Here is a 123,854-nt window from a genome sequence, read left to right as displayed (position 1 = left end):
TTATACTGAACGGTACTGAATCTAATTTCATACGTTCACGGTATGAAATAACCCTGTTGGCAGCTTGGGTCGAGTGCCCGGGTCCCGCTCCTCCTCGTCCCTGCACCTGGTGAGCTCAAAAACACTGAGAGCTTGAAACCCGCACCCCAGAGCTGGCTGTAAAGTAAATATTTTCACAAATTCAGACACTAGAGTCTTCTAAAAGGGCACTTTCCCCATGCATTAGAAGAGAAATTAGTCCCGTGTCGCTCAAACCAGGGCAGCATTTGAGGTCCCAGGGCCTCTCGCCATCGGCAGCGTCTGCCCCGAGCCCGTCCGTGCTGGGAATTCTGCTCCCTCATCAGGAAGGGCTGCCCAGGGGGAAAACTGCTAAAATACAGTTGCCACAGAGGTAATGTTCAATGGCAACGTGGAGGGAAGAAAGGCAAGAATATATCTCACAATGATCTTAAAAGAACAATTAGAAGTCGATAAGCAGGAGCCAAGGCAAAGTTAGGCAGGGATGAGTAAGTGTTAGGTCAGGAAGTTTTAAGGATAGGAGATGAGAAATAACATCCAACAACAGAAATCGGCCTGGGAAAAAAAAAGCTCCAGAGGAACAGCTCGGCTGTTTTGAAGGATGAAGCCTTAAACCGGGGCGACGGCCGCTGCCTGGGTGCGCACCACGTACCCCAGCGCCAGGGCGGCCCGCGGCAGGTACGGTGGCACCCGCCCATTTCAAGTCTTTTAAAAAACCACGTGGCTGAAGCCCGGAGCTGTGCAAGCGGCTGCCTTTCAGAGGGCTGGCACAAACGCTAATTGGACGCAACGGAACTTTTAACGAGGAGGATGGCTTCCTGCCCCTTCCCTCTGCTCCTCACGTTACCACAGCCAGCTTCTACAAGATTCGTTTTCGGCACAACGGCTGCAAAATGCATGTAATTTTTTATTTTTTTTTTTTTTTTCCTCCAAACCTCCACTCACACTCGCATTCAACATCATCTTACTTTCTAGAAACGAGCAGTAGGACAGTCTCTTAGAGCCAGAAAGAAGGAAAATTACCTTGCCCAGCAGCTGATAAACTAGCCCTCATGAAGAGCTTTCATTCAGCTCCTCGCACACAGCGCGCGCTTTCAGTTCCCCCCAGTAACTAAAATGTGTTTTACTGATGAAAATACGTTTCCGATTCGGAAAGTTAATTTCAGCTAGCCTCCCTCCACGCGGGAGGGAGAACGAGAGCGCGGGCTGATCCATGAATTCTAACTTCAAAAGTATTTTTCATGTAATATTATCACCGGAAAACAACTCGCAGCCGTGACACCGAATCCTCCCCCGGCGGGGTTCAACACGCCTGCATTCCCGGCATCTGGCCATGTTATTCCCAACTTTCCCTTCCCCATGTGCTCGGTTTACAAGTTAAAAAAAAAAACAAAAACCAAAACTCCTGCCTTTTCTCTTGCTCAGCAGCCAGCCCAGCCGGTTCAGTTTCGGCTGTGAAGCCAGCGAGCTTCTGCCGGGCAGAACCACCGAGAGCAGCTCCGCAGGCCAAAGCTGGACCGCGCCGCTCTCCACGCGAACCCGTTGCTTTTATTGATCGCGCAAAATTCCATCCAACCAGAATTCAGGAAAAAATAACACTGGTAATGCCAAGAGGGAGAGGATGACATTGCCTTTAACTTGGTTAGCTTTGCAAAAGGAAGCGGGGGGGGAATAAAAAAATTGAGCCATCTTAATGGAACAGCTCCAACGCGCCCTGCGCAAGACAAAATCACAAGTTTTAAGTAACAGGGAGCCTCTCTTTACAACGCTACCTTTGCAGAGTAAAAACGGCGTTTTGAGGGTTTTCATCCTATCTACAGACATCAACCAAACCAGTCCGTCCCCCAGCCTCTCCAGCCCTCTGGAATCAGCCAGGCTGCCGTTTCCAGGTAAAACAAGAAAAACCTGACTGAGCGTGACGCAGCAGAAGAAACGCAGCTTTTGTGAATGCAGGTGGTACGTACCCAAAATTACACCGGCTACAGAAAAAGATGCAAAACTTTAGCTGCAGTGGACAAGCGCAGCTGCGTAAGGGCCATTAGGACACGCTTCTGTATTACCTCCGGAGAGGATTAAACTACATCAAGATAACTACACCTGTCCACAGCGCTCCGTGCTGTTGCTTTAATAGAAAATAATCAAAATATTTTACCGGTGCAAACGGTGTGCAGGACAAACCCGAGGCTACTTCACATCGCAGCTCCCTGTCACCTGGAGTTATAATACGGGGGGGCGACGGGAAGGTGCCGTTACCACTGAGGGCAAGAATTACCGGTTTCGGAGGCATCCCCCCACCGGTACCTCTCCGAGCAGATGAACGCGACCTCAGACAGAACAACGGGCAGCGCCACTGTCGACGCGTTCTCATGTTAATAGCTGCTGCGTGTTAATAAACGGTAAGTTTTGCCCCAATTCCAGGCAATCACTCTTCTTAAATACATTCTTTACTCATCGTCTGCTGAAGACAGACCTCAAGCGCCAGCTGCTCTCTCCAGCTTTGGGGACATATTCCACGACGGCAGACCACCATACGCCCGTCAGCCACGTCCGCGGCAGTGGGCTGGGACACGACGAACCAACCCAGTGATTACCGCAACACCACGAGGAAGACGGCAGGCTCATTTAAAAGGAATATTTCAGTTACTTACCTGTCTTGAGAAGCGGGTAAGTTTATCTTAAGTTTCTTTGGATGCGATAGGAGTCCTGGGCCCTTTTTTTGGTACCTTTGAACAATCAACTCCTCCACAGGAACGAAAACATCAATGAATTTTTAAAGGACTGAAGGAAAGAGAGAACTGAACAGGGGAAGGAGAGTGGTGAAAACAAAAAAGTTGGCACACGAGTTGGCAGCAATTTGAACTTGATATTCATAGCATCAAAATATTCGTATCAACATCTCAATCGTCTAAGTTTTGGCGCTACATATGCTTACAATGTATTTAGATTCAAATAAAAGTAAATAAAGACACTGCTAGATACTAAATGAATTTTAAAAAAGAAATAGTGTCGGAACAAGACGGCCATGGTGAAAAGAACCCCTCTGGCACGGGTGGTGAACGGCTGGAGCTGGAGTCAAAGGCCGGCACCAGCCACTTGCCCGTCAGACGGGAACGCTGGCAGCCTCTTACGCGGGGTGGACACGGGGGACTCTGCCGCAAGAAGGAATCGGCTTTCCACAAGTCTCACTCCGAATTCCCCTCTGCGGGTCCCAAATATCGAGAGATCCAACTCTCCGAACGGAGCCCCCCAAGAAAAACGCAGGCGCGTCTCCGCTGAAATGACTGGAAGGGGCACAGCACAGACACTCCAGGCAGGGGCCTGACGCAGACCAGAGGAATCTCTACTTTGTGAGAAACATTTAATTCAACACAATGAATTACAAGAGGACAGATTTACAGAATAATAACCGTAACAGACTGTTCAAAAAAGGAAAATAGTTTTCACTGGCCGCGGCACCAGGTAAGGTTCCCCAGAGCGATACCTGGTAGAGCAGCACCAAAGTACAATTCAGTCTTCTTGCAGTACTCCAAACGAGCAGTTACCAAAGAATTTTGTATTTTCAAACCTTTAAGAAAAGAGTTACTATAGTATCAATCACTTTGGCATGGGATATTTTTCAAGGAGCTTAAACCTATTCCGATCGCTAAGCTGAACTACTCCCACAGGCTAGTTCTGTCCAGGCGATTCCCCCGGTCCCTCGTGTCGCTGCTAATCACCCTCACGCGATAAAGGCTCTGGGAGCTACTTTCTTCCCCAAGTTTTGGGATACCAACAACCCGTACAATTGGTTAGTGGCACAATATTTAATCCACCACTTCATACTGTACTCTCAGCTGAGATGTCCACGCATGAATTACGCGACGGATACCCTAAAACTAAAATAACTTTCGCAACTTAGTCAACAATTTCTCCAAGCTATAAACTCTCCTCCCCTTCCCCTCTCCCTCTCCTTCCTCCTCAGATAAATCCATTTTTAGCCACAAGTCACCCCAATATGCTCACAGATGTACTAGAAGAGACTGAGGAATCAATCAAGGTACCCACGGTGAAGCCAAATACTTATAAACACATTAAGGCAGGTTTCACATCGTTTCATTTTTGGACACAAAATGCCGGTCACTTCACTGCACATGCAAATAAGAAAGATTTAATACTTAATAAAAAGCTTTAAATTCGTTTTTAGATATCAATTATAGAAAAATCAACCTTCTTCTTTTCTTGTTTTAAAAGAGGTCAGAACATTACTGCACACGAAAGCAGATGTGTCGACACACCTATGGAATGGATCCCCTTCCCTCCACACACACAGAAACGGAGGTCGGGGCTCTTGGCACCAGAAGAGAAAGGAGGAAGTTCTCCTCATTGTCAGTCAGAAACGAGTCATCCTCCCGTTCCCAGTTGAGAAAGTCCTTCTGATCGGACTTAAACCAAAGGAAAACATACCACCGAGTGGGTATATTGATCTTCCAAACTCTATTCGGCTATGCTCGGACACATACAGAACTCCGTATCGAAAATGTGTGCGGCTGGAACTAACTAAAAAAAACCGATTGCCATTGACGTAAGACCAATTCCTCAAGTATAACCTCCCCTACTAATTGAAGCCTCAGGTGGAAGAGGCACTGGCAGTTTGTCTCCGAGACTCCGCTTCCAAGACCAATGTGGTCTTGCGAGGAAAAGGAAATTCAGTGACCCGAGTTGGGGGGTGGAACGACAATCCACAACATAAAATGACCTCCCTACAGTCGGTACAAACAGGTAGCCTACAGCAGAGCAGCCAAGGAGTGAAACAGCATCTCTCTCACTTGCGTTGGAGAGAAAATTGTTTCTATGGGTCATCGTTAAAGGTACTTAGATAGAAAAGCTTAAAAATGTATCACCTATCACTGACCCACAAAAACAACAACAAAAAAAAAAAAAGGACAGGAAATTTGGTTCCTAGTATTTTCCCTCCCACCATTTTATATTCCTTAATTCCCTCCCACTTTTGCATTCCCGATTACCCTACCCCGTTAAAAAAAAGGAGGGGGGAGTAGAGTTTAGTCAAGTTCCATCTTCAAAACTACCCAGCAATTAATGAACCAGCAGCTTCTCAACGTTTCCTGAAGCGTACATCAAAATGCTCATGGGTACAGTTGGACTGTTGGTGCAATTTGCTCCGCAGACACTCTTGGCTTTGAAAATAGTTGTGCTGACCCTGCTGATAGGGTTTATACTGGGAATTCTTAGATGGAACTCCCTAGAAGAAAGAGGAAAAAAAGACCTTGTAAGTCAGTAAGAACTTTTTATATCTTCATAGCAAGCGAGTCCTTAAAAGGATAAAGCCATAACATATCCATTTCTGGACGTCCTGGTTTTCACCTTCAGCAGACCATTTGTTCTGGTTCTTTGCTGTTGCCAGACCTTTGTAGCAGACAGGAATGCGAGATACTCAGTGCCCAAACGAAGCTACTGTTAGTGACGTGGGAAAACAGAGAGAGCCCGGACAGAAGATGGTAAAGGCCAAACAGATTTCATGTTATAACCAACCTTCCAGCTGGAAGGACTGCTTAACGTAAACCTCTTCCTTCTACCTGAAATACAGCTGCCACTTCCTCCAAAGGGGCTTTTCTTCTGCTATTCATCCCAAAAATTCTTTTTTTCCCCCCTCCACATTCTTCATTCTTGCCTCCCGGGCTCTGGAGTCTACCTAATGAAGCACCCAGGGTATTGACTACCCTATTTCAGCGACAGAACGCTAATTGCTTGTCTTCGGCTAAAACTTAGAATGATCAAAAATTAAAATCGGCAAGTTCTGTTTTCATCTCGCCGCGCGAGGCCCCCTCAGGGAACACACCGTGCTCCCGGCCAGGCTCCGTGGCACGGCGCGCCGGCCCCATCCAGCGCGACACGCAACGTTCGTTGCTGTATCGTGACCTGGCCTTTTACATCTGGGGTGTTTTTTTCCCTGCATTGCTACACGGTAATGATTCATTACTCCGAGCTATGTGGGTTTACAAGACAATTAAAAAACAAAAAATAATTATTGTTGCACCTTTAAAAAGTTCCCCTGCACAAGGGAAGGTCAGACACGTGCTTGAGAACAAGCAGCGAGCCCTCGGTGACACCTTTACGGGCTGCACAACATAAAGGCACATTTCTGTGAATCCTGTAGTTGCTGCTCTTACACGATCTTAAACTTTTCAGGTGTTTCAGAGTTTTGAACGTATACGCTCGTCTGTAACTTTCAGTTTATCAATTCCCACTGCACATAAAGTTTTTTAGCAGCTTCCCTCTTTCGATGGTTAAGTTGCCTTTTTCTAACTTCCTTCAAATGTTATTTAAAAAAAAAATAAAAAAAAATCCACAAACACGCCCTCTAATATACCCTGCAAGAAAATGCGTACTAAAAATGCAAAAGAGAGAGAAAAAGGCAGGCGGGGGGAGAAACTGAGTCCATGAGATGGCAGCTGTCCTTCTGCCCACAGTGTTCTCTCGCCTGTCGTAGGAAGTAATAAATAAACAAACAGGGGGAAAAAAAAATTGACATCACAAGACAAATTTTTCAGAACCGATCCCCTTTCAAGACAGAATCCTTCAAGCCCTTACACACAGGTTCTGGCTAGGGTTAGGTGGGCATTTAGCCCACCTAACACAGCCACGAGGCCCAGAACGCTCTGCGGCAACGCAAGCGCTCCCCAGGCATCACATCCATCAAAATATTTGATCTTTTTCCTGAAAGCGTGGCCACTTCATCTTTAAAAGCGCAGGCTAAAAAGCAAAGATCCGTCAATACATACTAAGATTCCTCCGGAATACATTTCTGCCTTCAATGAAGCAGAGTTTAAGGTGAGGATGCCGCCACATTACCTGGACTATACATTCTCCATCTCCTGGTCATGGTCCTGCTCCTCCTCCTCCTCTTCCTCTTCTCCTTCTTCCTCGCCGCCTTCTTTCTCTGAAGGAGCTTCCCCATCTCTTGCTATTTCCTCTACGTGGGCGAGCATGTCGGCCATCAGGGCTTCCTCCAGTCTCTTCCGCACCTGCTGCACCAGCTCCTCTTGTTTCCTGCCCCAAATCAATGGAGAATGACATTAATCCTCAGACCTGCCTCTCTCAAGGGAAAGGAATCCTAAATCCCTCCCCCAGGAGGCCGGGCAGACAAGCGCGGCTTTGGAAGAGACCTCTGCAAGAGCTGCGTCGTTAAAAAATTGCCTGGCATTATACTTTCAGTGAAGCTGAAAGAAACACTTTAAAAAGTTGTCCAATATTTTCTATTACAAGTGCTTAGCATTGATTGTACCATTTTCAATTCGGGCTGAAATTTGCCTAATCTAGCAGCTGACTCAAGACTTTCTTTTATTTTTAGTTCCTAGCACTAATATTAATTTAAACAAGAAAAAGTCAGCCTGCCCTGCTCAGCTTTCCAAAAACGAGACTGGAGAAAATTAAGATTCTGACCACTTCAATGTTTTTGCACATTCTCCTTTTGAGTCACAACCTTAAATTTTCCAGCTCTTTTTCTGTCAAAGTCATAGCAAAGCAAAGAGGTGTTCAACACCGTGGCTCAGGGGACTCCTAGTTCATCTCAGGCACAGGAAATCATGACGTTACAAACAAACCATTTTTCCTGGTCGTTCACATATAAGTCAAGCACAAAACCAAAAGTCATCCTGTAATTCAAACAGATTTATCAGTCAAATAGTCAAAACAATTCCTACCTTTACATGCCGCTAATGGATGCGAAGCGGCGTGCTTTCAGGTTAGTGTCTTTGGCACGTTCAGTTCTCCCTTAAGTGCTTAAAGCTGAATTTGACCAGCCTTGATTTAGCAATATAATTCATTACTGAAAGGCAGCTTCACCTAAACAAACTGCATCCTTGTTTGCTGCCACCGCAGCAGCGACTGCTTTTATTTGGTGCTGCGCTGAGCCAGAGTAAGGCAATGAGAATCGAATCGCGCTGTTCAGGATTTCTCCAATCCCTTCTTTGCTTAGAGGTGCCTTAAATCACATCCAAACACCTTTTTCAATAAAAGGAGACATACTCTGACACGAAAAACAAATATGAGCCATAAATCTCAGAGTAACAGGCCGTGGCCAAAATAAAAGTAACGGGCTTTAAGTACCTGCCTGTATGAGAGCAGCTTCGCATAACAATTTTTTTTCTACTCTACCGATGAAGAAGCATTTAAAATAATTCAGCGAGCTATAGTGCTCCATCAGATATTCAAATCTGCCATTAAAAAAACCAACCCGAAACAGGGGCTACTGTTTTACTACAAGAAACCTTGTTCCAAGACAGGAAGTGGTAATTTGTCGTTAATACCTAATATCTTCATCCGTCACCATAAACGCTTTGCAAAGCGGCTGGGAGGTGTTTAGCCAAACTCCGGGATTCTTCTCCACGGCCGCAGAGAGCTGCCCAGTGATGGGCATGGTGCTGGTGTGCAGAGCACTGGCGATCGCAGAGAGAAGGGTTTCATCAGTGCAACCCGGTCCGACGCCTGCAAGTGGGAGGAAAAGCGATAACCAGCATCGCCCAAGACACAAGATCAGCCAGTCAGGACAACAGGCGTGATTTAAATTGTAATGGCGAAGCACCTACTGTCACTTAGAAAGACAAGACAACAGAAATCTCAGTCCTAAACACTTCTAACAGCAGCTGTACAACTCTCTCCGAGGTTATTTAAGCCTAGATCAATTCGTCATTCTGTTACACCCCCCCCCCCCCCCCAAAAAAAAAAACCCCAACCCAATTGGGAATGGAAGCTGTTTCCATTCTGCTTCTGGAAAACAAGAACAACGACATAAAAAGTCAAGACGCTTTGCTTCAGTATCCCCTCAGGATGAAGGGCACGGAGCCGCCCAGCCAGAGCACTAACAGTTCCCGCTGAAGCCGGAACGCTCCACGGCACTGGGGACCGCTGGAGAACGAGGAGGTCAGACACAATACCTTCAGGTCACGGCTGACTGGTATCGAAATGCCACCCCTGGAGCGAAGCGCAAACTCTGATTACCTTGTAAACCTTTTGGAAGGTCCATTGTTTTCACCAGCTCCTCCGCAATGTCAAAAGCGTTCAGTCCACTTAATTTCTTCTCCCAGAAGAGCTGACATCAAAGAAAGTGTTTATTGGCACAAAACAGAGAAATGGAACTGACAGCTACACAAAGCGCCTGCTTACTGTCAGAAGAGGGAAGAACGCTCCTGCAGACAATTTTATATTGCATTTACTACAGAGGGGGTCTGCCGCGTCTGACAGCAGGGAACGATCCTCGTTGCCAATCAGCCCCACCACTCTGTCCTGACCTGATTCCTTGAAAAATACTTTTATTTTCTTCCAGGGACTGGTACTCTCACTCCTGATTAGATCTGAGGCAGAAATTGTTTGCTGTGAGGGGGGTGAGCCCCTGGCCCAGGTTGCCCAGAGAAGCTGTGGCTGCCCCATCCCTGGAGGGGTTCAAGGCCAGGTTGGCCGGGGCTTGGAGCAACCTGGGCTGGTGGGAGGTGTCCCTGCCCAGGGCAGGGGGTGCCACTGGGGGGGCTTTCAGGTCCCTTTCAACCCAAACCAGTCTGTGATTCTATGAAAATGAAATATATAAGCCGATATGTGTATATATACTATATATACAGTATATATAATGGTATTTGTATTTTATACATACATATATATATATAAACCACTAAAGGATCTTCTCAGATAACAGAGTCCGATGTTGTGATAGAAAAGAAAGAGGATCATGTAAGGAAAGCACAAGCAGAGCAGAAGCTGCATTACAACGAGCAGTAACGTGAGCGGCGAAACTCCACAGCTCAGATGACGACACCTTGGTGTACTGGGGCTGATCTCGCTGCCGTAGACGGCACTGACACATCAATCCGCACTCCCCTACCCACCTCTTCCACAACAGGGATACAGATCTCTGGCCAGCCCAGTGTCTGCATATCGATGTCATACCTTCAGTGACCTCTTTGATTGTCAATGAGAGTGGTGAGACACTGGCCCAGGTTGCCCAGAGAGGGGGTGGAGGCCCCATCCCTGGAGACATTCAAGGCCAGGCTGGATGAGGCTCTGAGCAACCTGATCTAGTTCAAGCTGTCCCTGCTCAGTGCAGGGGGCTGTAATAGATGGCCTTTAGAGGTCCCTTCCAACCCAACACGTTCTATGAATCTAAGTCTTAACTAGCCCCGGGGTTAATGGGAACAGCAACACCACTATGAACACACATGCTCTGCTTCCTCAGCAGACCCTGCCAAAACCCTACCAAACCGGCTAAAAAAACCCCAAAAAACCCAAACCACCCACCCAACTCCATTTCAAATAGAATCTCTCTCACACTTCAGAAAGGTAGTTTTTAAGTTTGCAGAAAAGGTTTTCAGTGTGAGAGGTGGGTAGTTTATAGGGTATTTTTAAATTTTATTGAAGTCGCTTTCCTTCTTGGAATGATACATTTTAATTCCACCAGACCTGCAAGAGTTTAAAACGCACTGATAATCTGATACCGACGACGGCATCCGAACAGACTAATGAGGCAGAACATCTCGTTTCCAAAAGGCATAAAGATGGACTGGCTACAGGGAGGCATTCACGGCATCCCCGGGTGAGCTCTGCAGAGGCAACAGGCTGCCAGCTCCAGGTAACGCTAATGACATTCCGAAGGCTGCTTTTGAACAGGTACGTCTTATTTTACCAGTGCCCAACTTCAAAGCCACACTTGTCCTAAGCCCACTTTTCGCTTCCTTTCACCGGACAAAATTAAGCTGGAAGATTTCCTTTGATTTTGGTGCATTCTCCTGTTCGCAAATACACAGTATGGTAGGAAAAAACCCGTTGACTTTGTATTAATAATGACATTCCAAGTGAACTGATGACCTTATTCGTACCGGTAGAGTTAACTACTAACGACACACGCATCCGAAGAAAGGCCCGTGCTGGGGGTACCATCCCTCGTGCTGCATCGCAAACACCACGCTGCAGGTGGTCTGTACCCAAACGGGGATTTCTCCAAACACAGAATTCCTGCACAACCGGAACATTTGTCAGTGGTTCTAATTACAATGCAAACATCCCCTGAAGCGGTTACGATGTCTGTCTACATTTGTAGCTAATACTTGATTTCAGCATTAAGGAAATGAAGGCTTAACTACAACAGAATTGTAATCTAAACAAAGGCTGGAGTCTGGTTATAAAACGCAGCGCAGGCAGCACGTGAACTATCACTGGAAATGGGTTTTGCTCCCAGATTTTAAAAGCTGGAAGCCCCGTAAGTTATTGTTTCTGAAACATCAGAGACTTCAAACTGCCACGGACGGTTTGTTCAGCATCACAGAATTAAAGCTCCTTATTTTGGGACCCTCCCGGCAGCAAAACCCAGAGTTTCTCAGTTGCGGAGAAGCAGTCACCCAGCCGCACGCCTCACCTGCCGGGGCTGGTCCACGGCTTTCTGAGGATCACTCTTCACCTTGTTGCTGGGATGGTTTGTGATCTTCGTGACGGGTTGTTTGAATATGGAGGCCGTCTGTCTGACGGGCAGTGCTGTGTTCAAATCAGGCTTGCCCTGCAAATTTCAAACAAAAGGGGTGGGGGGGAGAAAAACCACAAAATGTTTTCAATTTGCTAAAACGCTACTACAGCTGTAAAGACGTACAGTAGGGAAAAGAAGAGCTCATGGACTTGAAAACCTGTCTGATCTCGAGCTATATCAGTCAGACTGCTAAAAATGTATAATTATGTCCCAATCTTGCCTTAGACCAATGAAAATTAAACTAAGTTTTCCACTCACTCACGTTCTACTCAACACGCTAGCCTCCTCTCAGTCCAGCTTATACCCTATGGTTGTATCCCAATCTCGACAGAAGCTCGGAGTCAGAACACTGCGTTTGCACTTTGACAAGCCACCCGTAGATCACTAAAACAGGAGTTTTCGACGCAATGTTTGTAACGAGCAGAAAAACTATGAAGTGGGATTTCGAGACCACTTTGTCCATCCAGAAACCATTCTAAACCGTTCTGTTCAAATCCAGTTGTGGACACCAATTAAAAACCCCAAATCAATACAGCTGGAACCTTGACTGCTTTTGTTTTTTACCTTCGGTTCTTAACAAAACTCAGTTATTAAATGGAGCTCATAATAATTTTGACTGCATGACTGCCGTTAGCGTTAGTGGGAACACAGGAAGAGCGTTCCTCGTTGCCGAGATCTAACGTGCACGCCTTGAAACGGCTGTAGGACATACTTCGTTCCTGAGGATGCAGACACCGCGTCCGCTTAACATATTTATTCATGAGATGTAGAAAAAGATGTATTCAGGACAAATATCGTTCTGAATTATCTGTGTGCTAACCCACGTATAAGCCAATTCATACATTTATTGAAAGGTCTGGGCAGAATTTTTAGCCCGAGATGGGTGTCAGGCCCTGGTCCCTGCAGCGAGGCATCTCTCTTTTCAAATATCACTATGGCACCTAGTGCTAAGTGAACGTTCCAATCCCACCGATGACAATTCTTGACTGGTTGACGTATTTAGAAAATAAGCATTATTTTCCATATTTAATGTTTAGGTGTACAGGCGTGAGCTTTTTGGTTCTGAAAAAGCTTTTAGCATCTGATGAAGATAGCTAAGAATGACCGGAGCCAATCCATCCAGACAGGCACACACCGACATCACTAATCTCGACTAATCAAAATTATCAGGTGCCAAACACGGGCTCTTTTATTTTGTTCTACAAAGAGGCCTTGCCATCCTCTTGTCTCTTCAGCTTTCTGCCTGAAATGCGTCCCCTCCTTAGATCAGTTCCAAAGCTGAGATACCAGTGCGGCTCCAGCCATCCCTGCTCCTCCCTCTGCCCCCAGACCGAGTCCCGGCGCAGAGCAGAGCCGCTGCACGGCCGCAGGAGTCAGCTGGCAACCAGGGGCTCTGGAGGAGATCCTGCCGGAGAAGGCGATCTCACAGAGAGCAAGACGCCAGCTCTCCCTCAGCCCTTCCGAACAGAAGATTCGGCAGCACCGCCACATTCTCCCACGGCATCAGTACCCCGGAAGAATCAGGGAATGGCAGTATTTGTCCAGCACCCTGTAACGGGGATGTCGTTATCTCACACAACCGCAGCTTCACACATTAATCACAAAATGCCTAATTTTCACGCAACCGCAGACATTGCTCTGAGAGGCAGCCTGCCAGTACGACAGCAAACGGAAAAGGGAAAGCTGCCGCTGCATCTTGGTCTTACTTTGGCTTGGTTGGAACAGTCATAGCGCATCCTCTGCCTGTTCTTGTTCATTTTATTCATCAACATTTTTCCCGTGCGGAAGTCAAAAGTGCTGAGGTCCATCGAGCTCCCCAGGTAGCGTGCCAGCTGGGGCTTGCTTCGGAACTTTTTACCACTTGGGCTGGAAAAAAAGAAAAACAAAAAACAAACCAACACAGAAAAGAAACAAGGAGGGAAATTAAAACCCCCTGGACTTCAATACCAGCACTCGACGCAACTCAGGTTTTATTTCCTTCATGAAAAACAACACGTGCTGAACTTCCAAGCATGACGTTCACATTAACCTCTACATGGATTGTCATTGCTTTCGTATCAACTCCTCCTCGTGATTACTGGGGAAGAGACAAATTAAGTGCAGACCACGTTAAAATGTTCTTATATGTAAAGAGGAAGATTCAGACCAGGTATAAATGACCACGGGATAGTTCACACCATAACCTAGGTGGGAGACATCAGCACAGATGTACTTATCACTCAGCTGTCTCAATTAATAAATGCCCATTTTCGAGCAGAATTTCTTCTCCCAGGAGCGTGATGTTTGACCAGCACCACAAACATCTCCTTGGGCTCCTTCCCCCCTCCCCAAATAGCACATTCGGGTTGGATCACACGTCTTTGGCAGCGTTCTGAACACTTAATTTCAGGATTACACACAGCAAGGAGCAAGAACAGAAGTTAACTGCTGGCAAGCTGCAAAGCAAAGAGTTAGAAAGCTTAAGTGATGCAAAGATAAAGGGCAAAACTTTGGAAAACTTTTATGGCAAAGCAGAAGAGATATTCTTTTTAAACACCTGGTTTCACATGAAAGACTACGACCTGGCAAGCAGGCACAAATTACTCCAACTCCTCTTTGTTTCTTTTTTTTTTTTTTTTTTTTTTAAATAATACAAACTTTTGCACTACTACAAAACGCTGCAAGGTAAGCGCTTTTATTTTTTATGCATAAAGCAAAAATAAGTCATTGCGTTGTGACTGCAGTGGAGAACTTTACAGACAATAACCACAAAGTATTCTTCACGTTCTCATTTAGCAGCGTGACAATGCCCCTTCATTCCCTTAATTTCTCTTGTTTCTGCATCTTGTATATTCAATCTTAGTACCCATCTGGTAGAAGCTCACTCCAGAAACACCTATCATGCTAAACACAGGCTGGCTGGGCGAAAAGCATTTTAAGATCAAAGACACCGGTTAACACCTCACCCCTATTTATCCATTTTCTCCTTTAAAGGGTGGTTAGCAGTGGTAGAACGTTCTTCTCGGCCACGTTCCATGGAAGCGGGGTGACCTCCTCCCTAGCCTACAAACACCCTCTGCTCTCGGTGCAGAAGACGGCAGCGTTAGATTTACGGTTGGACTCGATGATCTCAAGGGTCTTCCCCAACTTAAATGATTCCATGTAAGGTCACATCCCAGGGAGACCTCACTAACAGGTTGCCCGCTGTAGGCAGTGGTGGCACCCACAAGTTCAACAACTCAATTCAAAGCAGCTTCACGACACCCAAGCGTTGAACCTGAGATGACGAGAAGCAGTACCTACATTAGAGTCCCTGTTTTTTCTACTGAGGAGAGACGTGGTATCAACGCAGCTCATCCCTGCCAGAGATAAATCAACGCCCAGGAGGTTCAAATGCTTTCTGAGGACAGTTGGAGCTCTGCGATTAATGCTACCTTCCGTTATTCCTGAAGCCAGAAATGCAGGCTACTTGTTGCAAAGTTTCTACTTGAAGGCCAATAACTCGAAATAACACCGTTGTTGCAGGATGAAAGGAAAGAAGCTTTACTAAATATTTCATTTAAAATATTTCACGGCTATACCACAGTGGTGGTGTTCACACTGGTAAGATACTAACAACCTCTCTGGGGGTCTTCTCAAAGGAAAAAAGCCTCTTTTCATCACATTATCTGCTTCCCTGAAGCCTTTATTAGGGAAAAAGTCTGAAAAAAATAGCACAAGCATAAAATTTCACTCTGAGGGCAGTGAGCCCCTGGCCCAGGTTGCCCAGAGAAGCTGTGGCTGCCCCATCCCTGGAGGGGTTCAAGGCCAGGTTGGCCGGGGCTTGGAGCAACCTGGGCTGGTGGGAGGTGTCCCTGCCCAGGGCAGGGGGTGGCACTGGGTGTCTTTAAGGTCCCTTCCAACCCAAACCAGTCTGTGATTCTATAATTCTATGATTTCTAGTATGGGACAGTGGCAAACCAATCAGTCCAAGTCAGACTGCGTATGCAAAAAAATAGATTAAAAAAACCAACCCAACAAAACAGAAAGACCCAAAGCACTAAAAGCTCTCCAAAAACTGAGAGACAAGGTTAATACGAATTATACTAAAACTGAAATCTGAAAAAGTCTCTCAAAGGACTTACGATCAGAATGTTGTGCTCATCCCTCCCCCCGCCCCCGCCCCAGCATCTACTTAGGAAGCTCCCGGCCCCGATTGCTCCCAAGCTGCTTATCCTGCCCCGTATCTGCTCCCCGCCACCACCTCTGCTCAGGCACGAAAGCGTTCATGCAAACGCAGTTACCAGATGGGGAAAATAATCCACCTTTAGAGGGTAGGGAGAAGAGGAGGAAACACTTTATCACTGGTTATTCCTCAGCTGGACCGGAGCTGCACAAACACTCAGGCCAGAAGATGCCAGAGAGAGGAGGAATAGGCAGACAGGAGCAGAGGCCGCGTCCAGACTCAGATTTGAAACCACTTTTTAAAAACCGCAAAGGGAGGCACGCACCTCAATGCAGAAAGAGGAATAACCAACTCCAGCGGCTTTTAGGCCAGAGCCATCGCTGCCGTGAGTGAAGCCAAGCAGAGAAACTCCTGCTACACAAAGAACATGACACTGCTTCCTCTTCCAAGATCTGCACTTCCAATTTACAGTTTAGTGTCTTAATAATTTAAAAAATAACAGATTACAGTGAATTGTGCACTTAGCAGCACAGCGTAACTTCCAGAACAACAGACAGAGACACTCTGAGACGGTATTTTAAATGAACGCAGCCCTTCAGCTTTTTTGCTTAATATCCATTGTAGTAATTTTGCAACGGATCTGAGAAACCGCTCAAAGTCCACATGCGACTGAAAAAAAACCCACCTGAAATGACTCAGAGTCCTGTCTCTTCCCGGGGAAGCTTGGCCCAAAGGAAAAGCACTGAAATGTTCAGAAGAAAAACTTTTATTCTGATTAGGTCTTGAAAAAGGCAATACCGTAGCAAGGTTCTCTGGCACAACAGCAGACGGGGAACAAAGCTACAACTCGAAGGCGACAGTGAACTTGGTCAGTAAACACAGACAGAAAGGGGGTGCCTGGGGCGCTCTGGAGCTCCCGGGGCCCCTCCGGCAGGAGCACGTTTGGTAGGACACAGCCATGGAGGGCACCTACAGACACCTGAGAGGGTTGCGGAGGTGGGGGTAGAAAGGGCGGGGGGGGAAAAGCAGCCAAAAAACCTACAAAACTCCAGCCGTGGGACCGCTTGCTGCATGTCAGAAGGCACAGAAACAGCAGAGCAGCATTTATGAATTCCGAACACCGTTACAATGCTCGTGTGCCCGTTAAGTGTCATGAAATGCATCTCCTTCCGCTCCAGAGGGAGAGCGCTGCTCTGCACTCCTGTTTTTGATACACAAAGACTTTGAAAAGACCCAGAAAAGAGACATCTTGGTACAAAGCTGCAAAACCCCATCTCTTCTAAATCACACCGACGCATGAGCGCGCTGTATTTGGCTCCTGAATTGAAGTCTTTCACACTCCAGGTTATGAAAAGCAAGGCAACTGCAAAGGTGCAAACCGTTTTACATGCTCATCCATCAAAAGCTCCAAGGCATTATCTGCCCGGCTTCGGCACTAACAAAATGAGCCGGGAGCGGATGGAGGGGTGGTATGACCGAACCCAAGCCGCCCTCGCTTGTTACTCGGAGTTTTCGGGCGCGGATTAACCGAACGCTGGCAGCCTATTGAAGGGCCAAGGCTGCCAGGTGCCCGCTGCTCTCCATGTGCAGCTCACCCTTTGTCTCCTGCCTGATATTCTTAAGGAGAGAGCGACTGCAAGGCCAGGCCCTCCTCCCTCATTACCCAAGTCTCCTCCCCTCCGCTCTCCCTATGCAGGATCCGCACAACTTGGAAAGCAAAGGGACAAAAGACAAAAAAAACACCCACCCCGAACGAAGCCAGGCGTCGCCTGCATTTTAAAGAAACGAAGATAGGAATAACCTAGGTAAAAAGGGCGATCGATAGCATATGCTCAAAGCCCCATTTCCTCAGTGGGGGGCGGGGGGGCGCAACGGGGGTAATGGAAAATGTTTTTCGTTCTCCGTTGCAATCGCGCTCCCTCCCGTGCAGAGCTGGGGATTCACAGCCCGGCTCGGCTGCGCTTCGCTCCCCAGCTCTCCTCCAGGCCAGGGGTCCCTGGGGGGCTGCACACCCCCGACACCGCTGCCTAAGGAGAGACGCGTGTCCCGGGACACCTCCCACGCTGCCACCGCTAGTCCCTGTCTCTCCCAGCATCTTCACGTTATCCCTGGCTGCAGCATCTGCGGCGAGTCCCGCCTCCGTGGTCCCACACTCCAACAACTCTGTTTCCCCGGGACGGGCCAGTGCAGAGACACTCGTGGCTCTCACCAGCACCGGTGTGTGAACAAGCGAGACCAGGCGACTCCTCCGGCTGCCATAACCCACCCCACCTCGTCACACGTCCACGCGGCGGCACCACCTCATCCCTCCAGCCTGGGGGGACCGAGCTGGCCCAAGCACTATTTCGGTGCCAGCAGCAGGGTGTAAGGGATGCTCCCTGCACCGCAGGGCAACGGGGCTCTCTTTGTTCAGTAACTTGGGCTCCAACCCCAAAAAAACCCCACCCAACCAAAAAAAAACCAAAAACAACCAACTCAAAACCACCCAACTTTGATACACACAATACACATAAAATCTCTCCAATTTCCAGCAGCATCCCAGTGCTAAACAAGAACCCGAGTGACAGTCCCGTAACGCAGGAGGGAGCCCAGATATAACCAGTCCTTTATAAGGCTCATCTCAAACATCACGAGAGCTTCCCTGGGCGAGCTGTGGACAAAACAGAACAACCCAGAAAGAGCAAAGTACAACCTCAGTAAAAGCATTCCCCCCACAATTTTTCTTTTTTTTTTTGGGGGGGGGGGGGGGGGGGGGGGGGGGAAGTATACAGACCAAAATACACTTGGGGGGTGTGTTAAAAACGTTTTCTTCAACTTCTTAACACAGGTGCTGCCTCGGTAAGATATTCACAAGAAAATAAGCTTCACCCAAGAGATCTGTTAAGTTTTTCAGAACAGCTATGTGTTGTTAATATAGCAGAAGCGAGCAGCGATCCCAAACTTCTCAGACACTTGGTCACCAAACCTTCAGCAGAAAAATACTGTGAAGAAAAGCCACACAAAGCAGCACTAAATTCTCCTTCCCCTAGGTGAGACCACTGAGTTTGGAGAGCCTTTGTAGCCAAAACTCTCTCAAAGACAACCCACCACTCTCACAAAATCCCCGATACGCCTTCCTGAATCCTCCCCGAAATCCTCCGTCCCGGCACCTCTCCTGCTCGCTCCAAATTTGCCCCACGACTTCCACCGCATCAGCCAGAGACCCTCCTGGGTCTCCCAACTCTTTGGCCACAGGCAGACGGGAGAACGCACTCCAGTTTAAAAAAATTCTGCGCAATCAATAGCTGGTAAAAGCACGAGGTTATAGGACTGTTTCTAAAAACCTGCCCGGGGAATTACACCTCAAAGAGGGTTTAGCTTCCAGCAACCCGCTCGCACGGACTCACACCTCGCAGGCTGAACGTACCCAGCACAACCCATTTGTCTCGTCACCCAAAGCAGAACCCACGTTTGACAGAAACCTTCCTGCAGAAAGCGTGTGCTGCCAGTGCTTAGGGTTACAAAAGGAAAACTCCAAATAGCAAACGGAGTACAAATAAAAGACGGCTGGGAAAACCAGTAACTTCCCCCCTGCCGCTCATCACCTCAGCTCAGCGCTAATTCTCACGGCTGGTGATGGCACACGAGAGCGCTCGCTTCCAAACCGTGCGCGCAATTTGCCACAGACACTTACTGCATCTGCACGTTCAGGGCAGGCAAACAGAAAAATCGTCCAGGTAAACAACAGGCAGAAATAGCCAAGGGATTAATGAATTGCCGCGCATGTATCTTCTACTCCCAGGTAACGCAAAATACAACAGTAACCAAAAATCAGCGCAGCAGGGCCCTATTATACCTTTGATCTCTGTCCAAATTGATATAAAGGGAAAATCCATTATAATCTGGGAATAAAAATATGCTACTTATCCTCTCTCCTCCCCTCTTTTTTAAGGTCGGCTCTGAGACCGCAACTTTACAAATAAAATAAGTTCTTGGAAAAACAGGGAGCTTTTAAGCTTTCAGCTGCTCTCGCTGCTGCCGGTGGTCTTTTCTTCTCCCTGCCGACTCCGAGCTGCGGCAGCGGAGCCGGCACTTCCAGCTTTACCCTCTCAAGGATGATATTTGGCGGCTCAACTCACCAGCACCGCACGCTTTTCTCACAGCTGTAATGTGATTTTCAAAAAAAAAAAAAGAAAAGAAAAAGAAACCTAACACGTGCAGAAAGCCGATTGCATACATTTCGCCGACTAGAAAAGGCCAGATGAGGACACCTCGATAACTTGTGCTATGCTCGTCTCCGGCTCCCCAGGGGCCCAGGTTTCACGCCCCAGCTCGCGGGTGCGCCGAGGCTGCCTCTGACGGGTGCGGGAAGGATCCATACGGCCCACCTACAGCCGTATGAGACACACGGCGATATTAATAGAAACCCTTCGGGAGCAAGCGGCTCCCCAGCCACCTGCTCCCCGCCATGGGGATAAGGCACCCCCTGGGCTCCCCCCCGCAGCCCCAGCGGTCGCGGCGGCCGGCGAGCGCTCCTGCTTCACCCTGCCCCGAATTCCTTAATCGTGGATAAAGCAGCAGAGAGAGCCCCCAGAAGGCACGGGACCGCTCTCGCCGGTGCCCCGGCTACTCCGCAAACACGCGATTTATTTGATGATTTTTTTTTTAAAAATTAACTGTATTCGCTTGGCATAAGCCACTCTGAAAGGCCGCTGCCCCCTTCCGCGCTGCTCAGCGCCTCAGGTGGCTGTCAGGGAGGCGGGGGGACGGCGGAGCCCCCGGCGGTGCGGATTACGGGTGCGCGCCCCACCGCCAGCCCCCACCTGTGGCGACAGACGGACGGACAGACCGCGCCGCCGCCACCTCGGCCCGGGCCCCCCCCCGCCCGGGGCGGTCGCCTCCTCCCGGGCCCCCGAGCCCCCCCACCCCGCCCCGGGCCCGGGGCTCCCCCCGAGCGCTCCCACCTCTTCCGCTCCATGGCGGCCCGCCCCGGCCTCCGCCGCCTCTTCCCGGCCGCCGCGCTCTCCTCCCGCCGCCGGCTCTTCCGCCCTCCGGCCGCTCCCGCCGACCCCCGCCCGCCCCTCCGCCGCCCCCGGGAGGCGGCGCTGGGGCCGCGGCTCGTCCCGCCGCCGCCCGCCGGGCCCTGCCGCCGCTCCGCGCTGCGCCGCGGCCCTCCCGCCTCCCTCCCCGCTCCGCCCGCCCCCGCGGTTCCGCTCCCGCCCCTTCCACCGCTCCGCCCTCCACCTTTTCCCGCCGCCGCCGGATCCCTCCGCCCGCGCACGCCGCGGGGATATAGTCCCTCCCCGCCGCCACGCTCGGCGGGAAGCCGTCCCCCTCCCCGGACCCCCCCCCATCCCTCGAGTCCCCCCGTGCCCACACCCCCCCCACCCCGACCCGGCCTTACCTCAGCGCCGGTCGCCGCGGTCCCCCCCGATGTCCCGGCAGCTCCGCTTTGGGCATCTTCCCCCCGCGCCCGCCCCGGCCGCACTGGCGGCCTCGCGCCCCCTGCCCCGCCCGCTCGCGCCCCCTGCAGCCCCGGCCCCGCGCCGCACCGCGACACCGCCACATCGCGACACCGCGACAGCCGGCACGGCCCCCGGGCCAGCCAGGGCTGCCGGCACACGGTCCCGGTGCGACCGGCCGCGGGAGAAAGGAACCGGCCCATTCTGCAACGGGGCCTTTCTGGGGTCACTTTGCACATTCTGTGCAGCGCCCACAGCCCTTCTCTGGGACGAGGTTCCAAAGGGATCCACCCAAAACAGAGCACAAACCCGGGCTGGGGGATGAGGGGATGGAGAGCAGCCCTGAGGAGAAGGACTCGGGGGTGTCGGTGGGGGAGAAGCTCCACACGCCCCGACACCGTGTGCTGGCAGCCCAGAAACCCCCCGCAGCCTGGGCTGCATCCCCAGCAGCGTGGGCAGGGGGGCGAGGGGGGGATTCTGCCCCTCTGCTCCGCTCGGGGGAGACCCCCCTGCAGTGCTGCCTCCAGCGCTGGGGCACCGACAGCAGAAGGACACGGAGCTGTTGGAGCGGGGCCAGAGGAGGCCCCGGAGATGCTGGGAGGGCTGGAGCCCCTCTGCTGGGAGGACAGGCTGAGAGAGCTGGGGGGGTTCAGCCTGGAGAAGAGAAGGCTCCGCGGAGACCTCCCAGCCCCTTCCAGTCCCTAAAGGGGCTCCAGGAAAGCTGGGGAGGGACTCTGGAGCAGGGAGGGGAGCCATGGGACGAGGGGGAAGGGTTTGAAACTGGAAGAGGGGGGATTGAGATGAGATGTGAGGCAGAAATTGTTTGCTGTGAGGGCAGTGAGCCCCTGGCCCAGGTTGCCCAGAGAAGCTGTGGCTGCCCCATCCCTGGAGGGGTTCAAGGCCAGGTTGGCCGGGGCTTGGAGCAACCTGGGCTGGTGGGAGGTGTCCCTGCCCAGGGCAGGGGGTTGGAACTGGGTGGGCTTTAAGGTCTTTCAACCCAAACTGTTGAGAGAGGCAAATCTGCTCTGGAGGAGATGGTGTGAAGACAAAGCAATGACAAGTTTTTCAGGAAAAGATGTACACCACAACCTATCACAGATGTCTAAGTCACCTACTGCAGCACCGCCAGGAGGGACATATCTGCCTCCTGCTGCCGGTTAATGTCCACCCGCAAGCCCCAGGTTTGATAACATACGACCGAGCACCTCTATTTCGGCAGCCGAGCGTTGCTCAGCGTTACACTATCCACATGCTGAAACACACCAAGTGCCACAAGGCCGCCTGCCTTCCAGAGCAAGTCAGAGTAATTCAATTCCCTTTAACAAACTAATAACATCCTAGGTTTTTAATAAGAATCCTGCCTGGATCAGCCATCCTGAAGTGATCACCATCAGGCTTCGAAAGAGCAGCATCCAGGGAACGCACCCGGACCCTGCCGCCATCGCGCCCTGGCCACGTATGTCAGCGCAGCTCCAGCCACCGCTCACTTCTTCTGACACCCAACTTACTCAGCCCATTGGAACTTCCAGCCTGCGTCTGCGCAACAAGCTGTTGGCAGTTTTACTTATTATTGTTTTTTAAAACCAGGCCTCACTCATTTGTTTCAAACTCCCTTATTCGGAAAGCAGCAGGGAGCAGAGGAAGGACGCGAGAGGAAACCCGGCGTCCCCCGCGCACAGGGTGCGCGTCGTCGTGGCTCAGGGGTAGAAATTGAAAAGAAACTTCAAAGAGCTGGGTGCGCCTGTAGGCGCTGGGCTGTGTTTGCTTTGTACAGGAAGATTTTTATATTTAAGACAGGTGACAGTGGGGATTTTGTCTTTAGTTTAACCAGTACGGAGCTTTCTGTCGCCCTGGAGGCACTCCCTCTCTCTAGGGATCAGTTTTGGTTGTGTCGGTTTGTGTTTAACGTTGTCTCCTTCTGGGCTCACACCTATGAAACGTCTTGCTCTGCCGATGCTGTTATTCCCTGCGATCTTGAACACACAGATCAGAAAAGCTCTAATTGCCAGTATTGATCAAAACGACATTATTTTTCATAAATACACTTTCCCTCCTTTTTTTTTTAAAAAAAAAAAAAAAACCAAGCCCCAAACAAACTCACCACTCAGCCAAACTCACGCTATTCTAACCGCAGACTTGCACCGAAATGCAGCTTCTTGATTCAAAATGAAATAAGCGGATAAGGAGAAACTGAGGCACAGGGTGATGTGGTTTGCTCTCGTTTAGCACAGCAACCGGGGAAACTGGGAGCAGAACACGGTCAGGGTGAGACCGCGGCGCTGCCGGGTTACCCACGCGATTAAAATCAAAGCCACGAAAAGGCGTGAACCTTTCACCAAGAAATGAGATGGTGCAAGACACACCGTCCACATTTCGACACTGGGTTTTGAGAACGACGGGGAGTGAGCAGAAGCCAGCCGAGAGCAGAGCGATGAAAATCATCAGCCGTCTCCAAAATGACCTGTGAGGGAAGAGGAAGGAACCGGGGCTGTTTGGGCTCAGGAAAACAGCTGAGATCTCGTAATAGCTTTCAAACACGCAAAAAGGAAAGAAAAAGAATTCCTGGGCAGGAGGGGAGAGAATTTCTTTTTTTCCGAACGTGTAAACTGAGCAGTTAAGCACAGAAACAGACTGCGCAGAGGGGCTGTGACATCTCCTTCAATAGCATTTTTTAAGAATAAACTGGAAAAGCTGGGGAGCGGATCCTGCTGGGGGGTGGGGATGGAGAAGGCGAGCTCTCAAATGTCCTCTGAACCTCAAGCCCACAGTAACAGTAGTTAGAAAATCAATTTTCACTGACAGCTGGTGCAGCAACAACTTGGAGAAGGGAAGACACACACTCCCCCAGGACTCTTGAACCCAAGGGAAAATACTCCAGTGTTCCTTTGGGAATGCTGCCAAGGTACAGAGGATGAGGTCTGTGCAGATATTGCTACCAGGTGAAAGCGTACGCGGCTGCAAGAGAGACCATGTTGTTCCAGGACTAGCAGATAATCCAAAAATCAACAAAATCAGTTGTCGGCAGCCCTGGAAGCAAGCAACAGGATATCCCGATAGAAAAAACTCTTCCATTTCGCCCCGCAGGCAACTCCGATTGGAAGCTTTCTGCTCTGCAGCCAAACTGCCCAGACTCACCAGAGGAGCTTATTTTGGAGTAGGATTCATCAGGAGCACCCAACTGACCAGGCAGGAGCACCCAGTCGACTGGCCCCTGCAGAGAGGCAGATGCTGAGGTTGGTCCAGGAGCAACAGCAGGAGAAAAGACCAACGCTGCAGACAGACAGGGCCGAGGAGGTTGCTGTAACCACTCCCTGTCCCACCTCCGCTCACACCTTCCGTGATGAAAGCCAAGCGGAGGTACCAGCATGGCCAAACACTCAGAAGGGGCAGGCAGGAATTCAAGCCTTTCCTTTTCTTAGAGGTAGTTTTTGGAGTTACACCATTAACCCAGAGCTGAAGGTGCCTTTCGATCCCCGCAGATCCAAAGCCCCGTGAGCTCGGCCGCCGCTGTGCCCTCTAGCGGAACTCGCCGGGTTTGGAAGGGGAAGCTTTTCCTCTCGCCAGGTCGTGGTCTTTTAACTAATTTGTTCATATAATGTATGTGACATTTGGTTAGCTCCTTCCGAAAAATAATTAGCTGTTAGAAAAGAGGCAATTCTAGGATATTAAAAATTAGGAAGATCACTCATGACACTTTGAACAATGATTATTTGAATTTTGACAGGAATTTGCCCAGGAATGCAGAAAATATCTCTAATAGAGTATTTCTGAAGAGTGTTTGCTCTTGTGGAAGGAGAAATACTAGAAATTAAACCAGTTATACGCTAATCCTAGGGTTAATTAGAGACAAAACATCATTTGAAATGCTGCAGAAAACACAAGCAGCTAAACAACCGCCAACGGGCAAACAAATCCAAAGCCCGTGCGTTTCTTGCAGTGCCTGCCTGTGCAGGCAGTTGGTATTTTGAGTATGTTTTTCTCCTTTAAATATCTTCTAATCTCACCTGCTCGGTGCAACGCTACCACTGGGGCTTTGCTCAAGGGAACTCCCAGTAATAAGAACGGCAGACTGACACCTCGGGGACACCAGGGTCCTCAGAGGAATGGGCGACGCAGACAGACCCTCAGTGCAAGGCCTTCCGAAGAACTCTCCGTACGGGAGCAGAGGCTCGCCCGCCCACGGGAACGAGCCAAAACTAGGTCATTTCTGAAGGCAGCAGCAGTGTATTATGCCCGTCCTGTCTAGACGTGTTAAACAGGTAAGAGTAACTGGAACTCTAACTGTTCAAGTCTGAGCTCACAATCCTGATGACGTGCGAGTACGGGCTAACATAATGTCCACTTTCAAGGCGTACTTGGGATGAAAACGGATCAATATCCCTCTCTACAGCATAGGGCTGCTGTTGTCAAACCCACATGATCTCAGCATTTCAAGGCACAGGGGTTTTTGGGCCTTTGGGAGCCAGCCAGGAGGTGAGGAGCGCTGCTGGAGCAGGGGAGCGGGACAGACTGAGGGAAGAGCACGGTTATCCCACATCGCCAAAAGCTTCTGTACCATCCCATTGGACACAGCTGGGCAGCAAGAGAGTTTTGCATGTGAATATGATATTCCCTACCCCCCAATTAATTAGCAATGATGCTGCCGAAGCAATGCTAAAGCAATTATTCTGTTAAATAAGTAGTTCAAGCGTCCTGCACAGCGTCACCATTTTACAACAGTTTTCCGTAGAAACGTGCCTCGGAAGCCTTCAGCCCTGAAGGTGACCCCCAGCCACTACAACTGAGGTTTTTCCCTAAAGAAATTTGAACCTTTCACTACAGTCAAAAATTACAGCGAGGTGAAACTGGGCACTAAACAGAGAGAAAACAGCGATCCCGTTCTCACACAGAGACAAGCTTGTTTGCAAATTCTGGTTTTTGCAGAGTCCAAGTCGTCTGCTGTGGCTCAGCAGCAGAGACCAGATCAAGTATAATCCTCGTACTTCCTTTTTCTAACGGCTAAAAACTTCATCTAAAGGGCCCCGGTAGTGGGTTGTTTCATCACCAATTTATGCTGACAAATATAACTATACCTAGGGAGTACAGATACATCTTCTTTTCCTATTCAAAACCCACATAACGAAAATAACCGAGCAGCTCTCTAAAGCACTGGTTTTCACCCTGGTACACGGAAAGCCTCCTGGGGTTTGCAGACTGCCTTCCTTGAGCCCCCAGATTAAGCCAGAGAAGCTAGCCTGTTTTCAGACTGCGCACGCTCCTTTAAAATGGTGTGTGCCCCATCAGACAGTTTAAGGGGTCCAAAAATCGATATTAAAAAGAAACAAAACCTTGCTTTAAACTAAATGCCAGGAATTAGTGTTACCATGAAACTCTGCAATATTGTCTATGAAAAGTTAACTGCATGCAAGAGCCCACAGTTGCTACCGATCTAGAAACGCGTAGCTCAAAAGCAACACATCACTAAGAATAATTCAAGAACTACAGCAGTATTAAAAGCGATGAGCAACAACTACCCGGGGACAAACAAAAGGCTCATCAAACCCAGCATCCCAGCAGCCACTGGCTGATAGCCGAGGAACCTGCACAGGGAGAAGCAAACCCGCGGCAGGCCTTCCTTAGGACACGCATTCAAACGGGCTGGAGACGTAAATCAAACCAGGAGTCTAGTCTAAAGAACGTGGACTGAGAAGGTAAGGCAAAAAACCAAAGATATCATTCACTTGGTTTATTTTGTACATCAGGTTTATAAATTACTCCCATTAGGACAAGATCTGCTGTGAAAGTGATCAGAGAAGAGGACTAGGCAGGCTGGTCAGTGAAGTTAAATTTGTTCACAACCAAGCGGTCGCAACTGTTCGTGGGAGAGAGAGGGACACCAGGACCTGTTGCAGAATCTGTACTGGGCATTTCAAGGTCACCTCAAAGCAGGGTCTCAGCGGACGGATGTCTCCAAAACACTCTATCCAGCAATAAATTTCCTACAATAAACACAAAGCAGTCATTAAGCAGTGCTTCCTGCAAAGTGCTACAGCAGCCAACACTACAGACAGATGGCAAAAGCCTCCAGTACCCAGGCGAGAAGTTTCTGTTACAGAAGCCAATACAGGCACGGCAGAACGCAGGCCTGTAGTCTCTTTGGAAGGAACCACAGGCCACCCCAGAAACATCCTCTTTCTCTGTTCCTGTAGAGGAATATGATCCTTCCGGATGATTTATGCACAATGACACATCAAAGCTCTTGCTTCAAAACAGAGAACACGTGCTGCGGGAACGTATCCACGTTCCTACCACTGGCTAAGAAAATTTTTAAGCAAAACCAAGCCCTTACTAGGTAATTCAATTGTCTCTACATGACTTGAGAGCTTTTCCACTGACCTGTCCGTAAACATCTACGGTCACTTGAGATGCTACAAGTGCAGCTGACTTTCATGAAAAGTTTCTTTCACCCTTTGGTTACACCAAGGACCTGTGCAATACCTATTTTGAAACCAGGGAAGGCACAGTAAATTGTTTAAACTGCAACAAGTATCTCTGGGAATCGGCTTACAAAAGTACTAAGGATTTGCCCTGTGACTTCCAGACTCACCAATTTCCATATAAAATACTGTGTAGCTTCAAGGCTTTCATTTAGCAACACTTAAATGTAACTGTTATTCTGAATAGAAGGAAACAAATATTGGGATGTATACAGTTTCCCGGGGACCTCTTCCAGTCAGCATCCTTTAATTCAAGGCAAAAATCTTCCTAACTTCTATCTGCGGCAAAGAATAAAAAGGTTCTAAGCCTGCCTACTACACAAATATGCATTTAGAGGCCTAATAGAAGGTATCGTCTCATTGCTGCTCTAGCTTCGCAGATGGTCAGTCTTCTAGAAGATTCAGACTAGCATATTTCATATGCAATTAAAGAAAGAAAAAAAACAAACCTGAGAAAGCCAATTTTCCAATGAATTTGTGGTAAACAGTAACCAGCTCTAAACATTCAACTTACTTTTAATAACAGTTACAAGGACCAGAAAGGAGCCTGAATTTGCCTAGCAACAAAACTAGTCATGAGCTTGAAGACATTCTACCTAGGATTAGAAATAAACAGATCTGTCAAAAGGTCCGTATTACCACAAAACACCTGATCTGACTCCTCAAGAACCACATCACATTGTGATAAATCCTTGCAAAAATAAACACGTGAAAAATCCATACTCTTATTAATATTTCATCCATATGGCTCTCTATGAAGCCCCGTATAAAAAAAAAAAAAAAAAAAGCCCCCAAAATCAAAATAAGCAGTTCTGTTTTGGACCAATAATATGATTGTGCCCTGGACAAACATCAATGCAACGCTACTACTTCAGCTAAGAAATGCACAAACAAAACTTACCATTAGAGGGAAGCTTAGTCTTCAGTTTTATACTTGCCACCAATGTAGGGAACATACTGAAGGACCAGCTTCCAGTCTGTGACCCATATTAAACCAGTACCAGCTACACCACCCCACGTAACGAGGGTGGGAGTCCTGAAGAAGAGACACACACACACATGCAGGTAAACAAAATTAATTCTCCATTGTGAAAGGTCTGGCAAATACTCATCGCTAAGGTGCCTGGAAAAGTAATTTAAATCAAGAAAAAAGCTTGGCAGAAAACCTTGAAAGAATCTCACGTACGCTGAAAATTATTAGTCCCCCACGAGATATTTTACAGGAGAGGGTCGATATGTGTTTACTTAAAAATGGCATTACCAAGTTATGAAAAGACAGGCTTAATTATTTAAATTAAGCAGAGGGGCATCCTCCCTCTCTGCTCTGCCTTGGTGAGGCCACAGCTGGAGTACTGTGTCCAGTTCTGGGCTCCCCAGTTCCAGAAGGACAGGGAACTGCTGGAGAGGGGACAGCAAAGGGCTGCCAAGATGCTGAGGGGACTGGAACACCTCTCTGATGAAGAAAGGCTGAGGGATTTGGGTCTCTTCAGTCTGGAAAAAAAGACAACTGCGGAGGGATCTTATCAATGCTTATAAATACTGAAAGGGGGGGGTGTCAGGAGGATGGGGCCAGGCTCTTCTCAGTGGTGCCCAGCGACAGGACAAGGGGTAACGGGCACAAACTTGACCATGGGAAGTTCCACCTAAACATGAGGAGGAACTTCTTTGCTGTGAGGGTGGCAGAGCCCTGGCACAGGCTGCCCAGAGAGGTGGGGGAGTCTCTGTCTCTGGAGACGTTCCAGACCCACCTGGACGCGTTCCTGTGCCACCTGCTGTGGGTGACCCTGCTCTGGAGGAGATGATCTCCAGAGGTCCCTTCCAACCCCTGCCAGTCTGGGATTCTGTGATTCTACTGCTATAACTCACGTCCCCTTTCCTCTGGCCCGCAGGCTGCTTCATTCTCCCCCACGCAACCCCGCAGAGCGGCACCCGCTGACACTGCGACAAACATTTACGGCTCTAAAGCATTTATGGTGACAGCCGGAGCAACCCGGAGGCCAAATCCACCTCGGCCAAACCCCCGCCAGACGGACAGACACCCCCCTGCCCCCCTCATCTCAGCTCTTCAAACCCGCGGGACCGGGGTCAGCTGGCCTCAGACGGAGCACAGAGTTGCAAAATGAAGCGGAGGGGAATGGAAAGGGCTCGGGAAACACTTTCATGCTGCTCAGGTGCGCGGTGGGGGCCTCGGCCCGTCCCGGGGTCCACGGGAGCGGCGGCCGCCGCTCCCGTGGACCCCGGGACGGGCCGAGGCCCCCACTGCGCACCCAAGACCCACTGTGAAGGAGCCCCGGGGGGAACTGAGCACCCTCGGACCGGGTCTCACCAGTTCTGAAGGAGCTGGACGTAGCGCGGCCCCACCAACTTGCTCAACATCCCGCCGCCACCGTCGCCTTCAAAGTCACCCCGACGGCGCAGGCGCGGACGCGCCGCGGGGCGAAGAAGGACCCCCAAGGGCGGCACCGCGCATGCGCGTTTGAAAGGGAGGGGCTGGCCGCCGCGCTGCCTGAGTCGAGCGGCGTTGTCATGGCAACAGCGCCCCCCCCCCAGGTCGTCGGCCATCATGGCGCCACGGCGGCGAGGTGGTCACGCAGTGGATGGACGTGAGCCCTGAGGGGATGGACTGTCCCCAAGCTGGAGAGGGGACACGAGCCCTGAGGGGACAGTCCTGTCTTCACACTGGAGAGGAGACACAAGAACTGAGGGGGTGGACTGTCCCCTCATTGGAGAGGGGACACGAGCCCTGAGGGGACGGTCCTGTCTTCACGTTGGAGAGGGGACACAAGAGCTGAAGGGACGGACTGTCCCCTCCGTGGAGAGGGGACACAAGCACTGGGGATGGACTGTCCCCACGCTGGAGAGGGGCCATGAGCCCTGAGGGGGTGGGACTGTCCTCGCACTGAGCTGGGACTGCTTCTCATCCTCCGTACTGTAGGAAAGCGGCCCCTTTCCAGAGCAGTTTCCCCAGTTTGCCCTCTGCAAGCCCCCCGTTGTCGCTGCCGCTCAGCCTCCCAACAGGTGAGGGAATTTCAAGCCAGATTTTTTCAGCAGAGGATTCTAAATCCAACCGTCAATTCTGTTGTAAGGTTCCCCTGGCTCCGCTCCGAGCCTGCAGGAGTCCTGGGGGACGCTGGAGCCCGAAGCGCTCGTCTGCCCGAGACCCGCGCCTGGCCTGCCAAAGCCGCAGGGCTGCAAACGCTCCCCGTGCTCCCAGCGCAAACCCGCAGTAACCATGTCCGGCAGCGACGCCGGCAGCCACCGACTTCCCTCACACCCTGCGCTGGCAGAGCGGAGCCTGTTGCAAAAATCCAGCTCCTGTTTTTTTCTCACCAGGGCACAGAACAACTATTTTATCAGCCCTTTGCTTGACTGACTCAACGTCACATTTCCTACTGATGCTTCGAGTGTTTCTCTGCCTGGGTGCCAGCAGGGCGACGCGGGTTACTGAGCCGTGCAGACTTTTGGGTTCATTTCTGCGAGCTGTCTCCCCGCTGCCCACGCACCAGCTGGTGCCCGAGGAAGTCGGACAGGAGCTTCGCGGCATGCATTCCTGCAGGAAACCGGTGCCTTTGCCACAGCCACCGCGTTACCAAGGGTACTGGGGGGGGGAAGCAAGCCTGTTGAACAGGCTCTGCATGGGTTTTGCTTTTTTAATGTCTGTTTAGCTCCGTGGAGTCATGCGCACACGTCTCAGCTTTCATTTTGCATTTAAAATTTCCTAGATGTCAAAAAAAAGATATTAATAACAAAGGCAAAATAACTCAATACTCAAAAGGCAATGAAAAACAGCTCAATGTTTGTCTTCAGAAAAGCCTTGGGGTTTTGAAGCCAGGTTGCGGCGGGGAGGTGTATCCTACTGCTTTACCCCGGTCAAGGCAGACAGGCAAAGATGCAGTAATACCACCAATTTCCTGGTTAAAACAAAACAGCGGCAATATTAGCAACTCATCCTTCCAATATGGTTTGCTGTCATCTGCAGTTCCAGCGCTGTGTGATACCACGCTTGCTCCTTCCCCGCGGAAACTCCTTTTAACTGTTGGGAGAACGTTCACACCGCAACAGGGACAGCTACGCCTCCAAAGCCTGGCTCCTGAAGGTGAGGGTGGCTTTCTCCTCTTGGTGACCTCTGTGGCACAAATGATTCTGAAGCAGAAAAGAAAGCGCAGTGAGCCCGGTTGTCCGGAGCTGCCTTAGGGACACCACAGTAAAGCAAAACGCTGTGTTCAACCATTAGAACAATCCGCGTCTCTCAGGCCACCAGAGCAAGTGGGGATGTCTCTGTTGATGCCTTGCAGCAACAAAAATCACTCCCCATTTAAAGCACTGAGGGGGAGTTTTCTGCTCCGAGAGAGCAGACGGCTCTGCGATAGCTTGTCCTTGCTCTAAGGACAGTTCACGGCCATATCTGACCGTGCCAGCAGCACGTGACATTAGCCCACAGGATCTGATAGTCTCATCCCACCTCTTGACTCATCTCCAGGGTGAAAATGCTTTTGAGCTTTCACCGAGGAACCTCCAGCTCCGCGTCAGCTGGTGGCCACTGCTTGGATCTTGGGCAAACTATTTGCCCTCAGCCACTCAGCAGCAGCCCCCGTCTGTCGCTCCTTGTTCCTGCCCTCACCTGATCTCCCAGCCCAAGGCTGTTCCGGCCTCTGGGGCTTGTCTGCTTTACCTTCAGCCTTGTGCATCTCTGAGCATCCCTCTTCCGAGCTGCAACCTTGCTCCCAAGCATGTGTTTCTTGTCTGGATCACGTATAACCTTGGTTTCTTGGCCCTTCACCCTTGTCCCGATAGGCGTGGATGGCTCCCCTCCTCACCCCAAGGATGCCCCTCTCGCCCGCCCTGGCAGCTCATGTTTCAGATTTCACGGTAACCCAAGTGTTTGGTGTCTTTAAACAGTTTGGCTTCTCTGGGCCTGCCCTGGCCGTTAGCCAGCTGAAGGGACAAGAGTAAACAGGTCCAGCACAGGCTCTGGCCACACAACAGCACAACCCCCGAGGCTGAACTGGCTCTTCCATGTGAGAACATGCCGGAAACAACCCCTGTGAGGAGGGAGCGAAGGCAAGGGGATGAGGCAAGGTACATCAGTCTGGACAAGGAGACGCAGAATTGAAAGGACTCATTCGATGCACTCGGTGCAGCTTGGGAAGGGCAGTGCGCTACCTCAGAGCTTGCTCGAGATGAGAGAGGGGCAGCCAGGGCTCAGTGAGATTTAACTAACTACTGCAAGAGCCACTGCTCAGTTAATTCAGACTGTTTTTCCTGCGTGACTCTATGCGGACAAGCCCCGAGCTGGAGCGGCACAGCAGAATCACGGGCGAAAGGAGGGCTGCTTTCTGGCAGCATCTCCTCTCTGCACCCAGGGTCTCGGAGAGGGTCCACGAGGGCTCAGTGCTCCTGGATGCAGCTGCTGTAACTCTGTTTCCCCCAAAATGTCATCACTAATGTGCCAAGCGAGCTGGCGGCGGAGGGCTAACCCAACCACTGAAACCACAAGGGTTGAAGCTATGACGATTTGGGGAAATACCTGCTGATCAGAGGGGCAAAAGCCCGGGGACCTGCTCGGTGAAGCCTGGAGGATGAGGACAGGGAGAGCCCGGCTGGGCAGCGCAGGGTTTGAAGATGCTGTGGCCGGGGCTGGGCCCTTGGCAGAGGGTGACGGAGAGATCCCACGTGCTTCAGCGTGGCCAGGGCATAGCCTCACCCTACAGATGAGGCTGGGAGGGTGAGAACCTACGAGCCTGGGCTGTCTCTTGGTACCGGATCCAGCCCATTCTCGCAGGGTTTAACCCTCTTAAATGCTCTGCCACATTGTCTCCCTCATTACTGGTCTACGCTGGGCTCCTGGTACGGACTGGGTGCATTTGACCTGATTTCCAACTTGCCCCCTGCTGGTACCACCCTTGCTGGGTGCTCCCCAGGGCTGGGCAGAGGCAAGGAAGCAACAGCCGTGCTGTGACATGGAACCATCAAATTGTCTGGGTTGGAAGGGACCTTTCAGATCATCGAGTCCAACCGTTAACCCAACACCGCCAAACCCACCACTGACCCACGTCCCTCAGCCCCACGTCTGCCCGACTTTTCAATCCCTCCAGGGATGGCGACTCCACCACTGCCCTGGGCAGCCTGGTCCAGTGCTTGACAACCCTTTTGGGGAAGAAGTTTTTCCTCGTATCCATCCTAAACCTCCCCTGGGGCAACTTGAGGCCATTTCCTCTTGTCCCATCGCTTGTTCCTTGGGAGAAGAGACCAAAAACCCCCTGGCTGCCCCCTCCTTTCAGGGAGTTGCAGAGAGCGAGATGGTCTCCCCTCAGCCTCCTCTTCTCCAGGCTGAACACCTCCCGACAGACATCTCCTCCTCCCAGCCAGGCAGGGGCTGTGTTCCCAACACAAACCTTTCCAGCAATAAAAATGAAGACGAGACCCCAGCCAGGTGTAACCCGGGCTAAAACGCACGCTGCCCCGTGAGAGAAAGCACCCGAGCGGTGGCGGAGGACCCCATCGACCACAGCCGAGCCAGAGGAGGACTGCCACAGGGACAGCCCAGCACCTCCGTGTCTGCCACAGCGCTTCTGACGGCTGCTGGGGAAGGTGCCCAGATCCCACGGTGACGGGCAGTGCTGGAAACCGTCCCTGGAGGCTGCGTCACGCTGCTGATGCGGGTGGGCAGGACCTATGCCCAGCGCACAGGAACGGAGCGAGTGGGCAGTGTCCGAAAACCTGCCTTGTCTTGTCTTGTCTTTTTTTTTTTTTAGTACAAGGTAAAACCTTTATTACAACTTTGCATTCATAGGTATACAATATCTGAAAGACAGATATGGGGAAAAAAAAGTAATATTGTTATAAAATGTCACATTTATTGCTACATTACTGTTATATACAGGACAGTTCTCAAAATCTACTTTAAAAAAGTTAGGATTATTTAAAAATTCCAAATAATCCAGCCAGCTGTTTTGACACTTGTATAAAATTATTTAAAAAAATGAAAACAATTCATATCTTGAGGCACTCAGAAACACAATTTTATCCCCCAATTGTGATTCATTTCAAAGAACAACGCATTTCCCACCCCCAAATACTTTATTTTTTTTTTTTTTTTTGCTGGGTTAGGCATATATATATATATATTTACTATATATATAGTTCAAAACTATAATGTGTATCTGATTTAAGAACAAGGATTTCAGCCACTTAAGTACATCTGGATTTACAGGTAGGCAGCATAAACATCAAAAGCAAGGACCATTTTTTTAAAGGCCAAAAACGAAAACCAAAAACAACCCAAAACTTTCTACGGGGTTAAAAATAAACAACTTCCGCAGGCATCTCCCATCTGCTCTCCCACACCCCCCCCACACCCCCTCCCCCCCACCGTCCTACAAAAATATATAGAAAGAGCAACCCAGTAACGCTTCGTTTCCCCAACGAGCTGGAGCCCTCTGTAGAAAATGGGCCATTTCCTGCAGACCGCGAGGTCCAAGCGCGTGGTTGGGGTCATCCCTGCTCCGCTTCCCTGGGTGCCTCTTTCTCCTCTCCCCTCTCCCGGCAAATTGACCACCGCTGGCAGGAGGCTGCGCGACTTCCCACGGCTCCTTCCCTCCCCGAGAGGCCCCACGGAACAAGGTTTGCTCAAAAGCTGGTGGGTTTCAAGTGATTTGGGAAGACGTGGCACCGGGGAAGGGGGAACCGCAGCGTCCCTAGCTCGCTGCCGCGGGGAGCTCCGTGGCTCCCCAGGGCACAGCCCAGGGATGCAGGGCACAGGGATGCTCTTCAGCAAAAGGCCTCGGTACCCACCACACCCCATTTTGAAGCACAAACCCCTTTGCTCTCCCGTACTGGTGCCCGCAGCTGCACCGTGCCAAGATGTAACAGGGCGCGAGTTTTATTCCCTCTCCTTCCAACGCAGCAGGCGCTTGGCTGGACCAGGGTGGGTATCACAAGGCCTGAGGAGCAAGAAGCGTACAAAAGCAGAGGGACAGAAATACCGGCGTGGAGACCCATGGCAGGGCTGCCCCTTGCCCCCTGAGGGGGGGACGCAAGACGGACACAGAAGTTTCGGCAGAACGGATGCCTGCGGCCTGCACCGCCCTCCCCACCAGAGACCACCTCCACGCTCGGCTCCCGCGGGAGTCCCGCAGGCAAAGGCACTGCAGCTGCCGGCTCTGCAGAACGGGGGAATTGCCCTGAAGGTCAAACCTCTGCGCAGAGCACTGGGTCCGTCCATGCCTGCCCCAAGGGCAGTGGGGCAGGGAGGCGCAGCCGTGCCACGAGACCAACCTGCGGCATCCGCCTCCCAAATGCTCCCACCTCCGCCCCAGCAGCTGGTGGCACAGCTCTGCCCCGCTGCGAAGAAACCCACGGTGGCTGCGCACAAAGGGAAACGGCTTGGAGGTGCTGGCTGGAGAGACTGGGGAGCGCCGGAGGAAGGAAGACGCACCTTCAGGCTTGAGGCGGTTGAAGGACCAAGCCAAGCCTGAGGGTCAGGCATTAACGGAGCAGAACATAGAGCCGGGCAGCAACGAGGGGGGACACGGCTGCTCCATTCAGGGGTGCTGGGGGAGATGGTGTGAGATGAAGGGTACCGGCAGTGGGCTGCCGAGCACCGAGCAGAAGGCACAGGAGGGTGAAGGGTGCGTGGAGGAGCCCTAGGACCCGGTCTTGCCCCCTCCGATTCGGTGCTCAGCTCCTGCAGCAGGAATTGGAAGGGATGTTCCTGTGATCCCACCCCTTGTCTATTCCCCGCCCAGCTCCAGGGCACAGGTCTTGAAATGCTTTTGGAGCTGCTAGAAATGAAGCTGGACCCTGAGAGCAGCAGGGAGCAGGAACTCGGCAGGCATGGACAAGAGCAGAGAGAACGGGATGGGCTGGGATCTGGAGAGCCCTGGGGGAGAGGAAAAGGGGGGTTGCATAGGATTTAACAGGGCAAAGACCTTGTGCAAGCTTGCGGTACGGAAAACAGGTCTTGCTATTGCTGGTGTCGAGCAGGAATGGGGGAATCCAGTGGCCACGGCTTGCTCCAGGTCAGCCAGCACTGCACTTTGGGGGCTGATGGCTCGTCCTGGCCCAACTCCAGCACCAGCTTTCCTTCACCTCCCCATTCGCAGCTATTTTCTAAAACCCCAGGCCAGGGGCTTGCTGAAACTGGAGCTGGCCCAGAGCCACCAGCACAGCACACGGCAGGGCCCGCAAGAGGACTACGGGCTCCACTGGCACCGAAGCTGGCAGCCTCCCCATGACGAGCAAAGCGCAGGGACGCAGGGGACTGGGGGTTTCAAAGGCCTCCTGTTTGTCAAGGCCCCCCCCGCCTGCCGAGGGGGAGGATGCGCTGAATCGCCCAGCAAGGGCTCAGGGCCCAAAGGCTCTGCTGGCTTCAGTGGGGACATGCGTGAGGTACAAAGGACCTTTGAAGTGCCTTCTGCGCTGAACCTGAAATTGCAGACTCCTGGGGAAACCCCAGCCTGATTCTGTCCTTCCTCTTCAATTGCCATAGGGCAGCAAGTGCAAAACCTCCAGGGAAACGGCTCATCACCGATGCACGGGCGAGAGGAAAAAGCTGTTTGCTGAAGTGACAGCTGGGGAGGTTTCACACCACACTTCTCCATTTCTCCGCTGGAGAGGGCAAAAACCCCGACTGCAGAGCAGGGCAGACCCCTGGCCCTGGAGTGATGGCACACAGGGAGGGGGCAGCAAGTTGACCCCACCGTGTGGGGCTGGCACCGATCTGTTCCCGACAGCCAGATGTGGGACCTTGGGGTGCGCATCTCACTTGAGTCTCCCCGATTCCTGCAAACCATCTGCCCGGGCACTGCGGCGCCCCTTGCTCCCGGGCTGGAGCTCGGTGCAGACAGGAGGGGCACAGACTGGGATCCAGATGTCCCAGGTCCTGTCCCTCCCGCCAACACACCTCCGTAGGATACCAGCGCCAAGCTGTGACAGCAGGAGGGCGGAGAGCCCGAGGAGATGTTGGCAAAGAGCTGGAGCTGAACTCAAGCCAGGCCGCGAGCAGGTCTGACTGGTGGGTCACAGGCAAGTGAGCGACTGCCAAACCAGGGGTTAACTGGAATTTTGCTCCCCAGAGTGCGCTGGCAGCAGCTGTGGGGCTGTGAGCCCTCGACGCCGAGCGCCGTCAGGAGACCGTCAAGGTGCAGTCTCTTGAGAAGCTGCAGCTGTTTTGCTCTGGGGCGAAAGCAGGTGAAGAGGGAGAAAGAACAAAAATCTGCAATTTTTACTGTTAATAAACTGGATTCCAGACACTCCCCAGCACCTGGCGGCACGCAGAGCTCTCCGGTGGGATGCGCGGGGAGGCAGGGGGCTGCTCGCGGGGGGAGAAAGAGGAGATCCCTTGGGCTCAGGACCCGAGGGCTGCACTCCAGCGCTGGCCCTGCCACACAAGAAGTGTCCCATGGCAGCTGCGCGCCTGGGACCATGGTTCTGCTCTCGGACCGCGACACAGCTCAGCTGCTGCGGCCTGAGGAAAGAGAAACTAAAAAATGCACACAGGGGAAGGCGGCGTCTCCCCTGACTCCCGGCCTGACGGAGGAAGCTTTGTGGGAGCTCTGCGACCCCCAGCGCTGAGGGGGGAGAACCCAAGCATGCAAGGCCGAGAAAGGACGCGGAGAACTGTAGCATGTCACCCCTCCGTGACACCTCTCTGCGCAGGACCACCGGCGCGAGGGACGCGCAGACAGGCAGAGAAGCAAGTTTGAGGAGAAAAGTAGACTGTAGGACTGCGCGGTTGAACGCCAGCAGAGCTGTGGGCTGGGGAGGGCGCAGACCCTGGCCCTCTTCGACCACGACACCTAAAGGCAGGAGTTTCATTGCAACAGGCTGATATTTTGGGGACAGCACCTGACAGTGCTCATTTTCAGAAAAGCCACTTTCCCTGGCAGGTGACGGGCACCATGTTCACCCTGAGCCAAACACACTGGCGTGCCAAAGTAATTCCTCCTTGCTGCGGTTCCCCCCTGTGATTTCCTCTGCGATTTCTCCCTGTGCACCTGGGGAGCAGAGATGTCACCGCGGCTGCGCGGGGCTGGCGCCAGCAGCAAACGCGCCGGCACACAAAGCACCCTGCGCCATGGAGGCAGCTCCCGGGCACAGCACTACCAGCCCCTGACACTGCGCTTTGCTGCTGGAGGAACCAAGATCTCCCCCAAACCCTGGCACCGGGGGTTTATGCTCAAGGACCTTCGTCCAAGCCTCGCCAAGGAAGGAAGCTGGTTTTGCAGGCAAGAAAAGAGCATCTACACTACCCACATGCAGATGAAAAGCCCCATCTCTGTTGCAGTGCCTGGTGGTTTGGGGATGATGGGAGAGGCTCTGTCTCATCAGGAGTCCCCCCTTGGCCTTCAGGCGTCAGCAAGGACTTGGCGGGGGTGAAGGAGTTCAGCAAAATTTTGAACAAATCATAAATCTTCGCACATTTCCAATTTTGAGGAGTTTCTGGATTTTTCCTGACTACAATCTCTTTTTTCTTTAAATCCAGTTGTACGTGACTGCTACCTCAAATTCTTGTTGCAAAATCAAAGTGTCGGGGAAGCACTTCTTCATTTTTTTTTTTGTATGGTTTCAAGCTTGCCAGGGCTGGGATGTTGCTCCGTCCCTCCCTGGCCCCGGGACAGTGGCACTGGGCAAACAGAAAACCCCGCGCAGCGAGCGCCCTGCCGACCCCAGCGCCCTCCGGCCGACTGGGCAGAAACGCTCGCGGGATGACGTAGCCGCTTACAGGCTGCAGAAAGCAGCTGATGAGTCCCCGGTTCCTACCCCAGAGCACGAATCGGGGTTGTCTGAGCCTCCGGACCCGGCTGGCAGGCTATGGAGGGGCACTGCCCCCTCCCTGTGTGCTTTACCAGCCCCAAACTGAACTTGCTCCAGCACCTGAAGCACAACCCGACGCGGCAGGACACTTCAGGAAGACACGGCTTTTGCTGCAAGGGAACTGCTCCATGGGGACAAGGCTGTCACACACGGAGGAAAACCTCATCTGTCTCACGCTGCCCGTCGCTTAAGCAGGCAGAAGAACCCGAGGGAGGGAAGAGCGTTGTAACCTGACAAGGTAATTAGGCTGAAACATGTCTGTTGACACAGGCAAGAAGAACGTGTGTTCCCGGGCTGCAGGGACCACAGCCACTGGCCTTTCCCGGCCTTCCTGGGGACAGAGCTGGAGGCTGCTGGGATCTCGGGTCTCACCACACAGCAGTGATGGTGGGAGCAGCAGGCTGTGGGCAGGGAAAGCCTGGAGCACCTGAAAACCTCAGAGCTCTGGTTGGACCTTGCAGAGTCCCGGGCACTGCCGGTGCCAGGGGCAGCAGGGAGAGATGGTCCCATGCTGCTCCGGCACTTGTAAGCGGCTCCTCTCCGAGATGCTACAGGGGCTGAGCCCGCGGTACCCGGGTGTAGGTGGGAGATGAGGAATATCCCGAGCATTTCCAGCAAGCTCTGCTGGAGCAGAAAACACAGCTATGAGCACAGAGGAGCACCGGGAGGTTATGCCAAAGCCTAGGAAGTGCCACAGGACCTAATCCTGTTCGCCAGTCCTTCCCTTTCCCTATGCCAAAGCGATACAGCTTCCCCAGGAGCACAGGCCAGAGAAGCAGAAGGGAGAGACAGACCCTGCTGCTGGGGGTCCTACCGTACTCGCTGTCCCCATGTCCCCCCCCCAGGCCAGCACCCGTGCCCCGTGAACTACCCTGCCTGATTGGGCTCTGCCAGGCAGATCTGGGCAGCAGCCGGCCCCCGTCCGAGAGCATCACAGACACCGCCGAGACGGGATTTAACATCCCCCCGGGGAGCTGACCCCGTCTGCCTGCAGAGCTGGGAAGAACCGGGCACCAAAAGTTTCAGAAGGGGAAGGAGAGGGAAGAAACAAGAATAAATTCCCGGTGGACGCTTTTCCGTTGCCAACTCCAGAATGGTTGCCACAGCTCAGCACTGCCAAGCACCTCTTCCTTTGCTCTCACACCTCTGGGGCACCCTGCCACATGGTGGGGCTGCCAAGGGTCTTCCTCCCGCTGAGCACACTGGAGCAGTCTGCAGCGACACTGGGAAGCCCTCGGAGCGAAGGGATTGTTGGCCCAGCTTGGCTCCCGGAGCATCTTGTGCAGGACAGGAGCTTACTGCTCCCCTCCTTTCCAGCACAGAGAGAGGAGCCCACACGCAGGTGACAGCGGCCACTCTGCATCCCCCGGGCAAGCCGGGCGCACGCTGAGCTGAGTTTGCCTCCAAGGATGCTTTGGAGATACGGCAGTGGGTGAAGGCGGGGTGCGAAACCACCCCTCTCCCCAAGCCTGCAGCGTTTCGCATTTCCCACGGTGGTGGCTCCAGTGCGGGGAGAAGCTGCGCAAAGACGGGGATCCTGCTGCTGGTCACTGCAGCGCGCGCAGGGGTAGCTGCTCCCTTTCCTGCCACCTTGGGCTCCGCTGCCTGCTGCCAGCGTCCGCGGGTCCAACTGCTGCAAGGTCAACCCACACAGTGTCCCGCTGCTGCCTCTGCTCCGTCCGACTCGGCCTCTTCCCAATCCTCCAGCTTTGTTCAGTTCGTCTTTGTTCAGTGCTGCCCCTGGAAGCGCCTCTGGCAGCGGGCGTTTGCTCAGACGCGTGGGCAAGAGGCGCTTTCCTCCGCCCTGGCCTTCCCTCTTGCATCCGTGTTGCTTCTTTGCTTACCTTTGAAAGCGCCCCGGTCCCTCAGTTCTCTTCCACCCCCCAAGGCCTGCTCTCTCCCAGCAGCCCGTCCGCCATCACGACGCTCTGCGACAGCGATGGGGCAGCAGGACCACGGCCTCTGGGATCCTCCAGGAATAAAACAAATCTTGGAGAGACCCTTGGTGGACCTCGGTCACCTCCCGGGAGGAGCGGGAGCGCTGCTGAGGGACGCTGCTGCGACTTGCTTTGCTGTTTAACTTCCTTTTCCCAAATCAGAAGTGGCCAAAGCAAAGAGATGGTGAATTCAGCACGTGAGTTTGTTTGCTTTTTCATAATGGAAGGTACAAGCCAGGCAAGGAAGAACATTCCCTCGCTGTGGCTACATTCGCTTTTAGTGGCTTTCAGAGCCGAATCTGAGAATTCCTCTCTTTATATCCAGTCTCTCTTAATACAATTTTAATATTCTGGTTGATCCTAAAGATGCAACGTTAACTATAGAAACAGCAGCAGAAAAGCATGGGGTACAAGACATTTTTTTTTATACAAAAAAAAATTCTTTTCGTTGCTTACAAAACATATGCAAAAGAAGCTAAAAAAACCAAAAGGCATTGCTATTTGTTCTACATAAAAAATCTCATAACTAATGTTCTTTTTTTTTAAAAAAGAAATATCAAGCTTAGGCACAATTTTGCTGCTGGCTGCTTGTGAACAAGCCAAGAGAACACGCCACCCCCTCCTAACTGAGTGATATGTATTGACTGTTCCGCACTTTATACTTAAGGCAATTTTTTTGTTTTCGTTTTGTTTTTGACAAAGTGTTTTGTTTTTTTTTTCCACCCCTTACGTCATGCCAGGATCCGTCCACGTGTGTCAGTATTAGCAGTACTAAAGTTTATGGTTCGAGAAGGTTGCAGGTCACACCGAGGGTTTTCTTCCTACAGATCTCTCTATCCAGAGGAACAAAAAGATCTACAAATAAAAAAAAAAACCCAAAAGCCCGAAGTGAGAAAAAACCAAATGAGACTAAAATTCTGCTCCTTGCGTGGGGAGGCTGCAACCCCCCTTCTGCAGCCCCTCATCTCCGCAGGAGACGTCAGCCCCGAGGGCTCCACGTGGCTGCAGCGGCCGAGACCCGAGCTCTATTCTGCCAAGACACCGGCTTTGTCTTTAATTATTTCCAGGGCAGCCCCGGGCACCCACCGGCACCGGGGACGACGCTGGGGGACCACGGCCCTCGCTGATGGGGGTCACCGCTCCTGGATCTGCTCAATCCCCCGCCGACATCCCCACACCGCTTGGGCCAAACAGGCTCCGGCTACTCCTGGCCAAGCACGGGGTTTCCTTAGAAACGGGGACAGCCCAGCAGAGCCTGCGCCGGCCACAGTCTCGCGGGGGGGAATTTTCACCTTCTGTGTCTTTCTCGGCATTTCTGGGACCTGCCCGATCCCTCCCATAGGGCCACTGGGCAAAACTGGGGAGGTGCAGAGCAGCGCGGAGCTCACGCAGGGCGGTGAGAGCCCCGAAACCCTCCTGGCTACAGGGCTGCCCCTCTCCTGTGGGGCAGAGGCTTTGGGTGTCCACGGATGAGCAAACGGCATGCACGCGCGAGTCATTTACTTAAGGTTAATTAAGAATTACACTGGCTGGTGCCGAACGAGTGGGGCTTAGCAGCCAAAGCAGAGTGGCGCGTGTTGGGTGGGACCTGCAGGGGGGTGCTGGGATCACGGGGCGGGGGACAATACCTTTACATGTGTCCAACAGGGTTGTGACCATCTCCTAGACCAGGATGTGAAGCTGAAAGTGTCATCTGGGGATCTCCTACTACTCCGGACACTTTCTCCTCTTCCCGACGCTTCAAGCAGGCTGCTTTAGGGTTGAGATTGCGCTCTATGCCAAAAACAGCAAGGGAGGGAGGGAAGCAACCTCAGTTTGGGCAACAGCGTCGCGCACGGCAGCAGCATCCGAAAGAGAGAGCGAGGACACGAGTCCCAGGACAGACACACGGGACCATGCAAGGAAACAACCTCAGTACGAGCTGCTCTTTGCCTGCCGCTCCTTGCAGTGGCTGCAGGAACTCGGCCAGCCCCCTGCCAGAGCACAACCCCGTGCCCGGCTGAAACACCATGCCAGTTTAAACATGTGCTCGCTTACAGAAAAGCCCGAGTGCCTCAGCCAGCTCTCGGAGTCGAGGACTGAGTTTTCCAAAGCTGCTTAATGGAATCCGGGTGCCAAATTCCCATTAAGCACGAGGGGAGACGGACGGAGCAGCCTCGAATCCGCCCCAGGCTGGCGCTTTGGAAAGCTCAGCCTGCCGCGCGCTGCACCCAGGGTGCCACAAACACACACCCTCGCACCGAACGCAGGAATCACAACAGAGATGCCCGCGCACGCAGAGGTGTGGAGGGGGGGGGGAGAGAAAAGCCCCGAAATGCACCTGCCAGCTGTTACCATACCTCGTACTTGCTGCTCCAGGCCCAGAATGACCTGCACCGCTTGCTGTAGGATGATCAGTTTGGTCTGTGCTTTGTCCGTTTTTAAGTGCATCTGACACATGCGTCCCAGTTCTTTAAAGGCCTCGTTAATGTCCCGCACACGCACCCTTTCCCTGGCGTTATTGGCCATTCTCCTCTCCCGGTCCCTCAGATCTTTGTCCTCCAGTGACAAGGCCTCGTCTGTACTGCTGGGTTCATAGCACCACAGGGATTAGTCAGGGGGGCGGTACCGAGGGGGGGGCTATACGTTGCCGTGCTGGTAGTGCTTCTGGTGTCCACTGGAAACGGCTCAAACAGCCTCACTTTGCAAAGCCAATTCGTCTCGGGTCCCTCCTGGAGCGACCCGGGCTATTCGGGCTGCGCGTCACCCCTGCGAGCCATGCGAAGGTGCTGCCAGCACGGGGCCGGAGGGTGCTGCCAGGGGTGAGGGCGGGCAGTGGGTGCAGTACTGGCACCCACACCTTCTCCCCCGCTGCAAAATTTTGCCTGTTTGTTTTCGGCTGAAAACCGTACCTTTGCGGGGAATCTCAGCCAAAAACATCGGGTTCATCCCCCAGGGAAGACTTTTTGGCAGAAAGCAAATCCCTCTTTGTAAAATTTCCTTCAAAAAATTCCCGCCTGCAGCAAAATTCCTCCCAGTGAAAGTGTTTCGGGCAGCTGTGCCGCAGCCTGGTCCGGCACCCTAATGTGGGTGAGGGCAGCACCGGGGGCAGGAGCCAAGTGCCCCGGCTGCTGCCGAGGGTCAGTATCAGATGGAGACACTGAATTCAGCCCAAATCACTCTGGAAGGGGGTGATTTTCTTTTCCAGGCACGGTCAGGGGCTTTGGGAGAGCCTCCATCGCCGGCAGCACCCTGCGGGTGCCCAAAGCAGGCAGGGACAAGGGGGAAGGCAGAGTCGTGCTGGCAGCATCTTAAACCGTGGCCTCGCCCGCAGCCCATCCCCTCCAAACCCCCAATTTACTGTCCAGACAACCTTCTCCCCCAGAGCAAAAATTCTTGCGGGAAAGCCACCTATCTGAGGAGGGTCCTCGGGTGAGACCTGGCACTGGGACAGACTGTGGCCTTCGGCTCCAGGGGAACCCCGCGGGGATAAGCCTTCACCAAAGAGGGGCCACGGAGTCAGAGCCTTCCTGGATGTGCCGGGGGATCTGAGGAGCCTCCAGACGGTGCCCGACTGCGGGGAGGGGGAGCAAGGGCTCCCCAGGTGAGCACTTGCCTCTGTGGGACAGAGGGTTGCCCACTGTCCCTGCCTGCGTCCTCTCCTCGCTGCCTTTTCCCTGCTCGTGTCCCTTCCTCACTGCCTCGGTGGCCCAGCTGGCACTGCCACCGTCTCTCCAGCACGCCTGGGGTGGCCGAGGGAGCGGAGCCACCCGCCGCGCTGGCACCCGAGCCCACCAGCAGCAGGAACCCAGGCTGTTCCTCTGAATGCACGCCGGCAGCGGCGGTTCCTGGCTGGTGGCAGGGACATAGCTCTGCCGCAGCTGGGCAGGATGGAGCCGTATTTTAGTGGTGGTTTCGGCAGTGTTAGGTTGATGGTCGGACTCGATGATCTCAAAGGTCCCTTCCAACCTAGACAGTTCCATTATTCTACGATTCTATATCCCCGCCACCGGCAAGTGCTGCTGGTGCTTTGCGCGGCCATGCTGGGTCCCCCAGGTTACGAGGACACACACTGCCTTGGCTGCCTTGTGCCCTGCTCAAAGAGGGCACTGACCTGCCTGCCTGGCCCCCTGCTCTTCTTGCCCTTCCTGCCCCTTTAGCTGCTGACAGCAGCACGAGGATCCTGGTAGCCCGGTCTGGGCATGTGGGGACCCGATGGCCCCACGCCCATGCCAGCCCTGCAGCAGGGGACATGGGGGACGCCTCCTCTCCTGCAAAGCAGCCCGAAGGCCAAACCCACCGGAGAAGGGACACCTTTGCTGCCTGCGCTAACGCCTGCTGACAGCAGCACGGGGGGCTCAGCTCACTGCCCTGGCTGCCTCCAAGAAGGGTTTAAAAAGGGACAAGCGTGGGAGACCAAAGTGAACACGGTGCCAACTCTGTCTAGCCCCTGCCCCCCACCGCCCCTCGGCTCCTGCCTCCATCCGCAAGCAGCAAGTACAAGGTAGAGAGTGGGACCACCGAGAGGTCACGGCTGGGGACTGTCTGTAGGAGATCGGAAAGAACAGAACCAAAAAATAAAAACTCGAAATAAAAAAATAAAAAGGAAGGGGAAATTAAAAAAGAGACAGGAAAAAAATATACATGTTATGAAAGGCAAAAAATTACAAACTGAAGAGAGGCACAAAGGACTCCAACATCAATGCAACAGCAGAGGCCAGCAGAGAGGAGCACAGCCAGGCACAAACCACCGATGCGTGTTACAACAGCCTCTGCAGAGAGAAAGGGGGTTAACCTGCCACGGCCCCCTGTGCAGCGGGGCCGGCGAGCAGGAGCATGCACTGCGGGATGCGGGAACAAAGCAGCAAAGTCCTCCGGAGCGGGAAGCCAAGCTCTCTGCTTCCCTCCCACCGGGACGCGGCACCCAAGGCAAGCACGGGCGGCCGAGACAGGCGCAGGAAGGGAGCGAGTGTGCCCTGTGGCTCCAGGCTCTGCTAGGGACGCGCAGTGCTCCCAGCTCGCGTCGGAGATGAGTGTACAGGCAGCGAGGGCTGCCCAACCTTGGGCTCGGTGTCTCCATCCCGCTGCCCCTCACACGGCTCCAGTCAGGCCCAGGAGTTTGCCGGGTGCCCGCAGAGCCAGGGGCACAGCGGTGGGGACAGGAGCAGAGCGGGACAACGGGGCATCGCTTGCTGCTGCTGCGGCCGTGGGCAGAGACGGGCTCTGTGCTTGGAGCAGCCTTTGGAGAGACGTCAGATCTGGGCCCCCACTGGGAGATTTGATGGGTTTTGTGGTTGGTTTTTTTTTTTTCATTTTGTTGGCCAAGCAGCTGAGCAAAACACCTGGCTGCGGGAAAGCGAGGACGGCGCAGGTGCCCCCTCCGGGGACCGGCATGCAGCACACGCAGTGGCAGGGGGGAACGAAAGAGAGAACAGCAGGGATGCAAAAAAGGGGGGAAAAAAAAAAGAAAAAGGGAAAAAAAAACCAAAGGACATCAACAGCCTTGGGAACCCAAGGCCACAGGGGAGAGAGACAGTGCGAGGCACCACAGCACGTGTCACAGGAGACAGACAGACAGACAGCCCCGTGCCGATCAGATACGTAAAATATCACCACTCCGGGACCCTCACTGACCTCTAACTTGTTGCTCCAGGTTCAGTATGACTGATACGGCCTGGTGTAGGATTAGCAGTTTGGTCTGCGGTTTTTCGCTGTTTAGGTGGAGTTGGCACATGCGTCCGAGCTCTTTAAAGGCCTCGTTGATGTCACGGACCCGCAGGCGCTCACGGGCATTATTGGCGACCCTCCTTTCTCTCTCTCTCTCGGCTTTTTGCTCTGGGGGAAGAAGATCGTCCTCCTCATCCTCATCTTGACTAATGGTTTAAAATAAGAACGAGACAGGGACATTCCTCGCGTGCACTCTCAGCACTGGTCAACTCACAGAAAAGAAACACATGTCGAGGCACCGAGATGCCAAGCCCCGCGTGTGGCCCTGCGAGCCCCACGCTCAGACACAGGGACACGCAGTGACTTTGGAGAGAAGCGATTAAGGCTCTTCTTCTGCCTCTTTTTTTTTGGTTTGTTTTTAAATGACAAAGAAAGAAACCAGAACAACGCGATTAAGGCCTGAGCTTGTTGCTGGGAGGTTGCAGCGTGGCCTGGAGAAGGTGTGGGGCCAACACTGGTGTCCCAGTCTGGTGTTTTGGGAAGACGCAGCCCTCTGCCTCCAGGGCAGGAGGTGGCCGCAGTCTGGCAGAAGCGGGGCTGGCGCTGCCCCTCCGGGCAGCATCACCCTGGCGAGGTCTCCGAGCCGATGGCGAAGTTGCAGACAAGCCAGTGTGCTGGAAGGACCCTACCTGATCCGCTGTCACATATCTGGCTGGATGTGACAGAGGATACAGGAGCCCAAAGCAGACAGCGGAGACGACCCGAAGCAGGGAGGAAGTCAAAACCTTCCCTGCCCTGGGCCGAGGGGAGCTGAGCACTCGCTCTGTTCCACACAAGCCACAAGCAACGCCCCGAGCGACCACGCAGGCGGGTGCAGCTCGTGTGGGCAGGGCGCGAGCCCTCTGCTTTATGAGCATGAGGAAGCCCTGTGGCCACGGGGACGGGAGCCAGCAGGAGAGGGTGGCGGGGACCCTTTCTCGGCACGGCCCAAAGCGGCCGGCTGCGGGGAAGCAGCGGGAGCCTGGGCTGTGCCACCTCGGTGCGAGGACGGATGAGGCTCCCGTGGTGGGCAGGGGCTGGCGGGTCTGCGCTGCAGGACACCCCCGGCCTCACTGGGCCGAGCGCAGCACCCGGTGGGTCACTGCAGCCGTACCCCAGCCCAAACGCCCCCGGCCAGGGAACAGAGCAAGTGAAGGGAGAGACCTGTTCAAAGAGCACCTTGTTCTGTTCCGGGAGGGTTTCAGCTCCTTCTTCTCTTCTTCTGAGTTATCTGCCACTGACGTGTTCTCTTCGTCCTCCTTCTCTTCCCTCTTTATTTCGCTGGTTCCCGAGGAGACGCTGCTTCGCCCCAGCCCCCCTGACAAGCCTGCTGAGGAAGCAGAGCCACACACGGAGGTTGGAGGGGCCTGACCCGCATGGAGAGCTGGGGGGTCCCCAGGCCCTGCTCCTGCTGCGCTGCATCGCCAGCGCACGGCATCCCGCATCGCCAGTCCGCAGCACGAGGAGCCAGAAGGGGTGCTGGCTCTGCCCTGCCACCACTCTCCGTCCTTCTCCTCCAACCCCAGGCCCTCCAGAGTCAGAGCCCAACATCCCCACCAGCAGAGCAGGGCCCAGGGGGCTCTGTGCACCCACAGCTGGCAGGAGGGACAGGAACATGTGGATCAAACCTCCGGAAAAGGCTAGAGGTAGAAACTGCAAGGAAGCACCAGCCTCGCAAGAGCACCCATCTCCCCCCAAGGCTGCTGCTGCACAGGGCTGGTCCTCACGGGTGCCCCGAATCCCCCCCGGCAGCAGGTGAGCTTCAAGCGTGCACGCGTGCAGAGCTGCCTTACCGCTGTACGTGTCCTGCTGCCTGCTGAGGTCAGGGAGTGAGCTGGGCTGTGACGGAAGTGTGACATGGTTGTGGAGCATGCTGGGGTTGCTGGACAACCCGTCTTCAGGGTGACCTCCTCCCACCTACAGCAGAACAAGCAGAGCAAGCCTTGAGGGGGGGGAAGTGTCACGGCCAGTGGGCACGGGGACAGTCACCCCGAGCGCAGCCGCAGGGCTCCGCAGACCAGGCTGAGGCGCAGCTGGATGCCCTCCCCGTGCACTGCCACCACCCAGAGCGCGGGCATGCAGGAGGGAAGAGCCACCCTGCTCCAGCACCAGCTCTGCTCTGGGGACGGTGGCGGGGGCACTGCAGAAAGCAGCTCCGTGCCCTGCACATCAGCTGGACCAAGCGGAAAGGCCCCATCAGTGCTGTTCCCCCCGTGCTGTGGCAAAGCCTCTCTCTGCCTGGATGCAAGGCTGGCACCCTGGAGAAGACGCGCTGCCTGGGCTGCATTTGTCCTGTCTCCACCAAGCACCAACGTTTCTGCCACCTTCCCAGTGCCACCGGAGCAGGGGACTTTGCTCTGAAGAGCCAGGACGCAAAGGGCGAGGGTCCTTTCTCAGCATTTCTGAGCCCGCACCCCCCGAGGCCTCCCTACGCCATCCAGGGACGGGTGGGACAGAGCCAGCCCTGCTGCAAACGCTCGTGTTTCGCAGCCGGCAGCAGTTTGCAACAGAGGACGGCTGCACGATTCATCGCTTAGTAGCAGAGCCCCGGGAGCTCGAAAGGGAAGCTCGTCTGGTTCTCTAGAGAGACTGGAGATGTGTTGCTGTTTGCTGTTGTCGGCAACCAGCTCTGCCAAAAACCTGCTCCTGTGGTCACCAGCCTCTGGACAAGGAATCACGGAATTTCAGAGTTGGAAGGGACCTCTAGAGATCATCTAGTCCCACTCCCCTGCCAAAGCAGGATTGCCCAGAGCACGTCACTCAGGGCTCATCCAGGCGGGTCTTGAAAGCCTACAGAGAAGGGGACTCCACAGCCTCCCTGGGGAGCCTGTTCCAGGGCTCTGTCACCCTCACCGTAAAGTTTTTCTCAAGGTGACCCTGGTGACCTCGCATGGGACCCCAGCACCCACATGCTCAGGGCACCTGGGACGGGTTGCACCCCCAGGAGCCTGAACGAGCCATCCCACATCAGCGCTCCCCACGGGCACGGAAGGACGCTGTGCCTGCACAAACGGCTGGGAGCAAAGAAGTCTTGGCGATACCTGACTCTCTCATACCCGTGGTCTTGCCCTGCACCGCATCCCTCTCCTCCTTCTCCCTGCATCCCCTGGGGACAGCTTGATGCTGTTTTGAGGGATTTCCATCACGTTGCAGGGAAAGAAGAAGGGCTTTCAACCACCTCTGCCTGCCCTGAGAAGGGGCACGAGTGAACTGCATGCAGGGCTAGTGCCCAAGAGCCACTGCTGAGCGTGGATTCCACCCCCCCTGCAAGAAGACGCCAAGCCCCTGCGCTGCCATGCACATCACCCATTCAAAGCTGTCAACAGCTGACCCGAGCTGGACCACGCTCAGCTATTCTCACGCCAACAGCAACGTCCCTCTGGATGCCAGGGGACCCAGTGCCACGGGTCCCTGGCATGTCCCCGCCAGCTGCTGCAATGCTTCCACACTTACCAGACTCGGGTGCCTGTTCCCCAGGGACATGACCGCGGCGGGGAAGGCCTGGCCCAGGCTGCCCACGGTGGCACTGTGGGCCGGTGCCGAGCCCAGGAGCCCGTGCATGTCCCCGTGGTTGCTCGGCATGGCGGCTGTCTGGCCCACGGCGTGATTCCTCAGCACGTGGATGGCTTCGTCCAACCTGTCTTCCATTTTGTTTTGCTTGAAGGACAGGACAGAGAAACAGGTCTGCGTTAAGGCCCGTAAAACCAGCGGCGCGCTGAAGAATGGCTGGCGGCAATCATGCACTCAGCTACGGCAGGGCAGGTACGGGGGGAAATAAGCCCCCGAGCCCTTCAGTGCCATCCCCTAAGGGTCACACAAGCGGAACTGCTCAGGAAAGGGAGGCAGAAACCAGGCAGAAATCTGTTCGGCTGGGTCAGACCCACAGGACGTGAATGGGCCCGAAACAGGGGGAGGGTGCAAGGGTCTGCCCGCCAGGCGCTGGGCTGGGGGAAGCTGTGCCCCACTCTGCTCAGCTGCTCCCAACCAACCACCTTCCTTCAGGCCCCAGACATTTGGGGGAGACGACTTTACCCAAAAGCCCTTTCCCGCCAGGCGCACAAGGGATGGAAGAGAAAAAGGAGAAGGCAAGATTTGTCGGCGACACTTACTAAAGTGTGGAGGCTCCCTTCGTAGCTGGGAGATAAGGCACCCTGTCCGCTCGCTCGCGACCACTGGGATGTGCCTGTGAACAAACGGGGAGAGCTTGGGACTGGGCACAGCTGCCACTAGATGGGGCTGGAAGCTGGGCCACCATGCTCTGCATGGGCCACCATGCCACGCACGGCATCGCATGGGCCACCACGGCACCGCATGGCACCGCATGGGCCACCAAGGCACTGCACGGCACTGCGTGCTCGCCTGTGCTCTGCCTCAGCGGGAAACTGAGCTCAGGCCGTCAGACCCCCAGCGGTTTTCCCATGTCTCCCACCCCGGTGAGCGGCCGGCAGCACACACTGTGCTCGCCCCGACCCCAGGGCAGCAGCAGGCTGGTACGCGTGCGCTGCTCTGCTCCCCGAGGAGCCTCGGTGCCAGCTCTGCTGGGCAGAAACGAGACCTCTCTTTGCCATCCAGGAGCAGAGACGGGCTTTCACTGGGCACTGAAAGTGGTTTTTAACTAGTTGGCTGCTTCCCAGTTCCCACTGCACTCCTCCCCCGGGAGATAAAACCAGGGACAAATTCTCCCAGCCTCTCCAAGACGTCTCGGGGTCTGTTTGAATGGCAGGAGCGGGTCCCAGGGGGTGGCAGAGATGCTTTAACTCAAGCGTGCAGTGGTGCTACCACGTGGGCCAGGCTAAAACTCCTAAAACTCCTCTGCAGGGGCAAAGGCAGGCGCAGGCAGCACCATCGCCCTCGCACCCGCCGTGTTCACCCACCTGGGCACCGCTCGGCTCCGAACGGGGAAAAGCTACAGCTGATTAAAGCAGACGGACATGCAACTGCACAGGGAGATTTAAAAATTTTCTTCAAGTTGGCTTGTTCTGCCTCTTTACTCTCCCGCTTTTAAAAATAAATGGGATTTGGCAAGATTGCCAAAAGTGTCTTTAATGAGGGTTTGGGGCTGGTCTGGGAAGAGCCCTGCCTCGGGCCTCCTGAAAGCAAACCCCGCATCCCCCTCTACACACAGAGCAACGTTTCTCACCTACCTGCAAGCCCCTGCGGGGAGCCGACCGGTGTGGAGGGGTTTGACGAGAAGTTATTGCTAGAGTGATCGGGGGAATAAATCTGGAGCGAGAGAAGCAGGGCACAGTCAGCAGCGCCCACCCCTGCCACAGCTCTCCCCCTCCCCAGCACCGCCACCAAGCGAGGACCACCTGACGGCACCTCCCTTCCCGTACCCGCACCACGGCCCAGCCCGCTGGTCCCCCATTAACGCCGGGACTCTGTCCTCACTGCCACCACCCCTGCAGCCACTGCCTCCGGTCGTCAGGTCCCACCTCGGAGGGAAGCGGGAGCCCCAAGAAATTATTGCAGGGTGCAGTGCTGGGTGCCCCTCTGCCGCCATGCGGAAGCAAACGCCCCTGCACTGAAGGGGACAGAGGCAACCCCAAGCTCTGACAGCCCAGTGGAACCAGCGCCTTCCAGTTTGAACCAGCACACGCAGGGCTAGAACTACTGGGACCTGCAAGTCCTGCTACGAGGGCTGCGTAGGGTCATCTTGCCAGACCAGTACCAGGCTGGGCGGCTGCAGAGCCAGCTCGTGGGCATCGGTCTGTGAGGCCACCATAATGTGCAGTGCCTCAGTTTCCCCATCTGCCAGAAGGTGCTTTTGCACAGCGCCAGGACTCAGGATGGCAGCACGCAGAGGGGAAAAATCCTCCCCTCAGAGGCTGACATGTTTCTGGGGGGCGTTCACCCAAACTTCTCAATGTGTCCATCCTCCCCGCAGCCTCGAGGGCCCCTGTTACAGAAGGGAGGTCCAACTGGGTCAAGGATCTGCAGAAACTCTTACTGAAGCTAATGCCTTCCCGAGCGCGTCTCCCGAGCTCCCAGCTGTGGTTCCTCTGTTACCTGCCGAGAGAGGACACAGATGTCACTGCCAGGGCACCAGAAACCAGCAGGACAAGGCACCTGTACGAAACGTTCTCTGGGACTGTCTGCTCCGACATTGAAATTTCTTGCTCTTACTGCTTTACTTGAAAATCGAATGGATGCCCAGCTCTGAGCAGCCCGGACGAGGGCACGCGCGCCCTGGCAGCTTTTGTGGGGCTGCAGGAACGTCTTTATAAGATGCTGGGTCAAAGGCATCATGCCATCAACAGCGATCAAGTGTCTCCGCTGCAGCACTGCCCATTTTCACCGGGCATCTTAAGCCCCTGCAATCCCAAACTTGCTTCCCCTCCTCTAACCAAGGGTTTTTCTATGAATCAAGGTCAGGATCCTCCATTTCCTGGGGAACATCAGTTCATTTCAGTAACAGGTTTTGTAACAGGTTCAGCGGGGTTAGAGATTAAAGCACTCGGGGGTTTAACGCGGTATCCAAATGCAGCACAAACATTCCTATTCCAGATTTAGATGAACGGCTTCGCGCATACCCCCACCTTCCCGCAACTCGTTTAAGCCACGGCACCTCCAAGAGATAATGTCGCAGATCCTGGTCTCCTCCCAGATCCAGCAAGCCCCGTGTCAACCCCGAAGGCAGCACCCCGTCCCCCTGCTCCAGCCCGCCTAGGGACCCAGCAGCAAGAACCTCGCTGCGCCTCCATGCAGTAACTCCGTGCACGGGTGACACAAGGGCTATAAAGTGCCCCGGTGCATCGGGCACAGACACCACAGCCTCGGGCACCAGCGGTTTGCACAAGACTTTGATTTTCAATTTAAGCCATAGCAGTGGAGCGAGGGGGTGATGCTGGGACCACCGCCTGCCTGGGGGCCGTACGTACCCATCATACTGTCCGTCCCGCTGATGGGGGGCGTGTGGCTGGAGACACCGTAGGGCGTGGAGGCAGAGGAGAAGCCAGACACAGAGGGGAGTCCGCCGTTAACCTCTCCTGAATGAAGCTGGTAGTTCTAGCAGAGAGGGGGAGAGAGGTGAGAGGTGCCCTCGAAAGGCTGCCGGGCTTCGGCGTCCGGGCCAGGACCTGTCAGCAGCTGCCCCAGGCCGACAGCTATGGGAGGAGGTGATGTGCCACCACCAGCCGGCCGAGCAGAGCCCCCAGCCCGCCCGCGGGGCAGCGTGGGGACGCGTTACCATGCGTTCGTGCTGATGTAAACTGTTGAAGCCACTGGACTGCGGGAGCGGGGAGGAGGAGCTGCCCAGCATGGCACCGTAACTCGACTGGCTCATGGCACCCGGTGAACTCCACAGGTCTGGCGAGTTATGGAGCCCGTCTGGAAGGAAAACCAGAGCTGAGCGGGGCAGAGACACCAGCGTGTGTCCCACAGCCCACATGGGGCTAAGTCAGCCTGGGCTGAGGGGCTGCGTCTGTCCCCATCGTGCCCTGCCTGTGCTGAGCATCACCCACTGCGCAAACCAGAGCCGTCTCAGGGCTGTTCCATGTCTCATGCACTCCTGCCCTGAGCCCCCTCCATCCCACATGCCGTGCAATTCCTCCCGTTGTTCATAACGGGCCAGGCAGCCCCTGCTCCGGCCGGCTTGCAGAATGCTGGAGTTGTTCATAACTCACCTGCCATATAAAAGGCTCCGGGATACACAGTGCTGGGAGGTTTTGAGGGAGTATATCCAGCTGGATCCCTGCTGTAGTCATCACCTGAGTTGGATGGATACACCTGCGGGGCAGGAAAGGGCTTGAAGAGAAGTGCTTGGCCACCCCATGGCCCCACATCCTCCCCGCGGGTCACCCCACTCTGTGCAGCTTCGTTTTTATTCATCGCAGCGGCCAGCAGAGTCCATCCCACAGCAAAGCCCGGGGAGGGGGAACCGAAGCAGCTCAGCCCAAGTCCCGGCGGCGGTGCCGAACGGTGCGGCTCTGCCGGGGGGCGGCGCAGGGGACGGGCACATCACGCAGACACGTCCCTCTGCCTTCCCGTAACAGCGCGGATCCCCACAACCCCCTCCACCAGAAGTTTCAACTCTCTGCTCTAGTTCCTTTTTCTGCGGTTATAACTTTTTATGGGTAACCACAAAAGCCATCGTTTCTGCGTCCTAACCCTGCACCCAAGGGCGGTGACGGGGATCGGCGAGGCTTCGGGACCCGCACTGATGCCAGGACCTCAAACCCCCCAGGAACTCAGCCCGTCCTGCTCGAGGGGAAACTGAGGCACGGGGGAAGCCGAGGGCTGAGCACCCCTCAAAAGGGATGTCCCACAAAAGGGAGGGGACGGCTCCCGGACGGCTTTTGGCCAGATTTCTGCAGCACCGTTCAGCTACGTTATTTAACAATGTATTAAGCAAGAAAAAAAAGCCTTTTTTTCTTTTCTTCTGAATTAACCAAAGCCATCCTTGAAAGCCCTTACCGAAAATCACCTCGTGCCCCTGCAAAAACATCCCTTTTTGGTTTTTTTCTTTTTTTTTTTTTTTTTAAAGCAGAAATTCATCACGCAAAGAAACCGAAATGCCACTCAAAACTACGTGAGAACTTTTGTTACGGCTTATTTTCATCCCCATCGATTCATTCTGAAACCGCATTTTTATTTTTATTTTTTTTTTTAAATACCTACGAAAGGCAGGGCGGGCGCAGGGGCCGGGAGGGGGGGGCACAGGGCCCCACGGGGGGGGGCACCCTCGGCCAGCTCTGCCTGGAAGAGCCAGCTCTCTCTGGAAAGGAAACCTGCCCCCAGTTTCTCTTCCCCACACCCAGGCAGCTCCCCCCAACCCCTTCTCACCCAGAGAGAAGGTACAGAATTGTTCTCTATTTCTGGAATGGGCCAGAACACCAAGAATGTCTTCTTTTTTTTTGGGTGGGGGTAATAGAAAATGGGGGTCTTCTTGTTTTTTTAAAAAAAAAAAAAAAGAAAAAAAAGCTCTGAAAAGCACCAGCGGTTGCGCTTAAATATATTGCTTCATGAACGCGATGGGGAGCTGAAAGCAACTTGTGGGCACCGGCGCTGCAGATTGAGCCTGGGGAGCTTGTAAAATAAAGCAAAAAAAAAAAAGAAATAAAAATAAAATAAAGAGAGAGGGGGAAGGGAAAAAGCTGACAGACGCTGGCAGCTGCCCTTCGTCCCTCACTCGAAAAAGAAAATTCACGGCGCTTCGCCTTCATGCGGCATGGCGGGACGGCGCCGGGGCGAAGTGGGGGCACGGAGCTGCGCGTGGGCAGCGCGTGCGGCCGGGGGAGAGCGGGGGAATGGCGGAGGCTGCAAAGAACAAGAATCCAGTAAATTGACTTTTCCTATAATTTGATTAAATAGCGGGAGCTGGGACAGGGAATCGAATGAAGCACGTCTAATAGCCCCGCGCCATCTGCCAGGGGCTGGCACCTGGCCAGCGCGCGAGGCAGCTGTGCGGCAGCGGAGCGGGCGCGGGGGGGCCGCGGCGAGCGCCGACATCCATTTAATAAATCCAGAGCGAAAATAAGAAGAATCAAACGGCGGGGAGGGGTGGGCTAGGGTTGCAAAGCAGGGGGGGAGTTCGCCTTGCGGTGTATCCGCGCTGCTCCATCCCCAACCCCCCCACCCCGTAAGATGCCGGCGGTCAGGTCAGGAGATCCCGGGGGGGCAGGTTTCACCCCAGGAGTGACCCTGGCCCTTCCAAATCTTTCATTTCCCCGCTCAGCGCATGGCGGGGCTGTGAAAAGCCGATTCTGCTCTTCTCTGCGCCGGCCGAGCCAGGCGCATCCCGGCCCATGGCCGCGGGGGAGCCGGCCGAGCCGCCGGCCAAGCGCCGCAGGAAGCAGTAAATCAGCGCCAGGTCCCCGCTCCCTGCGCCGCGGCCCCAGCCCTCGCGCCGGCGGCGGCCTCGGGGACCTCCAGGTGAGGTCATTTCCTCCGGTTAAAATTGCCAGCGCAGCGAGAGAGCGGCTTGAAAAGCCCCAGTGCTGGGATTCGGCAGGGCTTTGTGGCGTTGGGGCCGTTTTTTTTTTCCTCCCCCGCTCCCTGTTTTTCTTGCTTAAACGCAGGATCCGGGGTGGGACTTCAGGCAGACTAACGCTGAAGAGCGCGGTGACCAGACTGCAAATTCGCAGGCTGAAACGGCTCCCAGCCGCCACGCTCGCTGCGGCAACAAAACCCTGCAGGAACCGACTTGCACAAAGTCCCTCCCCGGTTTCCTCCGGCAAAGCCGCTCGACGGGGGCTCGAGGCGGGGGGGGTCTCATCCAGCCCCTGGTCCTGTGCTCAGACACACCAGCCCACGGGGAACGCAGCCACCGGCACTAACGCGGCTGCCCGGGCACGGGGAGGCTAAAGGGGCTCCGAGTCCTGGGGGCCAGCCGGCAGGTGCCACCGCCCCAGCCCCGATTTCACGAGAATTAAGCCCAAAGCAGCGGGGTTCCAAGCACAGGTACCTCGTCCGCAGTCAGAGCCGCTCGGCCCCTGCCCGGTGTCACCTCTCCAGTCACCTCACCCCACCTCTTGATGCCTTCGGCAGAACCGCTCCCCTTTCAGCCACCCTCAACTATTCCAGCTGCCGGACCTCTCCGACTTTTCAAAGCAGCTCGGGAATTACAGATTAAAGCACTTTATTTTAATAAGATGCTGATTAACCTATTTATTTTGCACGGGGGCCAGCGATAACGCGGGGTGGGCTCCCGCGCAGGCGACTCAGACAAGACAGAGCCTTTGATCCGCTGCCTTTGAGGCCGGCGGCTCCGTTTGCTCCGCGCTTCTCTCGCCGCCCCGGTGCCGATTTCTCACCCCAAGTTCAAAACCACCGCGAGGAGCCGGAGGTGACGGCAGAGAGGGGCCAGCGGAAAGAGGCAGCGCCGGTCCCTGCAGCAAGAACGGGAGCTTTTGCGGTGCCAGGGCAGCCGAGGCGACGGCCAGCGCTTTCGGGGCTGGAGAAGCCCGTGTGCAGGTGTCGGCTCAAGACACAGGGAAGGGGCCGAGTTTTGGCAAACGCCAAAATGGTGGGAATGGGGGCCCTGCAGGGCACCGCCAGCCCGGCGGGCAGCGAGCCCCCACACCTTTGAAATCTGAGGCCAATAAAGGGCCATTTGTCGGGCGCGATGTTTTCCCCACATGTCGACCAGGTTTAAAAGCTGCGAATTTCACACAGAAACTCGACGCGGTGATAGAGATTCTGCTTCCAGCAGGTTTTCCCTGTTAAAACTCACTCTTGGAGCAACTCAGCACTGCATGCAGTGGGTCCGCAGGAACCCTTGCCCGCCCCTGGTGCCTTCCTCTCCCTCATCCTCCCAACATCGGCATCTCGGGGCCCGTTTCTGAAGCCGAGCCCGTGGTGGAGGTTACAAACCGGGCAAGGGAAGGCCACGGCACAGGATTTTCCCCACGGGAAATTGCCCCATGTCTTTAAAGATGATAAATGCTAAAGATAAATGCTTCAAAACGATAGTTTGAACTCTGTTAGGAATAAAAACGAGACCACTTGCTCACCCCTGGTAAATCACCAGACTGCTAAGCTTTCTTCAAAATACCGTGCACGTGGATGCACAGGCTGTAAAGAACAGTGGCATTCAAAAGTCCTGTTATTGGGTTCCCTTTAAAAGCCTTTATGAGAACCGCACTCACCGCACGGCCGGGGTCAAAAGGCACCTCTGGAGGTCACCTGCTCGTTTCTCTTCTTCTGCTCCCCTCTCATCCCTTCCTCTCCCTTTCCTTCTCCTCCCTCGCCTTTCTTCCCTTTCTCCTTTTCTTCCATCTTTTAACAGCAGCAGTTGAAAATTAGATCGGTGATTTAAAGCTGTTAAGTATTTGATCTAATAGACGCTGCTGTCAACCACGGGCTCGTTCTCCGGCAGACCATGGCCAGGAACAGTGCTCTGAAACCGGCCGCTGCCTCTGCTCCAGGCCGGGCTCAGCCCTGGCCGCGGCCGAAGGCTTTCGGCAGAGCAGTCCGAGATGTGGGTTCCCCGGGGCGCGGGGCAGCGGCGCCCGCGTCATGTTGCAGCAGCATCGGCTTTGGCAGCACGTGAGCAGCACGTCGCCAGCACAGCCCCCGTCTGAGCTCCAGCACAGCCCCAGTATGAGTCCAGCACAGCTTCAGTCTGAGCTCCAGTACAGCCCCAGTATGAGTCCAGCACAGCCCCAGTCTGAGCTCCAGTACAGCCCCAGTATGAGTGCAGCACAGCCCCCGTCTGAGCTCCAGTACAGACCCAGTATGAGTCCACCACAGCCCCAGTCTGAGCTCCAGCCCCAGCACAGCTCCAGCTCCAGCACAGCCCCAGTATGAGCTCCACCACAGCCCCAGTATAAGCTCCAGCCCCAGCACAGCCCCAGCTCCAGCCTGAGCCCCAGTACAGCTGCAGCTCCTGTCTGAGCTCCAGTACAGCCCCAGTATGAGCTCTAGCACAGCCCCAGCTCCATCCAGTCTGAGCTCCAGTACAGGCCCAGCTCCAGCTCCAGCTCCAGCACAGCCTCAGTATGAGCTCCAGTACAGCCCCAGCTCCAGTCTGAGCTCCAGTACAGCCCCAGTATGAGCTCCAGTACAGCCTCAGTATGAGCTCCAGTACAGCCCCAGCTCCAGTCTGAGCTCCAGTACAGCCCCAGTATGAGCTCCAGCACAGCCTCAGTATGAGCTCCAGTACAGCCCCAGCTCCAGTCTGAGCTCCAGCACAGCTCCAGTCTGAGCTCCAGTACAGCCCCAGTATGAGCTCCAGTACAGCCACAGCTCCAGTCTGAGCTCCAGTACAGCCCCAGTATGAGCTCCAGTACAGCCCCAGCTCCAGTCTGAGCTCCAGCACAAGCCCAGCTCCAGCACAGCCCCAGTCTGAGCCCCAGCACAGCCCCAGCCCCAGCTCCAGCATTGCCCCAGCCCCAGCCTGGGTTCCAGCGCAGCCCCAGCTCCAGCTCTCCTGCGGGACAGAGCCTGCCCGTCCCCCTGCAAACATGCAAACGCTCCGGCGAGGAATGCAGCCTCGGCCGCCGCACAGCCAGCCAGCTCCCATATTCCTGCAGGAACCCTCCAGCCCGCTCCAATTAGCTTTCCTGGAGATCCCATTACTTCTAGCCACAAAGACATTGTTCAGTTTATTCCCCCGAAACAGCCACGGGAGCATGGCTAACATATTCCTACAGCCTGCTCGGCTTTCTTATAAAATAGCCCCGGCAGCGCACACACCTGGAGCCGCCCCAGCTGCCTGCCCGCAGTACAACTGGCCTGATTTCCCTTCTGGAGTGAAACCCGATCACACCAAATATTGCACCTCACTCAGGCACTCGCGACATAATGTCAAACAGACGACAGGCAGCGAGGGCAGGAGGCAACAGGTCCGGGCTCCAGTTGGGAAGGTGCCGCCGAGGAGCATCATGGCTCCTTCTCCTGGGTCAGTGTCCCAGCACCGCAGCCTCACGGAGCTTCCTCATTTCTCCTACATAGAAAGCTATAGCAGGGAAACTGCTTCCCCGTCCTGCTATAATCCAAAGCTCTCGATCACAGAAGAGTATGGGTTGAAGGGACCCTAAAGCCCACCCAGTGGCACCCCCTGCCCTGGGCAGGGACACCTCCCACCAGCCCAGGTTGCTCCAAGCCCCGGCCAACCTGGCCTTGAACCCCTCCAGGGATGGGGCAGCCACAGCTTCTCTGGGCAACCTGGGCCAGGGGCTCACCCCCCTCACAGCAAACAATTTCTGCCTCACATCTCACCTCAATCCCCCCTCTTCCAGTTTCAAACCCTTCCCCCTCGTCCCGTGGCTCCCCTCCCTGCTCCAGAGTCCCTCCCCAGCTTTCCTGGAGCCCCTTTAGGGACTGGAAGGGGCTGGAAGGTCTCCCCGGAGCCTTCTCTTCTCCAGGCTGAACCCCCCCAGCTCTCTCAGCCTGCCCTCCCAGCAGAGGGGCTCCAGCCCTCCCAGCATCTCCGGGGCCTCCTCCGGCCCCGCTCCAACAGCTCCGTGTCCTTCTGCTGTCGGTGCCCCAGCGCTGGAGGCAGCACTGCAGGGGGGTCTCCCCCGAGCGGAGCAGAGGGGCAGAATCCCCCCCTCGCCTGCTGCCCACGCTGCTGGGGATGCAGCCCAGGCTGCGGGGGGTTTCTGGGCTGCCAGCGCACGGTGCCGGGGCGTGTGGAGCTTCTCCCCCACCGACACCCCCAAGTCCTTCTCCTCAGGGCTGCTCTCCATCCCTTCATCCCCCAGCCTGGGTTTGTGCTGGGGGTTGCCCCGACCCAGGTGCAGGACCCTGCACTTGGCCTGGGTGAACTCCATGACGTTGGCATGGGCCCCACCTCTGCAGCCTGTCCAGGTCCCTCTGGATGTTTGGGGTAGCTGGACCTGTAGGGCTGGCAGCTCTCACGGCAGAGGGAGCAGGGACGCCCAGAGGATGGAGGAACGGGGAGGAGATACCTGCAGGGAAAAATGCTCCTTCCACTTACCGAGGAGGGGAGTCCAGGAGGCACCTTCCGAACCTTTTTGGGTTGTCCATCTGGTTTAGAGAAAAGAAAAGAGGATCTAAGTTTTGCAGGGGGTTATCAAGAGGGGAAACAACAAGCTACAGCTAAAAGTCTCCAAGGATGGAAGATGCAGGTACAAACAGGGCTCGGATCCCAAACACTCAGTAGCCGAAGAAGTGTCAATAGTGAAAATGTCTGAGGATGAACCTCTCCTCCTCGTCACCTCTGGACCATTTGAAGGCAGGTTTGACCCACAGACGGAGCTCACAGGGCAGTCTCCCTCCCAAAACCCCAGGATAAGAGGCGCCCACCATGCAGAGAAGGGCTGCACTTGCCCTTTGGAAGAGCCCGAGCCCGTAATTAACCCTTTGCTGTTTTTTCGTTTTGAAACAATTCAACTTGAAGTGGGTTTGCAGAGAGAGGACGCAGAAAGAGAACAAGTGCAGGGATGGGGCTGTACTTTCATTTGCTCCCGATACAGAAATATACTCGGGAAAGCTTCGCTGCTGCAGGAAGGCAGCGATGGCGCTCGCCCCGGGCCAGTCCCTCCCCAGCCAGCCCCGAGGGGGGGGACAGACATACAGTGTCCTGGGGGAAGGGGGACAATTCAGGGAGGTGGTGGAGGAAACAGCCAGAGGAATGGCTCAAGGGGAAGCACTGGCTAAAAATTCATTTTGTTTTTTTTTTTTTTAGTTCATAATTAAGGAAAGCCCCACTGGGGGGGGTGCAGGGTGCTAACACAGCACATCTGCCAAGCCAGGGACCCTGCCAGGCCGAAGCTCAGGAGGAGAAATTCATCACACAGAAAGACCTGATGCAAAAGAATCACTTTCCAGGCTGACAACATAAACCAGCAACATTTTTAAGTGGCGACATCACAGTGGATGCCTTTTTCTGAAAAGCACTGGAAAAAACACATGTAACACTGGGTCACTTCTGGTTTCGTTTGTTGGGGAAAGCCCAAAATAGCTGCAAGAAAGTAACTTTGGAGGGTGCAGGGGGGGAACTGTGACAAGAAACGCAAGTTCTGGAGAAGTGGGGCTTGTCTTCACTCGAAAGTTAAAATCACACACGACCTGAGCCTTTGTTAAAAGCAAAATGGCTTATTTTTGGCCGGTCGACAGCCCCTGCGGTTGCTTGACCAAGCCAAGTGGAGCGGTGGCACCCGAGGGTGACACAAAGCCACTTACCTATGTTGCTCTCAGCACCTCTCCTGCGAGGATTGTTGGGGTATGAAAAATACGGAGACCCCCCTTTCACTCCGGTGGGGGAAAGCGTGCTCGGACTCGCGATTCCCATTTCGCCGGGCAGGAAACCAGTCTGAAAACAAGGAGACAGAAAAGCCCTTCCATGTAATTACGCTGGAAAACCATCGCGCTCGCTGGGAGAGAACAGAGCCGCCTTGAGCTGAATTCGCACAAACTGAGCTGAGGGAAATGAAAAAAAGACAAGCCAAAGGGCCAGAAGGAAAAAACAAATATGTAAATATGGGGGTAGCGGTGAGGGAATAAAGGTGCCATTGGAAAAGGGCCTTTCAAGCCCTATTTTCTCACTGGATCCCAGCAAGGAAGCTCTCCACAAACAAAGGACGCAAACCAGCAGCTGTCACGGTGAGGAGCATTGCAGTCCCACGCTCACCTCGCTGCCCCACGGGGGCAGGATGGGACCCTGCCGACGGTTTTATGGGCCCAGCCTGCTGCAGGCAAAGGGGAGGCGACCGTTGGGCCGAGGGGCTCGTTGGCAGCGCTCCCCGCTTGCCTCGCCAGCCTGCTCGCCAAGCCACGGGCTCGGAAGCATCTACTGGAGGCAGCAAGCTCTGCCCGCATGGGGGCAAACGGATTTACTCAGGATAAAACTCTTCCCACGCCACCTCTGAGGTTTTATGGCAAGGGATGACAGTTTCGGTTGCGATCGGTGCTTCGGGGGACACACCTGATGGGTACAGCGTGCCCCTCCATCCTCAAAACACACATCCGACCGCCCCATGCTGCCCCTGGCCGGGGCAGAGGACGGATATAGCGCTCACCCACCGGCAAACCCGGGAGCCCCCAGGATGTCACATCTCTCAACCGTGCCCAAACCAACCACAAGAGACAGGAGAGGTTACACGGATGGGGGTCCATCTGACTGTGCCTCTCCCAGTCCCCCTCGGCCACAAAATCCAGCCCGAGCTGCTGGCGCTGACGGCTTCTCTCCCATTCCCAGCAGCTGGACCCACGGCGGGCAACGCCACGGAGCTGCAACGCCTCCGCTGGGGGTGGTTTTCACGTGCATTTTATCTGGGAAAAGTCAAATCTCTCTTTCTAAAAAGAGGAAACTCCTCCCTCGTGTTTATGCCAGCTGACCTTGGGAGCGCTGGGAAGCAGCGAGGAGCCGGAGCCCGAGCCCGGGGCGTCGCTGGCCCCTGGGATGGAGCAAATGCGCCTTTCCTCCAGGAGCACACCCGCTTTCACCCCGGGAGAAAGTTAAATGTATTTACTTGGAATTTAAGAGGGCTGGCAAAGGGCCTTTAAATAACAAAAGCTTAGCTTTGACCCATCTTCCGAGGGCAAAACATTGAAATAAAGGAGGATTTCAGGCTTTTGAGAAACTGGAAAGAAAAACCCACTGCTTTTAAACTGCGTCTCCTCCAGAAAGGGCTCGGGGAGGGAAAGAGGAGCTCGTGTATTCACAGCTGGTGAAATTCCTGCAATCTGTTCCACCGGTCATATTACCTTTGCACCGAAACCGCTACGCGCCACGGAGCAGCGCGGCCAAGAAAAGCCATCGGCACAGCGCCCTGAGGAGATCCCGGAGCTGTTGCCCAGCTCCTCCAGTGGGTACCTCCAGAGCGGCGCGGACATTTTAAGGCAATTTCCTACAGAAAGGGATTTTTTTCCCCTTCCCTCTCCCTGGGGATGCCTCCAGAGGTGGTTAAGGGTTAAAAGTGGCAGGGGGGACGCAGCTCTGCCCTGGAGGAGGGGGTTTTAGGGAGGAACCTGCTCCCCATCCAGGGCATCTGCCAACAGACAATTTTCCAGCGCTTTTCAAAAAAAGAAAAAAACCAGCTCAACCTTCCCCCCCCCGCCCTGGCCCAAAACCGGAGCCAGAAGCAACAACTGTTCTGGGGGCCACCGCGAGCGCGCAGACGGCCCCGCTCGCCTCCCGCCGCCCCGCACAAGAGGGGTTTTGTGTCTCCCCTCCACATCAAACGGGCTCCGTCTCCCGCTCTGCCACCCGATCCGGACCCACGCGCCCGCGCCAGGGCCTCTCCCAGCCTGCGGCACCATTTGCCCACCCCATTCCTGTTACCTTATATCTCCCCCTCCTCCATGAAACCCCAGCAAAACCATAACATTAAAAAGCGAGGCTTGGCATCCGTCCCATTTTTATTTTAGCAGCTTCAGTGGTAAATTAAATCCACTCTGGCACAGCCAGCCAGCACAGCTGTTTCAGCAAAGGAAACATCCTCAGTTCAGAGAAGAGGAAATTATGACAAATTTGTGTAAAATTAAAACATGTAATATGTGTGTGTGTACATGTATAAAATAAAAACGCTGTCCGGCCAAAAGCTGCTCCCTTGAATAAAATGGTGGGACTGTTTCCCCGGGGCCATGCTTGGGCACGGATGGGGCAGTTGCATCAACACATCAAAGTGGAGGTGCTCGCTCCTTCCCAAAAAGCTATTTCTGGATGCCGGTAACAGCAGGCCAGATTATCTCAGGGCTGGTCGACTGCGTTCCTGGGCTCTGATTTACGCCTGCGGTATTCCCCACGGGAAGCAAGTTCTTCCCCACGGCGCAGCCCTGGTCCCTGCGCCGGGGTTCACACGGGGTGACCCGATGGGGCAGCTCTCCCGTGCCGCGTCCCTCCCTGACCGCGGAGATGAGCATCTGCTGCAGGTCCTGCGTGGCCAGAACCACCCTAAAACCAAAACACCGCCTGATATCCACTGAAACGGTCCTACAACAGCACAGAAACCATCTCGCGGACTCTCCCTCCCCTTAACTGGCGAGCGGGGGGACACGGGGACGCTGGCCGGGGAGGGAGAGCAGCAGCAGCAGGCACGGCGGCTGGGGGCACGGTGCCAGCCCCAGGGCGGTGCCACCCGGAGCGTTCCTCTGCCCCCGGCCACCCTGTCACAAGTTAAGGTGTTGCTTGGATCCGACCCACTGAAACTCCCTGCAGGGGCAGCGTTGGCTACATCATATTTGATTAAACACAAATCAGCTAGAAACGGGATTGACAGTAAATAAAATAAAGTGAGTCTGAAGAGGTTTTGAAAAGAACTGAGAAGCTGCTACAACCCCGTTTTCTAAACTCTGAGGACTCTTGTGAGCCAGCAACACGTGCCCGTGCGAACCCCCGGCACTCAGCAGAGGTTTCTGAGCACAGCAGAGGCTCCCAGGACCTCCTGCAGAGCGATGCCGCGTTCCTTTTCCTTCCCAGTCTCCCGCTCCCGGCAGCTTAGCCAGTAAATGAAGCAAAAAATCTCAAAGCATTTTATCGTTACCTGGTTTAGTCCTGGCATCCCTGTGTCTCTTCCGAACGTGGAGTACGAGGCTCTTTCACTGCTCTTCCCTACGGTGGAGAAAAGACAAGACAAGGCTTTGAGGAGGAAGGAAGGGGAGGTTTGATGTGCAGCCTCGTGCACCTCCCCGGGCGTCCCGCCGAGGAGCAAAGCCCGCTCTCGTAACGCAGCTTCCTCCGGCCGCCGGCAGAGGGGACGGCCGCCCATCACAGCCTGCTGCTAAAACAGGAGCTTTTTTAAGTTCCCGGACAGCGGGGCTCGGCTGGTCCGCAAACAGCAAAACCCCAAAACTGCAGCGATGCGGGGAAGCGCTTGTGGCCATGGAAACTGGTGGCGTCAGACCAGAGAAAAAAAATTCTCGCCAGACATATTAAAAAAAGCCAGCCGAATTTGGCAGAGGCAGTGACAGAGCAAACCGAAAGCCGGGCACGAGCAACCAGGCTCCGCGGGCGCTTTCCGTACAATAGGAAACACAACTCCAGCACCTGCTGAGCAGCAGCGTGCGGAGCTGAGCTCCTGCTCCTCACGGCGCAGGATCTACCTTCTTCCCCTTTCCTGAGGGAGATTCAACTTTCCAAAACCCCATCCGGATCTAAAGAGGGGGCGTGCAATAGAAAAGCGTTTCCTTCCTTCCCAAGCCCCCTCCGTCAGGTCCCACCGGGCAGGTTCCTGCGGGACCGCGGGGCTCCCGGCAGCCGGAGCATCCCTGCCGACCGGGATGCGGCGCGGAGCGGGATGCGGTGCGGGAGCAGCCCCGTGCGAGCCGAGCCCACGTGCCCCAGCGCTGCCAAGTGAACTTTAGCACCCAGCGATGGCTTTTATCGAACATGCTCAACCTCACCCTGCCCACACGCTGCTGAAAATAGTGTTTTCAAGGCGGGGGGCGGGGGGGGGAGAAAAAAAAAAAACAAACCCAAAAAAAGACCCAACACACATGGTGAAATGTTTCCATTCTGAAATGTCCTTGCAGCCTCTTCCCTCGCGGTCACCGCCCCGGCGAGCAGCACCCGTGGGTGCCAGGGCAGCGTCGCAGCCCCGGGGAAGGAGCCCAGGCCTGGGAGAGAGGGAATGGCTCCGGTCCGCGCCTGGGGCAGCCGGCAGCACGACAGTCTGCTTTGGGGTTTTCCCCCCTGCCCCAAACCAAGATTAGACATTTTTCTAGTGGGGAACAAACAGGCACTTTTTCATTTTAAAAAAAAAAAGAGAAACTGGACTGAAAACATAGGAAGAATTCTTCCCTGCTGTTAATTACAGCTTATTAATGGTGCCACCAGGGAAGAGTCGGGAGGAAAGAGGGAAATGGAAGATGATGATCGGAACGGCTCTTCTGCACCCAGGGCAGGAGGGCCCGCTCCGGCAGCTGCCCCGTGTCGGCGCAGAGGACTCTGCCCCCCGCCTTCCTGCAACCGCCCTTCCCTGAAAAGGGGCGATCGCATCCCGCCTCCGGTCTGGCTTAGGAAGCAAAATTGGGAGGAGGAGGATTTTGCCAATCTGCTTAACCTAAAGCCATGACCGAAGCCTGGGAGACGCAGGTTAACGCACGGGGGGACGTTTGGGCTGGCCGGCAGCTCCGCACAGGGATAAGAGGTTTTGGGGAGCAGATGAATGGCGGGGGGGGAAGAGCAAATTTCCCCAAACTGACCCCCCCTGAAGCACAGGGCAGAGAGACGGGAAGAGGGAGGAGGCTGTTCTGTTTTGCAACCTTTAGCACGGGGGCCTAGAGCTCAATCCAAAATTTCATGGAATCATAGAACCGTCTGGGTTGGAAGGGACCTTTCAGATCATCGGGTCCAACCATCAACCCAACATCGCCAAACCCACCACTGACCCACATCCCTCAGCCCCACGTCTGCCCAGCTTTTCAATCCCCACTACAACCCGCAACCCCAAGACTCCCTTCCCGACGGTGCCAGGGGTCACAGCACGACACACCGGCATCCCGCCGCCCCTCGGACATGCCGGGCGCTGCTTGCCATTTCATTGCCGAGGCTTAAACGTTAAGTAAACAAAGGTCAAAATGTCAGAGGACGGATCTCTTAAATGACCTAATTTTCAAAAGAGCTTAGCGGCTTGATTTGCTGCGGCGCCGGCACTGTTACACAAATAACTCAACAGGTTGCGGCATCGGGCGGATGGCAATTATTCCTAAACCAGAGGGAAATGCAGGGTGACACCACACTAGATTATCTGGTCAGCAACGGCCAGGCCTCCCGGATGATAATATATTACCGATTCCCCGCGTGGTTTGAGCGGCGACGCCTCTGCCGTCTCCAGATAACCCGGGAGGCTGAACCGCAGCCCAGTGCCAACGCCGCGCCGCATTGCTCCAAACCTGCCACCGTCACCCCGTGGCTGGCCCTTCACAAAAACCTGCCCGGTGCACCCGTCTGCCGCACGCTTGGATCTGTCGGCATCTCGCCGGGTGGGGGAAAATAGGGAATTTGGGGAGAAACTGGGAATTTTACATTTAATTGCCTAGGAAAACAAGGCAGAAGGATGTACGGCAAACTTTTGCGGATTGGAATGTATCAAGCTTACCGAAATAAAAAAAGTCTACAAGTTGGGCCAGAAAAAGCTGAACTTGCCAGTAGAAGGTGCTGTTTCTGCTGCGGGGAGATGCCAGCCAGCACAGGCGGCAAACGCGGCTGCGCAGGGACTTGCCCGAGTTGCCCCTTCCCAGCCACAGCCCGGGGACACCCACCAGAGAAGGTGGTGAGACCCCAGGACCACGGCGAGGGGCGGGGTGGAGGCAGGTCTTGGCAGAAAACACCAGGAATCTCCCCAAAAGCCATCTCGCTCCTGACTGAATTACTGAAATCCCGCAGACGGGTGTTAAGGGATTTGGGAGCGGGGGGCGGCGAATAAAAATCAGAAGATACTGGGAATAAATCCCTCGAATGGGAAAGGGGCTTCCCTCGGAAAGCCGATCTGTTGGATTTACCTCTGCAAATTTTAGCATGCAAAGGTGAAGCACGGCGGAGGGCAAGGTGTATCCAGAAAATGGCTGTATTTCCAACTCTTTACGGCACCGACTCCCTGCGAGACCTGGCATCCCCCTCCTGCCTTTTCCACCCCTGCCAGCTCCTTCCCCTGCCCCTCGCCTGCCCGCGCTGCTTCATAAGCCATTTCCCAACCTCTCCCTCTCCGCAGCATGTTCTCTCTTGCAGGACCCGGCTGTGCCTCCCCCAGGGCTGTCGCAGAGAAACCCCCCGCGCCCCGCTCGCCCTCTCTCCTCCCAAAGGCAGATTCCTTCCCGGCCTCACAGGCAAGGCGGCAGAATAAAAGCTCCTCTTTCCCGTGGTTTTCACCAGCTCTGGCAGCCAGTTTGGCCTGGGCGCCCGGGACCGTGGCAGCATCTCACCTCCACCAGAGCAAACCGCGCTTTTAACTAAACTTGCGGTTTTGCCGTTTCTCTCCCCAAGACAAGCCCCGCTCGCAGACGTGCGCAAATAAGCCAAGAAAAGGCGATTCAGCGCTGCCTACGGGTTTCACCAGCGCCTGCCGGGAGGGAGGCAGGTGCTCTGCCGAGCCCTGCAGCCCGCGGGGAGCTCACACCGGTGCCCCCACATCACCCCGGCCCCAGTGCAGCCCCCGGCCCCCAGCGGCCCCAACCATGGCACAGCCACCCACCGTGTGTCGCCCCCCCCAGCCCCGCACCGCTAATTCCATTAGAGTTACGGCCTGGGGAAAAAGGGGAGGAAAAGCACAGCCGGGGATTAAAAGGGGGTAGAAAAAAATATAATGTTAAAAAAGCCAGGAGCAGTGACAAACTCCATCCGTGGGCAGATTAAAACCATTGTCCAGGAAGAACCCAATCCACAACAGCTCACAATACACACAAGATTAGAAACACTCCTCTGAAAAGAAGCTAATTACTAGAAATAATTACTAGAAAGAAATCTGTTATGGCTTATCAGTTTCCCCGCTGTTTAAGCAATCCCCCCCTGCCTGCCTCTGCTAAAGATGAATGGTAAAAGAGTGGCAGATTTTGAAGACTGGTGATTTAAAACAAACAGAAAAGCCCTCCTCTGGGACGAGCCGGTGGTTCGTCACCGCTCTGTGTCCTGGCACCACCCCGGGCAGCCAGGGATGGTCCCGTCACCTCTCCCCACCGGAGGCTGGGATGCTCAGACCTCACCAGGACGTCACCCGTCCCGCGGGGAGCAGCACCAAGGGCTCAAAGCTTGAAAACTGGGAGTGATGGAGCTCACAGGCATCGCTGCTCACCCTGCTCATGGGGTTCACCGGCCCCCACCTGCCAGCCCAGGGTGATTTTTACTCAGAGCACTGACGGTATTTCCATTCAGGGACTTACTCAGTGGTGGTTTTTTTTTAAATTTAGGTTATTTCGTCCAGTGCAACACAGGCCAGAGCTCCCCGCCCAGTTAGCCCCTTCCAGTCCCTAAAGGGGCTCCAGGAAAGCTGGGGAGGGACTCTGGAGCAGGGAGGGAAGCCACGGGACGAGGGGGAAGGGTTTGAAACTGGAAGAGGGGGGATTGAGATGAGATGTGAGGCAGAAATTGTTTGCTGTGAGGGGGGTGAGCCCCTGGCCCAGGTTGCCCAGAGAAGCTGTGGCTGCCCCATCCCTGGAGGGGTTCAAGGCCAGGTTGGCCGGGGCTTGGAGCAACCTGGGCTGGTGGGAGGTGTCCCTGCCCAAGGCAGGGGGTGCCACTGGGTGGGCTTTAAGGTCCCTTCCAACCCAAACCACTCTACAATTCTGTGGTTCTATGATTCTTGCAGACAGCTCTGGTTTTTCCCACCATCTTGTGGAGCTGAAGCTATGGCAGAGAGGGAACTTAGGCTTTGGAAAGCATCCAATCAAAGGTTGTCCTCGCACCATCCCCTTCAAAAAGTGCATGAGCGGTGCCACCTGCAGCCCTCGGGGACGGCTGAGGGCAAGGGAAGGCCAGCTCTGGGAGCAGCACCTGCAGGTCCCACTGTCAGTGCAGCACCTCTCCGGCTCGGAGCTCAAGGTGCTTCCCAAAGCCAAGTGCCCATTGCGCCCCATGATATACATTCATCTAAAGAACATCCATAAGCCCCAAATACCACATTTGTGTGTCCCAGCCGAAGAGAAATCTGTACTTTTCCTTTCAAAGCATGCTGTGTGAATTCAAACTGGTTTTGGACTAGGTGTGCACCGTGTGATCTGCAGGGACATCATCCTGAGAGTGGATGATGGAATCATAGGATGCTTTGGGTTATAAGGGACCTTAAAGATCATAGAATCATAGAATTGCCTAGGTTGGAAGGGACCTTTCAGATCACTGAGTCCAACCATCAACCCAACACTGACAAAAACCATCACTAAACTGTATCTCTAAGGACTACGTCTACCCGTCTTTTAAATACATTCCAGGGATGGTGCCTCAACCACTTCTCTGGGCAGCCTGTCCCACCCCCTGCCCTGGGCAGGGACACCTCCCACCAGCCCAGGTTGCTCCAAGCGCCGGCCAACCTGGCCTTGAACCCCTCCAGGGATGGGGCAGCCACAGCTTCTCTGGGCAACCTGGGCCAGGGCTCACCCCCCTCACAGCAAACAATTTCTGCCTCACATCTCACCTCAATCCCCTCTCTTCCAGTTTCAAACCCTTCCCCCTCGTCCCATGGCTCCCCTCCCTGCTCCAGAGTCCCTCCCCAGCTTTCCTGGAGCCCCTTTAGGGACTGGAAGGGGCTGGGAGGTCTCCCCGGAGCCTTCTCTTCTCCAGGCTGAACCCCCCCAGCTCTCTCAGCCTGTCCTCCCAGCAGAGGGGCTCCAGCCCCCACAGCATCTCCCGGGCCTCCTCTAGACTCATCAGTGGCTCCATGTTGGACCATGTTCCCCCTCCTTAACTAAATCTATCTGAGACCAATGCTCTGGGCTGCTTCTGTGCATGACCACCGCTGCTCCCAATGTCCCCCGCAGGCAGAGCAGCCCCGTCCCTCCCTGCTACACCAGCTCCCCACGCAGGGACATGCCAGGAAGAAACGCGGCTGACCAAGCCGGCACGTTCCACTGCTCCTTTATCCCAATGGCCCCTCCGCCCTGCAGTTCCCCAATCTCTCTCCTCGCACCCCTGCTCACGTCAGGTTGGTTTGGGAGTGGCAAAAAAGCTCATGCGGGACGGGGAGCAGCCGGCTGCAGCCCTGCTCCTCCTCCGGCGCACCGCGCCCCAAAAGGCCGCGAAGTCTCTACCCTCAAAAGGACAAAACCACTGCTCCAAAGCTCAGGCTGGAAGGAGTTCCTCAGCCCACCAAAGGCTGGTGAGAGCGGAAAATTCTTTCCATTTGCCGGATGCATGGGGAAAACAGAGCCAAAAAAATCACAGTTTAAAATCTCCATTTCTCCAAGCTCTGCCTGGCCAGCAGCGTCCCCTCACTGTCCCCAACGCACACCATCAGAGGGTGGCTGGCTGAAGGCAGCCTCTGGGACACTGCGCTGACTCAAGGAACACAAAGGCCGGAGGACACAGGTTCCTGGGGACAGCCAGCGCCCCCCAGCCCGTGGCAGCTGGCAGAGACCAGCGCGGAGAGCCCGCGCCAAGGGGGATGCCAACGGGCGCATTTTCCTTGTGGGGCCCTTTCAGATCAGGCTCCCTCTCTAGCTGGCCAAGCCCATCATTTCCAACACAGATCATGTCCCTCCTCCAACATTTCTTCCAGCAGTTTCTAATCCTCTTTGAAGAAATAGAGGTTGAGCGGGAAACAGATGCAAATTCTGATTTCAGAGAAGGGCTTAGACAATAGTCTCCCACACCTTTTGTCCACCTCATACCACTGGACATGTCCATCCTAATCTGCTCCTTCCATCTCCTCACCTTTTAAAATTCCTCTGATTCCACTCAATTGCCCCATTAGCAGGAGCTTGCCCAGCCCCGCTGCCCCCCGGGGGAAACCTTGCTGGAAACCAGGGACTGGCAGCTGAAATGACACAACTCCAAAACTCACCTTTGCCACTGCCTTTACACTATCATATGCAAAAGCGTTATTGCATCTTTTTTTATGCTCTCCTTTCTCTCCCCTTCCATTTTGCCGCTTGAAAAGTTTTCAGAAACACCTTGGTAAAGAGGAAGGGAATAATCCCACCTGTGGTCTTCCTCCGGTCCATCCTTCTCAACACACGAGCACAGGAGTAAAGCAAAACTTACTTAAGTATTTTGGAACCTGCTCCAGGAATTGGATTTTCTACTTCAACCACATGCAATTTTAGGAAAAAAAGCAACTTTGAAACGTGAGGAGCCCCCTGCCCCTCCTGGCTGCTCTCTCCCGGCCTCCCCAGCTCCTCTTTCGGTGCTGGAGCTCCTGGTGCTGCCCCCGACCGCCCTGGCCAGCGGCCGAGACCTTGTGCCGGTGTGGGGAGACACAGCTCCGGTAGGGATTTGAGCCTCGGGCACAGTGCATGGCCACCGTCCTGTCAGCCACGTGGCCACAGCTGGCCCTCTGCTGCGGAGTCGGGCGGTGGAAATCACCCATCGGGGCGGCGCAGGCTCTGGCTCCACGTGCTGGGGACCGGTTGGGCTCGCAGCCGTGCCCATGAGTGCTGCGGAGCTTGCCAAAGACTGGGAGCCCTGTCTTTGAGAGGAAGCCAAATGCGTCTTCCCCGCACACATCAAAGGGGAAACCTCCGTGTTTCTCCCCAGGCAGCTCCTTCTCGGCTGGAAACTCTCAAGGCTGCCTTGGCCCCAGGCATGGGATGGGTTGGGATGGGTCCCCCCCACGCACACCCCCAAGAAACCTTGCTGAACTGCATCAAGGCTCCCCTGTCTTATTAAGAAAAATCTCTTCTGCTTTGCTTACATCCTCCTGGGGCGGAAAATGAGAAGGAATAGCTGCCCTTGCAGAGGGACAGGGGGGAGCTGCTCGGAAATGCTCTTCCACGCCTGTGCGGGACCCCTGAGGGGCAGTTAAACATCGTTCTCCCCAAGAGCAGGAGGAGTGAAAGGGGGGAGCAGAGCTGAGAGCGAGCCCCTCGCCCCAGACCTGAGCCAGGAGGAGCGAATGCGTGGCTGCTCGCTTCCCAGCACGACCCCGCTCCTCTCTTCCCCTTTCTGACCAGCTCTGCAGGAGGAACCTCCGATCGTGGTGGGGATTTTCTGTTTGAAACACAATTCCCTCTTTTAACCTCACCCTTCAAACCACGAGCAAATGCTGCTGGCTGCCCCGACACCTCTCCTTCCACTCGCTGGAGGGTTTTAACCACCACTGCGTGGGCAAAGGTGGGGAGGACTAACCCCAATTCCTGACCTAATGTCATTAGAGCTCTCTAAGCCCTCCAGGATGGATATTTTCTGCTCTTAATCTCTCCTCCCGCCCCCGAGCTGTGAGAGGTAACTGGGTAAATGGTGGCACGCATCCGGTCATGCATGATTGGCGGCAAGGCTGGAAAGTGAAGAGCCTATTGGAAGACCCTAACGATGAGCTCCCGCCGCCTCCTGCTGCTTTTCCAGCCTTGATCACTAGCTCCCACAGCAAACTCAGCCCATCCCGTGCCAGCACGGTGGGCACCAATCTCCACTACTGCCTCTGGGTGCTACCATAAAGCAGGGAAAAATAATCACGTATATAAAATACAGCAGCTGTCATGCACATCAGGCACTGATAGAATCACAGAATCATCTGGGTTGGAAGGGACCTTTCAGATCATCAAGTCCAACCGTTAACCCAACACCGCCAAACCCACCGCTGACCCATGTCCCTCAGCACCACGTCTGCCCGGCTTGTCAGTCCCTCCAGGGATGGCGACTCCACCACTGCCCTGGGCAGCCTGGTCCAATGCTTCACAACCCTTTCGGTGTAGAAATTGTTCCCAATATCCATCCTAAACCTCCCCTGGGGCAACTTGAGGCTGTTTCCTCTTGTCCTATCGCCTGTTCCTTGGAAGAAGAGACCGTCTGGACAGGAGCTCCTTTAACCACAGTTTTGAGAATATCTTCTGGAGCAGATCCGACATGGGGAACAGCAATGCTGGCCAGTGCAAACGCTCCCACCACCATGTGCCATTCTGTGTTAGATTTCCCCTGCTTTGATCACCCACCCGCCAAAAGGCACTTACCCACTAGTCCAGCTCCCAGGAATGGCGATGAAGAGATGCTGTTGTGGGATGGCAGGTCCCTGTGCTCACCGTAGTGGGGGCCTTCACCATAGCTCTGCTGAAATAACATGGGAGAGTCACTGCCAGGCACGTGGGGATGCCGAGCCAATTCATAGAATCATCAAATGGTTTGGGATGGAATGGATCTCAAAGCCCACCCAGTGCCACCCCCTGCCCTGGGCAGGGACACCTCCCACCAGCCCAGGTTGCTCCAAGCCCCGGCCAACCTGGCCTTGAACCCCTCCAGGGATGGGGCAGCCACAGCTTCTCTGGGCAACCTGGGCCAGGGGCTCACCCCCCTCACAGTAAACAATTTCTGCCTCACATCTCATCTCAATCCCCCCTCTTCCAGTTTCAAACCCTTCCCCCTCGTCCCGTGGCTCCCCTCCCTGCTCCAGAGCCCCTCCCCAGCTTTCCTGGAGCTCCTTTAGGGACTGGAAGGGGCTGGAAGGTCTCCGCGGAGCCTTCTCTTCTCCAGGCTGAACCCCCCAGCCCTCTCAGCCTGTCCTCCCAGCAGAGGGGCTCCAGCCCTCCCAGCATCTCCGGGGCCTCCTCTGGCCCCGCTCCAACAGCTCCGTGTCCTTCTGCTGTCGGTGCCCCAGCGCTGGAGGCAGCACTGCAGGGGGGTCTCCCCCGAGCGGAGCAGAGGGGCAGAATCCCCCCCTCACCCTGCTGCCCACGCTGCTGGGGATGCAGCCCAGGCTGCGGGGGGTTTCTGGGCTGCCAGCGAGGCTGTCAGAGCTCACTCTCTCCCACAGCAGGAAGGACCAAAGTCAAAGGATCGTAAAATGGGCATAGAAATGATTTTATCCTCAGGGCAGTGCAGCCACGAGGCCATGGCATTGGGAGGCGGTATGGCACCAAAGCAGGGATATAAGGGGGGGGGTTTGCCCCATGCCGGCAGCTCCTGCCTTCACCCACCAGCTTGGCACCCACCAGGTGAGAGCCAGGCAGACCCCTCCCCACGCTGGAGGGGCCATGAGGTGAGGAGGAGGCCTATAAAAATGAGAAATGAGACGCCAGCGCCTGCTCCGCCACTGACCTAAGGGAAGGGAAAGGTGCCATTGCAAAAACGAATCACACAAACCCATTAAAACACGAGCATCTGTCAAAATAACTCCATTTCAATTAAGTTAATGTCTTTTCTCTCTTCCCCTCCTCAGGCCCCAGTTACGTGCTGTCAGAGCCTCGACTCCTTCCCTGCGAAACCCCTCCCGTGCTCTCCATCCCTGCCGAGGCCGATTCTCCCTAGAGCGATCCCCAGATCTCCCAAAGCCGCGCGTGGTGGTGTCCAGCAAGCTCTGCCGAAGGCGCAGCCCGTCAGGTGAGATCCCTCAACCCACTCAGCCAAGACCCCGTTTGGGGACCTCTCCCCCCTGTCCCCATGGCAAAGCTGAGCACCGAAACCCCACAGGGGGTGGGGGTCAGGGGTCGGTTTTTGGAGGAGAAGGCTTCTGCAGGGGGATCTTAAGGCGGCAAAGGCTGGCGAGATGGGGACAACCCCTGCAGGGTTAACAGAACTAATGTCCAAAATGGGGCAAGAAAAGCTGTTCCAGGGTTAGCCCCAACCCGGGCACAAACGCAGGCGCAGAGAAGCCATGGTAAAGCCCCCGTTTATTTTGGTCAGGGCTCAGCGTTTGTGCTTTGTCCTTACCCTTCCTTGGTCAAACGTGGAGCTGTTTTGATCTCCCGTTCCCCAGGAACCTGATCCCGGTCTTTCATCCAAACCTACCGAAAAACAGGAAGAACAAAGGTTACTCTTGCTTTATCAGCAAAGCCTCAAAGGTGTTCTCGCAAAATTAACTCTTCCTTCTACAAACAAAACAATATTTTCATTAATAAACCACTTCCACTTGGCGTGACCACTCCTCCCCTCTCCCTCCTCACCTTCCCACTCCAGCTGGGAGTTTATTCCACAAACTTCAAAGCAAATCCCACCACAGCCTGGAAACGCTTCAAAAACATGGGACAGTGGGAAGAAGAGAAACAAGTATTTTAATTCGCTTTATTCCAGAGAGTGACAGGAACCTCTCCTCCCCAGAGACGGATGGTGAAGAGGACTATGAATGACGAACTCACTGCACCCATCCCAACGCTCCAGCAGGACCCACTTTTTGCCCATGGTGCTGCTACATCATGGGCCAAACTCTGCTCTTCATTGCACCCGAGCAGATCAAAAGAGTGCCCAGAGCTGAAAGCCACGGATGGGAATTGCTGGGGACAGAACGTTACCTGTGGCTTCGTCACACTTTTTCAAGGGCATTTGCTGTTTAAGCCCCCCGTGGCCCCACAGATCAGAGGGGCCGATCAGAGCATGCTCCCGTCCATCTCATTTTTAGCCCTCCCAAGATTATCCTTCGCAAAGGGGATCCCACCCAAAATGGCAAGGGACCAAACAGGAGGGTTTTGCAACGCGCCTGCACACAGGCTGCGGGAGGAAATCGTCTCCTTTCATCGTCTGCCAGGTCCACCCAGGCTGCGCCTCTTGGGCTACCAGCACAGGAGGCACCCATGGGAGATGGCGAACCTCCACCGGGACAAAAAAAGCCCGGGGAGTTGCATCAGGGAAGGTCTCGCAGTTCAAACTGACACCGTAACTGCGTGGAAGAAACCCTCCCTGGCAGCCGAGCCTTGACTCGACTCAGCAGCAGGATTTCTGATGGTGCTGGTCTGTCTCCGCTCCGGTGGGTGAGCAGGGCTTGGTGAGCAGCAAGTCAGCGTCTCCCCTGGTAAAGCCAGGGATTTGAGAGGGGCCGGGCAGAGTGGGGACATTGCTCTGCCCGCGGACGGGCTTTGGAGATGCCACACAGATACCGGAGCTCAGCCGGGGCGGACGGGGAGAAATCCTGGGTCTGCAGGAGGCTGTGCAGCGCGATGGCATCGCCCAGAGCCACTTCTCTGCCTTGTCCCACAGAAACCTCACCCCTGCTGCAGCGGGTATATGGCCACACGTGCCATGGGGTGGCACGAGAAACTTCTTGGGGTGGCTCCTGGCACCGCCCAGCATCACCCTGTGCCACCCCCAGCGCCTGGGGACCCGGGGGCTCTCTGGGGACCCCCTGCACACCGGTTCTGCTAGCCAAGCACCAGCAGCTGAGGTGCCGGCAGGGCCTTGCGGGAGGTTTTCTTGTAGGTGCAGAGACCCGCTCGCAGCACAGGGTGTGACAGCAGAGAGGTGACAGCGGAAGGGTGACAGCAGAGGGGTGACAGCGGCGGCGCAGGACGGTGGCAGGGATGGGGGTGTGGGAGGGAGCAAGGACATGGCAGGGGGCAGGGCGCACTCCAATTTCATTTTAGCAAAGCTGATTATTATGGCAAACACGCCGTGTATTTGTCTCCTCCGCTCCCCTCACTGTTCATTTAACCAGAAACTTCTTTCAAATTACATCCTTCTATTTCTGTGCCTTTGTGTTAATCATTTCCCCAGAGAATTGGTGTTTAATTGCTGTCTAATTTGCATAATTATGCATATTAATCTATACACCTAATGAATATTCATAATTCTCATTTAGATTTTGTTTTCTAATCAAAAATTTCCAATGTGATTACTGTGCAGAGCAGGGATAAGCCTCTAATAATACCTTGGATACTAGGGAGAATTACTGCCAATTCTCCCACCTCCTACTTCCTAGAATAAACTTTTGCTTTGCTAATGTGTTTTTCTAAAGCAATTCATCTGCATACCCTGCAAACACCAACGGAGATCAGGAGGCAGAAATGCTCCTTCTATTCATTTTGCTTTCCTGGGTATTTTTAAAGCTCCCCAACGGTCAGGGCGAAGACACGAGCAGGAGCCACAGCCTCAGACATCCCTGGCAAGCTCGCCCTGTTATGCTGGAAGGACGAGGACCATGGCACCGACCAGGCTCAGGATGTGTCCAGAGACCCCAGGAGGTGCTTCGGGAACCCCGGAGCCAGAGGGGAAGCTGAGACACAGGCGTCCCCATGCCCACCCCTACACTGTGCAGGACGTGGGTCCTGGGTCACCCTGCCCTCCCGCAGAGCCACCCGGTCCTGTCCCTAACCCACCCGACAGCAGACGAGCATCCCCAGGCCAGGATGGGCCAGGAGAGGATGCCCAGTGAGGCAGGCTGGGGAGAGTTCTGGAGGGAACTGGCGTGTCTGGAAGCCCAGGATGAATTTTTTGCTAAAATTCCTGAAAAAAAAAAAATCACTGCCAGGCCTCCCCAGGGAAGGAGGGAAGAGGAGATGGCAGTGGTATGGGTGACAAAAGCTGAGGCCAAGAGGCTCACGTGTCCCCTAGACATGGAGAAACCCTCTGCACGAGTGTCTTCCACGCTGCGGTGCCACCAGCGCGCCCCAAAACCTCACCTGGTGCTCCGACGGCATGCAGGCACCGCAGCAGGCTGCCGAGGACCAGCGTGTCGGGCTGGTCCCGGGCACCCCTCTTTCCCCGTAACTGCTCCTGGGGGGCAAGCAGCCCCCCAGCACCAACCCAGCAGGAGCTGGGAGGGAAATCCCGACCTCGCAACTGGGCTGCAGGCGGCCAGACCCTGCAACAGCAAAATGCTCCCCGGGGAAACCCAAAAGCCCTTTTTTTTGTCTCCAGACGCTGGTCTTCACGCGGTTGCACGGCTGCCAAGGTGAATCGAGGTGACGGCTCTCCCACCCGAGTGGCACATGGCTCTGGAAGTGGCCCCAAAGGCTCAGCGTGGCCGTGCCAGCATGCCGCTGCGAGGCCAGCCCTGCCATCCCAATGCCTGCTGGTGGAAAGGGTCTTGTGCCTTCCCCAAGTTGCAGCCACCAGCGTAAAAGGTGCCAGCAAAAATCTCCCATTTTCAGCCTGCAGGTGTTTTAAGGATTCGGGGATTTCTGGGACGAAGCCAGGAAAAAACCAGACTGCCCGCTTTAGACTTCTGGCATCCGTCCTACATTCAATCCCAACCTGCTCTTCCCTCCCTTCGTATCGGAGGAAGGATCTAAAATTTGGCAGCAAACACCCTCTGCCAACCCTGCGAAAACCCAAGGTTTGGCCAAAGGCAGATGCTGCTGGAAGAGCCCCCAGCAGCACCTTTTTGCTCCATTCACACCATAAAATCCCTGAAGACGGTGTCACCACCGTGGTCACGCTTTCCCCAGCCCGTGACACCCACTGGTGGTACCCACGAGCCCGGCTTTCCTGTGGGTACCACCGGGAACCAAGTGGGAGGAAGAGGATGAGGAAGGAGCAGAAGCCGGGGAAGCCTGGGGAGAGAAGGACATCGCTCAGGCAGCCCTGTGCCGGCATCCCGGGGGCTCTCCCCAAGTGCTTGCCCAACGGCACCCAGTGTCCCACCTGGACCCTGTTGTCCCAGCGGCTCAGGAGACGAGGCCAGGAGCACCTTGAGGTGCTTGGTGATGCGTCTCCTGCATCTGGGCATTGCTCCCGTGCTGACGGGCTCCCCGGGGTGAGACAGAGACCCCGCAGGCATCTCCTTCACCCCCCAGCTCTGCCTCACTCCCGGGCACACATTTCCCGCGTTAAAGCACACACAGTCCCAGGCAAAAAAAACCAACCAACCAAACAAACAAAAAAAATCATAAATCCAAGCCACCAACCGAGCTCGTGTCAAAACTCAGGCGGCAGGGAGCTGAATTCCGTTTGCACAAGTGAGCGTAATTCTGGCATAGCCCGGCGTTTGAGTGGCTTTGCCACGCTGACAACGCTCTCCCAGCGCAGGGCGCGCGGGCAGGTTTCGAGACGCCCACACGTGCAGGCAGCTGTCGGGAGCCAGCTTTATTTTAAAATAAACCCATTTTCCAACTACCCAAGTTAAGGCACACTTTCCAAGTCAGAAAAGACAAAAATAGGAACTACCTCCTCTCTCCATTAATACAGTTATTAAAAAGCGTACAGATTAATTGTGCATTTTAATAACCCTGATCATGAATATTCATAACACATTTCTTGCTCATGTTCTAATTAAAACATACTAATAGAATAAGATGTAGCTGTCATACAGTAATTTTTTTTTTCCCTTACGATTTTTGTGCTGCAGCTAAGAAGAGCTGATAGACAAGAACTGTCCTAAGCTCTCAGCATGGATAAAAATAATTTGTCCATGTTTAGTCTCAGCAAAAAAGCCCTTTACCCGATAATGAGCCATAGTAAAAGGCTACGCACAAGTGATGAGTGACATGGGGCACCGGGAGCCGTCCCCCACCCTGGAGGAAAGAAACCACTTTAGAAACATAACTCTTAAAGAAGAAAAGGCATTAAGGAGGGTGTAGGGTTTTCTGCCCTGTCCCCACATCCCAGCAGACGCCCAGTTTTCAGCCTGGGGCTTCCAGTCCCCACCCACGGGGTCTCTGGAGGTGAAAATCCCACGCCAAGAGATGCTGCTCTGGTTCCAATAACCCCAGCCCCGAAAGCTGCCCGGGCACAGGTGCTGCTCCCGGAGCCTGCTGAGAGCCCCGAGGTCCTTTGGAGCCTGCACCCCCCTGATCCCAGCATGGCACTGGGATATGACTTGTGGGGAGCGTGGCTTCGGTGGCAGCCCCTGCTCTGCCCGCCCAGAGACGGCCAAGGACGCCTCGACCCACGGCCTCTGCAGTCAGGCCAAGGGCTTTCAGAACAAGCTCAATCCCTAAGGATTACTTCGCGAGCAAAGCTCGAGGGGTGGGCAGCCGTCCCTCGGGAGCTGGAGGACATGCGGGGACGCAGAGCGGGACATTTTGCTCCTCAGACCTCTCAGATACTGTTTGTGCAGCAAGATCCAGAGCTTTTGCTCTGGGTACCCGGAGGAGAGGGGTACCTGGAGGAGAACGTGCACTGCCACAAAGCTGCGGCCCAGCAGGCTCAAATGACTCAAAGGCACCTAGTTTTCGGTGTCAGGAGGAGGGTGCAGCGAGGGGACCGTTATGGCAGCCCCACGGGTGACAGTGGGGGACATCGCTGGGGACGATGCGCTGCCGGAGCTGCGGCTGAGCTGGGCTGAACGCTTCCCTCCCCCCGGCCGCCCCGGCCTCCACAATCTGCCAGCATCAATGCACCCGCCCTAATCTGATTCCCATCAAAACCACTAGGCTAGGCTTTTTTTTTTTTTTTTTTTTTTTTTAAAGTCTATTAAAAATATTTAGGCCAAGCCCCTCATGTGGCTGGACAAGGTTTGGCAGCAGCCACAGCTGCCACGAAGATGGCATCTCTCATCTCCAAGGGTCTATCGCCCACAAGGTGCCCGCGGTGAGGTTTTGGAACTCAAAATTCAGCTCTGTGACCGCTGCGGTGGCCACGGGCTGGAGAAGGACAGGGACATGGTGGCAGCTGGGAATAAAACCCCCACAGCCAGCATCCCACCACACTTATGCTATGGAGACACCAAACCCCTGCTAGCCCCCAGGAAGAGAGAAGCCACCTCCGCTGGAGGTGGGACAATGCAAGCTGCCACGGAGAGAGACACCGATGCCACCGTAATTTGATTTGAAATAGAGGTGACAGAAGGCTGCTTGATAAACACTTCCAAATTAAGCGGCTTTGTGTCCTAATCGCTCTGGCGATCAGCCTCACAGCAAAATCTCTGCTAAAAGGGATTTGAAATCAATAAAATTAGTCGACTAGTAATTAGCTGTAGTCCCAGTCAAACCAGCAAAGTTGTTTTTCTTGGCGAGAGTTGGCTCCCCGGACCCTGGCCCGGCAAGGAAAAACCCACCAACGCATCTGGGCACCCAGGCATCCCCCGGGAACGGTCCCTGGGTGCTGGCAGAGCCCCTGCATGGGGACACGCGGGTGCTGGGAGCAGCCACCAGCTCTGCCTGTTTATTTACCAGCCCCGAATAGGAAAAAACAGCTGTGAATGGACGGCAGCCGGTAGCTGTTTACAGGACGTCGACTGTGGATGGGACTATACAATTTGTTCACTTCCTTTTCCCGGCGCACGACAAAACAATTAAAAAAAAAAAAAAAAGGCAAAAAAAAATCCCCCAAAAGCAATCGGTGCTGAACACCTGGGGGGGCAGCACGGGGTCCCAGATGATGACACCTTGGTGGCTCTGCTGATGGGGCAGACGGGAGTCCATAGAATTGTCTGGGTTGGACCTTTCAGATCATCAAGTCCAACCGTTAACCCAACACCGCCAAACCCACCACTGACCCATGTCCCTCAGCACCACGTCTGCCCGGCTTGTCAATCCCTCCAGGGATGGCGACTCCACCACTGCCCTGGGCAGCCTCGTCTAATGCTTGACAACCCTTTCGGTGTAGAAATTGTTCTCAATATCCATCCTAAACCTCCCCTGGGGCAACGTGAGGCTGTTTTCTCTTGTCCCATCGCCTGTTCCTTTGGAGAAGAGACCGACCCCTCGCGCTACCCCCTCCTTTCTGGGAGTTGTAGAGTTCCATCCCCTCCGCTGCCTCTAAACTTGAGGTTGGACCAAAGCTGGCTGGCCAAGACAGCAAGGCTCAGCTTTGCTGCTGCCTGGGGAGAAAGAGAGTATTTCAGTGCATCTCGCTCGAGGGCGGGCGGTTTTGTGCCATGACCGCACTGCTGGTAGCCACAGCCCGGCTGGTCCTGGGCAAGGGACACAGTGTGGCCGGACGCAGGATGGAAGGGCTGGAATGAAGACAGCGGCTTGCCAGGACGTGCTCCCCAAACCCACAATTTGAGGGACGTAGGGGTGATCCCTGAGGACGAGCACCGCTGCGTACCTGCCCCCCAACAGCGAGGTGCCAGCTCTGCCCGGAGGGACCCAAAGCCACCGTGTCACGCCCCAAGAAGGGGATGGAGCCACGCAGCCCGAGAAGCTCAGAGCTCTCCAGGACCCAGCGCAGTCCCGGCCCCTGCCCCTGCGTGCTGCCGGCTTCTCAACCCGGCCAGGAGGAGCTGGTGGCACAAGCGAATGCTCCAGACCACGATAACCCGGAGAAGTGGAGGGCAGTGATGCCGTCCTCCAGACCAGGCACCCGCAGTGGGGACACACAGCTGCGCCGAGACGTTGAACAAATGGGTCATCTCAGAGCCCTACAAGATTTACGGGGCAGCCTCTGCTCCTTTATCTTAGTGATGACGAATGGACCGAGAATGCAAAGCCAAGACAAGCGCATCCACCCCGCGCCCGTCCCCAGGGAAGCACCCACTGCTGCCTCCCCCCTCCCCAAACGCGCACTCAGGGATAATTTTTGACTTTAAAAAAAAAAAAAAAAAGCTGATGCCACCTATTTGGTGATCATTAATTCCTCCGCTCAGCATCTGTTCTGGCGTCTCCCGTGCCGTGTTCTGGTTCAGCAGTTTCTGCACGGTCCACACTCAGAACTGGGGTTTAGGAAATGTTTGGGGCTGGGGAAAGACGGGAGCGGGGAAAGATGATCCGTCCCCCATTGGCTTTGGACGAGGGATGAGTACAGGGAGAAATTAAATTTATAGCCAATACCAAAAAAAAAAGCAAGCCAGAAAGAGGGGAAAAAGAAACAAAGAAGTACTTTAGCTTCTCCTGGTCTTTTGGAAGATGGTTTGGGAGATGATGCACGTGGCGTTTCAAAATGAAGCTGCATTCCCAGCTCCTGCCGTGGGACAGGACATGGCTCAGCTGGAATGGCACAGCAACCTCTCTCCAAGGACGGGGCAGGCTCCAAGGCATCCCCAGGACGGTTTCGGGGGTGCTCGGGTGACACCCCAGAAGAGAAAAATAAGTGTATAAAACTGCCCAGTACAGGGGAGAGGAAGGTTTGAAAAAGAAAACCCAACAAGTGTTATTTGCAGACCCTACAGGAAGGTCGCCACTGCATTTTGGGAGTGGATTTTTGGTAATCAAAACGAGAGTTTGCCAGCTTAAAGTCAGAATTAAGGAAATAAATCACCCGGACCAGCTCAAACCTCATCAAGGCCTTGCAAAACAACCGCACATAGTGCTGGCGGTGGGACAACGCTGCACCATGGTACAGCCACCACCGGTGTCTGCAGCGCTGCCAAGGACTGGACCCACAGTCCCGTGGTCCACGGCAGCACCGAATTGCTGGGCCGCCCTCTCCCCGGAGGACAGGCCAAACTGGACGGCATTTATTAAACTAACAAAAAGCCAGTGAGACCCAGTGATTGTGCGTTAAAAAGAGCGTGGGCAGCAGGTGGAGGGAGGTCATCCTCCCCCTCTGCTCTGCCCTGGGGAGGCCACAGCTGGAGTGCTGGGTCCAGTTCTGGGCTCCCCGGTTCCAGAAGGACAGGGAACTGCTGGAGAGGGGACAGCAGACGATGAGGGGCCTGGAGCATCTCTGTGCTGAGGAAAGGCTGAGAACCCTGGGGCTGTTCAGCTGGAGAAGAGCAGACTGAGGGGGATCTCATCACTGCTCAGCAAGAGCTAAAGGGTGGGGGACAAGACGACGGGGCCAGACTCTTCTCAGTGGTGCCCGGGGACAGGACGAGGGGCAACGGGCACAAACTGGAACACGGGAAATTCCATCTCAACATGAAGAAAAACTTCCTTCCTTTGAGGGTGGCAGAGCCCTGGCACAGGCTGCCCAGAGAGGTGGTGGAGTCTCCGTCTCTGGAGACACTCAAAACCCGCCTGGACGTGTTCCTGTGCCACCTGCTCTGGGTGACGTGCTCTGGCAGAGGGTTGGAGGCGATGATCTCCAGAGGTCCCTTCCAACCCCAGCCAGGCTGGGATTCTGTGATTCTCTGAAGGCAGCGAAGCCACCGGGCCCCCCGAGTGCAGGGAAGAAGCCCACTCCCTCCAGCGGGACGGGATGGAGAGCAGAGACGGTCCTACCTCCCAGCCCCTAGGAAAGCCAGCGAGATGCCACAGGGAGAAAGAAAACAAACCTGTGACGACAACCAGAGGGAAGAAAATAAACTTTAAAGCTCAAAACATTTCCCCCAGCTGTAAAAACAAAGGCACAGTGATGACCAAACAAGAGCACAAAGAAGCAGCATGAAAAGGGGACGGAGGACAACACGGGGCTTGACCAGTCGGTGCTTTCAAAAGGGACGAACCCACCACGTCCCTTGTCCCCAGCCTCTGTGGGACAAACCTCCCCATGTCCCTTGTCCCCAGCCTCCATCCAAGCTCAACAGCCCAACGGCGCTCTGCGAGAAGTGGGATGTCAAGGAGGGCCTAAGGAACAAAAGCGCAGGGAAACAGGCCAAGAATAACATCGGTTTGAGTCAGACCGGTAACAGGTGTCAGAGAATTCGCTTTTTCTTTGCTAGCACCTTGGATCAACGCGTGTTTCGGAGGAGTCAGAGAATCGTTATGATTGGAAGGGATTCTTAAGATCATTGAGTCCAATCCTCAACCCAACACTGCCAAAACCGCCACTAAGCCATGTCCTCAGCACCACGTCTGCCCGTCTTTTAAATATCCCCAGGGAGCAGCTCCGCTGGCCTCCTCGTGGATGGAAACAGAGCCCAAATGTGAGGTGGCAGTGGGAACCCCATTGCCACCGGTCAGCCAGCCCTGTGGTCCCACTGCTCTGGGACATGGCAAAGCAGGGCTGCAGGGACTGCAGAGAGAGGGTGAGAGAAGCATGAGGGGCTGCCCCACATCCGAAGGATAAGCCCACGACTGGGGATAAGCCCATGGCTGGGGATGAGCCACCTATAGCTGCTGGGAGCAGCTCATGATAAAACCAACCGAGGAGGAGGCGGCTCAGATTCCACCCTGCAGGACCCCCTTACCAGGAGGGTGCTATGAAGCCCCTTGGCACGGGGCCCTCCCCAAACTGGTTTTTGACAGGAGGCTGGAGAACACACTCACCCACCACAAGAGGAGACAGTAAATCTCAGCGTAGGGAAACGCGGCGTTGGACACCTGCAGTGCCACCCTGCCACCTCCCCAGCTGTCCTTCAACCCAAGCTCACCGAATGCTGCTCCTCACTATTTCCAGGCATGAAACTTAACTAAATATGAAAACCCCGGGAGCTATGAGGAGTTACATCCTTGGCCCGAATCCCAGACTCGTGCCCCTCAGAAGCCCCCGCCTGAAGCCCATACATCCACCTATAGGACCTCCGAGGGCCCCAGGGAACCGCAATCCTGCAAGCAAACTCAAACTTGAAGACAGCCCTGTAGAGAACTTTTACTCATGTTCTGCATCACATGCATTCAACAACATCAACATGTTTGCTACCACAAAACAATTTAAATTCAGTAGATACAGGCTTATTCACAAAGCAAGAGGTTATATTCCATTAAACAGAAAGCTTTGGGGAGAAGAGCGAGAGTAAATCCACATCCTGTTTTTTCCAGCTCATTTATTTTACCACGAAGTTGCACACTCATGAAAGATGCAGACACTCGACACTAACGCACGTATTGTTGTCCAAAGAAAGAATTCATTTTGCTGAGCGCGCACAGCAGCCCGATGCCAGCGAGGAATGAAATACGACGGCTGTGGGTCCCCCGAGACACTACGTATTGACCTTTCGTATTTCACAGGCAATTGTGTATTTTGCACATCCACGCAGATGCACGGAATAGGCACATACACCCCCACTACTTTACTTAGAAGCATATACCTCTGTTTCCGCTCTGATTTGCATCTTTCCAAGTATTGTTTGATTTGCAATGTAAAATAAAATTACGGTATCAGAGATGCAACCAGAACACTGTCCTTTTGCTGGGGACTAGAAATCTTTCCCCACTTTGTTTTTCATTACTCACCGAGCAACAAAATAGGGGACAAAAGCCTGTCTACTTATCATGGAGTCACAGAATGGTTTGGGTGGGAAGGCACCTTAAAGCCCACCCAGTGGCACCCCCTGCCCTGGGCAGGGACACCTCCCACCAGCCCAGGTTGCTCCAAGCCCCGGCCAACCTGGCCTTGAACCCCTCCAGGGATGGGGCAGCCACAGCTTCTCTGGGCAACCTGGGCCAGGGGCTCACCCCCCTCACAGCAAACAGTTTCTGCCTCACATCTCATCTCAATCCCCCCTCTTCCAGTTTCAAACCCTTCCCCCTCGTCCCGTGGCTCCCCTCCCTGCTCCAGAGTCCCTCCCCAGCTTTCCTGGAGCCCCTTTAGGGACTGGAAGGGGCTGGAAGGTCTCCACGGAGCCTTCTCTTCTCCAGGCTGAACCCCCCCAGCTCTCTCAGCCTGTCCTCCCAGCAGAGGGGCTCCAGCCCTCCCAGCATCTCCGGGGCCTCCTCTGGCCCCGCTCCAACAGCTCCGTGTCCTTCTGCTGTCGGTGCCCCAGCGCTGGAGGCAGCACTGCAGGGGGGTCTCCCCCGAGCGGAGCAGAGGGGCAGAATCCCCCCCTCGCCCTGCTGCCCACGCTGCTGGGGATGCAGCCCAGGCTGCGGGGGGGTTTCTGGGCTGCCAGCGCACGTTGCCGGGGCGTGTGGAGCTTCTCACCCACCGACACCCCTTTATACCTGACAAAAAAAACCCCAAACCCAAAAGTTTGCAAGGGAGATGTTTCAGATCAAACAAAAAGCCTTTCCTTGGCGGCTTCCCCAGCTGCGTGGAGCGAGCAGTGCCAGTCGTGCATCCCTGCCACCACCGCGCTCCGGCGCCAGCAGGTAGGCAGCCCAGAGGCAGTTAAAAATTAGACAAATTAAAGACCGTTTCCAAATAATGTGGAAATTACGTGGGTAAACGGCCAAGCACGCACACACACAATCACAGTGGCCTTGGTAGTTTATTTGTAAGGCTTCTCTTACCGGGGAGAGGGATGGTGGTTAATGACTTGTATGCTTTATTGCTAACGAGCCAGCACTCACGCTGCAAACTTCCCTGGAGCATGGGGGAAAAACAGATCCCAAAGGGCAAAGGAAGGCTGAAGAAAAAAAGCACATCCAGGAGCGTTTATTCTGCACCAAAAGGCATGTGTTGCAATCCCGCGGGGCGCTGGGTGCCCCGCCGGCAGCGCAGGATGCCCCGGACCGCACAGGATGCGGCCGCGGGGCTGGCTAGGATAACTAACGTGTTCCCCGAGACGATGATTCAGCCCACAGGAAGGATCATCTAAGAAGAATTGTTCGACACAATGAGAAAAACTTTCCCAAACAAAGTGTTCTCAACACCACCTGCCTCCCTCGGCGGGGCTGGGGCAAGCCCTCCGCTCCAGCTTTTGTTTGCAAATAACTTCAAGACTGTGGTCGCTACAACAAAGGTTCGTCTTTTTGCTTTCTCCTCTCCCGCGACAAGCGTCGCGGAGCACGCAGCGGGCTCACGGCTGCCATCCTGGCCCATGAGAGCAAGCTGGTGGCCAACACAGAAGCCACCAAGACCTCTCTGATGCCGAATCCCCCGGCCAGGCGCAGTTACAGTGCTGGAATTGCGGGATTGCAAACTTCAGTAGCTGAAAATGCCCCACATACACAGGTCGGGCTTACTAAGGCATCCCTAAAGCAAACCCCGGTGCCAGCAGTCCACACGGTACGGAGTGTTGGGGATAACTGCATGCACAGCCAAGCTCTCCCTCCCAGGGACCAGTTCTTACAGAATTCGGTCAACACGACGCAGCACGGCGAGATATTTACCTTAAGAACAGTTTAAGGACAGATGTGACCTATTTAGAGCTCTGCCAAATATTTCCATAATTGAATATACCATCGATTATTTAAATTGCATTAAAAAGGGCTGTATTCGATCTACTCGCTACTAAGAAACACCATTTCCAAGAACCACGACTCTTTTTTTTTCCTCTTTAAATATAAACACTTCAAGATGTTCACTCATCCCTTCCCCTGTGAGGAATCCACATCTTTGCCTAACCATACTCCATACCCCAAATTCCCCTCGCTCCCCTAAAGCCAAAAGGACAACTCACAGGTAGAGGTTGCCTGAAAAAAAGATACAAAATCACCAGCTTTTGTTTTAAGGTCTACAGAGGCTTATGGTGTAGATGGCATAGAGCCCATCAGGCAAGGTCTCAACCAGCCTCTTGACCTCAGGAGAAACCACTCATGCACTGCATCAGGGGTTTAGGCTGTCCCTCAGCCTCCAACACCCTGTTTCTAATCACATGTCAGCCAGGGGACACCAAAAAGTTGCTCCAGCCCCTTGTGCCCTGGTTCCCCTTGTCAGTAAAACCGGATCACAACACCCATCTCCAGGCAGCACCCTTCCCAGGACAAGAGGAAACGGCCTCAAGCCGCGCCAGGGGAGGTTTAGGATGGATATTAGGAAAAATTTTTACACGGAAAGGGTTATCAAGCATTGGAAGAGGCTGCCCAGGGCAGTGGTGGAGTCGCCATCCCTGGAGGGATTGAAAAGCCGGGCAGACGTGGGGCTGAGGGACACGGGTCAGTGGTGGGTTTGGCGGTGTTGGGTTGATGGTTGGACTTGATGGTTTGAAAAGTCCCTTCAAACCCAGACGATTCTATGATTTTATTAGCCCAAACGCAGGCGAAGAGATTAAGGGACCGAGGTGGTGGCGGTGGGTTGGTTTCTTAAAAATCGAGACCTGTCACCTGGCCTGGATCAGTAGGCAGACAAGCATCTGGGGCTAGCTCAAGGGAACGAACAGGAACGGGGGGGACAGGAATGGAAGGGACAGGAACAGCGAGTGGCACAGCTTCTACCAACAACAGCATGGATGTATCCTGTGTTAAATCAGCCATGGAGGTACGGTATGAAGCATCCAGCTCAGGCTGGGATGTGTCAACCTCAGCAGATACCTACTTCTGGGCTCCTCCTGCACTGGGTGGGACTACAACTTGCATGGCCAACAAGGACATTGCCCATCCTTACTGTCCCCTCGCCAACAGGCTGGGCACACCGAGCCCTCCCTCCATAAACCTCACGGCAGGTCCCCCGCTGCTGACCTTCACGACAGCTCTCCCTCTTCCCGGGCAAACACATCCATACCACAAATGAAATGCCAGTAGATGGCACTCAACGTGTAGCACGGCTCCTCTGTTTTCTGGGACTTACCAACAGCTTTTTCCTGTGTGCACATTTCAAACGATTTCCTGGGTGCAACTTAAGCATCACTTAACGACGGCTGGCAGGAGCTGGTCCTCCTTCGTCTGATCTCGCACGCTGAACAGCAAAATAACTCTAAAAAAAACCACCGCACACTTCCTACGAAGCCCCATGAAGATGTCACGAAAGCGGGTTTTATTCTTCTGACTATGACAACACTAAGGAGCAACATTTCACCTAATTTACATCTTTCACGTTACCCTGGGCATGCACCGGCCCATGGCTGGGGTTGCGGACGGGTGACGCAGCGCTGCCGGGAAGGGGGGCAGTGGGATTTCTCCCCCTGCTCTGCAGCCAGCGCGAGCATCCAGCCTGGCTTCACACTCGGCGGCCAAGCCCTTTCAATGCTCCTCACATCAGTGCTCTGCGCTATTCAGAGGAACAAGCTGGAGACAAAAAGAGACCAATTAGATTATCTTGTCTGTCTCTCCTCTACATGATGTTTTGTTTCCCAGTGCTTTTGTCTAGACAAGCAGTAACACTTATCAGGAACGCCAACAGAACTGTCTAGTAAAACTCACCATTAAGAAGTTTCTCTGATATTTTGCTTAAAGTTTGCTTTCTCTTAACTACCAGAAGCTCAAAGGAACTTTTTCCCCCCATGAACAAAAAGAGCTGTGCCGGAGCCCGACCCGTAAGTACTGAAGCTCTGGTTGTCTGAAGGGGGTTAAAAACCTGGAGCTTCCCAGATTGTTGGGATGGTGAGAGCCAAACCAGGTGGCTCCCGGCAGCCCTGGGAGGAACGCTGCGTGTGCTCACCAGGAGAAGCTGCTGCCCCGCAGAAAAGCAGCAGCATTTTCAAATTTTGGAAAGAATATATATGTATAAAAACGAGGAAAGAAAACCCCTAAAATCCACCTCTAGCCTCAGTACTGCAAGGAAAACCCTGCAAAGGTGAAGGACCAAAATCATCGCCGAAGGACCGGATTGCCGCCAGTGCACCAGCTCTGCTGGCAGCTCCCACCTCCGCTCCTGGGGACACCCCGGCCATGGACCACGCTCCTCCAGCTCCTCGCCACACCGGGTTCATGAGGGGGTTCACGGCACTGCAGCACTCGCTGCTCTGGAAGGAAAGGGCCCTTCTCGCCCTGCATTTATCTTTAGCAAGGTCCGGGGCACACCGGACTTTCCAGGGGCTGCTGAACGTGTAAGAGAGCAGGAAACCCAATGAAAATCAGTTCCCCATTTGGAGCACAACGTGCCCCAGAAGCCCCCAAGCCGGGGCAGGCCAGGACGGACGGGAAGAGGAAGACCTCGCCAGCACCAAGGGACCGCCAGCTCAGCTGTTTGCAAAACCACAGCTCCACACCTTGTGCTCTTCGGGTGAGGCGAGAGCCCCGTTTGCTTCTGCCACCGCGGCAGAAGGAGCAGCTCAGAGGCTGGAGGGGACAACTGCCTCCGTGTGACCTGTCTCAGCTGCTCCCCCAGACCCCAAAGGCAATCGAGGGGAAAACAAGCCGGCTGCAAACCTCTCCGGTGCCCAGGATCCATCGCGCTCAAGGGTTTGGCTGTGCAGCTCCTGCCCGTGCTGCTCTGATGGGGACGAGGAGCACACGTCTACCTCCGGTGACCTCGGGCGGGGGTTTAACTCTCTGCTGGGAAGTTAATTCTGGGCTTCCAGAGTTTCGTCCGTCCTGCCCATTCCCCCTTATCTCAGCAGCATCCCAAAGCCTCAGCTGCTCCCCGGCATCCCCGGGGGAAGCCTGTCCACTACGAAGCACGCAGCATACTGACTCGCTTAAACACCAACCCGCATTTAATTAAAACTAAGCGGTGTAGGTTTCACACCTCATTTCAAAGCAGGCACCGTTTGTAGTGATTCAGATAAACTGGTTTCTCTCAAGTTAAAACCAGATATGCACGAGCCACTTGAATTAAAGCAAGACCCTCTCCAGAGAGCTGGGCATCAGTTCAACTCGTTTCTAAAACCAGCTGAAATTAGAACCATCCCACAAGCCCCTTATAGGGGGAGGAAACCTCGCAACCAGGTTGTGTCACACACCCGGCTACGGCAGTTGACTGTGCCAGCCCCCGGCTCCCAGCACGGGGACCTCGGGTCACCCCCTCACTCCAGAAACCCTCGGGTAGCAATTAACACCATTGTGTGCCGGAGCCAGCATCCAGCTACCCACCCTGCTCCTCTTGCCGTGCCACTCGCCGCAGTTTGCTTTAATAGGTTTTAAGGGACTTAGATGTAGGTTCCGGGGGAAGGCCGGGAAGCGGCAGAAAAAGATGAGCTATTCTTGCAGATCCATGCCTCTTGCTCCCAAAACAGGAGCCTGCGTCCTCAAGCGACGTTAACGCTCTCCGCTCCTGCCCAAAAGCGGAACGGTACTGGAAGGCAGGCACTCAGAGCGTGGAGAGGAGGAGAGAAGGATCCCTGAAGACCTCCAGCCTGACACTCCAGCCCACCTACCTCCAAATCCCTCAAGAGCAGAATTCCCAACTGATCCACTAAGAATTATTCCCTTCGCGCTCCATCCTCCCACCCTCTGCCAAAAAATCCCAGCGTCGCCAGATGTCTGGCAGAAAGACCTACCCCAAGACAGCTTGTTCTGGGATGCCATGTCCACCGAGCAGCCGGCAGCCGAGGAGCTCAGCACCCCTGTGCCGAGCGGTCCGAGCCCCAGCCCGCTCCTCCCACCCGCCCAGGAGCACCGGGGAGGAGCGCAAATCCCGGTTCCTCCGTCCCTGCCCACTCCTGCCTGCCTGCCTTTGTTTGGGGGACTATAAAGGAGTTCACTCTAAGGACAAGCAGAGGCAGTTAAAAGAAAGTTAACGAGGTTCATGGAGTGGATTAAGTTTACCGAGGGATTTTATGATGCACTGCCCGGAGAGCAAAGAGCAATCCGGCAGCATCTCTTCCAGACCTGGTTCGCTCCCAGCCTGAGAGCACCCCGAGCCATAGGAAGCATGGGGGGCAAACTCAGAAAACCTCACCTGTGTGCCTCAATTGTGCTCTTATCCGCAGATTTTACCTCCTTAACACAAGCCCTTTTAGGGCCTTAGCTGCACCCCTCCTGCTAGCGGAGCTCCCCAGCAAGCCTGCAGCAGCGGCTCCTGGAGCAGTTGTTTGCCCTCTAACAAAAGGCATCTCCACCCAGTCCTGCGCGGCTCTGTTGTGGTGATACAGGGTATTTCTTTGGCACAGCCCTGGTCACTGTTTATTGTCTTGCTTTCCTTTATCTGCAGATCTCAAAGCATTTTATAAATGTTAAACCTCAAAGCCTCTCTAGGGAACAAAACTGTTTCTAGCTATTGTACATATGGAGAGACTTGCCCAAAAATTAGGGCAGAGCTGGAAATGCAGCAGCAGAGACCAGTGCTGAGACAGTCACTCTTGGCACAACATAAAGCGACACAGATTATCCCTTAAATACCTGCGTGGACAGACACATCTCCAGTTATTAACCCACGTGTTGTCGAGCCACCTCCTGGAACGAGCACTCGTGCTCACCAGGTCGAAAGCTTTGCACGCTGGAGCGCACAAAAATCTTTACAACTGGCAATCCAAACCACAACGTCTCACTGATCTCTCAGTTTTCTTCTTTGGGTAAAAAAGCACCAGTCCTACAGTTTCAACTGTTTAGAAAATTATTTAAAGAAAACAGAACAAAAAACCACAGTGCTTTTAAAAATACAAAGCAAGCTGGGGGAGAAGTGCTGTTCTCGATTTTGGAGCTGACCCAGAAGGGCTGGAAGAGGCAGCGTGTTGTAGGAGATGCTGATGCTCAGCCCTCCTCGCCATGTGGCACGTGTCCTGCTCTCAGAGGTCCTGGGCTCCAGTGGTTTCACAGTGGGGAGCATAAGTCACAGCTCCCTGTCTTTTTCCTCGGCTTTGTTTTCCACACACTTCAGCCGAAAGGAACCTGAGGAGTGGCGGGGAGCGGGAATTTGGTGCCATCCAGGCTCAGCTCTTCCCACTGCTCCAGGGAAATGTGGCGGTGGGGAATCATCCCAGCACTTGACTTGGGAGATCACTGCCTGTAGACTCCAGCTAGGGGAGAAAACCCAAATAAGTGAGTGTCTGGGCTGGGAAGGAGCCAGCACAAGGGTGCCTTAGCCAGGGAACAGCAGCTTGGAAACCTCAGAGGAACGAGACCAGGCACCAGCGGGAGGCAGCCCAGCAGCCGGCACAAGCATCCTCTTGGATGCACGAGCTCCTGCGCAACCCGAAACGGCTCCACTTGGCTGTAAAGGCTTTGGGACCAGCTCTTACATGAAGCGGTTTCAGTGCCTGGCCCAAGGGACCTCCAATTTTGACTGCAACAAGCAATCTAGACATGACCCCGAAAGTCTGCTGTGAGCTCATGGCTCTGGACGTCAGTTCCCTGAGATGCCTCAATTCCCAGGCCCTTCATGGACGACCCAAGCCCAGGATCTCATGCGACACTCCGGTGGTTTCTGACCCATACCTAGTGCTCTGCACCACAAGAAACCTGGAAAAGCAAACGCAGCTAATAAGAGCATGTAAAAACCCCACAGGACAGAACCGAGGACTCATTTTCCACTCCGAGCTGCTCACACCTGAGTGGCGTTTCCAGCACGGCACAGCTCCATTTGAATCATTCGTGCTTCCCTGCGGAGCCGGGCAATTCCTGGAAACTCAGCGCAGGGAGAGCAAGACCTCTGTGCCGTTAGCCCAGAGAAGGGGGAGAACCGGAGACAGACCAAGCAACCCCCAGCCCCTTCCACCGCTTCCCCGCAGCCCCGCTGGGGAAGGGTCCAGAGCCAGAGGGGCTACGAGGCAGCTTTTACCAACGGGGAGAGGACAAGCAAGGGCTCGCAGGCACCTCGGCTCGAAACAGCAGCTTAAAAATAAACGAGCACTGAAGTTTTGAGTTCTGAACTAACAGAAACTGAGAGGACTTCTGCAGGATCTCTGCTGACCACAAGGCAGCAAAGGCTCCTTCCTCTTCAGCTGTTTCGCCCCCGGGTCGCTTTTGCAGGTCGTGGCTGCAGCCGCTCTAACCTCAGCGGCTGCTCGTTACATCACGGCCGAGAAGCAGCTAACGAAGGAAACGCAGCCGGGACGGGCTCTGCTGAGGCTCCACCTCAGAGCATCCCACTTGGCCAGAAGGAGAATTCGACTCAACCAAACCCAAAGCTGGGCTCTTACGCCTCAGCTTCAAGCAAGAAGACCCAAAGTGGACCGGGGCTGTTTGGGCAAGGAGGAGCCGCGGCCGGCAGCCGTCGGGGCCCTGGGTGTTGCTCCCCAAGGAAGCTCAACCCGCAGGTCCCTCCCAAAAGTTCAGGTCGGCTGAGTTCAGCAAACCACCCACCCTGACCCTTCTCTCCACTCTGCACACCTTTATTTCCCACCGATTTCCAGGGAAGAGCTTAATTAAAACTGTGGTCGCTGCTGGGCCTTGCAATACCAACAGTGACTTAGATGCAGGCAGATGGACAAAGAGGAGGAGGACAAGAACCGGGAGAGCTCCAGGATTTAGGGCGAACCCTGCTCAGATGGAACCACTGCCATGAGGCAAGCACACACAAGGACAGGAGCTCAGGACCCGCTTCTTCTGTGCCCACCACTGCCACCTCCCCAGGGCTAGATGCGTCGCTTCCCCCAGCGTGGAAATGGCTTTTGGCCTGTGCAGCTGAGGTGATACCTTTGGATCGCCCCAATTAACACCATCACAGGGGCAGAGACAAAAAGGCTGCATGGGAGGGCAAAGGTGCAATCCTGTGCTGGTGGCCTGGACCGGACCGACCCCGCACCTGGGTTCCATGTCGTCCCTAGGCTCCCACAGCATCCCGAGGCACCCACGGCATCCCAAAGTGTCCAGCGCAACTCCTGCAAGTGCACAGATGCTCACCCTCCCGTTAACGGCACTGCTGGAGCCTCGTGCCTTGGTCCTCAGCACCTGCGCGGCCGGTGAGAGCTGCTCGTGCCATCTGGAGGTGCCCCAGCCCTCCCGGGCCACAGACCCCAGCTTTTCCCAGGAGAGTTTTTAAGAGTTAAAGCAACACCGGTAGTGGGATTGTCAGCAGCACAAATGCACAATTAGGAGGGGAAGATGTGGGGGGAAAGCATCCAACTGGCGAATATAATACTTGGAAGGAAAAGCAGATTTTAAAAAAAATTAAAAATGAGGGGGTGGTAAAAAAAAATCTCAGGAAGTCATCTAGTCATTCCTGCTCTTTGCTGAAACAATAGACTCGGGATGCTGGCTAAGTTATAAATAATCCTGCTGGCTACACAACACAAATACAAGACAGGAGCAGGGTAACTATCGGCCCGATGGAAAGTGACTCACTACCTTCTTACAGCATACCCAAAGAAGGGCAAACACCATGGCCCTGCTCCCGCTCCACAGCGCCATCCCGGTGCGGGGGCTCCACCAGCAGGTACCGGGACTCCACCAGCTGGTACCCCCGCCCCGGGAGGGATGGAGCAGCTCGGTGCTTCGGGAAGGCAAAGCCTGTGGGGTTCCGAGACTCCCTGTGTCCCGGCGGCTGTCTCCAAACCAAAGCAGACTGCACAGCCTGACACTGGGGGACCGACGGCAAGAAAAGCACTCAAATTGGGGAAAATAATGGGAAGCCACTAACTCCGCAACATCCTTCTCTTTTTAGAAAGGAAGTTGCCATTGCGAGACGACTTGGTTGAGCTGTTTTCCAGATCGCTCCTCTGAAATCTGAGAGCGAGCACGGAGGTGAGCAAAGCCAACGCGCCTCGAGATGCTGGCGAAACTGCCCAAGGTGTGCGCGAGTCCTGCCCCAAACGCAGCACGGGGGGACGTACACGGCCCCTTCGGCCTGGCAGCTCTCATAGGGAAGCGAAGACCCACCTTTTTGGGCAGCCAGAACAACCCTGTGGCTGCTCCGGGTCCATGGCCGACCACGGCATGGTGCATGAAGCGCAACAACCCTCACTGCAGGACTGGGGTGCCACACACACAGCCATGGCAGCAAAAGCCCTCGTGCCAAGAGTAACTGAGAAAGGGAAAGATCTTCCCAACTGGAGATTTGGACAATTTGGAAGTGACATAAATTCTCCTTTTTTTTAAAAAAAAAAAAAAAGCTGGGGGGAGGGGGGGGAAGAGCTTCCTGACTTGTTATTCCATTACCCAAATCTGGAAATGTAATCATATTAGTTCAGCTGCATTAACACAACAAAAAACCCCAACAAAAAACCCCAACAAAAACTGTCTTCAAGATTGAACTGATCTCCAAGAGGCCAAGAGAAAGGAGAACAAAAGTCAGAAACCTGTGGCAACCAGCTCCCCCTGCGAGCACCACGGCCAGCCCAGCACCCGAGCCATCCTCCGACGACAGATTCACAGAGGCAGAGGATGTGAAATAATCAGGATACGAAGTGATTTTTAAGGGTTTTTCTTGCCAGGTAGGTGAAGCAAAAGGTCACCAAGAGCTGTGTGAGCACACCCAGCTCAGCAACATAATGCTGAGCTTGTTACAGAGCTTAACTCCGTTTAAATGCACCTCGGACGAGGAGAAAAGTCCAAACTCCAGCCAAGGGACAGTCCAGGCAGCCCTAAGAGACGCTGGGGATGCGCTGCCATGGACCCAGCCACCGCACGGCTCCTAAACCAGCTCTTCTTCCAGCGGCACAAGCAGCAGCGAGATGCCACCGCTCCTGTTTTAGGGTGGCCGGGGAATGCTGCCCCATGCTGCCGGAGAAGGGATGGCCGCAGAGACACCACGGCCCCAACTGGGAAGGGGCTTGGAGCTGCCAGCACTCCACAAACTAGAAATGAAAAGCCAAAGAAGCTTCAGCCCCCAGCTCGGAAGCTGTGGGCAGTGGAGTTTTAGCAAAGCCCCGCACACCCGGAGACAAGCCGAGCCACACCACCATCCGACAGCAGGCTGGGAAAACCGACCCAATAACCGTCCTCACACTCCTGTCGCGGACGCAACGGCGGCTCGGAGCCCGCACGGCCGGGCTGCTGGCTTGTCTTTTGAAGGAAAAGGCGCCTGTCGATATCCAAGTCTCACTTTAAGTCAGCAAAGGAGATTACAAACCTCCGAGGACAGAGCAGCCGTGGCTGAAACCCAGCAGCGCGGGGAGGCAGCAGGGTCATCTTCTCGGCCACCAGCGGAACTGCCACTGAAAACATGTTGCTTAAGAGTAAATCGAATCCCTCTCCTTCGCGGGGCTGGGGTGTTCTAGTGGCGTAGGAATGCCCACCCAGCCAGACAAGTTCACTTAAGGTTTTGGAGGAAAGGTGTGAACAGTTGGAACCATGATACAAGAAAGAAAGGAATCTTGCTTTAAAATGTTTTAAGAAGGAAAAGAAAACCAACCCCAAACCCAAAAACCCAACCACATGCGAGAGGGAGGCACATCCACCTTCCCACAGCCTCTCGGGCCATTCATCATTTGGATAAAATCCAGTTTCGCATTGAAATTCAGCTGGACTTTCAAATGCTAATATGAGGAGAAGAGCAACATATGGTAGAGGTTAGTACGTATTTTTCCTAATTAAATGGCATACTGCTGTTTTGTATAACAATGTTAACGGGGCATTAAGAAGCCTTTGGAAGAGAGACCACCTCACTTTAAAAAAAAAAAAAAAAAAGCAGAAGGGGCCCAGGACCTCCCCGCTCTCCGAGGAGCAGTGACACACACACCACCACAAGGATGGGTTTCGTCCCTTGTCACAGGCCGAACCACCCGTGTCCCCCTGGGTTGTCCAGGACAAGCAGAAAGGTAAGAGGTGACTGGCAACACCAGTGTCCTCCAAGGCTTGTCCTGCAGGAGTTTGCCTGGGTCTTCTTCCAGGTCAGGGCCATGTCAGGTTGTCCCCTGGAGCACTCCTGGATGCCACCATGTCTGCAACCAAAGAGCACCAACCAAAAAGCACCACGACGGAGACCCGGGAGGGCTTTCCGAGGGGGAAAAACCTTGCTGATTCCTCATCCCCAGGGGGCCAGGGATGAAGGGTGGGCAGAAGATGCTTCAAAACCCTTTGAGAAGGAGAGGAACAGCTCTGCCTCGACTGGTGGCCAGCGAGCTCCGGGCAGCAGCACCAAACCTGCTGCCTGCCAGTTCCCAGAGGTGGGTGCTGTCACCAAAGAAGACCCCCCCCCCCCAGCTCGCTGGCTGTCCCTAGTGCCCTGCAGCCAGGACACGGGCAGCGTCACCCACTTTCCTGGAAGGTTCTTCCCCTTTAGGACAGGCCAAGGTTTTATATACAACCGTCCTTTGCCCCGCTGGGTATGAAAAGCCCACCTTGGCAGGTACACGAGGTGCTGGGGGCTGCCCTTCTCCAGCCTCGTCCCCCCATGCTCAGAAACAAGGCCCGTTTATTTATTTTCGGTCCCTGTCTAACCGTAAAGACTCCCCTGCTAGAAAAAGCTTATGCCACATTAACTTCACCTCCCTCTTGCTCCTGACGCAATCTCCAGCTAAATTTAGAGGAAGACATTGCCTTAGGTCACTTTGGAGGTGGGGATGCGCTTCTCAGGGTTAACAGGCAGATGGACAGTATTTTTTTAGATTTTTCTCCCTGCTGGCTTTGGAGCTGGGCTACCTGGAGAGTTAATTGAAAAATTCAAGATAAAATAAAAGGGGGCAGATGTCCTGGGCTGCCTCTTTCCCCGCTTTAGTGGGGGAGCAAGGTGCTGTGAAGACATCCTCCTTCCAGAAACATTAATCATGGCAGCGAGAAGAGCATTAAAACAGCCGCTAAAAAAAATTCTTAAAAGCTGAATCAAGAAATCTTCACTCACAGTTCAGCATTTTCCTCTTCTGCTGCTTCTTTACATGTATTTCCACCCTGCGAGACCACCCCGCACAGACAAACACAGAATCTCTACAACCAGATGGCAAAACTACCATCCTACATCCCCAAACCCTGGTCAAATCGATTTTAAGATGGCAAAGACGCAACGGCCACAGCGGCTGCTCCTGCTGCGTCCCGGAGAGGACAGACCCTGGGGAGCCACCGACATGAGTCTTGTCCGGCTGTTTGGCTCCGATGGTTGTATCCTCCAGCACAAACACAGCGACAAACCCTTGGGCACAAGAGAGGCTTCAGACGCCTCTTCCACTTTGGGTGGGGAGGTCGGGTGTCCCCCCAAATCAGCTCCCTATGCCGCTGCTGCCAAGACGCACACGTTTTGGTGCCATGAGAGCTCTGAGCCCCAGGTGATGCCGATCCTCAGCGCTCGCTCTGCTCCCAGGCCCCCGTACAATTACGCATTCAGCACCACAATATATTTCACACTGTATTTCATGCCTCATTTGGCAACAAAATTAATTAAACTTTAAGTCAACACTGAAGGATTGCAGTACCTTTCTTCCCTCCGTGGCATATATAACTCAATTTGTTTAAGCTAATGCGTTAATCAAGACTTGCAAAGTATTTGGGAACCTTTGGGCAGAAGGGCCTCTGAAGCGTGCAGCAAGATGCTCTCCCCGCCGGCTGGTCTCCGCTGGGAGGTCCAGCAGGGGCACAAGCATCTGGCAGAGACCACACGCTGCCTGCAACCACCCTGTGGAAAAGTCCCACTTTCTTAAAATGCAATCACTCACCAACAGCGCTGGTCACCAAAGGGCCCCTGCATTCAGGCCAGCACATCGTCTTCAGGGGTTTTTGCAGCCCCTGAGATGCCCACTAGCTGTGCCAGCCAGAGGGGCCGGGACCGGCTGCAGAGGTGGGGCCCGTGCCAACCTCATGGAGTTCACCCAGGCCAAGTGCAGGGTCCTGCACCTGGGTCGGGGCAACCCCCAGCACAAACCCGGGCTGGGGGATGAAGGGATGGAGAGCAGCCCTGAGGAGAAGGACTTGGGGGTGTCGGTGGGGGAGAAGCTCCACACGCCCCGGCACCGTGTGCTGGCAGCCCAGAAACCCCCCGCAGCCTGGGCTGCATCCCCAGCAGCGTGGGCAGCAGGGCGAGGGGGGGATTCTGCCCCTCTGCTCCGCTCGGGGGAGACCCCCCTGCAGTGCTGCCTCCAGCGCTGGGGCACCGACAGCAGAAGGACACGGAGCTGTTGGAGCGGGGCCAGAGGAGGCCCCGGAGATGCTGGGAGGGCTGGAGCCCCTCTGCTGGGAGGACAGGCTGAGAGAGCTGGGGGGGTTCAGCCTGGAGAAGAGAAGGCTCCGGGGAGACCTTCCAGCCCCTTCCAGGCCCTAAAGGGGCTCCAGGAAAGCTGGGGAGGGACTCTGGAGCAGGGAGGGGAGCCATGGGACGAGGGGGAAGGGTTTGAAACTGGAAGAGGGGAGATTGAGATGAGATGTGAGGCAGAAATTGTTTGCTGTGAGGGGGGTGAGCCCCTGGCCCAGGTTGCCCAGAGAAGCTGTGGCTGCCCCATCCCTGGAGGGGCTCAAGGCCAGGTTGGCCGGGGCTTGGAGCAACCTGGGCTGGTGGGAGGTGTCCCTGCCCAGGGCAGGGGGTGCCACTGGGTGGGCTTTAAAGTCCCTTACAACTCTAACTATTCTACAGTTCTCTGATTCTATAGCCCACAACACCAAGTGGGTCACTGCCCATCCTCACCTCCCTGGTTGATCAGGTTCAGGCAACTGCTTGTATCCAGCAGGGCTGGTGGCCTGGGGAAGTGCCAGGGAAGCCCCAGCACCCAGTCCTGACACAGCCCAGGTCCCTTGTCCTTGCCACACAGGGACAGGCGGGCAAGCTGGTGCTCCTCCCTGCCACCCCCTCGCTGTGCTCCTGGGATTTCTCAGCTATTTGGAGGTGCTGGGAGAGGGCAGGATAATCCCAACCCACGCGGCTGGGAATCCAAGAGGCAGATCTGGGCAAACTTTTTGGCATAACTGAGACAGCTGCATCAGCTGCACATTCACCGCTGGCCCACTGCTCGCAGCCCTCTGTGCCACGGAGAGGGTGCTGGGCAGCCACCGGCGGGTGGGTGGGCAAACCCCCCCCCGGCTCCTGCGCCCAGAGCAGGTAGAACAGGCTGAGCAGAAGCGGTGAGGAGCCCCGCGCCAAGACAAAAGAGAAACAACAGCCAAGGAGCAGTGACCTGGGGTTCTCCCTGCACCCCGGGCAGAGGTACCGAACCCGCTCCCGGGAGCGCAGCGCGTTTTTCAGGCAGGGCCCGGCTCACGCCGCTGCCAGGGCAGGTTTCCAGCTGATGTCGGCAGATCGGCCCCGCTCCCACAATTAGCTAATGGTGCCACGCTGCTGCCAACGGGCAGATCAGCCCAGGTCAAACCATCACCTCGCAGCAGCCTCATGGACGAGGGGGTTTCCCGAGAGGGTTTCCCCTGCCCATCGAGTTTAGCCAACAGACTCTTCTCATGCTCAAAGCACTCAGAGACGCTCACGACTTTGCTCCCAAGACCTTGTGTCAACACGTCCTTCTTCCAGCCACAGTGGTAGATCACCATCCTCTTCCCTCTTGTGAAAATGTCGCTCGCGAGTAACATCATTACCCGGTTGGCTTCAGAGTCTGCTCTCGTGTTACAAGGGCTTTGAAAATATCACCTTTACCAGTGATTTTGGGCACTAGTGAGCAGAGAATATGCATCTATAGCATCCTTCAGCTGTGTTAACACTGGAGAATGTAGTGCTGGGCTAGAGGTGGGACCATCCAGAGTAATATAATAGCACTACGCGTTAAATCCATCCCCTTAAGACACCTATTTGCTGTCTCAAACTAAAAAACCCCAAATACTAAAATTGCAATTTGAGTTTCACTGTAGCTAAACATTAACAATGGAGATGCAATAGGCAGAGTGACTGGTCACACGCGGGACACGTGCTGGAGCAGGGCACCCTACGGAGCATGCAGAATTTGAAATTAGCAGCAGCAAGGTCCAGCAGAAACGCTTGCCAGACCTGCTGGGCCCCTTCCAAAGCCATCTCTCCCCTTTGGAAAGGGCACAACAAGCGTGCAAGGCCTCGAGCCGGGATGGGACGCTGAGCCAAAGGCAAACAATTCCAACCTCAGCCCCACACCAAGACGTGCCGCTCGGGCAGCCCTGCGTGAGCAGGATTCGAGGGGGGCTGAGGCAGAGCTGCTGCCCTCCAGAAGATCATCTGTAATAAGAGGACAGCAGCGCGAACAAGGCAACGACATTAGGCATGCGATTAGTACACAACCAGCTCCTCTTATTAGAAGGAAGGCAGGTGCTCGAGCTCGTACACGTTCTTTTGAAACGCAGAAGGTTCACTCCAGCTTCACATCAGCCTTAATCCAGGCAAGGCACATGATTTTTACATAAGATACACTCCTCTCATCACAACCCCTCGAGCAGGCACAGTTACACTCGTACTCAATTGCCTCATCAAGGGAAGGAAAAAGCTCTGCCGGCAGGAGATAGCTGTACTGCTTTAGCTCTTCTGGCAAAGTTAAAACTGTGTGCTTAAACAAGGTCTGTGTCAAATTTGCAGCTCCTAAACAAAAGCTGTCACTTATCTCAGTGCAGCTTCAGCGCTGGCACCCCCGACATTCCCCGTGCTCTTTCCTAGTTCAAAATCTCAAATCCAGCCAGGAAGCCTCTTCCCCAGAGTAGCAGAAGAAAAAACCAAACACCCCAAAACCCAAAAAACCTCTCCACTTCCACGCCCTGAAGTTAAACACCCACCAAACAGGGACCGGGTTGTGTTTGCCTGTCGCCGGGTGCTGGAGAAGCACCGAGCTCCTGGCAGTGCATCCCCAGTGGCACCATCACCCTTCTCCTGCTCTTCCCAGGCTCACTCTTCGCGTGTCCGTTAGAGACCAGCTGTGCCTCTAGCAGCAAATCCTCGCTCTCAGCCTTGCCGGAAAATTCAAGGAAAAAAAAATTTGAAGAGAGGTAACAGGGAGAGAGAAAGAAAGGCCGGCCTTCATGTTTCAACCTCACTGCAAAGGCGCAGGAGGAACCGCCACCCAGGTGGGGAAGCCCTGGGAGCAGGAACAGGAGGATCAGGGATGTAACTGGGGTGTGACGCTGGATTAATGGAGACAGGCGTGAAGACCTTCCCCTGCCACTTGTTTCCCCACATTCTGACCCGCATTCCCTGCCCCCAGCTTTTGGGCCCTCCAAGCCTTTTCTTCCAAACCTGTATCCTTGTTAACAGGATCCATCCCACAGGAAAAACAGGGAACAGAAAGGGGAGGTCAGACATCAGGAAGAAATCATTCCCTGCGGTGAGCCCCTGGCCCAGGTTGCCCAGAGAAGCTGTGGCTGCCCCATCCCTGGAGGGGTTCAAGGCCAGGTTGGCCGGGGCTTGGAGCAACCTGGGCTGGTGGGAGGTGTCCCTGCCCAGGGCAGGGGGTGAGACTAGATGATCTTCAAGGTCCCTTCCAACCCAAACCATTCCATGATTCTATGAAGGAGAACAGGAGCTTTCCGAAGGCAGAGACAAAAACAAGGCAGGAAACTGTTTAACGCACCTGACCAGCACGTGGGAGAGGAACTCCACTGAAAGTCCTCCAGGCTTTGTTACTGGCAAGGCTGGGGCTGCGGCACTGCAATACCCTGCGCACGCCGGCAGCAGCCTCCTACACCCCGGGAACGGGCTCTGCCGGCGGCAGGAATGGAAATGCTGGAGCAGCGGAGGGCTACAGGGATCGTCTCTTTCCAGGCCGACAACACCTGACAGCTTTGCAAGCTTGAGTTGTCCATGGAAAGGCTTTTTTTTTTTTTTAACCTTTGATAATGGCTAAAAAGTCATTTTTCCTTCGAAAGAAATGGTCACGCCAGCAGGCAGGCAAGTAAATTTTTCTGCTTTGACTTTTTTGTTGTGGTGGCTTTGTGTTTAGTGACAGTTTTGCAAGCCTGCTGTATGGGCACGCACGCAACCGCAACATAAACAAGCAGCCTGAAGTACGTACTTTAATGGAAACTGCCAGTTTTAAATATCAAGTCCCATATTGCGCACCTCATGTCTGCCTTTCATCATCTATCAAAATAGCAAGCAAAGCCCATCACTCCCACTTCAGCATAAGCAAAACATGTGGGAACTAGAGGCAGTTAGTAGGAAAACGTGATACATCCTTACTAATAAAAGCTCCTGTTTTCCTCACTGTGGTAAATAGTTGCGAATGCTATTCCGCAGCCTGAAACTCAACTGCTGACAGCGTGGCAACAGAAACGCTGTGCTTAGCTCTTCGTAACTCTTTAACTTCAGTGTTTTTACCGCAAACTCCGCAGCCGGGTGCTCCGCAAGGGAAGGGGAGCCCAGCTCCTGGCCGGGGCACCGACCCCCTCCCCGCCTGGGAGCTTGCTAACGCGGGGCCGCCTGCACACCCAAAATAATTAAATCTTCAAACAGCTCACCCATAGCACCAATTAAAGAGACAACCTCATCTTTCATAGAATTTATTACTTTCAGTGCTGTTGCCATAGGTATCCAAGTTTGAACGGTGTTTAAAGCGGGCTTTCAAAGGGGATACGGACTCACCTACCTCCAGGGAGAATGCATTTACTTTGTTCAGTAGACTATAACTTAAAATTTGTTACATGCACCAGCTTGTAGCCCTTTGAAAAGCTCCCCGCTTAGCCAGCTTCAAATGTATTTTATGAACTTGCCCCGATCAAAGCAATTCCCTCAACAATGAGCCTCATCTCGCCATCTCGCTAGCAAAAAAGCACTGAACAAATTTTGGGGGTGGAAATCACAGCACGGAGCGGGAAGGGACTCTCCCTTCTGAACCCACTTGAGCGATCCCAAGCGAGGGAGCTCCCTTCAGCACAAAGCAAGAAGGGAAAGACATTTAACGGTGAATTCATACGCTCACAAGGGAAGGAGAGGGGGGAAAAAAAATTAAAAAAGCTATTTTTTAGCAGAGCTTTTATTTGTCGCGAGCAGAATTATCTGTCAGCAGGAGGCTGCCCGGGCTCCTGTTTCGGCAGGACACAAACCTGGCATCCCGCACCGTTGCGAGGGGAGATGGCTGCACGCTCTCTGTATCAACCGGGGATGCAAAGCGCTGCTGAGGAGCTGCGGCACCTCGCACAGTCCCGTCCCTCTGTGGTCCCTCCCTGCTCCGCGGAGCCCCAGCCCGTTTGCCGAGGCAACGGCGCAGCTGGGCAGGCACCAACCCTGCCGAAAACACGGCAGCCACGAGGCGACAGCAATGCCACGGCCGGGCTGGGGAGAGACAATGAAACTCCTTCGCCTCCTGCCACTCCTACTGTCTTAATGTCAATTAAAAATGGTTATTTCCATGTGAAATTTCGCACGCGCGGTTTCCTGCTAGAGGCACAGTTTAATTAAACGCGCTGGGAGGGAGCTCGTTTCTGATCAGATTAGTCATTTATGAACTATGACATGGGGCGGGGGGGGACAGCGGACACAGTTTTAAATGTTTTGCTACTGCAAATAATAAACAAACAGTTTAGCGAGGGGACGGCGAAACCGCAGCCTTCTAGGACCAGGACAATAGGCGTACACTGAGCATCCCGGCTAAAATAAAACACCAGCGGCAAATGACACGGCTCACGCTGGAAAACACTGGTTGCAGCTCAAAGCCCCAGGAAGATCAACTTCCCCGCGGTGACCTATATGTGCTATAAATGCTGCAGCCAGGGTCGGTGTGACGTAAGCTCCATCCTAGTGGCAATTGTTGGGTTTCGCCTTGCCAAGAAAACGCAAAGCGGAGGTGCTGAATTGTCCATGCGGCGGGGTAGCTAAACCAGTTCCTCCCCGGTGCATTTAAGGACAGAAATGAGGGAAACAGCGGCAGAGCTTAAAATAAAACCAGGAGACAAATATAAAAGCAAAGGGATCTCAAAGCTGGAGGGCTTGCATTAACACTTTGAATTTTCCTGGCCTTGGAGAGAGAAACGGGGCCACCCGCACGAGTGCCAGCAGCTTGGCCAGGGCAATTATTAATTGTGATTTCAAAAGGATTTGAATTCAGGGCAATTTTATCACTGTGATTTTTCTAGTAGCGCTGTTGCAAATGACTGCGCTACCTTATTTGCCAGCTGGATTCTGGAAGCAAGAACCTCGTCTTGGCAAGTGGGGTGTTCTGGCTGGGAGTCAGCAGGGTCACCGCCTCGCTCCCTCCGCTCCCAACCTCCCCCGGGGGAGGAAAGAGCCTGGAGTTAACAGCTCCTCCGGAGGAGCAAAAAACTCCCAGCTACATACTGCCCCAGGATTTCCCCGAGGAGGAGGGAGATGAAAAGTGGGAGGCTTCGAATTCACATGTCCAAGGGTGGGCAGAAGCACGAAACACCAATTTCTCTGGCATAATAAACTGGCATCATAAACTGATGAGTTTATTATCTCGGGGTTACTACAATAACCCCAAATAATGAGATACTGGTGCTATGGTGCACACCAGCGCGCTAAGAGCCAGTGTCTGCTTCTCCTTTCCAGGCAGAGGGATGGCAGCGGAGGGGACACGCTGCACTATCTTTGTCAGGGGGCCAGGGATGCCGATTGAACAGGAGGGTTTGAAAAACATGAGGCCCATAAAGACGAAGGCTAGGCCTGCCTGCAAGGCGAAGAGATTTAGGGAGCTAATCTCCAGGTCCAGATTACAGCGTGGCTGGAGGCGCTCTGCTCCCTCTGCAAGTCCAGGTCCCCAAATCCATGGACCATCTGCTCTCCACCCTCTGACCACATCAGGGTTGGGGACGATTCGACTTCAAATCAAATTTGGAGCCGGGTGGCTGGCTATGCCTTTGGGGATGAACTAGGATCTGACTGTACCTTGCTCTCAATTAGCGAATTAAGCTAAACCAACATCAACAAACTCTGAAAACAACAACTGGCCGCTATCTAGGACCTAGTTTAGACACCTTGGATGCTTCTAACAGACGCAGTGCACCCGGGGACATGGCACACCTCCGTAACGTCTTACTGCAGTTATTCACCCCACCAGCAAAAATCAATTTTCAAGCACTGAGGAGCAGAGAGAAGTCACAAAGACGAGACACAAACCAAAAATGCCCCCTGCTCTCCACCGGCATTGCTGAGGATGACTGGCTGAGGGATAACTCCGCTGCTGGAGGAAGAGGCTTCCCCAAAACCAAGCCCCGAGCTGCATTTCCAACCTGGGATGCCAAAAGACGAAAGGACACAAGGACAAAAGAGCCGCCGCAGAGCCCGGAGCCTGGGACAGCAGCGATTGTGCAACCGCCGTCAGTGCCGTTGTATAACATCAGTCCTCTGTTTTTATGAACTGCTCACAGCCAGACTCAAAAAGCAGCAGCCCAGAGGAAGGGTGGTGTCAACATTACCTTTCACTCACCCGAAAGAAGAGAAGGGGAGGGGGGAGGAGAATAAAAGGTTTGGTGTCGTTTCGGCTGCTGTGCTGCCAAGCGGAGGGGGGTCCGGTCACTGTGCCGGCTGAACCGCAGGGCCCCGCTCCAGCCTCTCCTGGCTGGCCAGCACTGCAAACCCGGCAGCCAAGCCAGCCTCCAAGCAGGAAACGAATTCATATGAGCTTGCTCCATTACTATGCTCTCACTAGCATGTAGCGCATCTTTGGTGGATTATTTTAACAGCAAAAGTCCCACACAGGAACACTCACTGGAGAGATCAGCTTCCAGCTTGGGTTAACCCAAGCGTTTTCTCCCCTCAAACCTCCTCCAGCGCCCACTCAACAGCTTCCCTCTGTGTAAAAATGTTTGCCCAAAACCACCTTGACATGCAGCTCAACAGCCCCATCTGGAAGCATCAAACTTCCCTGTCCAAAAAGGGCAGGAGCAGGGCATGGCAGAAGACACCCCTCCTGTCCTGCTTCTGCCCCACAGTGTGCACCGGCATCAACGGCCAGTGGTGTTGGGGATGGCATCCCCATCCCTGGAGGTGTTCAAGGCCAGGCTTGAATGGCCCCTGGACAGGGCTTTGAGCAACGTGGTCTAGTGAGAGGTGTCCCTGCCCATGGCAGGGCCTTGAAACTGGATGATCTTTAAGGTTCCTTCCAACCCAAACAATTCTACGATCAAAGCTGCGATCCAGAAATCCCACCCCAGTCTCTGGGATGCTGCCTGTTGTCAGGCCACAGACGTTCCACCTGGCCAGGAGTCTCCCTGGACAGCCCGAGTGAGCCCAGGGTAGAGAAGGTCGAGTTTTAACCATCCACAAAGCGTCAGCGTGTTTCAGCAAGAAGGACAAATTAACTGAACTTCCTGCATGCCAGGGGCCGCAGCGAGCCCTGCACAGAGCGGCTTCCCCGGGCATCAAAAGCCTGGCACGGCACCACACCGTCCACCCGGACGGGGAATTCTCTGCTTCAGCCTCAAATTAACCAGCGCCGCATTTCCCAATCCGACATGAAAAGCTACACGCCCTTCAGAGAGTCTCCTATCGCAGCCGGATCGCCAGCCCGCTCCTCCCCGCAGGCACCCTGCTCCCAAAGCCCTTTGATGTTGGCACCCTGGCCCCTCCTCGGCAGCCGGGCTGGCAGGGATGGATGTGGCCACCCAGTGTTTCTGGGGAGCAGGGCCGGCGGCCGGTTTCAGGGACACTGTGGCAAGGCGGGACAGGCAAGGCTCTGCTCAACAGCATGCCAAAACCGCAGCGGGGTCCAGCTTGGAGGATGGGGAACCGGCTCCAGCCACCCTTGCTGCCACCTCCATGGAGGCATCTGGTCAGGAGGGCTTTGCAAAAGTCCCCTTGGGAATGCTGAAATGCCACCCAACAGCAGGGAGCTGCTGGAGGGGCTGAACGGAGCAGACACCCAAACTGCACCAGAGTGTCCCTTTGGGCAGCCCCGGGAATTAACCCCCACCACCGCGTCTTCTTGGTGACGTACAGCAAAAGTCTCCTGGGGTGCACGTCTGCAGACACGCCTTCACCTAAGCAGCTTAAGAGAATAGCGTTGGCTGTCTGCTCTCAGGCTGCTTCAGTCCAAGTGGCAAGACAACAAACCGAGTGGCTCAGGTAGCGACTTCTTCAGTTGGAGACAGATCAGCAAGAGCAGCTTTGACTACCCAGAGACACGGGGAGCAGTAAGAAAATCACCCAGAGAAACAGTAGCAGGCCACCACCAGAAAAAGTGCGTAACACAGAACTACAGAAACCCCTCCTTTTGGGTCTCTGGAAGCAAACACAAATGTATTGCAAGAAACATAACGGTATTAAGGAAAAAAAAAAAATCGAGATGACTGTACCTGATCCTCCAAACTGAGTGCTCGCGAGGGTCGTGGGTCTGTTTTTTCCATTAGCCACTGGCAGGGGAAACATCTAGAAAAACAAGAAGATGAGAGAGAAGGGAAGAGAAAAGAGATTTCAGTATGTTAGTTTTACTGTGCTGCTGCAAAGGGGGTCAGATTGGGCAGGCGGGGGGGAGGAAAGGGGGAAGAGAAACACTTTACTGATGCAAAAAACTTTCCTTTCCTTGTGTCCCTGCTACATAGATCAGCTGCAGGAGGGACAGGACAGCAGCGCAGCTGTGTGCTAATATACACACACATTCCTACGTGCATAAACTTCTCCTGTGTACACAGCGCGTCTGGTTCCTTACGTGCAACTGAAAACCAGCCAAGAAGCATCATTGCTGTGGTCAAACCCAACAGTTTCTTCCCTAACTTATTCACCAAAGCCCAGACTAGAGAGTGCCCATGGAGAAAGGCCGACTCCATTCATTGAAAAGCTAGGAGGAAAACAATGGCGCCCAGCAAAGCTGGTTGTATCCCCCAACACCCCACCACCCGCAGCGGTCCGGGTCTCATCCCGCATCTCCCACAGGCACAGGCAAAGGTGGCAAAACCACACACTCCAGCGGTGCTGGACCTCAGCGCAAGACGGCTCACGGCAGCTCTCGGAGGGACGAACCCTCCAGCCTCGCGGAGCAGCACCGGGAGCTAACGCAGCCCTGGGGGCCGGCGGGAGAAGCTGCGCCAAGGGCAAAGGTATTTAACTCACTATTAGAAAGATTAACATTTTTTACAGCATCGGTCATTCTGGCTACTTGTTTGCAGCTTCAGTGTCACAACTAATCTCCTGCCAGGGAGCTTCCTCAAAAATACTGCATACCTCGTCAGCTAACCTGTATAAATATTTTTAATATAAGTTGGGAGGGTTTCAGAAGCTGTTATTTCAAAATTTATATGCACCTGCGTGCAGCAGAAAAGAAAACTAATTCTCCTCCACACAAATGGAGCTCCAGCCAATAAAACAACTGGTGGGAAAACGCTTAGTGAATTAACATTTTAATATCCTTTTACTACTCAACTCAAGATACTTTCACCACCAAGTCATTTGAATTTTTATTATTTTTAGCTTTGCAGTGTCTGAGTAACTCAAAAGTTTAATGCTTTGAAGATTAAACAATGTAATGGCACAAGAGCCTACAGAAATGCAGCGTTTCATGCCCTGACATAGCTGATGTCTGGCTGTGGTCAGAAACATTCCTTTGTACAAAACCGTCTGCCCAGCTTTGTTTTCACAAATGCTGGGGAGAAAAAAAAAAACACAGTTAAATGTGGTAGAGATGCAAAGAGAGCAGTTAAGAAACCAACTGCCATTCAAAAAAAGAACACAAATTCGGGATCATATGCATGTATGCACACACGCACATCATGTATATGTTATATATATGGATTTAAATAAAGGTGTAAACAGTTTAAGCATGCAGCCCGCGTGTGGACAACCACTCCCGCCGGCAGCCAGCCTGCAGACACCTGCCTTCGCCCCCGGCCATCACCCCGCTCTCCCGACACCCTCCTGGCACCGAGGGGACATTGCTGCCCGCTCCGGAGGGGCTCCAGGGGCACTGGGGGTGGGCTGGCAGCCCCCCCATCAAATACATCTTGTTTCCTCAGGAAGTGGAGCTAGAAAACAACAACAAACCCTGACGCCACCACAGCCTACCTTCCTCTGCGATGCTACAGGGTTTTCCTGCCTGCCCCCCCTCCCTTCCCCTTGCAGGGCAGTAGTGTTTTCTGCAAAAATGGCCAAAATTACTGAAAATGGAATTTATGTGGCTGATCCCGACTGGCCTGTGCTCACTCTCCCCTCTTTAGGCAGGGAAGAAGATCAAATGAAGTGGTTAGAAACCCCCTTTCCAAGTGGCAAGAGGCAGTTCTGCACGTGTGAGCTCTGGGGGGGATGGGATGCATGAACATAATGGTACCGAGCAAAAAGCAACCAAAAAAAAAAAAAGGGCAAAAAAAAAAAAAAAAGCACTGCTGGCTCTTTTTCATGAGCATTTCTGCTTCATACTTGCTGATGCTGAAAAACCCAAGGTCTGAGCAGCAAACACAAGTGGAGAAAATGAACAGCCTTGTTCCATTGTGCAACGAGCGCTTTCGACTTCTGCAAAAGAGGTGGGGTGTCCCCGTCGCCCCCACCACCGGCAATCCCCAGCACGCCCCCGCAGCCCTGGGGGATGCCCTCCCCACCACCGAGACTCAGAGACTGATGCAACACACCTCCCTGCTCTTCCTCCCCGAGGGATTATGGAATCCCAGACCCCCTTCTGCACCCAGGCAGGTGGGGATGCTAAAACAGGGTGATGCCGGAGAGAGGGGGGAACCCCGGGTTACCCCTCGCCTGGATACAGGCTCCAAACACACTCAGTGCTTACAAAGGAAGTGTTTTGGGGGTTTTTTGTGGTTTGTTTTTTTTTTTTTTTTCTTTCTTGCTGCCGGCTTGTTTTTCCATCGTGGTGTGGGCTGAAGGCACCCGGGTCCGCTGCCTCAAGGAGCCCGGCACAAGTCATACGTGAAGTGCCGTCTGCCTTTGCTGGTGTATGTCACTCACAGGCAAAGTTCACCCACCCACTGCAAATTTCCTTTCTGCTTTTAAATGTTGCTTTAAAAATAAACGGGGAGGGAGGAGATGAACCAGAGCTGGCACGCACTGGAGGGACCCGGGCAGCGAGAGGGGACCCAGGCATCAGCGGCTGAGGAACTGTAATTGGGTCATTACTGGGCCTTTGCTGGATTTGAATAATGTAGATTTAAACGGTTATGTAAAATCCCCCATCTTAAGTCACTGTATTTGGTTTCTCAAGTCCTGTCTCCAGCCTCCCCAACAGCTGACAACAACTCCTGCAAACCCTTGTAGCTCGATTTCCAGCCCTCCCCAAGAATTTATTCTCCCTCCATTTCTCCCAGGTTAAAAGACGCAAACCCAGCGCAGGGGAAGAACCAAACGCCTGCAAAGTTCTGGTTAAGAGAGCCCACACTCAACAGCGAACTCGCAAGCAAGAAAGGGAATTTGCCAGACACAAGTAACAATATCGAGCAGCATTTCATTTATTGTGTACTTCTACCAGTCCATCAGTGTTTTCAAATTAAATAGCTGTTTCCACTTCCTCTGCTCTTCCACCTTATGAACTGCAGGCTGAACCAACCTCAGGCCTGAGCTCAAACCCTGAAATCTATTTTGCAGCGTGGAAAGCATCCAGCTGTTAATTCGGGGAGAAGAGGGAATTCAACTCAATAAACATTGCCAGCAGGATATTTTAGACGTGTTCATTTAAGACAGACCTTCCTGACTACAGCCCCAAACGTACACTGTGGCGTAAAGTCAAACTTAACAACTGCTTCACTCTGAACAAAAGCGAGAGTTTTATCATGGAAGTGCAGGCGCTGCGCCTTGGCCAGAGCAGGGAATGGCTTCAGCATCCTCCGGCGTGGCAGGAGCGGCGGCGAGGGCAGGAGGAGCCTGCTTAAGCCCCGCTTGCTGGGCTTTCACCCCCAGTTCGATGGCTGGAGCCACCAGGGCTGGCACGCAGTCACTTGCAGAGAAATCAGAAGGCAGGTCCTATGTGACTGCTCAAGCCCCTGCCCACCCTGCAACGTCTCATCGAGCTGGAAACCCACCCTGACAACCAGCATCCCTGCAGCATATGGTTAATACTCTGCTAATAATCATGGCTGTTAACAGCATTTCACTTCTGCCAGGGACCCAGGCTGGCACGCAGCCGCCTGCCTCTATCAAGCTTGGCAGGCGCGCTCTGCGGCACGGACAGCCTCCCAACCCCGGCCCTATTCCTGCTGCTCCATCCCGGCTCTCCTGGTGCCGTGGGGAGTACCCCAGCCTGGCCAGGATACCTGCCTGCACAGATGAGATGCCACCCAGGATAACCACGGCGTGTACCGCCAAGCATCTCCCGACGGCAGCTCCTGCCGTACACAGCCCGTGCCCGTCAAAGCCCGGCAACCCCGGGCCAAGGGCTGACGCACCAAAACCCAAGGCGAATAAATAGGTAAAGCCGTCAAATTCAAATCTATAGGCAGGATGCTCTCTCAAAAGCTCTCCTCCGGATTTGCAAGCCTGTCCTGGACTACTGCCAGGGAGCGGTGGTGAAAGAAAGCTCACAAATTACCTGTACTTTGGGGCAATTATAAAAGGCAATTTGTTCAGAGGGAGAGGGAAGCACTCTGCCATGCACACCCCAAAGCAGCCATCAGAACACATCGCTGGGTGTTTGGCTCCCGCTCACTTGGATGCACGTTACAGATTCCTTTGATTTTTGCCCTTATTGGCCAATAACATCAGCAAAAAAGCTTTGGGCGAGCATTTTGCAGCTCAATAACTACCCCATGTCTTTATTTATTAAAGAAGGCATGAGTCTTTCTTTTCAGGACTGTAATCCCAATTTATAGCATCTCACAGAACCTGCCATTTACTGACCCCACGAACTCACGTCTGACTATGCAACCACATTAGGGCCAGATCTTAAAATTCACTCACTGCGCCGAGCTGGACCATGGACTGCTGGGGTTGAACATATTTTCCCTAGAAAAAAGGAATCAAAATACTGGTCTGAAGCAAATGCTTCCAGCTGCTCTGAATCTCTCTCTCTGGTCTTCCCTCCCATCTACTCTCCCAGAGAGGATTAGCGGACTGATGTTCCGCTCCTACTTATTCAAATATAAATATACTTAAAAAAGCAAGCTTTGTGGTCAAAAAGCCTGCATCCCAATGACACAGGGAGAGCAACCCATGGTGCAGCCCCTCCGCCAGACCCACGCTGTGCACAAGCAGCCCCCGATGCCAGGGTGAAGACCATCTACCAGCCAGGAAGCTTTCCACTTCAGCTACTCATCCTTCAGGAGAGATGTTCATCTTCCCCTTTTATGCAAACTTCGGAGAAGGGTGTGCGTGTGCGGAGATGAGGGTTTGTGACACAGATCTGGCTCGGATCCAGGCTGCGCCAGAGCCCATCGGCCAACTTATCCTGGAGGGAACGTCTTCGAGTCATTTGCTGGCAAATGACATCTGCAGGCCCCGATTCTGCAAAGCAGCCGCCCCCAGTGCCGCTGCCGAACGCAGGAGCCTTACACCAACACGTTCTGGCCGTTCCCAGGTTTACACCAGTGTAAGGGCATTGGAATTAAACCCAAATTCAACCGCTAGGTGTAGATTACTCTCCAAGGACAGAAAAATTTGTGTACAGAGGGAACGGGTCAGGACCCCTCCAGGGAATACAGCTCTGAGCATGCAAATGAGGATGGTTCGTTAAATTTGAAAATATGGTCTTGGGGTTTTTTTTTAGAGCTCTAAACTGTGAGTGGGATTTGATTTTTTTCCTATGGGGGACAAAAAGCAACAGTGGTTCCCCCGTCAGGGAACAGATTATGAGTTACCGACCCAAAACCCAGCACTCTGCAGTGCGGGAGATGGAAAGCTCCGGGGCTCCTGCCAACCCGCAGCACCTCCGAGGTGAGAGAGAGACAAATGACCACGCACTGCTCCCCGGCGAGCCCCGTGTTTGTACGCACACCATCACTGTGCTCCCTCTACCAACTGTAAAACATACTATTGTAAAAATACATTGCTGGCAATCTAACAGAACTGGCCTCCCAACAGAAGCATGAAACCGGGAGAACTGGGCCTTTCCTCCTACAGATGAATTGCTCTTCGGGGGACTGAGAGACCCCCGCACCGATCTGGAGCCCTGCTGGGACAGGTTCGAGCCCCAGCTGTATAAAAAGTGTTATTTCCCATTGCTAAACCTCAGCGCTCGGGTACAGAAGAGCGGCTGAGCCTCCGCACTTCCCCCAGGCACTAGGACAGTGGGTGCCGATGGCTCTGCCACCACTTTTCCCCCCCTTCACTCCCTTCTTCTTCAAGGGGCAGGAAGATCAGCCCAGCAGGGCTGTGGGCCGGGTGACCCAGGACAGCCCCGACACTCACAGAGTGGGTTTTTTTTTTTTTTTCTATCTTCGCAGCACGTTTGCTTATCTAAAGAGCAAGATGCACGCTCCAAGTGCCATGAGGGTGCAGTGTGCGACAGAGGAACCCAACAGAAAGTTATTTTCTTTTGAACACAAGCTCTCCCCTCCACAAGTCGCCAACAACAGCCTACGCTGCGCAGCACGTTGACGAGCCCAGACAGCAGCACGGACAGACGTGCTGGGGACTAACCCTCGCTCTGCTATGACTAGAAGGGACTTCTCCTCCCTCCGAGCGGCGCACACCCTTTGGGGGGAACTCTTAGGTCCCGTTTTCTTTGAAAATAAACAGCTCCTAAATGCAGCTAAAGGTTTCCAGGATACAGAAGAGCAGAGCGTGGGGAACACAAGTGGCCAACTCCTGCAAAAATAACGCGCTGGAGAGCTTGGACCCTTTTCAAACTGTGACAAAATAACCTGTGGGAGCAAAAGTTTAATAGCCTGGATCTGGGGAGAGGAAAAAAGCCTGGATCTGGGGAGAGGAAAAAAGCCTGATTAATCGGCTACTGAAGTTACATCTTCGCATGACTTCAGAAAGAGTCGCCCAGCCCATTTCACAGTGAGCATTTAAACAGAGAACACACAACTCCGTTATATTTCCCCAGAATTTCCCATCCGAAAAAAAAACCTAACCCACCTCTCTGCAAGGAAACAATATAGGTTTGAGGGAAGGGGGGGGGGGGGAGGAGAGGAGGGGCCGAGGCTTTGCTTTAACTTGAAAATAAACAAGTCGCAGCACATGTGCACGCACACAAACACGGCACATCTGAAACCCATCATGTCCAATTTACAGGCTCACATTTCCTCCCTTCTGCAGCTCCGAAACACAAGGAAAAGCCCCCGGGTCCCTGCAGCCCCCCCGGCGGCGCTGGCTTACCATGCTGAAGTCCAGCAGGTCACTGAGCTCTTTGTCTGTCCCAACTGCAGCCATTCTCTGCTGCTGCTGATTCATACTCCCACAGCCTCGGCAGTCCTGGAGAGAGCCAGGGGGAAGGGGAAAAAAAAAAAAAAAAATTAAAAAAAAAAGAGAGATTTTAATGACTAGAGCAAACTACCCACCCCATTGATGAATATTTTAAAAAGCCAGAGCGAGAGAGAAAGGGGCGAGAAAAAGAAAAATCCTTTGCGGCGTCTCCAGCATCCAACTCGCAAGCACAGTCGCACAGTCGGAGTCCTCACATCGCACCCCGAGGCAGGAACAAGCGCTCTATTGACCAGACACACTTGTATGTTAGTTTTTTGCTGCCAATTCCACTAGTTCAGGCCAATTCTGTTCCTGGCGTGTGGCGAATGAAGCAGAAAAAAAAAAAAGAAAAAAAAAAAAAAAGAGTCAACTCATTTATCAAAGGGTTCAGGCAAGTTATCACTCAGGCACTTGTCTGGCTCGGCTCGCCCCCTCTCCGTCCCCCACGCTCTCTCCCCGCAGGAGGCTCTCTTGTCCTTGCCTAGTTTTGTTTAAAAAAAGAAATTAAAAAAAAAAAAAGGTCTGATCATACGCCTCCCTCTTTCCTTTGGGTTGCCGAGCACCTGCAGCTGCTTTTTTCAAGGGGTTGAATTTGGGGATGCCCAGCCAGGCCGGTGAGAACTGAACCTCTCCCCTCCGACTGGAAAAAAAAAAAAAAAAAAAAAGAAAATTTTGTTTTCGGAGGGTTTTGCAAAAATAAAGCCCTCCAGGCAATCTTGCAAGATAGGTAAATATTATTCTTCCTAATTTTACAGATTATTTTTTTTAAAGGGAGATTGATCTTTTTGGCCAGCTCACTATGATAGAAAAATATTTCTTTGGGAGGGAGGAAGAGAGGCCTGGGATGAGATAAAAGATTCCTTTTTTGGGGCTTTTTTTTTTTTTTTTAGGAACTCATTCATGGTTACAAAGGGCAGCTGGCCAATAAATTTAACTCATTAATCATAAGGTTAAAAAAAAGAAAGAAAGAAAAAAGAAAACTCCATGCTATCTAAAGTGTTTGTAGGCTGTGCCGACTCAACCACCACATCTCAATGAAGTTTTTTTAAAAAAGAAAAAAAATAACACAACATTAAAATCTGCCCAGCATGTAAAAACCCTTCGCCACTATACAAAACAGCATGGGGATTTTTTTTTTTTTAAATTTTTATTCCCCCCCCCCTTTTCTTTAAAAAGCCTTTTCTTTAAGTGTCATCGCTGCATCTGGTCAGGATTTTTATTTTTTTTAAAGCAACTTTCCCAACCTACTGCCTCGACTCCGGTGGGGCCGAGCTCGTCCCTGTTATACGCCGGAGAGACCCCCGGCTAAGGGGGAGATTCGGCCCCCCCGGACCCCCAGAAACGCCGCAGCCCCCCGAAACCCAGCACCCCCCAAGACGGCGGACACCTTCACCAATACACCCCCAAATTCACTCCGGGCTTTTAATTTTTACCCCCCCGCCCCCGCTCCTATTTTTGGCCGGTCCGGGTTTATTCGTCCCCCTCCCCCCCCTCCCCGGCACAAAGGCCGGGCACAACTCGCCCCATCGGGCCAGGCCGGGCCCGCCGGTGCCGGGCTAACGCGCAGCAGATGTCCGCCTCTCCCCCCGTCCCGCTCGGGTTTCCTCCGCCGCTGCAGCCACCTTCTCCGGGACAAAGGCTGGGGGCCGCCCCCGGGGCTGCTCCGGCTCCCGGTGCGGCCTGGCCAGCCCGGGACCAGGCCTCGCTCGCCCGGGGGTCCCGCAAACGGTCTGCCCCCCGCCCTGCAGCGCGGGGCAGACGGCGGAGGGGGCTGCAGCCCCCCGCTCCCGGTCCCCTGGAGCCGCGGTCACCGCGGGCCTCCCCCCCACCCTGAGAGGGGCGGGAGGCGGCCGAACACACGTCCCGTCCCCGCCTCCCCCCGGTGTCCCCCAACTTCTGCAGCGCCCCGAACCGGGAAGGGGCGCCGGGGGAAGGGGGGGGGGACCGGGGGGTGCGTGCCCGGTTGAAGTTGGCGGCGGGACCGGGGCCGCCCCCCCCCCCGCGGCACACACACAGCCCCCGCCCGCCCCGGCAAACTTTACCGGGGACAATAGAACCGGGGGAGGGGAGAGGAAGAGCCTGAAGTCCCGCAGCGACACCGGGGCCGCGCACAGCCCCCGCCAGCCCCGGCGGCAGCACGTCCGTATTTTCTTATTTTCTTTCTTTTTATTATTTTTATTATTATTTATCATTTTTGTTTTACCTGTTCCGGGGCAGGCGCGCACCCCCCCTGCGTGCGCGGGGGAGGGGGAAGCGCATGAAGGTCCGGCGGGCGCGGAGGGGCCGGCAGCGGCGGGCGCGGGCGGGCGGCGGCCGCGGCGCCCAGGGCCGGCGGCGGCGGCGCCTATTGTTCTCGCGCCGCCGGCGGATACAATGCAGCCAAAGCGGGCGCGATCAGCCCCGCACCGGGCGGCGCGTGCGCCCCGGCGGCCCGCCCCGGCCCCTGCCCCGCCTCCCTTAACGCCGCCGCTGCCGCCGCCGCTCCGCCTCCTCCTCCCGCCGCCGCCGCCGCTGCTGCTGCTGCTGCTGCGCCCGCCCGCCCCGCGGCCTCCGCATGGTTCCCCCCGCGGCGGCGGCAGAGCCAGACGCGGCCCCCGCGCCCCCCCTCCCCGCTCCCCTCACGCCCCCGTCGCCTCACGCCACGCCCCTACGCGGCGCGGAGCCTCCCGCCGTATCCCTCCGCCGCTCGCACGGTGTTGCAGTAAACACTCCCCTCTCCCCACCCGCTCACGGCCCGTGCGGCCGCACATGCTGCAGCGGGACGAGTCCCGACGGCAGCGCGGGGGGCGGAAACCCTTCCCCCCCACCCCTTCCCACCGCCGAATTGGGAACTATGTTTCCTGGCGGAAGGGGACGTTGTTGCGATGCACAAGCGGGCGGGGCACAAGCCCGTGACGCCACCAGGAGCTCCTGGAGATGGACTGATAGGACCGAGGGGCGCCGTCCAACGGGAGGGCGCCGCCTTCCGAGTGACAGGCGGCACGGCCAACCAGAGCGCGCTGGGGCCCCGGCCCCGCCCGCCGAGCGCGGGGGGCGGGGCGCGGCAGGGGCCGGGAGGGGCGGACGCTGGTTCACGTCGCCGCCCGCAGCTTCCCCCTTACTTCGTCGACGGGCCCCCCGCCGCGCTCGGGCGGGCAGGGCTGTGGGCCCGCCCCGGGGCTGGAGGTCCTGCGACCGGCCGCAGCCCCCTCGGTGTTCCGCCGTGGGGCAACTTCGCCCGGGGGCAGCCCCACGCATGAGGGTGGAGGTGCCGAGCGGGACACACTGACCCCTCGGGGCACGCTCCGCGGGGCTGGGGCCGTCGGGTCCCCGCCATGGGGCCGGCGCGGGGGAGCGCTGCGAGGCCTGCCCGTCCTCCTGCCCGCAGCCTCAGCCGCTCCCGGCACCGCAGTGGGCGTTGTGATAAAGTCCGTGTTTTATAATATCCCGATCTTTACATGTTCCCGCCCGGTATCGCTTTGCCGGCGCTTAGAAGCCGGGCGGCGGGCGCTTTGTATCAAAGGTGCCGCCCGGCGAGGCCCGCACCCTCCGCACCGCGTCCTCTGCCCGCCCGGTTCCGCGGGGCGAGGGGGGCAGTTCCTCGGCGGGGACCCCGCGGGGGCCGGGCCCTTCTTCGGTGGCTTTTGAAAGTGTCACCTGGGCAGGAGGGAGCCGGGAGCGGGCGCTCTCCCGGCCGGGGCTGCAGCTCCTGCCCTGCCCCGCCGGCTCCAGAGCCCTCGGGCACCAAAACTGGTTTTCTTTACGCTTTGCCCGTCCCCCTTCTGCAGCCGGGGTCCCGGGACGGCTGTCACCTGCATCTTTGTGCCGTTTGGCTTGTTTTTTAAAAAAGAGGAAAGAAACAACCTGCATTTAAACGGGGTCAGTGACCAAATTCATCTCCTGGCAGGAGGGATGGATCTGCTAAAAAGATGGGGACAAGCCTGTTGTGACAGGACGAGGGGCAATGGCTTCAAGCTACAGGAGGGACGTTGAGGGGCTGCAGCGTGTCCAGAGACGGGCACCGGAGCTGGTGCGGGGTCTGGAGCACAAGTGCTGTGAGGAGCAGCTGAGGGAGCTGGGGGGGTTCAGCCTGGAGAAGAGGAGGCTGAGGGGAGACCTTCTTGCTCTCTGCAGCTCCCTGAAAGGAGGGGGCAGCCGGGGGGGGTCAGTCTCTTCACCCAAGGAACAGGCGATGGGACAAGAGGAAACGGCCTCCAGTTGCCCCAGGGGAGGTTTAGGATGGATATTAGGAAAAACTTCTTCCCCAAAAGGGTTGTCAAGCGCTGGACCAGGCTGCCCAGGGCAGTGGTGGAGTCGCCATCCCTGGAGGGATTGAAAAGCTGGGCAGACGTGGTGCTGAGGGACGTGGGTCAGTGGTGGGTTTGGCGGTGTTGGTTTGATGGTTGGACTTGGTCTGAAAGGTCCCTTCCAACCCAGACAGTTCAATGATTCCATGGTAAAAGAGGGAAGATGTAGACTAGATACAAGGAAGAAATTGTTTGCTGTGAGGGGGGTGAGCCCCTGGCCCAGGTTGCCCAGAGCAGCTGTGGCTGCCCCATCCCTGGAGGGGTTCAAGGCCAGGTTGGCCGGGGCTTGGAGCAACCTGGGCTGGTGGGAGGTGTCCCTGCCCAGGGCAGGGGGGATTGAAACCGGATGATCTTTAAGGCCCCTTTCAACCCAAACCAGTCTGTGATTCCCAGGGGTGAGAATGGCTCCCAGCCCCATTAGGCAAGGATGGGATGTATCTGGGGACGTGGTGCTGGTCCGAGGAGCATGAAGGGGGAACCGCCGGCCACCGCGCTGGCACACAGCCCTTCCAAGAGGAGAGCGCTCCCCCGGGAGGTAGGATCCAGCTGACCCAGGTGCATCCTGCGCCCATCCTGCCTGCGGTGCGAGCATCTCCCTCAGCCCTGCTGCATCCCCACGGGCAGCCCTGAGCACAGACCCCGGCTGGCTGCTGGGCTCAGGGTGGAAGGGTGTGCAGGGCACGGATGGGGCTGGCCTCTTCCTCCGCTCCCCCTCTGCCTTCCACTCTTGGGGATGACAAGGAGAAGATAAAACATTTCCCTAACACAATTATATTCTAATTTTGTGTGTGTGGCCATAATTTCCCTGTCAACAATTGTAATTAAACCTCTGAGCTTAGCTGTCCTGCCGCTGGTGGCTGTGCGAAGCTGCGTTTGTGATGGAGAGCCGTGGTGGGCAGGACTCGGCGTCAGCCCCCCCCCGGCATCCATGGCCGGGACAGGGCAGGGTGAAAGAGGTGGGGAGATTTTCCTGCTCTGAGCTGTTTTGGTCACCGTGTGTCTTTGCATTTGTTGAAAATAGAATTTGCCTTTGAAGGTTCCTCCTTCCTGGTGGCAGCAGTGGGGCAAGAAGCGTGTCCCCAGGCCTGCCCGTGGAGAACTGGGGGAGGCTTAAAACTCCTCCAGCATCATGGTTTTTTCTTGAAGTTGAGAAGTTCCCCCTTCCAGTTCACAGCGTGGCCCCCTCAGTTTCCTATTTTGGGCTATTTCGGCGTAGGGCAGGAGGAAGCAGAAGGGACGGAGGGGATACACAAAGGGGTACCACAGGGATGCTGTGCAGACATCTCCACCCAGGACACCAGAGGGGCTCCAGTGACATTCCCTGCCTGGGGACGCACTGGAGCCTTCAGGCTCAGGAGCAACCTTGATGTCCCCTGAGCACCTCGTGATGTGAGATACCGGCCCCCAGCCCCTTGCCCCCGCATAACGGCGTGAAACACAGCGGCGTTGCAGGGTCAAAACCTCGAGTTCTCCTTGTTTCCATGCCCTGAACCTTTGGGATGGGGATAGCAGTTTTCACCTTCTTCGCAACCGTTAGGGCTAATAATGCACAGTTAATAAATAAATAAAGGGACCTGAGGTGGTATCGTGGTCCTACGACACCAAGAGCTGGGGCGTAGACAAAAGACATTTCCCAATGACTCTTGCAATGCTCAGAGCTGGTGATACTGGGGGAAAATCCCTTGCGGGGCAGGCAGCAGCCAAAGAAGGGTGCGGAGAGCTTCCCTGTGGGCAGGTTAT

General features: G+C 54.7%; 3 protein-coding genes across 29 annotated transcripts; all 3 read right to left on the bottom strand.

The window, feature by feature from the left end:
• Positions 1 to 3,359: 3,359 nt before the first annotated feature.
• Positions 3,360 to 20,757, bottom strand: MBD3 (methyl-CpG binding domain protein 3). Of its 2 annotated transcripts, XM_074565453.1 has the most exons (8): positions 20,609 to 20,757; positions 16,351 to 16,407; positions 13,228 to 13,387; positions 11,417 to 11,554; positions 9,016 to 9,106; positions 8,325 to 8,502; positions 6,868 to 7,065; positions 3,360 to 5,257 (listed from the first exon to the last, which is right to left on the bottom strand). In XM_074565453.1, exons 1-7 carry the CDS (start codon positions 20,620 to 20,622, stop codon positions 6,873 to 6,875), a joined length of 831 nt encoding a protein of 276 aa, XP_074421554.1. In that variant the 5' UTR covers positions 20,623 to 20,757; the 3' UTR covers positions 3,360 to 5,257; positions 6,868 to 6,872. The 2 variants fall into 2 exon arrangements, with proteins under 2 accessions (XP_074421554.1, XP_074421555.1); XM_074565454.1 differs by lacking the exon at positions 16,351 to 16,407 and having other exon boundaries at positions 20,609 to 20,743.
• Positions 20,758 to 26,816: 6,059 nt separating this feature from the next.
• Positions 26,817 to 30,061, bottom strand: UQCR11 (ubiquinol-cytochrome c reductase, complex III subunit XI). Its single transcript, XM_074565452.1, has 3 exons — positions 29,909 to 30,061; positions 28,484 to 28,618; positions 26,817 to 27,084 (listed from the first exon to the last, which is right to left on the bottom strand). The coding sequence occupies exons 1-2, from the start codon at positions 29,956 to 29,958 to the stop codon at positions 28,498 to 28,500; spliced, it is 171 nt and encodes a 56-aa protein (XP_074421553.1). The 5' UTR covers positions 29,959 to 30,061; the 3' UTR covers positions 26,817 to 27,084; positions 28,484 to 28,497.
• Positions 30,062 to 39,142: 9,081 nt separating this feature from the next.
• On the bottom strand, positions 39,143 to 120,261 carry TCF3 (transcription factor 3). Of its 26 annotated transcripts, none has more exons than XR_012584516.1 (21): positions 120,032 to 120,261; positions 117,742 to 117,837; positions 110,847 to 110,919; positions 76,657 to 76,730; positions 74,964 to 75,060; positions 65,915 to 65,982; positions 62,613 to 62,742; positions 61,405 to 61,454; positions 54,647 to 54,749; positions 54,211 to 54,350; positions 53,903 to 54,029; positions 52,972 to 53,030; positions 52,166 to 52,244; positions 51,131 to 51,204; positions 50,475 to 50,678; positions 48,815 to 48,938; positions 48,186 to 48,351; positions 46,950 to 47,188; positions 43,676 to 43,902; positions 42,965 to 43,109; positions 41,659 to 42,191 (listed from the first exon to the last, which is right to left on the bottom strand). XR_012584516.1 is itself a non-coding variant. In XM_074566157.1 (20 exons), the coding sequence occupies exons 2-19, from the start codon at positions 117,814 to 117,816 to the stop codon at positions 42,967 to 42,969; spliced, it is 2,025 nt and encodes a 674-aa protein (XP_074422258.1). In that variant the 5' UTR covers positions 117,817 to 117,837; positions 120,032 to 120,261; the 3' UTR covers positions 39,143 to 42,191; positions 42,965 to 42,966. The 26 variants fall into 26 exon arrangements, 21 of the variants coding, with proteins under 21 accessions (XP_074422258.1, XP_074422264.1, XP_074422265.1 ...); XR_012584517.1 differs by having other exon boundaries at positions 43,676 to 43,899; XR_012584518.1 differs by having other exon boundaries at positions 43,676 to 43,899; positions 48,186 to 48,348.
• Between the last annotated feature and the right edge of the window lie 3,593 nt (positions 120,262 to 123,854).

The sequence above is a fragment of the Larus michahellis genome, chromosome 23 (assembly GCF_964199755.1).
Source record: "Larus michahellis chromosome 23, bLarMic1.1, whole genome shotgun sequence".
Taxonomy (NCBI): domain Eukaryota; kingdom Metazoa; phylum Chordata; class Aves; order Charadriiformes; family Laridae; genus Larus; species Larus michahellis.
The sequence above is the reverse complement of the archived record's forward strand: the minus strand, read 5'-3'. Positions and strand labels throughout refer to the sequence as shown.

Coding starts and splice junctions, on each gene's coding strand:
- TCF3 (XM_074566157.1), bottom strand. CDS start 117,816: ATGAATCAGCAGCAGCAGAGAATGGCTGCAGTTGGGACAGACAAAGAG. Junction 61,455..62,612: donor AGGTGCTGAGAGCAACATAG/GTAAGTGGCTTT, acceptor TCTCTAAACCAG/ATGGACAACCCAAAAAGGTT. Junction 54,351..54,646: donor CGGAGCCTTTTATATGGCAG/GTGAGTTATGAA, acceptor TTTTCCTTCCAG/ACGGGCTCCATAACTCGCCA.
- UQCR11 (XM_074565452.1), bottom strand. CDS start 29,958: ATGTTGAGCAAGTTGGTGGGGCCGCGCTACGTCCAGCTCCTTCAGAAC. Junction 28,619..29,908: donor GTCCAGCTCCTTCAGAACTG/GTGAGACCCGGT, acceptor TCTCTTCTTCAG/GACTCCCACCCTCGTTACGT.
- MBD3 (XM_074565453.1), bottom strand. Junction 13,388..16,350: donor AGGACTCTGAGTCATTTCAG/GTGGGTTTTTTT, acceptor CTTTTTTTCCAG/CCCAAGTGGTAAAAAGTTCC. Junction 7,066..8,324: donor GTGACGGATGAAGATATTAG/GTATTAACGACA, acceptor GATTTGGGGCAG/GAAACAAGAGGAGCTGGTGC.